The 102,472-nt window shown below is 46.0% G+C and overlaps 6 protein-coding genes and 1 long non-coding RNA gene across 32 annotated transcripts in view; 4 read left to right on the top strand and 3 right to left on the bottom strand.

Moving 5' to 3' along the window:
- Positions 1–399, top strand: part of HDHD3 (haloacid dehalogenase like hydrolase domain containing 3) — a 2,874-nt gene extending 2,475 nt beyond the window's left edge. For all 3 annotated transcript variants that reach the window (XM_045470104.1, XM_045470102.1, XM_045470101.1), the window contains exon 2: positions 1–399. This exon is cut by the window's left edge. In XM_045470104.1, coding sequence (XP_045326060.1) covers positions 1–248 — 248 coding nt within the window. In that variant the 3' untranslated portion in view covers positions 249–399.
- A 2,420-nt stretch (positions 400–2,819) lies between these two features.
- Positions 2,820–23,580, bottom strand: BSPRY (B-box and SPRY domain containing). Of its 4 annotated transcripts, XM_045470097.1 has the most exons (7): positions 23,203–23,327; positions 18,944–19,042; positions 18,365–18,554; positions 11,863–12,093; positions 10,732–10,757; positions 5,407–5,531; positions 2,820–4,180 (listed from the first exon to the last, which is right to left on the bottom strand). In XM_045470097.1, exons 3-7 carry the CDS (start codon positions 18,524–18,526, stop codon positions 3,654–3,656), a joined length of 1,071 nt encoding a protein of 356 aa, XP_045326053.1. In that variant the 5' UTR covers positions 18,527–18,554; positions 18,944–19,042; positions 23,203–23,327; the 3' UTR covers positions 2,820–3,653. The 4 variants fall into 4 exon arrangements, with proteins under 4 accessions (XP_045326053.1, XP_045326051.1, XP_045326050.1 ...); XM_045470095.1 differs by lacking the exons at positions 18,365–18,554; positions 23,203–23,327 and adding an exon at positions 23,344–23,579 and having other exon boundaries at positions 10,732–10,754; XM_045470094.1 differs by lacking the exons at positions 18,365–18,554; positions 23,203–23,327 and adding an exon at positions 23,344–23,574.
- A 7,166-nt stretch (positions 23,581–30,746) lies between these two features.
- WDR31 (WD repeat domain 31) lies at positions 30,747–55,439 on the top strand. 14 transcript variants are annotated; one of them, XM_045468499.1, is made up of 12 exons: positions 30,980–31,076; positions 31,864–31,978; positions 36,940–37,035; positions 41,706–41,834; positions 42,395–42,527; positions 44,410–44,484; positions 45,888–46,032; positions 46,130–46,230; positions 47,716–47,783; positions 48,754–48,895; positions 50,756–50,918; positions 52,810–55,439. In XM_045468499.1, the coding sequence occupies exons 4-12, from the start codon at positions 41,734–41,736 to the stop codon at positions 53,100–53,102; spliced, it is 1,221 nt and encodes a 406-aa protein (XP_045324455.1). In that variant the 5' UTR covers positions 30,980–31,076; positions 31,864–31,978; positions 36,940–37,035; positions 41,706–41,733; the 3' UTR covers positions 53,103–55,439. The 14 variants fall into 14 exon arrangements, with proteins under 14 accessions (XP_045324447.1, XP_045324459.1, XP_045324458.1 ...); XM_045468494.1 differs by having other exon boundaries at positions 41,703–41,834; XM_045468496.1 differs by having other exon boundaries at positions 31,008–31,080; positions 41,703–41,834.
- LOC123593014 lies at positions 46,123–72,772 on the bottom strand. The gene is made up of 3 exons (XR_006710053.1): positions 72,197–72,772; positions 58,168–58,360; positions 46,123–46,293 (listed from the first exon to the last, which is right to left on the bottom strand). It is a non-coding gene; the product is annotated as an uncharacterized LOC123593014 (long non-coding RNA).
- Positions 66,627–76,004, top strand: RNF183 (ring finger protein 183). Of its 2 annotated transcripts, none has more exons than XM_045468505.1 (2): positions 66,627–67,465; positions 74,275–76,004. In XM_045468505.1, the coding sequence occupies exon 2, from the start codon at positions 74,312–74,314 to the stop codon at positions 74,882–74,884; it is 573 nt and encodes a 190-aa protein (XP_045324461.1). In that variant the 5' UTR covers positions 66,627–67,465; positions 74,275–74,311; the 3' UTR covers positions 74,885–76,004. The 2 variants fall into 2 exon arrangements, with proteins under 2 accessions (XP_045324461.1, XP_045324462.1); XM_045468506.1 differs by lacking the exon at positions 66,627–67,465 and adding an exon at positions 72,946–73,582.
- A 2,025-nt stretch (positions 76,005–78,029) lies between these two features.
- PRPF4 (pre-mRNA processing factor 4) lies at positions 78,030–94,754 on the bottom strand. 4 transcript variants are annotated; one of them, XM_045468488.1, is made up of 14 exons: positions 94,623–94,754; positions 93,698–93,875; positions 92,464–92,650; positions 88,635–88,722; positions 87,749–87,828; positions 87,483–87,576; positions 86,910–87,004; positions 85,687–85,745; positions 84,647–84,770; positions 82,948–83,037; positions 80,192–80,314; positions 79,974–80,081; positions 79,765–79,883; positions 78,030–79,245 (listed from the first exon to the last, which is right to left on the bottom strand). In XM_045468488.1, exons 1-14 carry the CDS (start codon positions 94,647–94,649, stop codon positions 79,052–79,054), a joined length of 1,566 nt encoding a protein of 521 aa, XP_045324444.1. In that variant the 5' UTR covers positions 94,650–94,754; the 3' UTR covers positions 78,030–79,051. The 4 variants fall into 4 exon arrangements, with proteins under 4 accessions (XP_045324444.1, XP_045324443.1, XP_045324441.1 ...); XM_045468487.1 differs by having other exon boundaries at positions 93,698–93,878; positions 94,623–94,740; XM_045468485.1 differs by lacking the exon at positions 94,623–94,754 and adding an exon at positions 94,088–94,524 and having other exon boundaries at positions 93,698–93,878.
- Positions 94,755–94,788: 34 nt separating this feature from the next.
- On the top strand, positions 94,789–101,383 carry CDC26 (cell division cycle 26). Of its 4 annotated transcripts, none has more exons than XM_045468510.1 (4): positions 94,789–94,978; positions 96,846–96,954; positions 97,476–97,597; positions 100,953–101,383. In XM_045468510.1, the coding sequence occupies exons 2-4, from the start codon at positions 96,903–96,905 to the stop codon at positions 101,127–101,129; spliced, it is 351 nt and encodes a 116-aa protein (XP_045324466.1). In that variant the 5' UTR covers positions 94,789–94,978; positions 96,846–96,902; the 3' UTR covers positions 101,130–101,383. The 4 variants fall into 4 exon arrangements, with proteins under 4 accessions (XP_045324466.1, XP_045324469.1, XP_045324468.1 ...); XM_045468513.1 differs by lacking the exon at positions 96,846–96,954 and adding an exon at positions 96,688–96,803 and having other exon boundaries at positions 94,843–94,978; XM_045468511.1 differs by lacking the exon at positions 94,789–94,978 and adding an exon at positions 95,015–95,383.
- The last annotated feature ends 1,089 nt before the right edge of the window (positions 101,384–102,472 follow it).

Here is a 102,472-nt window from a genome sequence, read left to right as displayed (position 1 = left end):
CCGACCCCCGAATTTTCCGTGAGGCTTTGCGGCTTGCTCAGGTGGAACCGGCAGTGGCAGCCCATATTGGGGACAGTTATCCCTGTGATTATAAGGGGGCGCGGGCTGTAGGTATGCACAGCTTCCTGGTGGTCGGCCCAGAGCCTTTGGATGCTGCCATCAAAGACTCTGTATCTCAAGAATGCCTCCTCCCCTCACTGTCCCATCTCCTGCCTGCCCTTGACCACCTGGAAGTCCCACCCCCGTAACTTTGAATCTGATGAGGGAAGTGGCTGGGCCCAGCAAACGCTGCAGAGAGCCCCTTCTTTCCTGAGATCTGGCCTTTGCCCCCCTCCCTGCAGCGTCCAAAGGCACTGTGACTATAAAGCAGTGAAAACAGGGCTTTTAGCCCTGCTCCAACCTGCTTCTGGTTGCTGAAGTTGTTCACACCTGTGTCTCTTTCCCACCCCCTCACCTACAAGATTCACCGAGAGCCCAACTAGCTTCAAAACCAGGCACTGTCGGGGCGCCTGGGTGGCTTGTTTGGTTAAGGACCAGCACTTGATTTTGGCTCAAGTCATGATCTCACGGTCGGTGAGTTAGAGCCCCACCTTGGGCTCTGCACTGTCACTGCGGAGCCTGCTTCGGATTCTCTCTGCCCCTCCTGTGCTCGTTCTCTCTCAAAATAAGTAAAATAAACTTTTTAAAAAATTACAAAAAAAAAAAAAACAAAAAAAAACCAGGCACTGTCAAACTTTGTATTAGCAGCAGGGCCCTTTTGTTATAGATCTTACTGGAACCCCAATATGCAAAACAGGAAAAGTGAGAAACTGCTAGAGCTGAAGCAGGTCCTAGAGCCCCTCAGTCGGGCCCTTGAAGCCTCAACTCCCTAGAAGTGGAAGTTCAGAGGAGCTTAGTTTGGAAATTGGGGTGCTAGGCTCTGCTGTAGGGGCATGCCCTCTAGGACATGCCTCTAGTGTTTGCAGGATTTTAGACAAGGAGCACCGTAATTAGTCATGAGAAGAAACTTCATTTCCGCTTGCCACGTGTTAGTCCTTTATATGCATATAGAACCCTCAGTAAATAAAACACCCTCAAAGCTACCTGATGGGCAGAGATAGTGTGACCTCCACTTTACAAATGAGAAACCGATTGGGGCGCCTGGGTGGCGCAGTCGGTTAAGCGTCCGACTTCAGCCAGGTCACGATCTCGCGGTCCGGGAGTTCGAGCCCCGCGTCAGGCTCTGGGCTGATGGCTCAGAGCCTGGAGACTGTTTCCGATTCTGTGTCTCCCTCTCTCTCTGCCCCTCCCCCATTCATGCTCTGTCTCTCTCTGTCCCAAAAATAAATAAACATTGAAAAAAAAAAATTAAAAAAAAAACAAATGAGAAACCGATTTAGAAGGAGCCTGCCTGAGGTCACAGGTAGTATGTGAGAGAGCCAGGGTTCTGATTTAGGCATGCCTGACTCCAAAGCCCTTGGCTTGACCGCCAAGTTGCAAGCAGAGAGCTGTGTTCCATGGGACATGGTGCAGTGGAGATCCTGGTAGAATAGGGAAGATTTTCTAGAGGTCAGTTTTGAAGGGCACTCCAGTGGTAGGTGTTCGCACTGGGGGCGGGGGGAGGACAGCACAGGGAACAGGGACCGGAGCTTGAGGTGACAGGAGTGTAGGAAACGGGGAGTCGTTGGAGACTGAAGGACGGAAGCTAGCTAGGTTTTAAAGATACCATGTGTTAGGGGCGCGTGGGTAGCTCAGGTCATGATCTCGCAGTTTGTGAGTTAGAGCCCTGCATCAGGCTCTGTACTGACAGCTTGGAGCCTGGAGCCTGCTTGGGATTCTCTCTCTGCCCCTTACCCACTCACAATCTGTCTCTCTCAAAACTAAACATTAAAATTTTTTTTTTTTAATTCTATGTCTCTAACTTCCTATCCCCTCTTCATGCTCCTCTCCCCTCACACCTCTTTGGGATTTACTAGACACATCTTCCTTGTACAGGGGGTACCTCCGGTGAAAAGCACATAGGCATATCTACACAGTGTTACGTTCTGGTACCAACAGCCAGGGAGGGCTCTAGAGTGGCCCTGAATTGGGGGTGGCATTTAGGTGGGCAGAGGAATAAAACACACATTCCTGGCAGGAGGCCCGTGAACTATGGACTGAGTGAGGGCTGCCACGGGGAGTTAAATTGGCAGTTTGGAGAGCATGGCTTGGGGGCCTACAGCTGCCAAGTAGAAAGGTTGGCTTTGCCTCAGGTTTCTGGGTAGACATTGTACTCGTGTGAGGGGAGGGAGACTCTTCTCAGACTTGGCCACACCTCTTTTGGGTCTGTCTTCCTTGGGCTTGGTGTCACAGCCAGGGGACATTACTTCCCACATGTCAGGCAGTGAGGACGTGGGTCATGAGCTGCAGTCTCAACTGCAAGGGCCTTAGAAGTCATCTCCACCAAACAAGCTGCCATTAGGTCTGTGGACTGGATTTGATCAACCCAATGTTTCAAGTAAATTATTGAACAAACTTAAGAGTGGAGAGGGCTCTGGCCCCCATCTTTGAGCCCAGGGGCCTGAAGTTGTAGGTAAGATTGCCTTTGAACCGTGTTCCCAGATAAAACCACTGTGAGGACCACTGGTCTAATATGACCTCAGAGAACAGGAAGGGACTTGCCCTCGGTGCCAGCCATGCAGGGCACGAAACCGTCTCAGGGCTCTTTTGGCTGTGTGTGCTGAGCTGGGAATGCGGATGCGGGTGAGGAAGACCTTGATTTCCTAGCAAGTGCACCTCTTAAGACGTGAGCTGGCACTTGGGAGATTTGCCCAATTACCAGCAAAGAACATGGAAGAAACTTCAATCTTGTAAAACCTTTAATAACATACGTGTTCGGTAAGGCTGGCCCTCTTACTCCCTCAGCTCTCTCTAGGACTTGAAGCCCTTACCCCAGGTCTCCACATTATGTTGGGCAGGGAGGGGGGTGTTAGGTGGGGGAAAAGTTCGTCCCTGTGACCACAGGTGGGCACAGCCGAACTCAGCTGCCAAGTCTGAGGCAGAGCTGCCAATGGATGTGCTGCGGTCGAGTTACCTGCAGGTAGGATCCCTTCAGTCTTCTCAACCATCAGGCTGGACCTGGTGGGACACAGCGCCCCCTGTGGCCAAGAGCAGCCTCGCAGGAGTTTGGGATCCCTTTCAGGTTGTCCTTGTGTGCTAGAAAAAGATGTTCTCTCTGTGCCTTGTTGGGAAAAGGACTGAGAAGCACCAAACTGAGGGATGAAAGAGTTTCAGCCACAGGACATGCTCCAAGCTGGGGGCAGAGGGCTGGAAGGCTGTGCTTTCCCAGAAGAGTCTACCACATACACCCAGGCACCTTTCCATCCGTCCATACATTCGCCAAATATTTATTGCACAATCACTAGGCGCCAGGCACCATGCCGGATGCCAGAGATAAAGTGGTGAACGAGACACCCTCGGAGGAGCTGATGTATGGTGGATTTGGGAGACTAAGGCCAGGGAGTAGCAGGCCTACTGTAGATACCTCGCACTTAACAGCTGTACCCAGATCTGAAATGGATCCCTACCCCTCCTAAAGCTGTCCCTTCAGGGCAACATTTGGGAAAAGGACACTGGGCAGGAACATGGCCTGGAGGCGTAGTAGGGAGGAGGCCTGGGCTCCCCGTGGCCAAAGGTCAGTGGATGATGGAAATGGTCTGGTCGGCCACGGCAAAGACCGGGAAGAGGGGCCCAGAAAAGGGCGCGTGGTGGGTGTGGAGCACCGTACCCGAGGCCGGCTCGTAGAACAGCAGTTCCTGTGCCTGCAAGTCCAATAGCACGCCCAGCTGGGCGGGGCAACGCAGCAGTGCCAGGGACTCGTGCTGCCCAGCGTGCGAGAAACGAAACTCCTGGTCATAGCGGGAGAAGACCCAGGAGAAGGCGTTGTGGCCCAGTCGGGAGTCATTGCCAGAGCCCTTTCGGGGCAGCTGGCCTAAGGCCACACCCACCTTATAGGCACAACTGTTCTGGACGTTCACCATCCAGGCGTGCAGCCCAGCCTGGAAGGAGGTGGCGGCCAGGGCATTGGGCCAGTGGTCAAAGCGCTCCGGGCCATCTGCACAGGCCTTGGACTTCTTGGCATTGAAGGTCAGGGTCCTTCGATCGTCTGACAATTGCAGGAAGGGGCTGACGGTCCTCTCATCAATACGCACGTCCTCTGTGCCTGCCAGAAACAATTCTCAGAGTTGCCCAAGGCCAACCTCAGCCCTAACCTGGTCCTGCCAGGCAGCAAAGGGCTCCCTCACCACCCAGTGGCAGTGTTACCTCAGGCAAGCCATTTACTCTCTCTGAGCCTCAGTTCCCTCATCTGTAAAATGGGGATAAATAGGACTTACCACAGGGTGGACATGAGGACTAAATGAGATGATACCTACAAAGTGCCCAGTATTAATAGGTGCTCAATAAATTGTGGCCATGATAACAGTAGTTACTATTAGTCCAGGATCCTCATCTGTAAACTAGAAATAAGGCCCAGAGAGGAGAAGCAAGTTGCCCAAAGTCACACACCTAGTTGGGAGCAGGGCAAAATGAAGATTTTGTTCCTACATCTAGCATCCGGCATCGACTGCAGTGATTCCAGTTGGGCCTATCTGTGGCCTCCAGATCAGACCTGTCCTGGGGGAATGACCCCTGGGAGCCAGGAAGCATCAGATACGCACTTTTCCAACAACTAACTAAATGGGACTGCTGGCAAATTGGGCACTCTCTGATACCAGCATCTACAGAAGACAAGCTATAGCTTGTACTAAAAATTTTAGGCTAACCCAGGGGGGAGGAGGGCTAAAACTGAGGAAAAATTCAATCCGTTAACCAAACCTCTCTGTGAATCGTGCAAACATGACAACTAGGAACACAGAAGCTTCCATCTAGCTTGGGGGATTCTGCTTTGAGAACTTCGGCGCTAGGAGGGAATTCCTGCAGGGAAAGACCGTGTGGCATTCACATCTGAGGCCTTAGCATACGGCACAAGGCCAGGCCACGGTCTGCCTGAGTCAGCAGCGTTTAAGTGAACAAGTGAGGTGAATCCAGGCAGCGCCGTTCTCGCTCCAGATGCTTTCCAGTTGGCCACCAATGATATCTTTTTAAAGAGAAACTAAGGTTCCAATTAAGAATACTGAGCTGTCCCACTAGGGCAGGACATAGATGTGATTTCTGGGAACAAGATATCACTTAGGCCCAACAGAGTAGTTTAGTCTGGAAACAGAAAGGACCTGGCCCAGCTGCCCCAAGCCCGTCCAGAACCTTGGCTCCACCAAGGCTGCATCCAGCGTCACTCCGTGCTTAGCTACTGAGCCAGATGCTCTGGTCCCCAGCCTGACCCAGCAGCAACCCCCCAGCCAGCCAGCCAGCCAGGTGTTCAGCTGGTGCTGGGCCCTAACAGCTCCTAACCTGAGAGGGACCCGAGAACCGCGGTCACCCAGAGTTGGGTAAGTAGTGAGCTCCGAATGCACTTCTCATTAAAGTTTAACTTGTCCGACTCCTGGGGATCCAAAATGCCTTCTGCTTCCTCAGTCCTTGTGGAGGAAAACAAACAAACAAACAAAAAACTAGACAGAAATTCAGGAAGGTTCCAGAAATGGATCTAGATCAATATAGGGTGATGGGAAGGGGACAGAAGTAAAATCCTCTTCCCATGAGGGTGACCCCAAGATTGGCAGCCAGCCCCACACAGGAGCCCCCAAAGGAGGTTTGAGCCAAACAGAAAAATGGATTTTCCCCTTATGCCCCCTGCCCCCAGGAACATTAATTCCAGCCAGGCAGATGATTTCCAGGGAAGTAAATATTTGGTGCCAGTGGTAGAACTTGGAGTCTGTCTGCTCTGCAGGGGAAGCAACCTGCTATGTCTCTAAGTTAGCAGCAGAGCAGGGATGAGACCTGAGCCTCTTACACCCCAGTCTTTCCACTCCCCCATCCTGTGCAGAGAAAATCTCACCTCCTTCCAAAACCTACTGCAGCAAAACCTGTTGGTTTGGTCAGAAGGTACAGCCTCTCCTCTGCTCTTAAAATGCAAACACCTTTGAGAGATCCCACAAGAAGGGACTATCAGTTATCACCCGAACCATAAATAGGTTCTGGTGCTTTGCTCCCAATAGCTACCTCTCCTTGGCTCAGAAGGGCACTGGGTTTGGCTGGAGGGAATATGGGAACAGAAGATGCCTAGGAGGGGAGAATTACCATTTATTAAGTATCCAGGTTCTCTCTGTAGAATCTCACGTAATCTTTGCTATAACCTGGGAGGTAGTTGTTATCCCATTTGACAGGAAAGAACAGAGATTCAGAGAACGCACTCCGCTTAAAAAGGGGAGCTGGGTTCAAGTGCTGCCTCCATGCAGAAATAGAACAAACCCAGTCTGGAGTCCAGGCACCCCTCAACATAATTTCCCCCTTGATCTAAAATGAAAGTGATTAAGGGGTGTAGGACAAAGTGAGGGTCCATCACTGAGCTTTGCAGACACCTGAACTGGGTGCTGAGAAAGAGCTCTGCCACCGCCCCCAACCCTGAGATCAGGCAGCAGTTCTGAGGGCACGCACTCTTCCCCAAATCTCCTGGCCCTGCCCACAGTGAAGGAGCAGGGAGAGAGGGTGGGGCATGTCTCCTTAGGGATGCAAGCTCTTTGCGAGACTGTCACTGACTGTCCTGGCTTGGGAGGAGCAAGACGGACAGAGCCCTAGGAAAGCTGAGAGCACACTCTGGTAACAAAGGCCCTTTGTGGTCAGGACAAGAGAGGGTCTGTTGCCATCTTCTCAAAGCGCTGAAGTTGGGGCTGGAGAAGCCCCAGCCATCAGGCGGGGAGGAAAGAGGAGTGCCTGTGTTGGCAGCGCTGAGCTAACCCAAGGCAAAGCTGGGGCCAGTGGCAGACACTAGCGTCTAGACAACCAGCTGGTCCGGCACCCCATGGTTCAGAAGGGGAAACTGTGACCCCAAAGGAGTGGGAGTGCGGTGGGGCTGGGATCCGAATGCCTGTCTGTGCAGCCGGACCTGTTGCTGTGGCAGCCAGGGCCGAGCCCAGACGTGGATGTGGCACCAGCAGATAAACCAAAACTGAGGGATATTCTATAAAACTGTTCTAGGCTCTTTAAAAGTATTTTGTTGTTGTTGTTGTTTTAAAAGGCTAAGGAACAGGGGCGCCTGGCCAGCTTAGTCAGAGGAACAAGCAACTCTTGATCTCAGGGTTGTGAGTTCGAGCCCCATGTTGGGCATAGAGATTACTTAAATAAATAAAACTTAAAAAAAAAAAAAAACAAAGGCTAAGGAACAATTCCAGATTAAAAGAGACCAGATTGGGGGGGGGGGGCGCCTGGGGGGCTCAGTCAGTTTAGCATCTGACTTCGGCTCAGGTCATGATTTCACGGTTCGTGAGTTTGAGACCAGTGTCGGGCTCTGTGCTGACAGCTCGGAGCCTGGAGCCTGCTTTGGATTCTGTGTCTCCCTCTCTCTCTGCCCCTCCCCCACTTGCTCTCTCTCTCTCTCTCTCTCTCAAAAATAAATAAGACATTAAAAAAAAAGAGAGAGAGAGACCAGATGGTTCAGGAAACAAAAACCATACCAAACACTTAAGAACTTTTGTGGCACAACTGGCAACATTTAAATACGGACTGTATGTCAGATATAATAGTATTATGTCGACATTAAATTTTCTGAAGGTTCCTGTTGTTGTGTAAGAGATTGTCTTTGTTCTTGAGAGAGGATGCTGAAAAAGGTCTCACTTTCTACAACTTACTCTCAGATAGGTCAGAAGAAAAAGTGTTAAGTATTCACTCATTAAATAGATAGGAAGCGAATGACCAACAGACCAAGAAAGAGAGCAGATGTGGCAAAATGTTAACAATAGAGCTTTCTAGGGATAGTTTGTTGTACTATTTTTGCAACTCTTCTCTATGTTTGAAATATTTCAAAACAAAAAAATCAAAGATCAGTTTTTTTTGTTTTTTTTTTTTTCAAAAACACAGAGCAACTTGAAATTAAAGACAGGACAGTTTTAGAGGAAGATGAAGAAGGTAAAGGAGAAAGGAAAGACTAGCAGACGTGTGGAATGATTCTAAGAGGGAAAAAGTAGGAACAAGCTAAGCCTTTAAAGGAGACAATAAAATTGGGGGCATCACTTCACAGACTTTCCAAAGAGTGACATACATCTATACATACTGATATGGAGAGATTCCAAAAGAACCTGGTAAGTTCAAGAACAGCAAGTATAAAACAAACCAAACTGGTAAAAAAAAAAATTTTTTTAGGGGTGCCTGGGTGGCTCAGTCGGTTAAGTGTCTGACACTTGATCTCGGCTCAGGTCATGATCTCACAGTTCGTGAGTTCGAGCCCCATGTCGGGCTCTGTGCTGAGGGCACGGAGCCCGCTTGGGATTCTGTCTCTCCCTCTCTCTGCCTCTCCCCCAACTTCCTTTCACAAAATAAATAAACTTAAAAAAATTTTTTTGAGTGGTAACCACCCCTAGGATTCTATCTACATAGGACAGTCCACAAGACACACACATCTGACTGTTAAAACTGATCACCTCCAGGGAACAGGATTGGGAAGGGGTGATGGAGACACTTACAATGTTTCAACTTTTTTAAGTAATCTCTATGACCATGAGACTCAAACTCATGATCCTGAGATAAAGAGTCACATACTCTACCATCTCAACCAGCCAGGTGCCCTGAGACATTTGAAATTTTACATGTTTTTATATTGGTGGCATGTTTTCTCTTTCTCTCATGCACATGTATTACTGCTGAAATTTAAATATAAAAATAGGGGCACCTGGGTGGCTCAGTCGGTTAAGTGTCCAACTTCGGCTCAGGTCATGATCTTGTGGTTCGTGAGTTCAAGCTCTCTGCTAACAGCTCAAAACCTGGAGCCTGCTTCGGATTTGGTCTCCCTCTCTCTCTACCCCTCCCCACTCACACTCTGTCTCTCTTTCTCTCTCTCTAAATAATAAATAAACATCAAAAAATTTTGTAAATATAAAAATGTATAAGAATGGGGGCACCTAGGTGGCTCGGTCAGTTAAGCATCCAACTTTGGCTCAAGTCGTGATCTCACAGTTCATGAGTTTGAGCCCTGCATCGGGCTCTCTGCTGTCAGCAGTCTGCTTCAAACCCTCTGCACCAGCGCCCCCCCCGCCCCGCCCTCCCCTGCTTGCATGCTCTCTCTCTCTCAAAAATAAACATTTAAAATATACAAGCATGGTCTGTGCTCCTCAAGTACAGCTCTGCAATCTCTCACCGAAGACGTAAGAATATTTTTTTTTCTTTTTAAAAAATCTGCTCTCTTTCTTGGTCTGTTGCTCATTCTCTTCCTATCTATTTAATGAGTGAATATATGACACTTATTTTTTTTCTGACCTATTTGAGAATAAGTTGCAGAAAGTGAGACCTTTCATATCTAAATACTTCAGCATCTTTTTCTCAAGAACAAAGACAGTCTCTTACACAACTACAGAAACCCTATTAAATTCAGAAATTTAACGTTGACATACTACTATTATATCTGACATCCAGTGCATAGAAACGTGGCCACTTGTGCCACAGAAGTTCTTAAAAGTGTTTGGTGTGGGTTTTTGTTTGTTTCTTGATCCATCTGGTCTCTTTTAATCTGGAATTGTTCCTTAGCCTTTTTTTTTTTTTTAAGTTTTATGTAAGTAATCCCTACACCCCATGTGGGGCTCAAACTCACAACCCCGAGACTGAATCACATGCTCCTCCCACTGAGCCAGCTAGGCGCCCCAAGAATTTAATTTCTTTGCCTGGAAAATTATATCTTCTTGGCTACTTCCTCAGGCTCTTGGCTCTCAGCTTTTCAGGACCTAGGAAGAACTCGGTGAAATGCTTTTATAACTGCTTAATTAAAATGCAAATTTTGAGTGGTAATACAGACTTAAGTTTCAAAGATTCTTTTTTTTTAAAGTTTATTTATTTGAGAGAAAGAGAGAGAGGAAAGGAGGGAGAGAGAGGGGGAGGGGGAGGGAGAGAGAGAGAGAGAGATGCAGGGAAGGAGCAGAAAGAGACGGAAAGAGAGAATCCTAAGTAGGCTCCACGCTGTCAGCGCAGAGCCCAATGAGGGGCTCAAACTCAAGAACCGTGAGATCATGACCTGAGCCGAAATCAGGAGTCAGATGCTTAACTGGCTGAGCCACCCAGATGCCCCTCAAAGATTCTTTTGTCAGAGAAGGGGAGAGTGAGGCAGGGAAGACAGCGGTGGGACAGGTGTCGGGTATCGGTCCATGCCCCAACTCTGGGGCTTAGGCAAGTCCCTGCCCATCTTGGAACATCAGTATTTTCATCTGTAGATGGGGGATGTAAAACACTCCAACAGGGTAACTGGATTTTTTTTTTTTTTTTTAACGTAGGCTTCACACCCCACATGGAGCCCAACATAGGGCTTGAACTCACAACCCTGAGCACAAGACCTGAGCTGAGATCAGGAGTCAGATGATTAATCGACTGAGCCACGCAGGCACCCCTGGGTATTTTTTTTCATAGGATAACATTTAAGAAAGCCCATGGCCAACCTCTGATTAATAAGTATTTATTTCACTACCCTTCCACATGGATCTAAAGCAGTTCTCCAAGTTAGGGGCAGGAAGACCCCTATCTGTGGAGCACGACTCCAGGGAAGCCACTCAGCTGCACGCCTTGGGCTTTCTCCCAAGAGCAGCAGGGCCTGAATGCAACGGTTTCCGTGACTGCCCAAGCAAATTACGGGGCCATACTCACCTTTCAAAAATCTCCTGTTCCTTCTGCTGTGAGAAAAGAAAACAGAGTCAGGCTTGGAACCAGGACGTCAGCAGGTAGTCAAGACTTGAACGTACTCAACTGGCATATGGAGGACGCCATGTGGACAGACCCTAGGACAAGACTGCTATTCCTGCTTGAAGACCCAAAACAAAGCTATCTGGGTTCTTCTCTGCGTACCTTCCCATCGTGCACTCAGAATGAATCACTGTCTGCTGTGCCCCATGGCATCCCCAGTTTCCCTAAGTAACACTTCAGGACACTCACATATTTACTAACATTTCACCCCCACCAAGACTGTCAGCTCCTAGATGGCTGGCACTCTTACTGAATCCTCTAATGTGACTGTCCCAGTGTTTGGGACAGAATGTACTCTGTCCCTGAAAGCTGTGTGGCTAAATGAATGCACAATCTAGGGCATTCCACAAACTGCCCTACTTGAACCGCAGTGAAGAACAGCTCAGTTGTTCCACACCCTCATTTCTCTTTGTGGCATGTTTACTCCGATGTCAAACCAGCCCATTAAAACAGCAAGTATCTGCATATCTATATAAAGTATTTTGCAAGGATATGTACCAAAATATTAACCATAGTAGTTTCTGGGTGGTCAGATTAAGGACGTCTTGTCAGTTCCCTCCCCCTACACATTTGTGAACCCTCTCTACCTCCCCACTTCCTTTAACGTAGCTGCTCCTCTTATCTCTCAGGCTCCGGCTTCTGAGTTACTCCATCCAGGAAGCCCACCCTGACCACTGTCACCCCCAAGCCTGGACTGTGAGGTCCTCTACTATGGGCCATAACCCTCCATTATCCTAGTTGTCAGTTTGTGTATTTCTTAAAGCTGTGGGGTACTAACAGCTGTATCCTATAACTCCACCCTGTGGCACAATGGCACATAGCAGATACTCAGTAAATACTTGCTCACTATTGAAAGAATAGCTGTCAGCTACAAAAAAAAAAAAAAAAAAAAATCCATATAATTTTATTCCCTTGCTTCATCCCTGCTCCAAAGTATCCTTATCTACCCAGCTCCTACCTCATAAACATTCTCGATGTTTTAAACTTTGGGGGTATTTGATTCACTGGTTGTGTCCTCACCCCTGCCTGACTTACAATCAACTGGAGGTCATCCAGGTGGGTGAGCATGTCCACCAGGCTGGTCCGGATGGTGTCGAGCTTCTGCAGTGCCTCAGTCCAGTGTACTCGCTGTGTCAGGATACTCTGGTGGGCCCGCTCCTCTTCGCCGTGTACCCGTTCCAGCAACCGCTGCTCCTCACTCTCGCACAGACTCCTCACCAGACCCAGCCTCTGGATGACCAGTTCCCGTGCCGCGCTGGCCGTGCTCTGATGAGGGATAAAACAAGGAATCGGGTCCTGGCAAAGCCCGGTCAAGATGAAGAGGACTTGGGCTCAGTGTTTAGGAATGCTGGGATTGATCTGCAATGTCCGCCACGGGCACGGTAATGGAAGAAACTGTGTTTAAGCCATCTCAGCCTGAAGAGTTCCCAAATCTGGTTTAGGGTAAAGAAATGTGAGATCCAGACATCCAGGTCATATCTCACAGAGGCAGGATCGCAGAATCAAAGAGCTGGGCATGGTCTAGAGATCAACTAGAACCCATTATCTCCCAGCTGACAATACCAAGGCCAAGGGACCAAGGTCAGAGAACTGTAGAACTGCGGAGCAGAAGGCCTACAAAGTCATCCCCGTCAACAGGATCCATACCAACAGAAGTCCAGTTGATATTCTGACTCTGTCTGAGTGAAAAAAAGCTCATTACTTCCTAAATCTGTCCACTCCAATGGCTTCCTTGGTAGAATTCTTATCTGTCACACAGGAGGCACGAAATCAATTCTCCAGTGACGTTGACGTGACTCCTAGTAATTAGCACAGTGTCTGGCACACAGTAAGTACTCAAATATTTACTGAATGACTGAGGGGAAAGTTTTCCTGACTAAGTCAAACATATCTTGGTAGCACTCACAGGCCAAGTGCAGGAGATAATGGTCCCTGCTTTACAGAAGAAACGGAGACCCACAGTTTGCCCAATGAAGAGGAAGAGAATGAATGGCCTAAGTGAACCCAGGAGTTTGGACTCCAATTTCAGTGTTCCCTGAGACCACATAACACAAGTACTTAGGAAATCAGGCTTTAGACACCGTGCCTAGATTTAAATCTTAGCCCATCCACTTACCACCTGTGGAACAGCTGAGCATGTTAGTTACCTGTCTTCCCTGTGCCTCAGCTTTCTAATCTGTTAAACGAGTAGAATAATAGCACCTACCTCATAAGGTTATTGTGAGGATTAAATGAGTTACTACATACGAAGTTAACAGAACAAAGCCTGGCACATAAGTGATACCATGAGCTGTTGTTCTCTCTATCCCACCTTGCTGCCTTGCCCACAGCGGTGGGTGTCTGTACTCAGTGTTTGTTCTATGTATGCGATCAGGTTCAAGAACAGACCCTCGCCCGAGATGCATCAGATATTCTCCGACTAGAAGACCGTAATCAATTTCGATACATTTCTTCACTCTTTCCCAGAAAAGGATAGTAGAGAAAAAAAACTTCCCTTTCCAAAGATACGCCAGAATAAACTAAACACCATCCTAAAACCAAACACAGAAATACTGGGAATAGTCCAAAGCATCCTTTTAAAAGTGAAGGTGCTCTGGCAGCTAAATAAAGGAAATCCCCTGGGGTCCAAAAGTAGAAAGGAAACTGAAAAGCAGAGTAATTGAGAGCAGAGACTCAACTGCCCTGAATGCAGCTTGTGATTTATTTTAAAATCTTACACTCCTTTCAACTTAACATGTCCCAATAAAGACATCTCTAATCAGAAATGAAATATTTCTTATGAATGGGAGAGTTTATTAAAAGATGTACTTTAACTAAAATATTGGACATGTAAGATCAGAGGGGTTACTAGGTTAAAGCATTCTTATGGTACTTGTATTACTCAGGTTGAGTCATTTGAAACATTAAATATTTGTGTTAAAATCTTAATGGTACAAAAAATAGACCATAAGTAGAATGTATATCTTTTTTTATACGTTTATTTTTGAGAGAGAGAGAGAGAGAGAGAGGCAGACAGAACACACGGGGGAGGGGGAGAAAGAAAAGGGAGACAGAGGATCCAAAGCAGGCTTCAGGTTGTCAACGCAAATCCCGATGTGGGGCTCAAACTCACAAACAGTGAGCTCATGAGATCATGACCTGAGCAGATGCTCAACCAATTGTTTCACCCAGGCACCCCAAGAATATAGGGACAAAGACAGAGGAGGGGTTGATTAACCCAAAAGACAAGAAAGGAAGAAAAAGCATAGAAAAAGCATAGAAACTCCTATATGTTTCTACTATACAGAAAACATAAAATGATAGCTATAAATCCAAGTGTATCAGCAACCACAATAGTGATAGACTGTTTAAACTCCCTAGGTAAAAGGCAGAGATTATCAGATTGAATTTTTTTTTTTCAGATTGGATTTTTTAAAAAAGGAAACAAAACCCAGTTATAAGACACACCTAAGGGGCATGTGGGTGGCTCAGTCGGTTAAGCATCTGACTTTGGCTCAGGTCATGATCTCGCGGTCAGTGAGTTAAAATCCCATGTCGGGCTCTGTGCTGACAGCTGAGTCTGGAGCCCATTTCGGATTCTGGGTCTCCCTCTCTCCCTGCCCCTCCCCCACTCACACTGTCTCTATCTCGAAAGTAAACAAACATTAAAAAATTTTTTTCTTTAAATAAAAAAATAAGATACACCTAAAATGTAAGTACATAGAGAAGTTGAAATAAAAGGAAAGAAAACCAAAATATGGACAGAATTATTAGGAAAAATAGACAAGTCCACAGCATGATGTGAAACTATAAATGCCCCTGTCAGCAGTCAGTAAACCTAGCAGAAAAAAATATTGTTAAGTACAGAGAAACATTTACCTAAAGTGACCATGTTTTAGGGTATAAAGCAAGTCTCAACAAATTTCAAACAACTGATATGTAGACTATAATGCAGTTAAGTTAGAAATTAGTGGGAAAGGGGCACCTGGGTGGCTCAGTGGGTTAAGCATCTGACTTCAGCTCCGGTCCTGACCTCACAGTTCGTGGGATGGAGCACGGCATCCAGCTCTGTGCCGACCGTGCGGAGCCTACTTGGGTTCTCTCTCTCCCCCTCTGTCTACCCCTCTCCTGCTCATGCTATCTCTCTAAGTAAATAAATAAACTGTAAAAAGAAAAAAAACCCAACAACTTATAACTGAATGAAAATTTGCATCAAATTTGTGAGAGGTACCTCTAGCAATACCTAGAAGGAAATATTTGGCCTAAATGCTGACCTTGAGAAAGAAGTCAGACTAAAATGTATAGACTGTGTTCAGCTAAGGGAGTTATAAAACAATGGAATATATTTTTAAAAAATTAGAAAGAAAAAAATTTGAAAGATAAGAGGAAAGGGGCGCCTGGGTGGCTCAGTCAGTTAAGCGTCCGACTTCGGCTCAGGTCATGATCTCACGGTTCGTGGGTCCAAGCCCCACGTCGGGCTCTATGCTGACAGCTCGGAGCCTGGAGCCTGCTTCAATTCTGTGTCTCCCTCTCTCTCTCTGCCCTCCCCCACTTGTGCTCTGTCTGTCTCTATCAAAAGTAAATAAATGTAATAAAAAAATTAAAAAAAAAAAAGAAAGATAAGAGGAAATAATAATATACTTATATTTAAAGATACAAAAGAGGGGTGCCTCGCTGGCTCAGTCGGAAGAGCATGCAACTCTTGATCTCAGTGTTATGAGTTCAAGCCCCACACTGGGTATAGAGATTACTAGAAAAAATAAACAAACTTAAAAAAAAAAAAAAGAAAGAAAGATACAAGAGAGGATCAAAATACTAAAAGCCGGTTCTTCAAAAAGACTAACAAAACAGACAAAACTGTGGCAACTTTAATCACAATTTAAGAACAACTTTATGCCATTAAATTTTAAAATAGACAAAATATATAATTTATCTAGAAAAAATTTACTAAAACCAAAGAAAAAGAAAGAATACTATAGTCATGGTTGGAAATGAGTCAGTAGTTAAAAATCTATCTAGAGGGGCACCTGGGTGGCTCAGTTGGTTAAGTGTCAGACTTCAGCTCAGGTCATGATCTCACAGTTCGTGAGTTTGAGTCCCGCCTTAGGCTCTGTGCTGACAGCTCGGAGCCTGGAGCCTGCTTTGGATTCTGCGTCTCCCTCTCTCTCTGCCCCTCTCCTGCTCACACTCTGTCTCTCTCTCAAAAATAAATAAACAAAAAAACAACAACAAAAAAGAATTCATTAAAAAAAACAAAAAAAAAACAAAAAAAAAACCCTACCTACAAAAATAACACCAAGCCCGGATAGTTTTACAGGGGGTGTCACCAAATATTCAAAGCACAATGATTCCAATCTTCCTCCAGTGAAAATAGAGTTCTGTTTCCCAACTCATTGGATAGAGTTTATATAACCTTGACACCAAAATATGAAAAGGACTATAAGAAATGAAATTCATAAATTAATCTCATTCCTGAGTATAGATACAAAAATCCTTTTTAAAAACCCAAACTAAGATTAGCAATCCAAACTCAGAATTTTGTACAACAATGATACAGGGGATGGAGGGGAGGGGGTTTGGTGATAAAAGGGTAACACAGGGGATCCTTATGATGGAACCATTCTGTATCTTGGTTGTGGGAAAGGTCACATGAATCTATACATGTGATAAAACTGCATAGAACTAAATACACACAAGCAAGAATTTAAATGAAAACTTTAAGGAGGTGCCTGGGTGACTCAGTCGGCTGAGTGTCCAACTCTTGATGTTGGCTCAGGTCATGATCTCAAGGTTCGTGGGATCGAGCCCTGGGTCAGGCTACCCGTCTACCTGCACCTGTGTCCATATACTCTGCCTTCCATTTCTATGGATGAATGCCCATGCTCTTACCTCTGGGTAACTCTCCCCCATGGTAAATGGCTGCCCCATCCTCCCAGCTCTCAAGTAAAAAAATTTAAGGAAAAAAAAAAAAAGTTAAGAGTTACCCTGCCTCCTCTCCCTTTCTTGCCTGCATCCACTCCATCAGCAAATCTCACTGTTTCCCCCTTCAGAATACACATAGAATCCAGACACTCCTCACCATCACTCATGTCCACACGACTCTTGACTTTCACCTGGATTCCTGTACTAGCTTCCTGCTCAGTCTCCCTGCTTTAACCTTTGCTGCCTATGGTCCTTTCTCAACCATAGGAGCAGAGTGCTCCTTTTTTTTTAATTTTTTTTAACGTTTATTTATTTTTGAGACAGAGAGAGACAGAGCATGGACAGGGGAGGGTCAGAGAGAGGGAGACACAGAATCCGAAACAGGCTCCAGGCTCCGAGCTGTCAGCACAGAGCCTGACGCGGGGCCCGAACTCACGGACCGTGAGATCATGACCTGAGCCGAAGTTGGCCGCCCAACCAACTGAGCCACCCAGGCGCCCCCAGAGTGCTCCTTTTTAATCTTAAGTCACGTCATCCTACTGTGCTCAGAAATTTCTAGTGACTTCCCACCTTACCCAAACAAAAGGCAAAGCCCCTCTGGATGCTATCCACTCTCCCCCCCCCCCCCACTCCCTGCCTCTCTGACTTCACCTCCTATTGCCTTCTCCCCTGTTTATTCTGCTTCAACCTCTCAGGCCACCTTGCTGCTCCTCCAATGTGCCAGATACGCTCCCACCTTAGGGCTTTTGCACTCACCATTCCCTCTTTCTAGAACTCTTCCCCCAGATATATGGTCCATTCTGTAAACTTTGTATCAATACAATATCAATACTTAATTGGATCATTCCTGATCACAGCATCTATAACTGCAACCCCCGTTCTCAACAAGGAACATCCTTCCTCCCGTGTTATATTTCTCTGTAGCCCCTTTCAACTTTTGACATAGCGTGTATTTATTGTTATTATCCTTCCCCCCTGACTACAATGTAAGTTTCACAGAAACAGGATTTTTCACATGTTTTTATTGTTCACTGTGGAATCTCTAGCACACAGAACAACAGCCCTTGGCATGCGGTGGGTACTCAATAGATTTGTTAAATAAATACATAGATGATGAAATGTGATGAGTATACCCCTTGAAGTCAGCATCTGCTACACTGTACTCAGGTCCTAGCCAGTGCAGTTAAGACAAGAAATTAAGGGGCTCCTGGATGGCTCAGTTGGTTGAGCATCTGACTCAGCTCACATCATGATCCCAGGGTCCTGGGATCGAGTCCCACATCGGGCTCCATGCTGGGTGTGGAGCCTGCTTAAGGTTAGTTCTCTCTCTCTCTCTCTCTCTTTCTGCCCCTCTCCCCGGCTTGCACTCCCTTCCTCTCCCTCTCTCTCTCTCTCACTAAAGTAAAAACAAAATTTTTAATGTTAAAAAAAAAACAAGAAAAAAAAGGATAGAGAAAAAGAGAGAAACCATCATGCTAAGAGAAGCAAAAATGGACACAGAATAGTTTTGCTCATACTAGTTCAACTGGGTTTCCTTCTACACAATCAAAAGAACCTTGACTAAGACAGTGTCAAGCCTGCTCCATGTACATGTTGGGGAGGGGAGGGGACGTGCAAAAGAATTCACAGCCCCTACCTGTGGGGGACATACTTGAGAGTGAAGATGCAGCAGTGGCAATGGGGCAACGGAATAAAGGATCCGCAGTGGGGGTAGCAGAAGGAGCACTGGCCTGGGAGTCCGAAGATCCAGACCCTGGAACTGACTCTGGCAGGAGGCTGTGGATCTTGGGCAAGTCATTTAACCTCTATGTGGCCCATTTCCCCATCTGTAAATAGGGATGTTACTGCCACCTACTGCGTAAGGCTGTCATCAAGAATACTCAGTGTAAAATTCCTGAAGCTATTTTGTAAATCAGGGGCTGACCACGAAATCCTTAGATGGTGGAAGAATGCTACCCTTCCTGATCCTTTACCCCAAGAAAGTCATTTTCCAGCAGTATTTGCCCCAGTGTGGTACTGGGAATAGTCCTCTCTGCCCAGATGGCAAAAACCAAGGCTCAGAGAGATGGGAAACCATCCTTCCTGGGCATCCAGTTTTGCTAGTAGCAGTTTGAGTCTGTGAGGTTGGGAAGGGATCCTAGGCTAGTCCATGCCCCTAAGGCTGGAGTCTTATCCTAGGAGGGGTCCAGAGTAGAGGGGAAAGATAACTACCTACCACTGCTCCCTGGTTCTTTCCTGGCAGGACCTCAGCCACATACTTGGTGATGCTGGCACTCTGAAACTGCAGCCTCTCACACTGGTCCACAATCTTGTTCTGCAATACAAATGACACCCATGGCATCTTGATCCTCGTGGATCCATTCACTCTCTCCCAGTGATTTTCCCCTTTTACCCCACCTCAGCCTCACACCCACCGTCATATCCCAGACCTCATTAGTACTAAAAACTATAGCACCTGCAAAATCTTCAGTTCAAGAGTTCCACACCCTGGGGCACCTGGGTGGCTCAGTTGGTTAAGGGTCTGACTGTCGATTTCAGATTTCAGCTCAGGTCATGACCTCGTGGTTCATGAGTTCAAGCCCCACATAGGGCTCTGTGATGACAGTGCAGAGCCTGCTTTGGATTCTCTCTCTGCCCCTGCCCTGCTTACCTGCTATCTCTCTCTCTCAAAATAAATAAATAAACTTAAAAAAAAAAAAGGCCCACACCCTTTCCACCACTTCCATCACTAACTCTAGATTCTCCAGTCCAACAATTCTTTCTTCAGCTTAGCGGGAGCCGCCAGTATATCAGTCTTACCACTTTCAGTGTTCATCACCCACTTTTTTGGTGATTCTCTCCTTATTCTGAAACCGTGGCTCAACATTACAGTCACTTTCCTGCATACACTCAATGCTCCTTTTTTTCTTTTTTTTAATTTTTTTTTTCAACGTTTATTTATTTTTGGGACAGAAAGAGACAGAGCATGAATGGGGGAGGGGCAGAGAGAGAGGGAGACACAGAATCGGAAACAGGCTCCAGGCTCTGAGCCATCAGCCCAGAGCCTGACGCGGGGCTCGAACTCCCGGACCGCGAGATCGTGACGTGGCTGAAGTTGGACGCTTAACCGACTGCGCCACCCAGGCGCCCCTCCTTTTTTTTTTTTCCTTAATGTTGATTTATTTTGAGAGAGAGAGAGAGAGAGAGCAGGGGAGGGGCAGAGAGAAAGGGAGACACAGAATCTGAAGCAGGCTCCAGGCTCTGAGCTGTCAGCACGGAGCCCAACATGGGACTCGAAATCACAAACTGTGAGATCATGACCTGAGCCAAAGTCGGAGGCTTAACCGACTGAGCCACCCAGGCGCCCCTCACTCAATGCTCCTTCTAACCCAGCTCCCCGATTCTGCACAACTGAGTGGAAGAACATGGCTTCTCAAACGGCCTTTCCCTAAATTATCCCCGTTGGTGAAACAAAACCTCATTACCCTAACCAAACCCCAGGAGTTACTCTCCAACCCTGCATGTATTCAATCCCTCAGCGAATCCTATCAGCCCCGGCTCCAAAGTGTCTGTCTGTCTGTCTGTCTGTCTCTCTCTCCCCTCTGGCCACTTCTGGTCACCTCCACTCTTGCTATTCTACCCAGATCATCATTATCTGTCACAAAAGTCGCTATTAGAGCCTCCTCACTGGGCTTGGCCCCCACAGTTAGCCACTGCCACCTTGTGTAAGGAAATTAGGTCAGGTCATGTCCCTGTTCAAAACCCTCCAATGGCTTTCCAGCATCCTCACAGTGAGATCAAGCTTCTCACTTTAGCCAACAAGGCCCTGTCTGATGTGACTCTGCCTGTTGTTCCAGTGTCACCTCCCAGCACTCTCCACGCCGGCCTTCTTCCTGTTCCATAAACACACCAAAACTTGTCCTGACAACAGTGTCTTTGCACCTGTGGCTCCTCCTGCGTCCAGTAGTCACTGTACCCTATATACACCTATCTACAAGTCCCCTCCCCCACTCCATTCAGGGTCACCCCTTCTCAAGCCCTCTCCGGCCACCCCCACACACCATTCCCTTACTCTGCTTATATATCTCCCTTGCATTTATCACTCTCTGCCTGCATATTATGTGTTTGTTTACTTTTTTGTATTTTTCCCCCCACCACTGGAACATGAGCACCATGACATTGACTTGTTCTCTATGGCCCACTACCTAGAAGAAAGTTCCTCCTACACATAAGAGGCCCCGAATAAATATTTGTTGAATGAATGAACATCCACTTCTTTGACCCCACCAAGTTCAGCGGTTCCCATCCCCCAAAGCTGGGAGCATCCCCCAGGAGAGCAGGGGAGAGTTGTTAGAAACGAGGAAGCTGAAGCCCATAGAAGTAACTTGTCCAAGAAGATACGGCCAGGCCCTGCTTTTCCACTCCATTTCTCCAGGAACTTGAACTGCTTCCTAGCCAACAGCTCCTCCACTACTTCCCCTTGGAGCTTTGCCCCAGTTCCATCTGTCAAAAGGCAACTCAGCTCCTCTTCTAGGCAGCCCTTGCAAGGCCTTCCCCCAGCCCCACAATCAGGAATTAGTCTTATACTTTGCTGGTCCAAATACTAAGTGAAAACAAACAAACAAACGAACAAACAAACGAAACACACACACACACACACACACACACACACAAATCACACACACAAATACTGGGCTGGCTGGGAGGAAGCTGTGATCACCGCACACCACAGGGCCAAAGAAATTGAGACTAGCTTCCAAAAAGCTGCAGGACAAGAATCCAGAAGGGAGGAGAAAAGTTGAGCAGGTGCCCAGTTCAGTGACCACCTTGCCCTGAGGCAAAATTTCTTTGCTGGCTAGGAGGACAGCAGAGTGTGCAAATGCCATAATATGCTCAAAATTGGAGAAAGGGCAAGGAACACCTCCCTCCAGGCAGAGGAGAAGAATGTGCTTAGGGCTTCAGGGGGGTTCAGAGAAGGCTGACTTCATTTCGAATCAAGCACCAGGCCTGCCACCCTTGCTCAGCCTTCATCCCCTTCTACCACTCAGATTCAGCTCTGATGACAACTTTTTAAAAAGGGTTTTATTAAAATCTCACACCCATTAGCATCACTTCCTGTCTCAACGGAAGCAAAGAGGTAATTTTCTCTGGCCTAGTCAATGACTCCCTTGGTCCAGCTCCTGAATATGAGGAACCTTGGAGGAGTTACTGCCCTGTTCTGGGCCTCAGTTTCCTCATCTGTAAAATGTAGGTAGGATACCACTTCAAAGGCTTGGTCTGGATGGAGTGAGATGATGGATATTTAAGTGCTTTGGTACTCATAAAGTTTCTATCCATTATGCAAGTTTATTATACCACATTACCCAAGTTGATTTTCATCACCACTTATTGAGGATGGATAGTGGTGACAGGTAGGACCAACCAGGAGCTTTCAGGGGTCACTGAATAAGTGAATCCCTCTAGGCCAGTTGGGTGTGTTTATTACACCCTAGTCTGAGTCCCCAGGGAGAGCCCTCAGGGCCTCACAGATGGGCAGAACCTGGGTGAGGGTGGGGAAATCAAGCCACTTGATGGAATGGCAAGGAAATCCCCAGGGGTGACAGCTAGGGCGGAAGGAGGGAGGAAAACCCAGGGTGACTTGGGCTCCTCAATCTCAGCAGATGGGTGGGGAAGGGGGGGTGGTGATGAAGGTGACCAGCCTGGGGGTAAACTGGAGTGGAGGTCGGGAGAAACTCTAGATTAAGAGGTCCAACAGGAACCTTTTAATTTTTTATTTTTTTTATTTTTTAGCGTCTATTTATTTTTGAGAGAAAGAGACAGAACGTGAGTGGGAGAGGGGCAGAGAGAAAGGGTGACACAGAATCTGAAGCAGGATCCAGGCTCCGAGCTGTCAGCACAGAGCCTGATGCAGGGCTCCGACTCACGAGCTGTGAGATCATGACCTGAGCTGAAGTCAAACGCCCAACCGACTGAGCCACCCAGGCGCCCCAACAGGAACCTTCTAAGATTCAACCCGCCCACCTCCGTTTACCCAGGTGAAAGCAGCTTGGAGTACAGTCAAGGCCAACCCCGAAAGGGACAAGAAATCACCTCACCAGGAAGCCCGAAGAGTGGACGAGGGGAGGGGCTTTGAGCCCAGGGGCTAGGGGATAGGAGAGCCGGGTTTTATCTCAGGTCAGCTTCCACCAGGGCGGGGGATGGGTCACACGCTGTCCCGGGCAACTGGAGCAGTGGAACCGCATACTGCCCAACGCCAGGCCCGGCTCTCACCCCCCAAAACAGCAACGGAGGAGGAGGGGGCAGCTGGATCTACCACTCTGTGGTAGGCTAAAGAGCATTTCACCCATTATTTTAGGTCTATCACACAACAACCCCCAAAACTGCGCCCTCAGACTACACGTGAGGACACTGAGGCTCAGAGACGAGATTCCAAGGGAGGTCGGGAGGCGGGATTCGAACTCACGTCTCCCGTGACTCCAGAAGTCACACCCTTACCGCCTCGTTCCACAGCAGTGACACGGCCGAGCCTGGACTCCTGGACCGGCAGCCGGGTCTCCGCCAAACCCCTCACGGCGCGCCATCCGGGCGCCCCTCCCCTCCGGCGCCCCCAGCCTTCCGGCGCCCCCGCCCGCTCACCCGCAGCTCTTCCGCGCGCTCCTCGACCCGGCGGACGCGATGCCCCCGGCAGCGGCCGCCCAGCCCGGTGCAGGCGGCGCACACGGGCCGTCGCTCGGAGCAGCAGAACCAGCTCAGAGCCTGGCCGTGCTCGGGGCACAGCGGCCCCGGCTCCGGCCCCGAGCTCTCCGCAGACATGGCCGAGCGCCCGGCGCCGCGCGCTCCACCTGTCGCAGGTGGCTGCTGGGCGGGGCCTCCCTGACCCCGCCCCCGGCCCCCGACGGGTGTCCCCGAGCGCCGGCCGCCCAGCTTCCTGCCGGCCTACCCTGGCGGCCGGTGGACTGCCGCCAGGCGTCGGCGCCCCAGCCCCCGACCCCCGCCCAGGGTCCAACCGCTTCGGCTGTCTTCGTGATTTTTTTGCTGAATTAAATCGCGTTTGTATACGTGTTAGTTTTGTAACAAACATAAAACACCAAACATTAATGTGACCGTAGGAAACTTAATTGAGCATTTAAGTGCCAGACTTTTGCTAAGCGCTTCATAAGCGTTTTATCATGTAATACAGCAGCCCTTTTTGAGAGGCAACGTGAGACAAGTAGCTAGAAGCTAGGTTCTGGTGGTAGGCTACCTGGGCTCAAATCCCATTTATCTGCTCCCAGACAGCGCCTCGATGGCCTCGGCTGTAACATGGGGATAGCGTCCGCACCTGCCTCACAGATTTGTGCTGAGCATTTAATGATTAAATAAGATCTGGAGCACAGACTGCAGCTGCAATTGCTAAGCGTCTGTTAATAGTACAAGGAAAGTATTACGATGTTCCCCATTTTTAGGGAGGTTAAGTAACTTACAAGGAGTCACAGTTACTAATTGGTAGCAATGAGATTGGAATTCAGGCAGTTTGATTTGTGGCTAATAGGATTAATGATTTTTTAACTGCATGTTAAGGTCCAATGAGAAACATCTGTATTAGGCTGATTTCCCCCAAAGTATTTACAACCAAATCTTTTTTTTATTTTAAAATTTTTAATGTTTTTATTTATATTTGAGAGAGAGAGAGAGGAGCAGAGTGCAAGCAGGGGAGGGGCACAGAGAGCAGGGACACAGAATCCCAAGCAGGCCCAGGATCCGAGCTTTCAGCACAAAACCCAAGGAGGGCGGGCTCAAACTCTCAAACCAGAGCCCAAGTCAGACGCTTAAGGGACTGAGCCACCCAGAAGCCCCAAACATTTTTTAAAGGGGAGTGATAATAGTATCTATCTCTGAGGGCTGCTTCAAGAATTAAATGAGATCTTGTATGCAAAGTGCCGAGCTTGGGTGTTGGGAGTATGGTATACACTAGAGGCTAAAAAATGTTTTCTTGTGTATGTGAGGATCTGTAAATACAGTTGTAGCAGGCCTTCAGAATGTAAATTGTGTGAGGTACTTCGCAAGGGGAGAGCAGCACTCCTGGCATCAAAAGTCATGTCTAGGGGCCCCGGGTGGCTCAGTCGGTTGAGCTCCAGCTTCAGCTCAGGTCATGATCTCGGGGTTGTCTGGCTCTGTGCTGACAGCTCAGACCCTGGAGCCAGCTTTGGATTCTGTGTCTCCCTCTTTCTTTGCCCCTCCCCCGCTCGTGCTTTGTCTCTCAAAAATAAATAAATGTCAAAAAAAAAATTTTTTTTAAGTCGATTCTAGTGGGAGGGTGAAGCCTTCATCATAGCATTTACCCTCTTCCGGGGGTGGGGCTGGAAGTGGGCCACCATAACTAGAGATTGGGGTTAGGACTTCTTTGTTCTAAGGGGTGGGGGTGGAGAGAGCTATTAAACCTTACAATGAAACAAAGAAAACAGAAGTGATTTTGTGTGAAGGAAAAGAGACTGTGGAGGCCAGAGGCAGTAGGGGTTAAAGTCCTTGGGAAAAGTAAGGCCTGTTTACTGGGTGTGGTCCTGGGGAGCAGTCTGTGGCCCTGAGAGGGCAGGAGTCAGGGAAGCAGCAGCAACATTGCCAGAACTACTTCAGGCAGAGGACCAGGAATTGCAAGGGGCTTGGGTGGGAATGGATTTACTTTTATAGAGTTGGGATCAACTCAGGGACTGAGTTGGACTGGAACTGAAGAATCAGCCCCTTCCCTTCCTGTGCTGGTGCTTGACCCAAGTCCCCACACAAGGCCTCAGGATACTCGTAAATTCCCAAGTGTGGCTCTCAAGCTTTATTCTTCGGAATTACCTGAGGTGGTTGCGGGAGAGGGTAGTTAAGCATTCACACTTTCGGATAAAATTCTGTTCACTGGATCTGGGGTGGAGCCAGGAATCTGCAACTGTAGCAGTTGCCCTGAAACTAAAATACAAATGGGCTCTCTGACCACCCATATAAACACTGCCCCAGGGCAATGGTGACCTTTCGGAGACCAGCATCTCCAAAAGAAAGAGAAAGAAAGAAAGAAAAAAAAGGTAGGGAGGAAGGAAGGAAGGAAGGAGGAAAGGAAGAGAGGAAGAAAAAAGAAAGAAAGGAAGAAAAAAGAGAAATTATTGCTCCTACAGGGCGCCAGGTGGCTCAGTTGGTTGAGCGTTCAACTTTGGCTCGGGTCATGATCTTGTAGTCTGTGAGTTCGAGCCCCTCCTCGGGTTCTGCACTAACAGTGCAGAGCCTGCTTGGGATTCTCTGCCTCTCCTCCAGTTGCACTCTGTCTCTCTCTCCTCAAATAAGTTAACTTAAGAAAAATTGCTCCTAGTACAGGTTCTTTATTTCAATTACGTATTCATGTACATGTGTGAGCACTGGGGACTGAATGTATTTTTTTTTTTTTTTTAAGATTTTATCTTTAAGTAATCCTTGTGCCTAACATGGGGCTCAAACTCATGACCCTGAGATCAAAAGCCACACGCTCTCCTGACTGAGCCAGCCAGGCACTACCAAATGTATTTCTTATTGAGAATCAGGGTCAAAAAGTTTGGCACTGCTGCTCTCAAATGACCTCTGGAGCTTTGGTGGGAGTGAGGAGTGCTGTACTTGAACTTTAGGGCTTGCTTAGGCAGAACACCCTGAGCTGGGGACAGAGAAGAATGGACACTTTTGTTACATTTTAGTCATTCAGCAGATTTATTGAGCACCTACCTATATGCTGGGCCGTATTTAAGACGCTGAGAATACAACCTTAAAGAAGAACAAAGTCTACTCTCCTGAACAAACAAAATAAAAGGACATGTAAATAATGTTGGTAAGTGAGAAGACCTATATGAAAAGTACTCAAGCACATAGAAACAGGGCTTGAGGGAGGGCTGATCTAGAAAGGATGATGGAGGAGGTCTCTTGGAGCAGCAGCACGGTGACTGGAAAAAGACAGCAAGCAAACCGTGAGAAAATCTGGGGAAGGAGCTTTACAGGCAGAGGAACCAGCAACAGCAAAATTTCTTTTTATGCCAGGAACTCTGCTCCCCCCTCACCAAAGAACCACACACAATTTACATTCTGAAAAGGTGCTATATATTTACATCCTCACACACGATAGAATATCCTTTAGCCCCTACCATATGACATAGGTGGGAACATGGAGAGGCCACTTTTAGGCAACAGGCTTGAGCAATAAAAACCTGACTAAGGTGAAAGGGCCCCAGTGATCCCCAGGCTGAATGCAAACAGGTTCACTAAGCGACCCACCTCATAATATCATCCACAGGCCCTAACTTACCAATAGGCTACTTAGAACCAGGTACAGTTACCATAAAAGGAAAATTCCATGCATTCCTGTACCTCACTCAGCGCTTAACTGTAGCCCCCCACCGCTGCCTCCTGGTAGACAGTCTCTCTTTTGCTGTCCTGCCTGCTTGCTCTCTTGTGGTGTATTCAATAAACTTCTATCTCCTTTGTTTTGCTTTAGGTGAATTCTTTCACCACCCAAGCCGCCAGCCTCCACCCAATCTGGTTGCCGCACAGAGCATATTTATTTTTATAAAATTGGTATTATCTGGGGTTGCCTGGGTGGCTAGTTGGTTAAGCATCCAAACTCTCGACTTTGGCTCAGGTCATGATCCCATGGTTCTTGGAATAGAGCCGCACATCAGGCTTTGCACTGACAGTAGAGAGGCTGCTTGGGATTCTCTCTCCCTCTCTCTCTCTCTCTCTCTGCCCCTCCTCCACTCATGCTTGCCCACATGCTCACTCTTTCTCTCTCTCTCTCTCAAAATAAACTTAAAAAATGTATATATATATGTGTATGTATGTATATATATAAGAATATATATACATACATACACATATATATATACATACATATATATATACATATATATATATATATATATATATATATATACACACACACACACATACATATATAGGCACCTGGGTGGCTCAGTCGGTTGAGCATCCGATTTCTGCTCAGGTAATGATCTCACAGTCTGTGGGTTCGAGCCCTGCATCGGGTTCTGTGCTGACAGCACAGAGCCTGCTTGGGATTCTCTCTCTCCCTCTCTCTCTTCCCCTCCCCCATTTGTGCACATGCACTTTCCCTCTCTCTCTCAAAATAAATAAACATGAAAAAATTAATTAAAAAAATATTTTTCAAAAATATTCAGTGAGCATCTACTATGTGCTAAACCTATACTGTTCAATACCATAGCCACTAGCCACAGATGGCTTCTTAAGTTATATTAAAATTAAATATAATTTAAAATTTAGGGGCATCTGGATGGCTCAGACAGTTAAGCATCCAACTTTGGCTCAGGTCATGATCTTGCAGCTCATGAGTTCAAGCCCAGCTTTGGTCTCTGTGCTGGCAGTTCAGAGCCTGAAGCCTGTTTCAGATTCTCTCTCTCTCTCTCTCTCTCTCTCTCTCTCTCTGCCCCTCCCCCACTTGTGCACGTGCTCTCTCTCTCTCTCTCTGTGTCTCTGTCTCTCTCAAAAATAAACATAAAAAAAAAAGATTTAAAATTCAGGGGGCACCTGGGTGGCTCAGTCAGTTAAGCATCCGACTCTTGATCTAGGCTCAGATCATGATCTCTCCATTTGTGAGTTTGAGCCCCACATCGCTGATGGTGCAGAGCCTTGTTGGGATTCTTTGTCTCTCCTTCTCTCTGCCCCTCACCTGCTTGTGCTCTCTCTCTCTCTCTCTCAAAAAAAAAATAAATAAATAAACTTTTTTTTAAAAAAAGTTCAGTTCTTCAGGGGCACCTGGGTGGCTCAGCTGGTTGAGTATCCAACTCTTGGTTTCAGCTCAGGTCATCATCTCGAGGTTCATGGGTTCAAGCCCCATATCGGGCTCTTCATGGAGCCTGTTTGGGATTCTCTCTCTCCCTCTCTCTCTGCCCCTCCCACCTCTCAAAATAAATAAACTTAAAAAAAAAAAAAACAACAGTTCTTCAGTTGCACTAGCCACACTTCAGGTGCTCAGTAGCCACATGTGACTTGAGGCCAGCATATCGAAAAGTACAAACATAGAACATTTCCATCATAGCAGAAATTTCTATTGCAGTGCTGTGCTGGATCTTGTATTAGACATCAGCAATAAATACAGGTGTAAACAAGACTGTGTCATTGCCTTTATGGAGCTCATAATCCAGTGAGATAAACCAATAAATGGGAAATCACACAATGTTAGGGAAAGTGTGGGGGCCTTGGAAGCACAAAGGAAGGGTAGCTAACTCAATCTGGAGGAAGAGAGAAATGGTTAGGGAAGACCTGAGGGTAGAGAGGGAGATGGCCTCTAAGCTGAGGATAGTTAGCCAGACGGACAGGTGAGATGCCCTGGCCAGAGGGAACACGGTGTGCAAGGATTCAAAGGCAGCAGCAAGGTGAGCCAAGAAGCTGCAAGTAGGTTAGACCATTGAAACCTACAGTGTGGTTGCCAGAGGTGGAAGCTGAGGCTACAGAGATATAGACCAAGCCTTATTGACCTAGTGAAGGAATTTGGACTTTATTTTGAATATCAGTTATCTATGGTCTATAACAAACCACCCCCAAAGCTTAGTGGATTAAAATGACGAGTGTTTATTTGCTCACAATTCTGTGGGTGGGCAAATTGGGGCTGAAACTCAAAAGTAGCACGATGTCACTTCTACCACATTCTATTCGTCAAAATAAGTTACTAGACCAGCCCTGATGGGAGAAACTACAAAGAATTTGTGGCCAGTTTTAATCTATCACACTCTGGCATGATGTTGGCTTGAAACTAGGTGGTGGGTAGAGAGAAGTGGACAGATTTTTTTTTTAAAGGCTATTTCAGGGGAAGAATTCAGAAGTCTTGGGGTTGTTCTGGAACAAAGAAGAGAGAGTGAAGTTACAAAGTTACAAATGACTCCAAGATCCTTGGTGTGGGTGGGTGATTGGTGAATGGTAGTGCCCAGCACTCAGAGAGAAAAGAGGAAGAACAGGTTTGGGGGGAAGATGATGTTTCCAGGGTGAGTCATGTTGAGAATGAAGTGTATTTTATTCAGCCAGGTGGAAAAGGACAGAAAGCAGGTGGATTTACAGGTGTAGGGAGAAGTCTGGCTAGAGATACCAGTTTGGGAGTCTCAGGTGCCTTAAACCTGAAGCCTTTTCTGGAAGAAAATCTTGAGGGCAGGGATCAGGTAAGTCAACTCTCTAAGCTACCCTGAGCCTAGCCCAGTGCCTGAGGGCAAAACAATCAGTCTCTCCTGGTTGAAGTCTACGAGGTTGTTGTGGGCAAAAGAGATTGAGTTTGTAGAGAGAGCCCTCAGTTCTGAACTAAGATCAGTGATGCATGGGGGTAGACCTCCACTCCTGTCAGGAACAGGACACTGATCCAGAAAGTAATGAGTGCATCATCAGGGAGGGAAGTCAACAGAGGCAAAGGATCCCCCATCAGGACTGTTGTGGAGGATATTCCCTCTTTGCATTGGAAGATAGAGCCAATGGCCAGCTCTGTTATTCTGTGAAGGTAACTTTCTCTTGCCACCCCTACTCCTGTTCCCACAGTCACCCAGCTTTCAGAAACTCCACATGTCTTTGTTGTAGGTGATTCTACTGGGAGATCAGGCCTGCAGCAGATCCCTACTAGGTGCAAGAGAAATGTTGGCTAGGATGCCATTCATCCATTCATTCGTTCATCCATCCATCCATCCATCCATCCATCCATCCATTCAACAAACCGTTACTCTGCACCAAGCCCTGTGCGCTAGGAATACAGAAATGAATAGACTCTAGTCTGGAAGCAATGCAACTCCAGCTGCTGTTCGTTTCTGGAACTGTCTTCCCACTGGATCTCAAGATGATACTGAGGGGTCTTTTTGCTGTGGTGCTGGGCTGTAACGGTTTGATGAAAGAAAGAATGAAAGGAATAGGAGTGCGGGGACCTGGGAAAGGGTCCAAGGGAGAGATCACGGGGTGGAATCATGGAAAACTCCAAAAACTGAAACAACACCTCCAAGGGGGCGAATAACTATTTAAAAGATGACATTTATTCAGTACTTTCTCGGTGACTTTCTCGGTGGTACCGCTTTTCTTGCATTCTGTAGATTCCCAGACAGCGCGGTCTTCGGGCAGAACCGTCCTCTTCTCTGGAACCTCATCATTGCATTGTTCCAGTCAGAAAACAGGCCAGGGTGCTCTGGGCCCGGCCTCGGGGAGACGGCAGATGGGCGGAACTGCAGTTCAGGGGCCGGGAGAGCGCCCGGAGGCTTTTCGCGGAACTCCTGCCCTAGCGACGCGCGCCTCGTTGCTAGGGGCGGTGGCATGGCAGGCTGTGGAGCGTGGTGGTTGCTGACTCCCTCCACTTGGCGCCCCTGCCTGCCCCAGCTCCCGGCCCGGCCAGCCAGCTGGTGGGTATGGAGCACGATGGGGGTGGGGGGGGGGGGGGAGGAAGGGGTACGGGAGGGACGGGCAGAGCTGTGGGAGCCCTCGCGCTTTGCAGGCTGCAGCAGCCCACCTGGCCAAAGCGGGGAGTTCTAGGGCAGGCCTTGGGTTGGATGGCATTATATACCTCGTTTGGGTGAAGTACTCACCCCACCCCACCCCCAACACATCAAAAATAAGCTTTGGCAGTCCACATGGATATAACGGGGGACATTTGTGATCTGAAGAGACAGGAAGGAAAAATTGTACACAGGTTGTCCCCCAAATTTGGGGCAACCTTGGAACTTCTGGCCTTAGTGCTGACTCCCTGTGAGACTCTGGGCAAGACCCACTTATTCTGTGGGCCTCAGTTTCCCCTATCTACCATTAGAGGGTCGAATCAGACCTTCTTCCAGTGCTTCCACTGTGGTTTTGTTTGTGTTTGAGCTTTCGTTTTGATGTCTTGTGTACAGAAGGAGATTTGGGGAGAGGGAAGGAGATATGAAATCAGCATTTACATGAACAGTGGACCAGGAGTCCACGGAAATAAGATCCAGGACCCCAGCTCTGCCTCTTGTGACCTTTAACAAGTCACAACCCTCTGAGTCCCGCTTTCTTGATGGAAAATAACACTTGGATATATGCTGGAGTCTATCAAAGAATACTGCACTGGAGAGTTAAACGAGAATTCTCTGAGTTATGTTTAGAGTGACCACTGGGTGTCTGAAGGTCTTTGGAAAGCAAATTGGGGCAGCAATGGTTTCTGGGATTCAGATTTAGGCCTGGTTTTATCTGGAAACAACAAGGATATCCAAAGCCAACAATTGAGTTTATGGCTTTTCCAAGCCCCCTCCAGCCTCTCCTGACCAAAATCTGGGACCAAGCTCAGGTAACTTCACTGAATGTTTTGCTGCTGGTCAATTTTAAAGAACCCTTATGTTGTTGGGTTCTTAAAAAGCTTGTAGGGCACCAGACTGGCTCAGTTAGTAGAGCATGCGACTCCTGAGCTCAAGGTCGCTTGAGTTCAAGCCCCACATTGGGCATGGAACCTACTTTAAAAAAAAAAAAAACAAACTTCTTGCCAAGCAGACTCTTCACTTTAGTGTGCAATTATTCATTCATTCCCCAGGTATTTGCACTGCATCCATTCTCCCAGGCTATGTTTAAAGCTCAGATACAAAAACAGGGGCGCGTAGGTGGCTCAGTCGGTTAAGCGTCCGACTTCAGCTCAGGTCATGATCTCACGGTCGGTGAGTTCGAGCCCCGCGTCGGGCTCTGGGCTGATGGCTCAGAGCCTGGAGCCTGCTTCGGATTCTGTGTCTCCCTCTCTCTCTGCCCCTCCCCCATTCATGCTCTGTCTCTGTCTCAAAAATAAATAAAAGTTAAAAAAAAAATGAACAAGACACTGCCCCTCCTGTCAAGTATATTATGTGTTCACAGTATAAACAATGGAAGATAACAATAGTATTTTCACTTCTTAGATTAGTCTCGTAATAAATCACAACTACATGGACATTACCCAAGTACATATACTTTGTTGTTGGGATTTTATTTTATTTTTTTAATGTTTATTTTTGAGAGAGAGAGAGAGAGAGCTCATGTGCATGCATGCACAGGGGAGGGGCAGAGAGGCGGCAGAGGATCTGAAATGGGTTCTGTGCTGACAGAAGAGAGACTAATGTGGGGCTCGTGAGATCAGAGCCCAAGTTGGCCGCTTAACCGACTGAGCCACCCAGGCGCCCTTGTCGTTGAGATTTTAAATTGCCTTTAAGTTATATAATATATAACTTAATGAATTCTTGGTATGATCAGTCACTCTGGTCAGGAGACATAATTGGCTTCATTTTAATATCCTTCAGATTCATATACCTATTTGTGTATGTTCTTTGTGTATATTTGTTACATATGTTTAATATATGTGTATTAATAGTAGTATTAAGGGGCACCTGGATGGCTCAGTCAGTTAAGTGTCCCAATTCTTTGATAGCAGCTCAGGTCGTGATCTTGAGGTCATGGGATTGAGCCCCGAATCGAGCTCAGCACTAAGTGTATAGAGTCCTTGGAATTCTCTCTCTCCTTCTCTCTCTCTGCCCCTCCCCTGCACATCTGCTCATGCTCCCTCTCACTCTCCCTCTCAAAATAAATAAACTAAAAAAAAAAAAAAATAGTAGTATTCAGGGTGAAGTTGGCAGAAACTGCTCCTTTCAGCTGCGAGATCATTGTTAATATATCCATCATGCTAGTAGCCATCATTTTATATTGACAATTTGCCAGGTTGAACTGAGGGCTTTCTACGCACTAGCTTTAGTAGAGATGCAGTATAGTAGGCTGATTGAGAACACGGCCTCTGGAGTCGGACCGCCTACCTTCAAGTTTTAGCCCTGCCACTTATTTGCAACTTATCTGTAAATCCGAGCAAGTTATTTAACATCTTTGCACCTCGATTTTCTCATCTGCTAACTGAAGATAGTAACAGCATCTATCTCAGAGGCTTGTGAAACAAATCAAAAGAGCCAATAAATATAAAGCATTTAGAATAGTCCCTGGCACATTGTAAGTGCTATTTTTTTTTTTAATTTTTTTTTTTCAACGTTTATTTATTTTTGGGACAGAGAGAGACAGAGCATGAACGGGGGAGGGGCAGAGAGAGAGGGAGACACAGAATCGGAAACAGGCTCCAGGCTCTGAGCCATCAGCCCAGAGCCTGATGCGGGGCTCGAACTCCCGGACCGCGAGATCGTGACCTGGCTGAAGTCGGACGCCCAACCGACTGCGCCACCCAGGCGCCCCTGTAAGTGCTATTTTTAATCTTTACCGAAGCCCAGTGATAGAGATATTATCCCATTTTACATATGGGAAACAGACTCTGAGGGCTTCAGCAGTTTGCCCAAGGCCGCAGTAGACTGTAATTCAGACCTAAGTCTGTCTAATTCCTATGCCGATGCACTAAATCAAATGTTATTCTGACTCTGCTGTATTTCTTTTCATTTTTGTTTTATTTTGCTTTATTTTATTTTATTTTATTTTATTATTTTTTTTAAGTTTTATTTATTTATTTTTGAGAGAGTGCAAGCAAGGGAGGGGCAGAGAGAGGGAGAAAGAATCCCAAGCAGGCTCAGCCACCAGCCCAGCGTGGGGCTCAGTCTCACAAACCATGAGATCATGACCTGAGCCGAAGTCAAGAGTTGGTTGCTCAACCGACTGAGCCACCCAGGCACCCCTTACTCTTCATTTTTAGAATAAGCTACCCTGGGGTGCCTGGATGGCTCAGTCAGTTGAGTGTCCAACTTCGGCTCAGGTCATGATCTCACGGTCCGAGAGTTCGAGCCCCGCGTCGGGCTCTGAGCTAACAGCTCAGAGCCTGGAGCCTGTTTTGGATTCTGTGTTTCCCTCTCTTTCTGACCCTCCCCCGTTCATGCTCTGTCTCTCTCTGTCTCAAAAATAAATAAATGTTAAAAAAATTAGAATAAGCTACCCTGTCAGTTGGTAATTAGAATTTTTTATTTGAGTTCTTAAAACAGAGCTGTTAAACTGCACTAAAACTGTGTTTCTTCTTTGTAGATGTTCATAAGGGAAATTCTGGACTAGAAGTCAGGAGACCTACCTAGTTAGAATTTTGAGCAAATAATGTTTCTTCCCTGATTCTTCAGATCTTTTTTTTCTTTGTTTTTTTTTTTTTTTTTTTTTTTTTTTTTAAGTAGGCTCCATGCCCAGTATGGAGCCCAGTATAGGGCTTGAACTCACTACCCTCAGATGAAGACCCTGTTGGGATGCTTAACTGACTGAGCCACTCAGGTGCCCCTTCAAATATTAAATAAATGGTTTATATGTGATGTTTTTGAAAAACTCTTCCATATGTCAAATTCTATGATTCATACTTATTGAAGTATTATTTTAAACAGGAGAGGGGTGCTCAGGAAACTCAGGAGAGTTTCAACTCAGGTCATGACCTCACAGTTGGTGGGTTTGAGCCCTGCATCGGGCTCTGTGCTAAGAGTGTGGAGCTGCTTAGGATTCTCTCTCTCTCTCTCTCTCTCTCTCTCTCTCCCCGCCCCTCACCCACTCACATGTTCTCCCTCTCAAAAATAAATGAACAAACATTAAAACAATAAGTAAACAGGAGAAATTGTCTTTCTCACAGAAACAGTAAGGTCTGAAGTAAGCAGTCAGCTCTAAAATTTTTGGAATGGGGTGTCTGGGTGGCTTAGTTGGTTAAGCACCTGACTTTGGCTCAGGTCATGATCTCAACGGTTCCTGGGGTTCAAGCCCCACATCAGACTCTGTGCTGACATCTCAGAGCCTGTAGCCTGCTTTGGATTCTGTCTCCCTCTCTCTCTCTCTCTCTCTCTCTCTGCTGCTCCCTCACTTGTACTCGTACTCTCTCTCTCTCTCAAAAAATAAATAACTAAACATTAAAACAAAAAAAATTGGTGGGGAGGTGCCTGATTGGCTCAATTGGTTAGGCATCCAACTTCGGTTCAGGTCATGATCTCACAGTTCGTGGCGTTGAACTATGCATCGGACTCTGTGCTGATAGCTCAGAGCCTGGAACCTGCTTCAGACTCTTTCCCTTTCTGCCTCTCCCCCACTCGCTGTCTCTCTCTGCCTCTTAAAAATGAATAAACATTAAAAAAATCTAAAAATCTTTTTGAATAGAAGTACTATGAGTAAAACAAAAATGTTTAATGATGCATTTAAATATATTCTACTTTGTATGGGGCGCCTAAGTTAAGCCACCGACTTTTGGTTTCGGCTCAGGTCATGATCTTGAGGTTCGTGAGTTTGAGCCCCTTGTTGGGCTCCGCGCTGGCAGTGTGGAGCCTGCTTGGGATCTCTCTCTCTACCCTTCCCCTCCTCACTGTGTCTCTTGAAAAAAAAAAAAAAATTTAAGAGTCTCATGCTCTACCAACTGAGCTAGCCAGGCAAAATTTTTTAAAAATATCCTACTTTGTGGGGCGCCTAGGTGGCGCAGTCGGTTAAGCGTCCGACTTCAGCCAGGTCACGATCTCGCGGTCCGTGAGTTCGAGCCCCGCATCAGGCTCTGGGCTGATGGCTCAGAGCCTAGAGCCTGTTTCTGATTCTGTGTCTCCCTCTCTCTCTGCCCCTCCCCCATTCATGCTCTGTCTCTCTGTCCCAAAAATAAATAAACGTTGAAAAAAATATATAAAAAAAAAATCCTACTTTGTATGTTTATTCATTTATTTATTTATCAAAAAAAATTATTTTTAAGTAATCCCTACACTCAATGTGGGGCTCAAACTCATAACCCCAAGCTCAAGAGTTGCGTACTCTACCCACTGAACTAGCCAGGTGCCCCCCCACCCCTACTTTGTATCTTCCTCCCTTCCTTCCTTCCTTCCTTCCTTCCTTCCTTCCTTCCTTCCTTCCTTCCACTAGGCTCCACACCCAAAGCGGGGCTTGAACTCATGACCCAAGATCAAGAGTCACATGTTCCATTGACTGAGCCAGCCAGGCACCCTCCTACTTTGTATATTTAAAAATAGATATATCCAGGCACCTGGCTGGCTCAGTTAGTAGAGCATGTGACTCTCGATCTTGAGGTGGTGAGTTCAAGCCCCACATTGGGTATAGAACTAACTTTAATTCATTAATTAACTAATTAAAATAGATATATAATTAACATTTTGGTATACTTTCCCTAAATTTTAGAAATGTGCCAGTTATATGATCTTGGAATTTTGTAAGATATCTCTTTCTTTGTGTGGGAAAACTACACTTAACAATCTCTTTAATTAAACAAAGTCTTTATTTACCTTGTGAATCTCCTTTCAGTGCAAACAAACATGCTTAGAGAAGAGATTAATTTAAGCGTCTTTTCAATAATTACAGAGATTAGGAAGTGGCTGCCTGCACTATTTTCCAAAGGATAAATGTTACAAAGCATTGAATACGGCAGCTCACCCAGAAAATCCTACTGGTTTGGGGGTAAGTCATTCTAAAAGTTATCTTTTGCTTAGAGTGTCCTGTGAATGCTCTTCAGATGGGAAATGTGGCTCTCCAGATGCTATCAGCTAAGAATCCAATCAGTTTTAAGCAAAGCCAATCCATTTATAGCATTTGCTGTTTTTGGTGACCTAGATCTATGGATGGCATCTGTCCTCAGTTTGATGATAATGTTGAAAAATGGGCTACGCTGGCAGATTGGAAGCCCTGTGGCCTCTATCTACCTATAAGCAATACAACATCCCAGAGTTTTGAAAATTATCCTGGAATTTTTTCTGTCAGCATATCATATGCCCGTTATAGAGAATCCTAGGATGTCTGAACTAGAAGGGACCTTAGATTCGCTACTTAACAAGAAATGTTTTTGCCATACTGTGCAAGCCTCTTGAGGTACAAAGATGAATATGAGAGAGTCCTTCCTCTTATGGAGTACACAGTCTACTAAACATTATTTAATCTGGTATCCTCATTTACAGATAGGGAAGCCGAGGTGCAGAGCAGGAAATGGAGGAACCCAAGGGCACACAGTAGGATGAGGCAGGGTTGGGGCTGGAGCCAGGGCTCTTGTTGGCACGCACCATGTTCTTTTCACTGCACTGTGCTTCTGTACTGGTTACCCATATTGTCAGGAGGTCAGTGCTGGCAGTTTCTCAAAATGTAAGCTGAAATTCTTCTGGAAAACTTTTTTTTTTTTTTAATTGTTTAATGTTTATTTATTTTGGGGGTGGGGAGGGGCAGAGAGAGAGGAAGACAGAATCTGAACCAGCCTCCAGGCTCCTAGCTGTCAGCACAGAGCCTGACATTGTGCTTGAACTCATGGACCATGAGATCATGATCTGAGCCAAAGTCAGATGCTTAACCCAAGTGCCCTGTTTTTTTTTTTTTCCCTTTCTTTTTAATATTTTATTTATTTATTTATTTATTTATTTATTTATTTATTTATTTATTTATTTATTTATTTTTGAGGGAGAGAGAGAGACAGAAGGAGAGAAAGAGAGAAAACACAATCGGACGAGGGGCAGAGAGAGAGGGAGATAGAATCTCAAGCAGGCTCCGGGCTCTGAGCTGTCAGCACAGAGCCTGACGTGGGGCTCAAATCATGAGATCATGACCTGAGCTGAAGTCAGACGTTTAACCAGTGAGCCACCCAGGTGCCCCTGGAACAGTGTTTTTTAATGGTATGACTGAGAATACTTGGTGAATTTTAGCTGCTTTTCTTCCTGGAGACCATTCTTCCTAGAGCTGGGCCAGTCATGCCCATAAGAAACTCATCTCCTAAACTTTAAACAGAGTCACAGAGGAGATGGGAAGTGAGTACTCCCACCCCCATTTACTTCCCTCTACCGTCTGGCTTCTGGAAGAGCTAGTTGCAGCAGACACGTGACCCAGAGTAGCTGAGATCAGCCCCTCATCAGACCTTCAGTCCCAGCAGATAAACGCACACTGGCCATGTCTTCCTGTCACTTTTTTCCTGTTTCACCGGCCACCAGTATAAGAGCTCCACAGATTGGGTGTTTGGGAGGTGTTTTCTGAGTGAATGTGTGGATTAGTGTCTTTGAATGTCTAACTCACCTGTCTCAGTTCTAGCCTTATTAGTTGTTGGGGACGTTGCAAATAAATCTGAAAAACAATAATTCTATTTATTCTAATATACCACCCATTGTTGACATTACTTAAGTTGTAGGCCAGTGGTTCTCAAACTTTTTGGCCTCAGGACTTCCTTATACTCTTGAAAATTAGTGGAGATCTCAAAGAGCTTTGTTAATGTAAGTTATATATTGGGTTCTACCCTGCAACCTATTGACATTAAAACAGATATTTGAAAGAAGTTTTTTAATTAAAAAATATATTTTAATGTTTATTTATTTTTGAGAGAGACAGAGACAGACACACACACAGAGTGCGAGTGGGGGAGGGACAGAGAGCGAGGGAGACACAGAACCAAAGCAGCCTCCAATATCTGAGCTGTCAGCCCAGAGCCTGGCTTAAACTCACAAAACATTAGATCATGACCCGAGCTGAAGTCAGATGCTTAACCGACTGAGCCACCCAGGTGCCCCTTATGTTAAAACAGATATTTTAAAAATATTTACTTATTCATTTTCAAATAATAATAATAATAATAAACCCATTACACGTTAACATAAAGTAATTTTATGAAAAACATGCTTTCTAGGGGTGCCTGCCTGGCTCAGTGGGTAGAGCATGTGACTCTTGGTCTCAGGATCATGAGTTTAAGTCCCTAACTTAAAGCCTATTTAAAAAAAAAAAAAAAAAAGTAAGAAAAAAAAAGCGCTTTCCAAAACACACAAAAAATTGGTTGGACGGGCACCTGGGTGGCTCAGTTGGTTAAGCATCCAACTTCGGCCCAGGTCATGATTTCATGGTCTCTGGGTTCGAGCCCCACATCAGGGCTCTCTCTCCCCTCTCTCTGTCTCTCTCTCTCCCTCTCAAGAATAAATAAAAACATTTAAAAAAATTCGTTGGAAAAGAGTGGCATTGTTTTACATTTTTGCAATTCTTGTTCACGTTTGGCTTCCACATAAGGCGGTTGGGTTCTTGTATCTGCTTCTGCATTCAATCCATTGCAACGTTACTGGGTTGTAGTATAAGAAGAAAATCAAGCTTCACACAGAGATGTGGTTGGAAAAAGGAGGACCATACAGACTCCTTGAAAGGGTCTCAGGAATCCCCACCGGTCCTCAGATCATACTTTAAGAACTGCTGGTCTAGGTCATTACCTATATTGTCTCACTTAGTGTCATTAGCTCTCACATCTCATTGTTTTCTTTTTTTTTTTTTTAGTAGGCTCCATACCCATCATGGGACTTGAACTCATGACTCTGAGATCAAGAGTTGCATACTCTACCAGGGCACCTGGGAGGCTTAGTCGGTTTTAGCCAGGTTTTAGTCAGTCGGCTCAGGTCACGATCTCACGGTTCGTTCGTGAGTTTGAGCCCTGCATGGGGCTTTGTGCTGACAGTGAGAAGCCTACTTGGGATTCTGTCTCTTTCCCTCTCTCTGTCCCTCCCTCTCTCTCAAAATAAATAAATGAATTAATTTTAAAAAAAGTTGCATACTAGGGGCGCCTGGGTGACGCAGTCGGTTAAGCGTCCGGCTTCAGCCAGGTCACGATCTCGCGGCCCGTGAGTTCGAGCCCCACGTCAGGCTCTGGGCTGATGGCTCAGAGCCTGGAGCCTGTTTCCGATTCTGTGTCTTCCTCTCTCTCTGCCCCTCCCCCGTTCGTGCTCTGTCTCTCTCTGTCCCAAAAATAAATAAACGTTGAAAAAAAAAAAAAAAAGTTGCATACTCTACCAACTGAGCTAGCCAGATGTCCCTAGTATCTTATTCTTACCTGTGATCTGGCACACTAATTTCGAGAAGTGTCATGTGAAATTATTATTATTTTTTTAATTTATACTTGACAGAGAGACAGAGAGACAGAGTACAAGCAGGGGAGGGGCAGAGAGACTGAGAGACTGAGCCACCCAGCTGCCCCATGCGAAATTATTAAAAAAACAGACACCCTAGGAAGGTTATAACCTTTTGGAATAACTAAGGCTCTTTTCAAGAAACTTCACTGGTGAAAATTATTTTTTATTTTCAAATACACACTCCTAGTATTTATTGTGGTAGAATATGCATAACATAAAATTTGTTATTGCTTAGTATATAGACAATGTTATGCAACCATCACCACCTTTTAGTTCCAGAACATTTTCATTATCCATAAAGGAAACTCTGTACCTGTTAAAGTAGCCATTCCCTATTCCCCCATCGTCCCAGCTCTTGGCAACCACAAATCTGCTTTCTGTCTATGTAGATTCTGATGAGGGATGTTTCATATGAATGGAATCATATAATATGTAGCCTTTTGTGCCTAGCTTCTTTTGCTTAGTGTGATGTTTTCAAGGTTCATCCAGGTTATCATATGTATCAATATATTATTCCTTTTTCTGGCTGAGTAATAGTCATTGTATGGACATACCACATTTTGTTTATTCATTCATCCATTGCTGGACATTTGGGTTGTTTTCACCTCTTGGCTATTGGAAACAGTGCTGCCATGAACATTCATGTGTAAATTTCTGTTTGAACACCTATTTTCAATTATTTTGGCTACCTTCCCAGGGGTAGAATTGTTGGGTCATACGGCAATTCTACATTTAACTTGTTGAGAAACCTCTTTGTATTTTTAAAATTCGTTTTGTTTTTGGGGCTCCTGGGTGGCTCAGTCGGTTAGGTATCTGACTTTGGCTCAGGTCATGATTTCACGCTTTGTGGGTTTGAGCCCCACTTCGGGCTCTGTGCTGACAGCTCAGAGCCTGGAGCCTGCTTTGGATTCTGTGTGTGTCTCTCTCTCTGCTCCTTCCTTCCGCCCCACCTCACATTCTGTCTCTCCCTCTCAAAAATAAATAAAAACATTAAAAAAAAATTTTTTTTTGATTACTTTTGTTTTTGTTTTCGCTGATCTGCTAAAGCTCTACCGGAGGGTGCGTTCCCAGAGCCTGAAGAGGAGGCAGGGAGAGGAGGAAAAGCGAATGAGCACAATGAATTCATCTTTTAAAAAAAGAAGTATTTATGTTGACATAAGCATCCTACCATTATCACGTCTAACAAAATTAACAGTACGTGTTCTTTTTACTCAGCAGGGGACACCTCTTCCAGCAGCCACAAGGGATGCTGCTGCCCTGGTCTCCTCCCTGCAAGGTTTTGTGTAGATCCTGTGCAGTGATGGGGAAACTGCAAAGCAAACTCAAACATAGCACTTACAAGTACAGGTACGGCAGTCCTACACAGACGGGGATCCCGTGTTTTATCGCGTGCATTAAAATTCCCTAAAGGGGCGCCTGGCTACCTTAGTCGGTAGAGCATGTGACTTGATCTCGAGGTTGTTGGGTGTAGAGATTACTTAAAAATGAAATGTTTAAAATTTTTTTTTTTTTTAATTCTCCACTAAAGAAAGAGAAGGCCCAGAGCGATTATTGATGACCTTCCCGGAACAGTCAGTTGGGTCTGTTTTCTTGTGGATGAGAAACAGCTGATTAGCTAGTGTCCACAGCCACACAGAGAGGGGCCCTGCAGGTTGGGGAATAATCTCCAGGGTGAGCAGAGACTCCTGGCTTCTTGGCTTCAGGATTCCCCTTTATCGGATTCCAGTCCTTCAGTCGTTCTGAACGTGCTCAGCGATAATAATCCCGTTTCTGGCAATGGCCGTGGGTCTCCTTTCTGTACCCCTTTTCCAGGTTTCTCCTCAGCCTCTCCCGTAGCCCACCTCCTCTTCCTCTGGCCCCACTGCACTCCATACCGGTGGGCCTCTCATTTGCCGTCCTCTCTTTAGCAGGCCCGACGGAATTCTAGAAGAGAGAATTCAAACTAAAGCTTGTCAGGAGTATAGCCCAGCCCACGTGGATACTGTGTCTGTCGTTGCTGCTCTGAGCTCAGACCTGTGTGTCTCTGGAGGAAAAGATAAGGTGGGGTTTGCGTGCTTGACAGGGACCCAGCTTCTTGAGGACGTGGGAAGCTATTTGAGAAGGGAGCGCTGGTTTTGCGTTTCTGGAAGCCGTGTTGAGTCGTGTAAAACCATGGGCTTTAGACTTAGGCAGACTGGGTGTAAGTCCCTGCTCTGACTCTTCGTGTTCTCTGGGCAAGTCGTGTACTGGCCTTGAGCCTCAGTCTCCGTATCCATGAAATGGGGATGATAACGCCAGCCTCCCAGGACAGTGGTGAGGATCGGGTGGTAAGATCTTTGGTGATGTGCCAGACCACCCACGTGCTTTTTATAAATGCAGAGTGTTATTCCAACCAATCCATTTTCATACCCACACACAGACGCAGGAGTTCCTCATCGCCAAAAGACTTCCAGTCTCTTTCATGCAGTTCTTCTGTCAAAATCTCTACCCTGGTGTGTGTGTCATGATCTCGCCCTTCTGTGCTCTTGCCCTTCCTCCCACTGTCACTTTGGATCAGGAAGCCCCCCCACCCCCCACATCTGGATCTATCACAGCACTCCCAGCCAGGACATTGGTAGCAAAAGTGATTCTTTTAATTCCTCTCATTTTCACATTGTATTTCACGGATTCTAAGACGCTCATGTTTTTTTACTTTAGCACCTTGGAAATCAGTACGCATCTAAAAATTGACGATAGGGGCGTCTGACTGGCTCAGTCCATAGAGTGTACACCTCTTGATCTCAGGGTCGTGAGTTCAAGCCCCACATTGGACATGGAGCCTACTTAAAAATAAATAAAAATAAATAACTAAAATAAAAACTGATGAGAAAGCATGGTAATCATAATTTAATTGGCAGCATTTCGTCTTAAAGTCAGTATCATCTTAGATGTATGAAATTTTATTTATACGATCTTCACGTGTTCAAGGTAGGTAGGGAAGGGTTAGCCTCTCTGTTTGACAAATGAAGAAGCTGGGATTTAACCAGGTCCAGTGCTGACATGCTCCTTAACTCTCTAGCAATGAACTACCGGAGACCAGGCCAGAGGATGCTAAACAGGGAGTCTCCTGCTCAGGAGGAGAAATGCTTACAACAAAATATTAAAGTATACACCTGGAAAAAGGATACAAAGAAAGTTTTAATAATGATTCTCTCTGGCAGATGGGATTATGGGTTTTTTTTTTTTTTTTTGAAATTAGGAAAAAAAAAGAGTGATCTGTTTTTCAACAGTGTGAATATACTTAACAGTACTGAACTACACACCTTAAAATTATTAAGATGGTGATTTTTTTTAAGATGGCAAATTTTTAAAAATTTTTTTAAAGAGGTGTAAGTGAGCAGGGCAGGGTTGGGGGCAGAGAGAGAGAGAGAATCCCCAGGAGAGTCAAGGAGGGGGGAGGGTTGGAGAGAGAGAGAGAGAGACGGCGCTCCCCCGAAGCAGGGCTCGAGTTCCCCTGATGTGGGACTTGAACTCATAAACCGTGAGACCATGACCTGAGCTGAAGTCAGATGCTTAATGATTGAGGCACGAGAAATTTTTTTTAAATACACTAAAATAAAAGTACGATACAAGTAGGGGGAAAGACTATAATCCCATGTAGAATTGTACTTCAGCATCTACAACCAGAACCTCAACCTGAGTCAGTTCCCCTTGGGGAGTATCCTCTGAACCCATCAGTAAGGCTCCAAGGAGTGACCCATGGTCCTAGAGGTTGGTCAGGAGGAAAGGAAAGAAACTGTGTAGGGGCACATGAGGAGGGAGGCAACAATAAAGCCCCAAGGCTCGACAGAGAGGGTGAAATTAGGTGGGGAATGAAGTGATGGCTTGTTGTTTCAGTTAAATAAAAATTCACTTAAAATTGAAATATTACAAAGACTCTGGTGACTGTGATGACCCTCTGCAGACAGCCGTGGCCTACGACTGGAAAACCGGAAATGTGGTGAGACGTTTCAGAGGACACGAACGAGAAATCACTAAGGTACTTAGCAAAGGGTTATCCTCGTGGAGGGAGTTTGGAACTGAACGAAGGAGTATCCAAGAGCTCTGAGTAATAAGGGTGATTGAGTATTCAGTCTTTTTATTTATTTATTTATTTTTATTATTTTTTTTAAATGTTTGTTTATTTTTGAGAGAGAGACAGAATGCAAGTGGGTTAGGGGCAGAGAGAGAGGGAGACACAGAATCCGAAGCAGGCTCCAGGCTCTGAGCTGTCAGCACAGAGCCCGACGTGGGGCTCAAACTCACGAGCCGTGAGATCATGACCTGAGCTGAAGTCAGACGCTCAACCTACTGAGCCACCAGGCGCCCCGAGTATCCAGTCTTAAGGAAAATGCAAGGGCTTCATTGGATGCTGTGAACCCTTTCTTGAGGAAAAACAGAGCAGACCATTCACTCAGCCATTGTTGCAGGCCTATTAGACACGATTTTTATTTTGTCACCAAGCCCTTAATAGCTCAGGTGGTAAGCAGAGAACAGCTCAGAATAACTCACCTGACTGTCCTAACTCCACAGGGGCATGTACTGAAGGCTGCCTGTGTGTTCACTGTAGCCAGAAAAATGACAGGAACCTTCCAGTCTAGTTGGGAAATTTTTTAAAAAGCCAACAATGGTTAAATAAAAATTAATTTTGTTGGGGCTCCTGGGTGGTTCAGTCAGTTAAACATCCAACTTCGGCTCAGGTCATGATCTCGTGGTTTGTGAGTTCAAGCCCTGTGTCCGCTCTGTGCTGACAGCTCAGAACCTGGAGCCTGCTTCGGATTCTGTGTCTCCCTCTCTGTCTGCTCCTCCCCTGCTTGCACTCTGTGGCTCTCTCTCAAAATAAATAAACGTTAAAAAAATTAAAAAATATGTTAATTTGTTAAGAAAGCATTACAGGGTAGAGTGAGCTTGCAGCAGAAATGATAGAGAAGGCCAATTTCTACAACTGCCTCTCTGGAATCCCCCTAAATGAACTAAATATCGGAATCGAGATGGAAACTCTGCCAGAATGAAACTGGGCAACAGCCACCAACTCACGTGGCACAGAGTATGGTGTTGACGTGCCAAGGGCCGTGCATGCAAGAGCCTCAAGCCCTAACACCCTCATCCCCCTGTTTCCCATTAAAACAGTTTTTTAAGTTCATTTATTTATTTTGAGAGATAAAGGGAGAGAGAGGTAGGGAGGGGCAGAGGGAGAGGGAGAGAGAGAGAATCCCAAGCAGGCTCTGCACCGTCAGCACAGAGCCCGACCAGGAGCTCGAACTCTCAAACTGTGAGGTCATGACCTGAGCCAAAAATAAGAGAGGGAGGTTTAACCACCTGAGCCACCCAGGCGCCCTGCCCTGTTTCCCATTTTAAAATCCAATCAGACCAGCACACTGGAGCATTTTTTCTCTCGAGCAGATAGCCTGTGTGCACAGATCGAGCCAGTTCTTCAGCGCCTCTCGTGACAGGATGGTCATGATGTGGGACTTGCACGGCCCCTCGCAACCAAGGCAGCAGTTCTCTGGCCACGCCATGGTGGTCACTGGATTGGCCGTGAGTCCAGGTGAAGTAAAACACGTCTCTTCCCAGCGCCCTTGTGCTTTCTGAAAAGCCCCGTGCCGGGCCCATCTCACGGACCCACCTTTGCCTCGTTTCCCCAGACTCTTCACAGCTGTGTACTGGCTCTCGGGACAACACCCTGCTTCTGTGGGACGTTGGGACCGGCCAGTGTGCAGAGACAGCTTCCATCTCCAGGAACCTGGTAGGAACTCAAACTTGGAACAGAGCAGGACAGCAGGAGGGAGCATGGGGTGAGGCAGAGAACCTGGAGAGAGAGATCAGAAGATCCATGGCCAGGCAGTAGAGGTGTGGGTCCTCATTACTGCTTACCTCGAACTCGGCCTCTCAGGGTTATCAGATTGGATGCTCTCTTGAGATGTTCTGTTTAGTTTATATCAGAATTTTAAGTGGTGTCCTCATTTATTCCCTCAAAATATAGTTACTCTTTACCTTCTGTGCTAGGAGCAGGGTTAGCGGCCCAGGACACAGTCCTCGTCCTCCAGGATCTCACAACTTATGCTTGTTGTGTGTTCTGTACATGTAACATTGTGCAGAGACATAAGCGTGACCCTTTGCTTTATGTATAATTTGCTGTGTTTATGAAGACCAGTGTTTTCTGGTAGCAGACTGGTATATAAACTCCACAGTCTTTGAGGTCAGTCATACCTGGGTTCACATCATGGATCCATCACTTTTTTTTTTAAAGTAATCTCTACACCTGACGTGGGGCTCGAACTCACAACCCTGCGATCAAGAATCACATGTTGTACTGATTGAACCAGCCAGGTGCCCCAACATCCATCGCTTTTAAGCTGTGTTACTCCAAGACAGTTAATTAGAATATGTCTTCATGTATAAAATGGGGAGGATCCTGTGACCTGACATGGTAGATGTTCCTGTAGTGGTCATCAAATGTCAGTCATAGTCATCTTTTCCAATTTCGAAGACAACCATCCATGGCAAGGTATGCTTGCCTTATGCCCTCCACATTTGCGGAGGTTGCTGGAAGAAAATCCTGTCCCCTTGGGTTGTTTTGAAAATGGTTTCATGCCTGTCCAGCAGGGGGCTACAAGGGATGAAGAGAAAGAACACTCTTTCTGAACCCTGTGAGGCCTTAGACTAGGGTTTCATGGTCCCACCGTAGAACGTAGAAGGTAGAACGGGGGCTGCTCTCCTTAGCGGCCACCGGCCGGCAACTCTCTACCGCGTGTTTGGGCGCCTGCATGCGTTTGGGTACTCACGACTGGCCCAGAGCTGCTACCATTGCTCCTGCTGATCCGGGGTTTGCCAGTGGAGCATGACTAGTGGGTGCCTGCAAAACATAGAACCCTTCCAAGTCAAATGTACTAGTCAGCATCCTTGAGAAGTAGGGCAGAGGTGTTATTTAGCAGATTTTTTTTTTAATGTTTATTTATTTTTGAGAGAGTGAGAGAGAGATCACAAATTAGGGGAGAGACAGAAAGAGAGGGGACAGAGGATACGAAGCGGGCTCTGCGCCGACAGCTTCAGTACTGACGACAGTGAGCCCGATGCGGGGCTTGAACTGACAAACTGCAAGATCATGACCTGAGCCAAAGTTAGATGCTCAAAGGACTGAGTCACCCAGTCGCCCCAAGCACAGTTTACAGGAATTACAGTAGAGGAATGATTCGGTATGGAGAAGTTTTGAAAATTTTGCTTTTCCCAGGTCACTCACTTGTGCTGGGTCCCCCAGGAACCATATATACTACAGACTTCTGAAGATAAAACCATCAGGTGGGCTTACTGAGCAGCTGGGAAAGGGTTTCTGGTGAAGGTTTGTGGTTCCCGTGCCGACGTGACTCCCTTCCCCCTCTGCTCTCCACATCGCTGTGCCTTTCCAGAGCCTTCTGCCCTTCTGCTTCTGCCCTTCTCTGGGGCTGGGGTCTGTCAGAGGTTGGAAGCCAGGGAGTCGGGCCAGGAAAAAGCCCCTGTCCTGGATGGTTCTGAAGCAGCTGATTCTGTCTGACCGCCCCCCCCCCCCTCACCCACTGTGTAAATGTATTCACATTAAGCTCAGGACGTTGAGCTCACGTTAAGCTTGTCCCCCCCTTCGAGCTGCCCGGCTCCACTTGCCACCGCTGGGTGCCAGCCCCTGGGTGAAGCCTTGTCTAGGGAAATGGGGTCGAATCCCTACCAGGGGAGTCAAGAAGTAAATCGTTCTTGAGCAGAAAGTATGGGAACTTTGGATCTCAGAAGAGATTCATTCTACTTAGCAAATAGCAGGAATGAGGTAAAATGAGATGAGAGATCGAATAAAAAACTCCCCCATGGACCCCATGGCCCAGGTAGGCCAAGACCTGTAAATCTTTTGTATCTGATTCTAGAATGGTGACTGCTCTTCCGGATCATAATAAGTATCTTTAAAAAAAAAATTTTTTTTTTAAATCACAGGCACAGAAATATCCTCTTCTCCATTGAAAGCAGTATCCCAAAGGGCCAGATTAACAAATTAACTTGTACAATTAAGATGCTTGGTCTAAATTCCTATTAACTGGATCTCAAAATAGAAAGAGCTCAGATTTCTTTCAAATTGGTTATTTCCTGGCAGCTTTGGAGTCTCCAAGCTTGATCTGGTTCATACTCCTGTTTTTAGGTGAATCATGACAAACGTGACTGCCCGAAGCAGCCAAGAGCCGAGACTTATGGTAGTTGGTATTTCCGACAAATTTACCACGGATTTATATCCTGCTGTAATTCCTTTCAGATTATGGGACAGTCGGGGGCTGCAGGTAGCGCATATATTTCCCACAAAGCAGCATATTCAGACCTACTGCGAGGTCAGTGAGGATGGACACAAATGTATCTCCTGCAGCAACGGCTTTGGAGGGGAAGGCTGTGAAGCCACGGTAAGAGACTGGGGGGTCCAGGTGTCTGGTTGCTGAGCAAATTTCTTACTCTGACCTCATGTCTATACTGGCTACACAGGCAGGCTCTACTAATGGCTCAGGCCTATTCCATGTGCATACTGTAAGTGAGCCTTTACATTCCAGAAGCTTCTTTCAAGAAACCTCCATTAGCCTTGGGCTCTCTGAATCGGTAGCAGAAAGAGGGATGGGATGAGAGTCAAGATAGAAAGGTGCTAAACACAGAACCTTCTAATGTCCCTACCTGCTAATGTCCCTACTCCCAGCAGGGCTTAGAAAGGGGAGGGATTATTTGAAGAGCCAAGGGTATTCCCATTGTACTTGTGGTCACAGTAAAGGAGCCTCAAGCTCTTCAGGAAGCTTGAAGCCCCAGTGTTGGTTGAGGGCCCATCCCACCCCCTCACGCATATATCTTTCCTTGCAGTTAATTTTGGGTTAGATTGCCTCGGCTCCTCCAAAGTACCTTGGATTCCTAATTGTAGAATATGGGTTAAAGGGGCATCTAGTCCGAATAAAACAATTACAGCCCCCATTTTTGCAGACATTACATGCATTATCTCATTTAATCCTTTAAACAACCTCATGAGTTAAATGCTATAATAATCCCCATTTTACAGATGAGGAAATAGAGGCATGGCAGGTTGAAATCTCTTGCACAAGACCACACCTCTACCGACTGGGCCGGCCAGGTGCCCCATGACCACACCTCTAGCAAGTGGTAGGTTGAGGTGTTGAATCCCAGGCTATTGATGTAGCATCTCTTCGCCAAGCTAAACATTTCCACCTCCTACAATTGACATGGCGTCCTGTGATTTCATTGTTTTTTGGACACAATTCAGATCACTCTCCCCTCTGAATGTTATTCTCCTCAATTACACGGAGTCCGGTGATTTTATGCTTTTTTGCACACAATTCAGTTGGCTCTCCTCCCTGCACGTTGTTTTCTGGCTGGTCTGATTCATATCAGCGAGAGTGGGGTTGGCAGCACCTCCTTTGCTGTGGAGTCTCATCTTCATACACCGAGGTTCAGCACGTAGACAGTAAATCAGAAAGTCTGAGCCTACGTGTACTTACGAGAAGGGCGCTCCTGACTCTGCGGTCTCCACAGGACCCCCAGGGACCAAGAGGCTGATAGAAGGCAGCTCTTGAGCTGTAGGCAACCCCAGGGTGGGTGCCTGGCTGGCTCTGTTGGAAGAGCATGTGATTCTTGATCTCAGGTCATGAGTTTCAGCCCCATATGGAGTGTAGAGATTACTTAAATAAATTAAAAGCTTTAATTTTTTTTTATTAAAAAATTTTTTTAACGTTTATTATTTTTGAGAGAAAGAGACACAGAGCAAGCAGAGGAGGGGCAAAGAGAGAGGGAGACACAGAATTGAAAGGAGGCTCCAGGCTCTGAGCTGTCAGCACAGAGCCTGACACGGGGCTCAAACCTACAAACCGCGAGATCATGACCTGAGCTGGAGTCGCCGCTTAACCGACTGAGCCACCCAAGTGCCCCAATAAATTAAAACTTTAAAAAAGACAGTAGGCAACCCCATACTGTCCCATCATGCTGTAGGGCGTGGAGCTTTCACTTCCCTAGTTGTTGTGGAAGGAACAACTCTCCTGGCACACCCTTACCCAGGGTTGTTGGAGATAGTTGATGTTTAAAATAACTGCTAGACGGATAGATGATTCGGTGTGTGGATGGGATGTGAAGATGAGGGGTGGCCATGTGAGTAGGTAGGTGGAAGGAATGGGTGGCTCATGAGCAGGCAGGGAGATGGAAATCAGTGACTGAAGCACGTATGCAGCTGGAAGGTATGCATTTATGAGCTAGCCTATGTCATTACTCTGCAGTTGTGGGACCTACGGCAGACGCGGAATAGAATATGTGAATACAAGGGGCATTTCCAGACTGTCACATCCTGTGTCTTTCTACCAAGAGCATTAGCCTTGATGCCTACAATTGCCACCTCATCACATGACTGCAAAGTGAAGATTTGGAACCAAGATACTGGAGGTAAGGAGCCTGCTGCTGGTGTTTCTCAAAGCTTCGTGGCGTCCTAAAAGCTTCCTTGAAACTCTTTCCATTGCTCAGCAAATACAAAGCCACTTGTGTCCTACCACTATCCAGGCCCCGAGTGGTTACGGGAGGACCAGGATTCTGTTCAGCCTCTGGCTAGAAGCCATCACCACATGAGCCCCGGTACCATGTTGTATAGACCAGTTCCTGAGAGATCAGCTATATTTGGCTCTTAGTATTCTTTCTATCTGAAGTTCTTCACCAGGTTTTAACATGTGATGCTCAAAATGTCTGGAAAGGAGAACAAGGATTGCCACTTTAAAATTCCTTTCTCAAGGACTAAAATGAGAGTCTCAGCTCTTGGTGGGGGTGTGGTAGAGTAAGATAGTCTCAGAAAGTAAGACAGTCTCAGAAAAACAAGTCTCTGCCTTGTTTTGATGCTGCAGCTAAGGTCTGAGGTCGCAGCAAGGTCATGACACTTCAAAGCACCAGAGAGAAAGATGTTTTAGGGAACACGGTGAAGTGGTGTGTCAGACCCCACTCCTGCTGGCTGATTGCTAAATATTTAGGAACGTTTAATACGGTCATAGCGGGAGTATTTACACCCCAAAAATTGGCAAATGCTGTGAATGATGGTGGTGGGTTCTTTCCTTCCAGAAAGCTGCCTTCCTAGTACCCCACTGCCTCCGTGCTATTTTTTTTTTTTTGAAGGTCACTTATTTATTTTATTTTTTTTTATTTAAAAAAAAAATTTTTTTTTTCAACGTTTATTCATTTTTGGGACAGAGAGAGACAGAGCATGAACGGGGGAGGGGCAGAGAGAGAGGGAGACACAGAATCGGAAACAGGCTCCAGGCTCTGAGCCATCAGCCCAGAGCCTGACGCGGGGCTCGAACTCACGGACCGCGAGATCGTGACCTGGCTGAAGTCGGACGCCTAACCGACTACGCCACCCAGGCGCCCCTGAAGGTCACTTATTTTTCAGAGAGGGAGAGAGAGCACACGCGAGTGAGTGCGCACAAGTTGGGGAGGGGCAGAGAGAGAGAGGGAGAGAGAGAGAATCCCGAGCTGGCTCCACGCTGTCAGCCCAGAGCCTGACACGGGGCTCGATCTCCCGAACAGTAAGATCATGACCTGAGCCAAAATCAAGAGCCGGACATTCGCCTGACTGAGCCCCCCAGGTGCCCCCATACTCTCTTGTCCTGGACACAGGGTTCTGTCGGACACAGGGAACGGTATTAACCTAGCAAACCTCACGACAAATCCCTCTTACGGTAATCTTCCAGAAACTTAGCTCCCGGGAGGGGAGGACAGGGAGCCCCCTCGGAGAAAAGACGTGAGATCATGTCTAGTGGTCACATGGGCCAAACTCCCAAAGGGAGGACAGCCCAGCTGTGCCCCACCCGGAGCCGCCCAGTGCAGCTGTTTTGGGATTCAGTGTCCAGGGAGAACAAGGTCTCAAAGTGCTGCCCTGCCCACCAGGTGTGCCCCTACGGCCTCCAAGATGGAGACGGGGGGAGACTGTGTCAGCTGGAGGCCCTCAGACGGGCCTTCGGGTCCCGATTTCCTTTGTCCTGAAGGGAGCAAGACCCCAGAGGCCAGCAGCTGGAGATCAGTGTCCTTATCTGTTCTCCTCTGCCCTGGCCCCTGCCTTGCTCTCTGGGCAGGTGGTAATCGAGGGCCATGTGTTGACATGTCCTTGCAGGTGAGGCCCCAACTGTGTGAACGTGCTTCCGAGTGATACACATCTTGTTTGGTCCATGTGCCGTTCTCTGTAGTTGCAGCCGTGCGGTTGACCCCGGGTTGGCTTCCCTGCTGGTGCGCGGGGGCTGCTCTTACAGGGTTCCATGCAGGTAGCGCGCGCCTTACTTACCCGCGTTCTTCTCAGAGACCTCGCGTTCCATGACGCCGCGCTCTTGGCCTAAGCTGCTGGTTCCCTCTTCCTCCCCCAGCCTGCCTGTTCACCTTGTCCCTGGACGGATCAGGACCTTTGACTTCCCTGGCTGTTGGCGACACCGTCTCCTTGCTGTGTGCGAGTTTCAGCCGAGGAATTCACCTGCTCAGAGTGGACTACAGCCAAGGGCTGGCACTGCGGGAGGTGGCAGCATTCTGAGGCCAAGAGACATTCACCTTCAAACCGCGGCCTGTCCTTTCTCAGTGTGGCTTTGTTCTTCCCTGTGATCTTGCGGGGGGCGGGGGTGGGCGGTGATGTGGGACCAGGGTTCTCTGCTTAGTTCCACTCAGAAGGCATATCAGGGTTAGAAGCCGGTTTAAGTCCAAGTGCAGTTTAGAAACATGAACTAAACATAAAGTTCTCCATCGAGGTGAAATCCAAACACAGTTTTCAGTGACCTTTTGGAACCGCTCTTCAAAAACCAAGTTTATGGCTCCAAATGGTGCCCTGCATGTGTAAGAGTGATAGGCCTCTGTGAGTCAGAACACAGGGTTGAGTCTGTCGAACTGGCCTGTTGCATGTCTCCACGAGAGAAGAAGATGCAGGGGGGAGGCACACCGTTCTGGCAGCCTCACGGTGATCCAGATGGGGAAGGACAGCGCAGCTCCATAGCGGAAATGGATTGTAGACATGAGATTAAGCTCCAGTCACTGCTCCGCAGCAAGGTGAAGAACCAAAGTTAGGGCAAGAAAGAAGTCTTGGCTTCTACTCAGAGGAGCCGCAGAGTGGAAGGAGGCATGTCCTAGACCGGTGCTGAGGTGGCATGAAAATTAGACCCCAGGTGGCTTGGAAAGGCCAACAGGCCAAGGGCCTTGCCCAGAATCCTAATTGTCAAAACTGTTCTGTGCATAAGAAAATGGGGAGGTTCTGGGCGCCCAAGTGGCTCAGGTCATGATCTCACAGTTCAGGGGTTCGAGCCCTGAATCGGGCTCTGTGCTGACAGCTCAGAGCCTGGAGCCTGCCTTGGATGTGTCACCCTCTCTTTCTGCCCCTTCCCCACTCGTGCTCTCTCTCTCTCTCTTTCAAAAATAAACATTAAAAAAAAAGAAAGAAAGAAAATGGAGAGGTTCCAAGATTAAGGCTACAACAAATTTCATTTGTACATTTTAATATTTTTAGTTTTGTATAAACGCTTGGGGATGGCCAGCGTGAGCCAAATGGGAGTTTACAACAACAGAACATAGAGAAAACAGAGGGATGGACTCAACCGTGTGCTAGCTAGTGAGTCCTCTTGGGTGAGGAGGGGCACAGTGCTCAGGTCAGCCTGTGTGGCCCCCAAGACATCAGTCCCCAGCCTGGTGCTCACAAGCCCATTTCCTTCACGGAGGATAGAGTCCCTCCTGCCATCAGGCGAGTCCACACAAAAGGCAACAGAGGCCTGGGGATTCCCTTTCTGATGAGTCCCAACCAAAGAAAGCCTTTGTACTTGTCTTCCCTGGCCCCTGCCTGTCCCTGATACCAAGAGATGACAGCCATCTTCCTTGTCTCCCTCCTGTTCCTCTTTGGGGCCAGCTTCCCCATGGGACGATCTTAAGCTAGTACAAAGTGTCAGTCCTGAGTTTGACTCTCCACTTCTCCATTTAGCTGGGTGCACTTGGGTGTATAAAATAGCAGTTTCCTCACCAATAATGTGGAGCGAATAATCCCACGTTCCTGGCAGTGCTGTTCTGAGGACTGAACAAAACTATATTAAATGCCAAGCAAGGTAGCGGGCGCTTATAAAGGGTAACCATAGTTAATTATTGCTCTCTGTCTGGACTGAACACTCTCCTCTCCTCACAAAACATTTACCATTCCTTCACCCATTCTCCTTAGATCTTATTTCTAAACCTTTAGTCCTTTTGTGGCTTCCCTTCGACTCCTTAAGTTACGGATCTTTGAGGTCTGGAAGGACAAAGGGATAGCGGGAGAGGAAGCTATTTCACTGAGCACCCACAGCCATCTGGATACGTTTATTCTCGCCACAAATCGTGTTATTCCCGTGTCGCAGATGAGGAAGCTGAGGCCCGGGAACATTCATTCAGTCCTTTGCCCGAGGTTACACACGGAGAGAGGAAAGAGAAGAACAGAGATCTGAGCCAGGGTCTGCCCAACTCAAAGCCAGAATACTTTCCTTCCCACTCCTTTGTCATTGCATAATGTCACAAAGTTCATTTTAGAAATTCATAGACTCTGACACTGTGTGTGTATTTTCTAGACCAGTTACTAACTTTTTTGGCTCCGAGGAGACCCTCCTGGCCAGGTGCCCAGAAACCATACACAGGTGTCTCGGGGACGGTCCTAGTGCATCCTGAACTTCTAGTGCTACAGCTAACCCTTTCTTCGGGGAAGAAGATGGGCGGTAAGTCAGGAAGTCTAAGGGAGTGGGTTGGGAGGGGGTCCCGGGGAAGAGGACCAGAGGGGATGTCCATGTGAGGAAATCATAGGCCTCTGATGAATTAGCGGGGTTCTCTTAGCAAAAAAAATTGTGTCCCTGAGCTCTACGCATTTGCTCAACTTAAAAAATTCTTATCTGTGCATTTTAAGTGGAAAGCAGATTAATAAACGCAAATGTTTGTGTAGGAGTTTTTAGTCTCACATGCCCTACTCAGGTACTCTCAGCTGATGCACACTACGACAATGCATTCATTTGTTCTTTGGACATTCACTGAACACTTCATTTTAGAGGCTGCTCCTGGAAAATCATGCAAAGAAATTTTCCAAAGACAGTTGACCTTTTTTTTCCAGAAAAGCAGATAATTCCTTGGAATCTGACCAATTATATATTTAAAATGTAAAGAAATGTATATATTTGCTTATATAAGTTAAATATATTTATTTCCGAGGGGCGCCTGGCTGTCTCAGTCAGTAGAACGTGTGAACCTTGATCTCAAGGTTGTGAGTTTGAGCCCCACATTTGATATAGAGATTATTTACAAATAAAATATCTTTGGGGAGCCTGGACGGCTCAGTTGGTTGAGTGTCCGATTTCGGCTCAGCTCATGATCTCACGGTTCATGAGTTCGAGCCCCACATTGGGCTCACTGCTCTCAGCACAGAGCCTGCTTCTGATCCTCCACCTGCCTCTCTCTCTACCCCTCCCCCACTTGCACTCTCTAAAAAATAAGTTAAAAAAAAAAAAACATTAAAAAAATTAAAAAAAATCTTTAGAGGCACCTGGGTGGCTCAGCTGGTTCAGCATCTGACTCCTGGTTTTGCCTCAAGTAGTGATCTCATGGTTCATGAATCAGAGCCCCTCGTCAGGCTCCACACTGACAAAGCTTGGGATTCACTCTCTCCCGCTCTCTAAACAAACTTTAACTAAAAAATCTTTGAAAATATACTTATTTCAGGAAAAATGAGTCATGATTATTAAAAGATTTTTTTTTTTTTTGGTGGCTGAAATTATCTTACAAGATGATCTTTATTTTTACTGAAAGTTTAATTTTTTTAATGTTTATTTATTTTTGAGAGAGACAGAGCATGAGCACGAAAGGGGGAGAGAAACGGGGAGACACAGAATCTAAAGCAGGCTCTAGGCTCTGAGCTGTCAACACAGAACCCAACATGGGGCTCGAACCCACGAACCGTGAGATCAGGACCTGAGCCGAAGCTGGACGCTTCACCGACTGAGCCACCCAGGTGCCCCTATTTTTACCGAAAGTTTTAGAATGATCTGGAAAAGATACAATTTGAGTGCATCTAGGATGTATATAATTTATGTCCCAATTTGTATTCAAAGTATTATTTTTTAAAAATAGCTACCAGCTGGGGCGCCTGGCTGCCTCAATTGGAAGAGCCTGTGACTCTTGATCTCAGGGTCATGAGTTTGAGCCCCATGTGGGGTATAGAGATTACTTAAATAAATAAAAATTTAAAAATAAAATAAAATAGAGGCACCTAGACGGCTCAGTTGACTAAGCATCTGACTCTTGATTTGGGCTCAGGTCATGATCTCTCAGTTTGTGAGACTGAGTCCCACAACGGGCTCTGCACTGACAGCATGGACCCTGCTTGGGATTCTCTCTCTCCCTCTCCCTCTCTGCACCCCCCCTCTCAAAATAAACATTAAAAAATAAAATAGCTACCAGCTATTCAAGTATTATGATACACTAGATATCATCGGTATTACAAAAGTGTCAAGTCCCCAGTATCACTATCTTCTTGAACAATGATTATTAAAGAAAATTCCCCAGGAGTTCTGAGTTTTACCGTCATTGAAGAAATACTTCCTGGCAGAAATGTAATGTTTTCAACACTGGTATTGAGAGACATGTTTTCAGTCTGAAACGGCCTTGATTTTGACATAGGAATTACAAGTATAGAACTCAGGTCACTTGGTGAAAAAGGAGCTTCACTATTTCTGGATAGCCTTTTGAAAACAGAATGAGTAAAGAAAAGCTTCATCCTGAAAAATGCAGCAGTCCGCTAATGTTTCCTGGAGTGGACACCTCTTGGCACAGGCTGCCCTCTGAAGCCTACATCCCCCACTAGCATGGCCATGAGAACAAGTTCTTGTCGGTGGATTGTGAGTGGAAGTGATGTGTGTAACTTCTACCTTATTAGCTCCAAAAGAACGTGTTCGTCCGGGGTTACCACTCAGGGTCCCCTCCCACTCGCTGCAATGCAGACCGCCAGGGACAGCTTCAGCTATTCAGATGAGGACAAGATGACAGAACAGCAGGAGAGAAGGAGCCCCGAATAACCCTGAAATGCTGAGCTGTTCCACCAGCCTGACCAGCTAGACTGTGACATGAAAGAGAATGAAACTTCATTCTTTTTAAGCCGCTATATATATTTTTAACTTAAAAAAATATGTATTTATTTATTTTGAGCTATAGGGAGTGGGGGAGGGGCAGAGAGAGACAGAGAGAGAGAGAGAGAGAGAGAGGATCCCAAGCAGGCCCCTCACTGTCAGTGAAGAGCCCCACACGGGGCTCAATCTCACGAACTGCGAGATCGTGACCTGAGCCGAAATCAAGAGTGGGTCGCTTAACCAACTGAGCCACCCAGTTGCCCCTCCAAGCCACTATATATATTTTTTTAACTTTTAATTCAAGCATAGCAATCATAAATAATTTCAGATGCCTTATGTTCATAGCTTGCTGATTCTCCATAAGCCAAACACACTCTAGTAACCAGTAGTTCCGTGAAGAATTGTAATACATCCCGGAATCCAGGATTCCCTCATTTTCTCAAATACAGAGACGTATGTGCTCTATATTTCATATATAGAGCCCATTCATAGTCATAATTTCACCTGAGTCTTCCAATGACATAACACTGTGAGACAGGCAGTGTGGAGTATATTACCTCCGTTCTGCAGAGAAGAAAAATGACTTGCCAAGGAGCACACAGCATGTGGCGGAACCCACGTGGCAACTCGGGTTTCGGACCTGTGGACTGGTTCTTCCGGCCAGAGCCCTGGCCACCACTGCTTTCAGTGGTGTCCCGGTGGTGGTGGGCCTGAAGGCGAGGGACGGTGGCAGGTAGGAAGAGTCTGGACCTATGGAATAAATGACGTCAGTTAAACATCACAAACGGAAGGAAAGTGTGATCCTTTCTCAGCGGTTATCTCCCCAGGGTCTGAACGCATCAAAGTGCAGAGCCCAGCTTTGGGGTGATGGGAATTGGTGGCAGCCAGCACTGCTTGCCCAGACACTGGCTCTCTCGGTTCATTCAGAAATAATCTTGTGGAAACTGGCCAACTTCACATAACTAACAACCATGAGGACATTTGAAATGAGGCTACATGGAATGCCGTCCATGATTTGCCCTAACTGAAAAACACAGGTAACAAAACAGCACCACACAGCATCGTCCCATTTGGGTAAAAATAAATCTGTACGTGTCTGTACATTCATAGATAAAGGTCTGGAAGAAATGGAGTAAAAATGTACCGGTGTAGGGGAGCTTGGGTGGCTCAGTTGGTTGAGCGTCTGACTTCAGCTCAGCTCACGGTCTTGAGGTTCGTGAGTTCAAGCCCGGCGTCGGGCTCTGGCCTGACACCTCAGAGCCTGGAGCCTGCTTTGGATCCTGTGTTTCTCTCTCTCTCTCTCTCTCTCTGCCCCTTCCACCACTTGTGCTCTGTCTCTCTCTCAAAAATAAATAAACGTTAAAAAAAATTTTTTTTTAATGTATCGGTGTTATCTCTGGGTATTGAGTTTAAAGATGAATTTCTTTTCAGCTTTATGCCTTACTATATTGTTTGGTTGTTTTTGTTTTGCAATGAGGATAAATCAGTTTTATTATTTTTTTTGAAGGGCAGGGCAGAGAGAGAGGGAGGGAGAGAGAGAATCTTTTTTTAAAAAAAATTTTTTTTTTCAACGTTTATTTATTTTTGGGACAGAGAGAGACAGAGCATGAACGGGGGAGGGCCAGAGAGAGGGAGACACAGAATCGGAAACAGGCTCCAGGCTCTGAGCCACCAGCCCAGAGCCTGACGCGGGGCTCGAACTCACGGACCGTGAGATCGTGACCTGGCTGAAGTCGGACGCTTAACCGACTGCGCCACCCAGGCGCCCCGAGAGAATCTTAAACAGCTCCATATTCAGCCTGGCCCGGGGCTCAATGCAGGGCTTGATCTCACAACCGTGAGATAATGACCTGAGCCAAGATCAAGGGTTGGACGTTTAAAAGTTTATAGGATAAACCGGCTCCCTCTCATCCATGTCTGTCTATTACCAGCATCTTGTGTGTCCTTGCAGAGACAGTGCATGTACAAGGAGACACATCAATCTATTTCCTTTATTGTTTTTACAGTCAAAAACAAGACTACTTTCATTCTGAAGAAAAGGTTTAGAAGAGTATTTTGTGATGTAGAAAGATAAGTGAGAGAAAGGCTACAAAACAGTTCATCGAGTACCACATATCTTTATAATAATTAGTTTTAAAAATCACATTTGAAATCCTTATAAAGAGGCGTGGTGGTCATGGCGGTTAAGGGTGTGGACTCCCGACACCAGGCTGCTGGTTCAAATCCCAGGCTGCCACTTCTTTTCCTGGCAACTTTGGGCAAGTGACTTAATTTTTCCGTGCCTTGTGCCTTCATCCGTGTAACGGAAATGATACAGTAATAGCACCGATCCACAGAGCTGTCGTCAGGATCGGTACACGATTCAGGCAGAGCCCCTAGAAGAGCACCTAGCATTATTCCTAAGTGTCAGGATTATTACATTCATGTGAGTTTCTAGGTTTTTCTGCATTGAACACTTACTACAGAGTTAAAAAATAAACTCCCGCAAAAGAAGGGGAACAACACGGATACAGATTGTACCCCAGATGAGGGAGAGGGGCCGCAGAGAAAAGTGAGAGACTGTGGGGCCCCAGGAGGAGCGGCGATGATGCCTGCAGACGCAGAGAGGAGGCAGACATCCGGTTTCCCGATCTCGAGCCTCCGAAAGGGTCCCTTTGCCAGTGTTATCAGCGGAGCATCCTAAGAGCGGAAGGGGCCCTGGCCCAGGAGCGTCTCTCCTGGCACTCGGAGAAGGCCTTGGAGACTTTCCCGGGAACTCCTTGGACTTTCCTGGTACAAACAGCCTCCAGCCAGCTCCTTGGCACTGTCCTCCTGGCAGGACTTACCTGGAGGAAGGCTTCAGAATAAGTGTGAGGACTCAATGTGCTTGGACTAACTAACCCAAGGACTTTCTGAGAGCTAATTTCTACCACCCACCCCGACGGGGCTGAACGTCTCGGGGATGGAAAGATGAGATGCTTCCTTCACAGCGCAGGTGGACAGAGAACCGTCCCATCTCAGTTCCGTGTTCCTACACATACCGGGAGGCACATGTGGGAGGCCTGTTATTCCTCATCCTTCAGCTGGAGACTGTTCTCTGCTTGGGGACTGAGGCGGGGAGGCTGGCCAAGAGCTCATGCGCAGTCTGCCGGGGAAAGCAGGGGAAGGGAGGCACAGGGCCAGGATGTGGAGGCCCCGAGTTCGAGTTCCAGCTGCAGCTCCGACATGTCACATTAATGGTAGCTGGGATCAACTCTTCATTTCACTAATTTTTTGTTTCATGTTTTATTTATTTTTGAGAGAGAGCAGGGGAGGGGCCAGGGAAGGGGCAGAGAGAAAGGGAGACAGAGGATCCAAAGCGGGCTCTGTGCTGACGGCAGCAAGAGCCCCATGCGGGGCTTGAACTCAAGAACCACAAGATCATGACCTGAGTAGAAGCTGGATGTTTAACCGACTGAGCCATGCAGGTGCCCCCAAATCCAACTGCTCTTCACAGAACCCTGTGGACTCTGGGAATAGCAACGCTGGATGTGACCTGCTTGATGAGAAGTGTATGAACTACTTTATATTTGAAACAATAGCTAGATCTTGGAGTTCCTACTAAGTCCGAGGTTAGCTAATACCGGGAAGTGGTCCCATTCAGTATTTCTAACCATCTGATACATGCTAAAAAGAAAATAAGAAAATAGTTCACAACCCTTATCCACAATTCCAAAATCCCTGCACTCTGAAGACAAAATTTTTTTCATTAAATTTGGCACCAAAATTGACCTGGCCCTATCCTGTTTCTTCTTTTTGGTATCATCAACTGCAGAATATTAAAGCATCTGATCCCAGGGTGCTGTGTCAGATCCCACTGGGAGAGTTACTTAATATATCCGTAAATATGCCATATCATTGTCCTAAAATAGGAAAAGATCCAGATTCGGAAGCACATCTGGCTCCAAGCGTTTTATATAAGGGATTGTGACCTTGTAAAAACAAGTTGAGATGCTGCCTGAGGCAGGGGTGGGGCGTGCCGGCTCCCAGGTGGGGATTCACCCAGCCCTGTCCACGATGTATCCCTGGGATCATGTCCTTGGGAAGTCTTCAGGGATCTGAATGTAATGGATCATGAACGTGATCAGGAAGAGCCAAGGAGCATCTATTGGGGATATTTGTCCTCAATCAGTACTCTTCATACTTTAGCATGTTTCTGAATCTCCTAAGGGTCTTGTAAAAAGGCAAATTATGACAGCAGGTCTGGAGTCGGCCTGAGCTCTGCATTTTGGACAATCTCTGGGCGATGCCTTCCCTCTGGGACTGTCCCAAACTCTGGACGGGTCTGAGGCAAGACTCTGAGTGATGACAATGTAGTGCCCCATGGAGAGAGGTGGCCCCTGCCCTCACTAAACACGATCCCTCTTCACCTGGCCAAAACCTGCCTCGTTACCGCCTTTTCTCCACCCTCCCCTGCCCTTCTACTGCCTTCTGCTGCCTCTTCCTCCCCAGAAGGAGCCATGCCACCCTGCGCCTCCACTGCCGACCTTGGCTGGACGGCACCAAGTCGCATGACTCTTCGCTCATCCGGTTCCAAGGTACTGCTTAGATGAGGTGCTTTTCTGGTTGGCTGACCTCACCCCCCCAAGCATGAACTAAATCAGTTCAATTCAGATTCCTCAGATGCCTCGCTCTCTCCCGGGTATCTTCCCGAAAAAACTTTCCACTGTTTGCAAAGTACTCCCTAGCCTTGACCACCTGGAGACATTGTGATAACGCATTTGCTCACTAGACAATCAGTGACCCGGAAAAGGACCCTGGTTTATTTTATTTTTATTTCAATGCTTGCAACGCCCTGACTGATTACTTACATGCCCTCCCTGTTTTTCTTTATAAGTTCTGGATTTCCTGGCTGCAGAAAACTCTGGCTGACTGATTTTCCAAGTGAATTCTCCTGTTAACGAAAGGAATACATATTCACTGATAAAAACTTAGAATAATATAAATGAAAAGAAAATGACACTGCCAGCGAGCTTATCACCGAGAGATACAACATTTTGCCTCACGGTCTTTCAGTCTTTTTTTTTTTTTTTAATGCTTATTTATTTAAAAAAAAATTTTTTTTTTTTAAAGTTTATTTATTTTTTAGACAGAGAGAGACAGAGCATGAACGGGGGAGGGTCAGAGAGAGAGGGAGACACAGAATCTGAAGCAGGCTCCAGGCTCTGAGCTGTCAGCACAGAGCCCGACGCGGGGCTCGAACTTACGGACCGTGAGATCATGACCTGAGCCGAAGTCGGATGCTTAACCGACTGAGCCACCCAGGCGCCCCAATGCTTATTTATTTTTGAGACAGGGAGAGACAGCATGAACGGGGGAGGGTCAGAGAGAGAGGGAGACACAGAATCTGAAACAGGCTCCAGGTTCTGAGCTGTCAGCACAGAGCCTGACGAAGCGCTCGAACTCACAGACCGCGAGATCATGACCTGAGCTCAAGTAGGATGCTTAACTGACTGAGCCACCCAGGCGCCCCTCTTTCAGTCTCCGTGTATAGTTTGTTTTACACAATCTAGCTCACACTACACACACCATTTTGTAAACTGCCTTCCTGCCTCCATTTACGACATGTCGTGACAATTTTCACAAGTAATAACAATTTTTCTACAACATCATTTTAAGTGATAAAGTAGTTTTCTACTCAACTGATGTGCTATAGTTGGGCTTTTTTTTTTTTTTTTTTTTTTTTTTAACGTTCATTCAGTTTTGAGAGACAGAGCACGAATGGGTAAGGGCAGAGAGAGAGAGGGAGACATAGACTCCAAAGCAGGCTCCAGGCTCTGAGCTGTCAGCACAGAGCCCGACGCGGGGCTCAAACTCAGGAACCGTCAGATCATGACCTGAGCCGAAGTCAGACGCTCAACGGACCAAGCCACCCAGGCGCCCCTATAGTTGGGCTTTTATATTTCTTTCAATCTTTTTTTTTTTTTTTTTTAACTTAAAACTTCGATGAACATCCTCACTTAACCAAAAGACACAGGCATATTCTGATTGTGACACTAATTCCAATGCATGTGTATATTTCGCCACCACCAAGCAGTTCTCAGACACCGGCTGGATGTCCCACGGGTCAGCTCAATTGTGACACTACCTAGCTGGAGATCGTGTCAGCTCCCACAGTGAAGGGCTCGCTCCCGCAAGATTGTCCCCACCATTACCACACACACTTCAGAAAACCAACTATAAGTCCAGCTCATCACCCAGGCTTCTGATCAACTGGCTACAGATAGATCGGAGGTTCCCACGACCTTGGGTTTGGTTAATTTGCTAACGTGGCTCGCAGAACTCAGAGAAGCATCCGCTTATCCTTACGGGCTTATTATAGAAGGTATGTAAAGGCCTGTGGCTTTTATCTCTATAAAAGCTGCAGATGAACAGCCCGATGGAAGAGGCGCATAGGGCAGGCAGGCCATGTGGGACGGGGCATGTAGCCTCTCTGCCCTGTCCCGGCACTGCCCTGTGTTCATCAGTCCAGAAGCTCTCTGAACCCCATCCTTTAGGGGATTTATGGAGGCCTCACTAGAGCAATGTTTGACTAAATCATGGCCACTGGCAATTGAATTCCATCTCTAGCCCCTCTCCTCTCCCAGAGGGTGGGTGTCCAGGCTGGAATGAAAGTTCCAACCCCAAGATTACAAGGTTGGTTGCCCTGGCAACGAGCCACCTTTAGGTTGCCTGGGCGCTTTCCAAAAGTTTTCTCATTCACATAACAAAAGACATGTTTAGTGTTCCCATCACTTAGGAAATTCCAAGGGATTTAGGAACTCTGTGCCAGGAATAGAAGGATCAAATGTATATTTCATGTTATAAATCTCCATGTCACAGATGTCTTTTGGGCACGTCCGAGGAATTATATTATTAGGTCAAAGTGTACGAACTTCTTCATGGTTTGCACGAATGCTGCCAAACCAGAAAGCATAGCTTCCAAACTGTCAAACACAATGCAGATCCTTTGGGCTGAATCAGTGTCTTGAATCTCCACCAACCTTGGTTAACCAGCAGTGAAATTTAAAAGCAGGGAATTGTAGAGCTGACAGGGACCTCAGGCCTTCCAGGCACACCTGAGTTCCCTCTGTCTCCAGCTCAGAAAGAGGAAAATTTCTTAGAGATCTTCCCTAGGGATTGGCAACTTTCTGGAGTCCACAGCTTTAATTTCACACAATTCTAGGCTAATCTAAATCCCACATTTTGGCATTTATTTTTCCAGCTAATATATATATTTTAATGTTTATTTATTTTTGAGAGAGAGAGCGAGTGAGCGCAAGCAGGGGAGGGGCAGAGAGAGGGAGACAAAGTCCGAAGCAGGTTCCAGGTTCTGAGCTGTTGGCACAGAGCCCGATGCGGGGCTTGAACCCACGAACTGTGAGATCATGACCTGAGCCGAAGTCAGCCTCTTAACAGACTGAGCCACCCAGGTGCCCCTCCAGCTAATATTTATATATGTAAAACGAAGGGATTAGATCAGTAGGGGAATGGTTGGGTAATTTATGACTCATTCAATAAAATACGATGCAACCATTACAAAACTGAAAACAAGCTTTTTAGGTACTAATCCAGAATGATATTTCAGGTGCATTGTTAAGTGAGAAAGGCAAGGTGCAGAACGGTGTATATCATGTGCACATTTGCGTAAAGAGGAGGAAAAGAGACACGTAGACGTTTTACCAAAGGAGTTTTGTTTGCGGAGCCATAAAATTTCTTTGGGAAGATGCAAAAGAAACTGACAGTACAATACCTTAATCTTCAAGGGCACCTTGGTGGCTCAGTCAGTTAACTGTCCGACTGTTGATTTCGGCTCAGGTCATGATCTCACGGTTCGTGGGTTCTAGCCCGCGTCAGGCTCTTTGCTGACAGCATGGAGCCTGCTTGGGATTCTCTCTCCCCCTCTCTCTGCCCCTCCCCTGCTCTCTCTCAAAATAAATAAATAAACTGAAAAAAAAATTTTTTGTTAAATAACCTTAATTTTCAGGGCATTGAGGTGGCTGGGAGAAGAAGACAACATTTTCACCACAAAATCAAATCTTTCACATGAATATGTTACCTATTCTAAAATAAAATAATTTTAGAAACATAAAATGATGCAACCAGGACAATTGATTACAATGCCAACCAAAGACATTTATTTAGGGGTGTGTGAGTAGCTCAGTCGCTTAAGCGTCTGACTTCAGGCTCAGGTCATGGTCTCATGGTTTGTGAGTTCGAGCCCCACATCGGGCTCTCTGCTGTCAGCATGGAGCCCACTTAAGATCCTCTGTTTCCCTCGCTCTTTCTCTCTCTCTCAAAAATAAACATTATGAAAAATTTTGAAAAAGACATTTATTTATTTGTTTATCCTCCAAAGCCTATGGAAAAGGTCGGTAAAGGAATAAAGTTAGAGGAGTCTGAGTACACAGACCATGAGAGGGCCAGAAAAGGCGTCTTACACTGAGGAGAGGGTAAGGCAAGGGCACAGATTTCAGAGCCACATTTACAGGCCCAGCTGTTAAGTGGTTCTCATGAGACCTTGGGCAAATAAATCCCTTCCTTGCTTTGAGCTGCAGATTCCTTATCTGCAGAAGAATAAGGAAGAGTCACGGATTTTTTTCTGTGTCCCGTATCGCCAGGCACTGTGCTCCCTGGGATTGCTGGGGGCATTTGCCGTCACAGATCACAGCGTTCAGTAAAACACCCAGAAAACTACCATTATTACTTTTAATAATAGTGGCGGGTTTTTGTTTTTTTTTCCCTAGCAGACTGACAAATCTTAAACTGAGTCCCTTTAAAAAAACAGTGTCCTTTTTTTAAGTTGATGTATTATTTTGAGAGAGAGAGAGAGGGCATGAGCAGGGAGGGGCAGAGAGAGAGAGGGAACCCCAAGCAGGCTCTTTGCTTGTCAGCACGGAGTCCAACGTGGGGCTTGAGCTTGTGAACCGTGAGATCATGACCTGAGCTGAAACCAAGAGTCGGGTGCTTACCTGACCGAGCCACCCAGGTGCTCCCCAAATCAGTGTCTTATTTAAATTTGAGTTTCTCTAATTATAAATGAGGTTGAGCAGTTATGTGCGTATCCCGTCGTGTTTCCCTTCAGCGATCTTCCAGATCCTATCGGCATAAGAGCTGTAGTTAACATTTCCTGTGTGCTGTGAACCCTCCAAGTGATATTTCATGTAATCTGCAGATCAAGCAGGTAAAATTACGATGCCCATTTACAGGTGACAAAACGAGGCTTAGAGAAGACTGTTTGCTCGTCTCGACTGCTAGTGAGTAGAGTCTGGATTCTGAGCAAGGACTTGACCCTGAGCCAGACATCTGACTTGATTGACGCAGTCTCTTCACGTTTAGCTTAAATAATCGCCCCCTGATTGTTTTTCTGTTGGATGATTTGCCTTTTCCTTAATATTTTGCAAGAGCCCCTTGTATTTCGGTTTGTAGGGGCTCAGGGCGGGGGAGGTAGTTATCTGGGCTGAGGGACAAGTGGCTTCAGAGATATCCTGCCTTCCCTCCAAGTAAGGTTGGGCAGGAGTCAAGGCTGAACAGTCAGTTGTGGCAGGAAATCAAGACAGAGCAGAGGTCTGCAAGGGTGAGGGACTTTGACCCCCTCAGAGAAAAAGCTAGAGTGACTCACAGGCGGAAGAGAAAACCAAAGCTCCCAGGCTGTCCCCTGTGAGCGCCGACAGTCCAAAGTCATCAGAAGGAGGATGAAAACCAGAGCCTGGTCAGGAGCTGCCAGAGACCCATGCAAATGAGGCCCGCCCCCCACTGCCTGGAAACCAGGCCGAGAGAAGTTAGAGCACAGAGCACACGCTGCAGGGTCCGCACTGGGGACAGGAGGAGGAGGCAGAGGGGACTCTGAGGAAGCAGGTAAGGAGCCAGAGAGGGGCACGGAGGGACGGGTGGGACACAGGGTCCCAGAGTCCCGAGAGGCAGTGCCTTCGGCCAACGTGAACGCTGCGGCCTGGGAGGAAAGGGCTCCTGGGACCATCTTTCAAGCTCAGCCCTTCTTCAGCTGTGAAGTCTTAAGCCACTTGACATTCTTTTTTTCTTTCTTTCTTTTTTAAGCCACTTCACATTCTGAGCCTTGGCGTCCCTACCTATAAAATGGGTATAAAACTATCGTACTAATTTGGGGCGCCTGGGTGGCCCAGTCAGTTAAGTGTCCCAGTCTTGATTTCAGCTCTGGTCATGACCTCACAGTCATGAGATCGAGCCCCAAGTCGGGCTCTGCTCTGGGCGCGGAGCCTGCTTAAGATTCTCTCTCTCTCGGGGCGCCTGGGTGGCTCAGTCGGTTGAGTGTCTGACTTCGGCTCAGGTCATGATCTCGCTGTTTGTGAGTTCGAGCCCTGCGTTGGGCTCTGTGCTGACAGCTCAGAGCCTGGAGTCTGCTTTGGAGTCTGTCTCCCTCTCTCTCTGCCCCTTCCCTGCTCACGATCTGTTCTCTGTCTCTCAAAAATGAATAAATGTTAAAAAAAAAAAAAAGAAGCTTCTCTCTCTCCCTCTGCTCCTCCCCTGTGCGTGTGCGAGCGTGAGTGCATGCGCATGGTCTCTCTCTCTCAAAAATAAATAAACAGTAAAAAAGGAAGCAAAGGAGGTAGGGAGGAAGGAAGGAAAGGAGGAAGAAAGAAAACTATCATGCTAACTATACTGAGCCCCTGCTGTGCTTTGCTGGGCACATGATAGATATTATCCCTTTCTCACAAGGCAAGCCTCAAAGTCGGGATTATTAGCCTATTTTACAAAGAAAAATGAAGCTCAGAGAGCATAAGCCATTTACCTAAGACCACACAGCAAATAAGTCTGGTTCCAAAGCCCATACACTTTTAACTCCTGATCCTGCTCCTTTCACAGGGTGGTTTTAAAGAATCCAATGGCCTTAATCAGATGGAAAAAAGTTGTAAAAGACCATCATAAAATCGAGATGTGAGTTGCTACACTTAGATCCTAGCCAGGACCGAGACCCTTCGTAAGCTGTGAAGTCCTGTAAAAATGCTAGTTCTTAACTCTCCTCTTGAGGGCAAAAACTTCGGGGCGACACTACAGGCAGTCTCTGGCTGACTTGGTCACAGACCACGGTGATGCCTTTGGGGTGCTGTCTAGGACTTACTGCAGCTGAGATGTTCTGCCTTGGGGGTGGACACACCGACACAGGGCCGGAATCTGTCCTAGAGAGGCTGGCCTCTGACCTGCTGATCCTGGAACAACAGTGGATGTCTGAGGGGACCCTGGCAGATAAGGGCCCAGGCGCTCATGCGACAGTAATCATTCCTACTCTTGAATGGCCTCTTACGGCTTTGGCCACGGAGCTTCAGAAAATGTAGGTCTGCTTTGGGGGCACGGGAGAGATCGTTAAGGCTGGTAACATAAGTTCATTGTACTGTAGTAAAGTTAGAGTTTTCAGACGAGACGGCGCCCGGGTGGCTCAGTTAAACATCTGACCTCAGCTCAGGTCATGACCTTACAGTCTGTGAGTTCAAGTCTCGCATCGGGTGAGCTCGTGCTCTGCTTCAGGCGAACACGGGCCCCAGGTGAGCCGCATTTCTGTCTCTCTCTCTTTGCCCCTCCCTCACTTGCTCCCTCTCAAAAAAAAAAAAGAATTTTCAGATGAATTAAAAAAAATTTTTTTTAATGTTTATTTTTGAAAGACAGGGAGAGAGAGGGAATGTAAATGGGGGAGGGGTCGAGAGAGAGGGAGACACAGAATCCAGAGCAGGATCCAGGCTCTGAGCTGACAGCACGAACCATGAGGTCATGACCTGAGCAGAAGTCAGCCGCTCAACCGACTGAGCCACCCAGATGCCCTTCAGATGAGAGAATTTAAGACAAGACAAAAAAACACCTATAATCTTACTCCCAGAGATAACCATTGTTGACATTTTGGTGTTTGTTTTTCCAGACAATTCTTCCACTGCATACATATATTGGATATACGACCATGATAGGGTTTTATTGCTGTTTCTTTTTGCTTAATGGCATCACAAACATTTCCACATTAATAGATGTTTTATCACATCATTTTAAAGGCTGCAAAGTGTCTCTTCACGGGGATAGAGCAGAGTATCTTTAATTGATGTCCCACTATTGAACGAGTAAGCAGTTTTCCATACGACGCTGTTAGAGCTGTGCTTCTATGGGCATCTCTACAGTCAAGCCTTAGCAGAAGTCCTTGATTATGTCCATGGGACAGATGCCCAGTGGGGTAACTTCTGAATCAAGGCCATGTACCTTCTTTTTTTATTATTGAGAGAGAGAGAGAGCGCACAAGCTGGGGAGGGGCAGAGAGAGGGAGGGAGACACAGAATCTGAAGCAGGCTCCAGGCTCTGAGCTGTGAGCACAGAGCCCAACAGGGAGCTTGAACTCACGAACCGCAAGATCATGACTTGAGCCAAAGTCAGACGCTTAACTGCCTGAGCCACCCAGGTGCCCCAAGGCCATGTACATTTTAAGGCTTTGATAAGTACTAAAGGTCTGCTTCATACACACTCTAGAATTCAGAGCCCCTCAAAGCTCAACACAGGACCTTTTTCATGGCGAGGCTTGACCTTTCTCTCAAATCCATTTGCAGGGATAATGCCAACTGCCTCATACGTAGTCTTTGCCAGATGCCAGGCTCTAAGAGCCTTCTCTTCTGACGTACTACTTTCAGCCTCCTTTTCCAAAGAAGACATTGAGGGGGCACCTGGGTAGTGCAGTCGGCTAAGCAGCTGACTCTTGATCTTGGCTCAGGTCATGATCTTTTGGTTTGGGAGTTCGAGCCCTGACTGGGGCTCTGCGCTGACAGCGTGGAGCCTGCTCGGGATTCTCTTTCATTCTCTCTCTCTGCCCCTACCTCGCTTGTGCTCTCTCTCTTTCTAAAATAAGTAAACATTAAAAAAAAAAAAAGATATTGAGACACAGGTGAAGCAATTCAACTGGGATCACAGCCCTAATAAGCAGCACATCTGGAGTCATGAGCCTGAACGACATGGTTCCAGAATCTACGCTGTCCGCTGCTTTTTGGAAAGTGCCTTTGATTTCATCTCCACAGATAGTTCTTCCTCCATCCCTTTGACCTTCTCTGCCATGGCCTGGCCTACATCAAGTGCCACCACCCCAGCCTGGTGATAAAGTCCCTCATGGTCTTGCATTTCTACTCTGTCCTTTTCAGTCTGTTGTCTGCTCTGCAGCTGGAATGCCGTTTTTCTTCTTCTTCTCCTTTGTTTTTTTTTGAGAGAGAGAGACAGCAAGCAGGGAAGGGGCAGAGAGAGAGGGAGACACAGAACCGGAAACAGGCTCCAGGCTCTGAGCTGTCAGCACAGAGCCCGATGTGGGGCTCGAACTCATAGACCGTGAGATCATGACCCGAGCTGTAGTCGGCCGCCCAACCGACTGAGCCAGCCAGGCGCCCCGTCTTATTTTTAAAAATATTTTATTTTTAAGCAACTTTTACACCCAACATGGAGCCCAAATCCACAACCCAGAGATCAACCTTCTACTGACCGAGCCAGCCAGGCACCCCTGCAACAGTGATTTTAAAATGGAAATTGGAAAAAAAATAACAAAATAAAATGGAAATAGGATGAACCCCCCTCCCCCATCCCTCCAAACGAAATCCAGATTAGCTCCCCAGGGCCTGCGGCTTTCCCTCAGGCTTATCCTGAGCCATTTTCCTGCTCCAGCTCCACCCACTACACTCAGTCACCTCCTTTCACTTCCTGAATCTGGCAGAGGCTTTTCTCACCTTGGGGCTTTGTACTCATTGTTCCCATGGCCCCGGAGTGTTCTTCCTCCCCGCTGCGCGGCTGGTTTCTTGTCCTTCAGACTCAGCTTTCATACCACCTCTTTGAAGAAACCTTCCCCCGGTGGTTTCCTAGGGAGCCTGTTCAAACCCATTTTCCTTTCTGTCCTTTATAGCATGCAGTGAAATGGTAAGTTTAGTCATTGCCCACTACTCATTAGTCAGCTTTTTCCCTCCTAGCACTCTAAATGCCCTGAGGTCAAAGCCACGCCTCTTTCATTCATCATTTCCCCAGTGCCCAGCTCCGGGGCATGCGCAGTGAGGGCTCAATAACTTAACTGTAGGGGCGCCTGGGTGGCTCAGTCAGTTAAGCCCCCCCACTTCGGTTCAGGTCATGATCTCGTGATTCGTGAGTTCGGGCCCCACATCAGGCTCTCTGCAGTCAGTGCAGGGCCGGCTTCAGATCCTCTGTCCTCCTCCCTCTCTGCACCTCCCCTACCTGCGCTCTCCCTCTCTCTCTCAAAAATGAAATAAACATTAAATGACTTAGTAACTGTAGAATGGATGAATGGTCCACAGGGGAAGGCATTATCCTTGGTAAACTCTCCCGGCTTCGGCCAGGACTGTTCCATCCCCCCATCCCCCTTCTGCATACCTTTGTTTCCTCTTCCCTACGCGGAGCAGTGACAGAAGAGAGAACAGCAGGAAACTATGGACAAGAGAGTGTAAGCAGGTTTTGCTTCAGGTCTCAACTCGGGGCAGATGGTGTCATGTGAGGCGCACAAGGGAGACTTGGTTCCCCCAAGCCCCGTGCGTGGTTCCCGGATTGCCACGAGAGACTCCTGGTGCGAGGAATCCCGGGCCACATGCAAACACTTACTATGTAGTTAACATCACGCACCCGGCAGGTGAACTGATAGACGAGTGTTGTCTTTAAGCAGCAGCATAGTGGTGAGCTGGAAGCTCTAGTGTCACCACTGGGTGACACCACTGACGAGCTGGGAGACCTTGGGTGAGAGTCACTTCTTGCTTCCCGTCTGCAAAGTGAGTGGTTAGGATGGAAATGGTTCTTAAACTTTTTCTTCCCCTCAGCAGCTCCACTCAGCTTATTCAAGCGATCGATATGGGAAAAGCCAGGTGTTTCTGGTTGAAATGGGGAAGTGGGGCTGGAACTGTCCTCCTTCCTGGCTCCCCCTTTTAAGTCCCCAAGGGTGGAGAGATGGCCAGCCTTTGGACTCTAAGATCGCAGCGGTCAGTGCCTGCCAGGCTGGTTGTCTGTGTTCTAAGAACAAAGATGGCAGCAAGACTGGCATGGTTGCAGCTACTTGGGCACATTAAATGATCAGCAAAGGGGGTGTCTTGGGGTGCATGAGTGGCTCAGTCGGTCAGGTGTCCGACTTCAGCTCGGGTCATGATCTCACGGTTCGAGTTCAAGCCCCACATTGGGCTCACTGCTGTCAGCACAGAATCCGCTTCGGATCCTCTGTCCCTCTGTCTCTGCCTCTCCCTCGCTGGTGCATGCTCTCTCAAAAATAAATAAACATCAAAAAAAAAAAAAAAAAAGAAAAGAAAGGGGGCACCTGGCTGGCTCAGGAGGAGGCGCACACGACTCTTGATCTCGGGTTGTGAGTTTGAACCTCACATTGGGTGTAGAGATTACTTAAAACAGAACAAAAACAAAAAACTTAAAAAAAAAAATTATCCGAAGGGGACCAGAGAGGATGTGCAGAGATTTTAGACTGTGTAGCAGGTGAACATCGTAGCAGCCAAAGGACAGGGGAGGCAGCCCCTTTGTGTGTGGAGGAGGCTTTGGCCACTTTAGGAAAGAAATGGGGGCCCGGGAGAGAAGCAGCCCAGAGGCTCACTTACCCCCCCCCCCCCAACAATCTAGAAAAAGGAAATTGCCACCCCTCCCTTCCCAGGTCTTGGATCCCAGGTCTTGAAGAGACTGCCCACAATCTTGCAGACGCTTGGCTTCCACGGTTGACTGTGTGCCACGCCCTGGGGGAACTCTGGTCCCCCACCTCCCCACTCCGCCACCCAGGCGGCTCTGTGGCCTTTGCCGCGGGCAGGTGTGCTCAGGAGGCCGCAGCTCGGGCCCCTGGCAGCTCCAGGTGCTGTGTGTGCTGCCATGGAGACGGGCCCGGGGGTTGGCGGCTGGTGGAGGGAAGGCCGTCTCCCGAAGCTTTGTGGATTCAGGAGAGGGAGAGACCGGAGCCTCAGGTCCTTCAGGTAGTCTGCCCTACCTAGTGCCAAGGAAGCCCAGGTGGGTGCCCTGGGGTTTCCCGGGACAGAGGGAGGGAGGAGGAGCCAGGAGAGGCCAAGTATTGGGAGGAGGCTCTGGAAGGGCTGATCTGGGGACCTGGGTGTCTCTAAGCTTCCAGGTCAAGGGGAAAAGCCTCGCCAGGGCCCCCCTTGCCGGGCCAGTGCAGTGCCCTGAGCAGACTGGGCAAATGGGCTCTGGAGGGTTGGCCCGATAGCCCAGTGGGAGGAGGGAAAGAGGGCCTGGCATTTGTCCCCAGAGGGACAGACCGGGGGATTCACAAAGGCCATCTCTGCACGCACGAGTCAGGGATTTGAGGCCGCAGGGAAGTGTTTGCCCTGTAACGCAAATCACTGACTGGTTCCCCTCCCTCTTCCTGGAGTCTGAGGAGCCAAGGGTGATCACATGGAACACAAGGCGCACTTTATCCGTGTCCAGAGCCAGGGTGCAGTCTCCTCCAGGGGCAGCTTGTTAACAGTGGGGTGGCTCAGGCCTTTGCCCTGACAGAAGGCATGCTGCAGGAGCCCCGGACTTTGCAGCTTAGGAACTGGGTGGTCTGGAACAAATTGCTGAGTTTTTCATCTGTGAAATGTGGGTGACAGTATCTTTCAACAGCACACAGACTCCTTGCCTAGGGCCAGGCACAAGGATGGGGCTCAATGGGTGTCCCTTTGCTCCTTTGCCCTTTCTGCCAGGACATTCCTACTAGGCCTCGCGGTGTCCGATCTGAGGATGGCCGAGCAGCAGGGCCGGGAGCCTGAGTGCCCGGTCTGCTGGAACCCCTTCAACAACACGTTCCACACCCCCAAAGTGCTGGACTGTTGTCACTCCTTCTGCGTGGAATGCCTGGCCCACCTCAGCCTGGTGACTCCAGCCCGGCGCCGGTTGCTCTGCCCCCTCTGTCGCCAGCCCACGGTGCTGGCCTCTGGGCAGCCGGTCACGGACTTGCCCACGGATACTGCCGTGCTCACCCTGCTTCGCCTGGAGCCCCACCATGTCATCCTGGAAGGCCACCAGCTCTGTCTCAAGGACCAGCCTAAGAGCCGCTACTTCCTGCGCCAGCCCCGGGTTTACACGCTGGACCTAGGCCCTGAGCCCGGGGGCCAAACTGGGCCCCCCCAGGACGCAGGCCCTTCCCCCAGGTCTCTGCCCATTCCCGTTCCCAGCCACTACTCTCTGAGGGAGTGTTTCCGCAACCCTCAGTTCCGGATCTTTGCTTACCTGATGGCTGTCATCCTCAGTGTCACCCTGTTGCTCATCTTCTCCGTCTTTTGGACTAGGCAGTTCCTTTGGGGTGTGGGATGAGCGTTGCTTCTGGACAAGGAACCAAGTCTTTCCTGACTGCTGCTGGGGATGGGGACCACAGAGCCTCATTTGGGGTTGTCTTCCTTTGTAGTATTGTTCCTTTTTGCAATCCGGAGATCAGTAAGGCCAGGTGTTTGCTTCTGGGAACAGTCCTGTAATGGGAATATTTGAAACCGAAAAGGCTGGGAAAAGGTGTGAAGAGACCCTTGGGTGTGAGCCATGGGCCAAGAAGGGCAGAGAAGCAGACCTGGCACAAAGAGCTACGTGGCAAGTTGTGCTCAAGGGCTGGACGATGGTATCCGGGAGCTCGACCGGCCCAGAAAGGTGCATTTCTCACTGGAGTTGCTCCCAACTCGGTTCACATTTGTTTGAGTTATATCTCGCTACAATTTTGGAAAGTGAGCCTCAATTCTGTGAGCAAAGGCATGTGCTTTCTTTCAGTTTTCTCTTTAGAAGTCTTGCCACCTGCAGTCACGAACTCATGCACTGACTCATTCAACAACCACTTGGTCGATGTGGTGTCAGAACTAGGGGAAGGGAGGGATAGGATATCCATGGGTCACAGAAAGCCTCTACCAGCAAGGACGGCATGTTTCCTCAGCTGCTTGTACAGGACAACCTCTTGTCGGTGTGTGGCTTCTGGAGTGTTGAGAGTAAAGGTGATCAAAAGAAATCCGCGATTTGGAGAAAAGGTTTTTATTCCTCTGGGTAGGTGCAGAGGCCCTAATTAAGCCTGGATGCTGGACAGAGCTGACTCCCCTGCTCCAGGCAATTGACCTCAAGAGGTAGGGCAGAAGCCCTGGATAGAGGGCTCCATCCCAGGCTATGCAGACAAGAGATGCTAGTTTTCATTTCATGGGACTTAATTCCAGTACCAAGGCAAACTAGATGCGTAGGTGGTTTAACTCTAGATTGCAACCTAGGCAGTATCTAAAACTCTTCTTCCCCAGTTTTAATATTGTCCAGTGGCCCACAGTTCTGGAACAATCTCAAAGTGGTTAAAACACCATTACAATTATGAAAAGACAACATTTGAGGGGTATTTTGATTTGTGGAATAAACTTTCAGAGTCAGAAACTGAGTTGGTTTTATTTGTTCTAAATAAAGTTTTGTGCTTAACAGAACTAGCTTCTATAAATTAAGGGATCTTTGCATACAAGGTATTCCAAAATAGCCAAGACCTGTATTTTGTGTTCAGTAAAATCAAATGGTGTTAAGGGCCAAGGTGAAAATTCTCCATTACAAAATGGGAAAGCCACTACGTAACCCACCAGGGGACTAGCACCTACCTCTCCATTCGTGCCATCAAAGATAATTGCACTGAAGCTGGGACTCAACCTCTCCCCATTGACTTCATTTCTTTACACGTCCTTGCTCCCTAACCTTGTGACAGGTAAATTAGGCAGTGATCTCCCGTGTTCTCTGAGTCATGAGAAAAGGGACAGGAGCTGGTGGGGGGCGGAAGCCCAGAACGACTGCTCTGCACTGGAGCTTACTGCTCCGAGTGAGGGAAGCCTCACCCCTATTTTACAGATGAAACTGAGGCTCCGCAAGTTTAGCTACCTAGTTCAAGGTTGCCCGGCTAGTTAAGTGGTGAAGCCTTTTAGTCAAAAAAGCATTGCAGCGGCTCTTGTGGTGGCTGATAGACCATGCACATAAGGAAAAATGTAGATCTGAGTTTTTTGGGTAGGGAGGGGTATATTTAACATGAGGGCGTCTTCTATTTTCACACTCAGTAGTTCTAAACTTGGGGCACGCAGAAATGTTTGGAAGCATTTTGCTAGTCCAATGACGGGGGTGGGTTATGCTTCTGGCTTTTAGCACTCCGCAGGACGGGGATACTAAGACTCGCTGCAATGCTTAAGAAAGTTCTACACAACAAGGTATCTACCCCAAGACAGTTTCCTGTCGACACTATAGGTGCTTCATTAGTTCATGAGGCAGAAGTGGTGAAATTACCGTAATTCCCTTTGGCATGAAGTCAGACGCAGAGATGCAGCGACTCATCAAAAGGGAGGTATAAAGGGTAGAGTGGCTAAAATGTGTACAGGAAATAGGCCATGCTGACCAGACTGGTCATTCTGTCCGGCTGGCGGTGCCAACATACTCAGTAAAGCCCTATGAAAGTTCTTCATAAGGTCACAGAAGACAGGCCAGGCTCCACCACTCACTGATGGGGTAACCTTGAGCAACTTACTTCTCTGAGCTTCAGCTCTATCAAAGGAGAATAATTCAGAAGATTGGGAGGATTAAATGAGGTGTCTGAACATGCCTGGCACAGTCTCTAGGCAGTAAGTTAGGTCCTTTAAGTGGTGGCTCTCATATTTATCTCACCGTTATTATGAAATGCTACATTTAGTTTATGCTCCTCAGCTGTTTCCTTACAATATTTCCAAAGCACAAATGTATATTCCACAAGGTAACTGTTTTGCCAAAGGCTTACGTGAAAATGTGCTCACCCAACTGCTACCTCTACATCTCTTGGAACAACCAAAAAAAAAAAAAAAAAAAGTTTAATGGAACTAATAGTAAAATTCAAATTTGAAAAACGAAAAACCTTTGTTAACACACTATATCCAAATTGCATGCTAAAACACTAACGTTCACTATTAGTTCATGCATGCATACTACAAAAGTAGTAACAAAGAATTATTTTTCATGGCCAACTATGGAGGAAACTAGAGCCCATTAATACTTAAATAATAGTGAAATGCCAAGTGCCCAAGAGGGGGTAGAGCTGGTAAGTCAGAAGCTTAACAGGTACTCAAAAGATGAAACTATCTGGTTATAATTAAAATTAAATGAAACAGAATATTTAGCTATATCATCACACACAGTTTGCCAAGGAGAGTTAGACAAAGCCACTGTCAAGCTCTCTGGAACTGCAAATGAAAGTGTTTTCAACATTTAAGGAAAAGCTATCATAGAAGCCCTTCTCAAATGCCTTTCTTCTTCCCAATTCCTGTATTTTGTGAGAATGGACTGTGTCCTCCCAGTGCTCAGTGGCTGGACATCTGGGATGGACAGAGGTGAAGGTAACCACTGCAGGACCAAGGAGCACGAATGACAGAGTCCAGACACGCCTCACCGCTAGTCTGGTCCACAGTCCAACAGTCTCTACGAAAAACTGTAAGGAGACTGGAACTGGAATAAGCCATATTTAATATCATCCGTTGTATCTCAAACCAAAAACAACAACAAAAAAGGGGGGGGGGGGGCTTCTATGGACCGATGGCTGCGATTCAAAAAATGCTTAAGGATACAAAATAAGTTTTTAAAGGACAGTTTTTATGACAGAATTTTACTCTGTAGCAAGTGTGTAATAAAGAAAAAAAAGAAAAGGTTTATGTTCAAGAATGCCCACTAGGGTTTTTTCCAGTCACCTGGACACACAGGGTATGTCCTCTAACCAACACAGAGGAGGTGGCACAACACAGACTTCACGTTTGCGTCCTACAAGTTTCACTGCATCTTGACACGATGGCCTAGCTTTGGGCTGACACGAAGGATGCCAAACTTCAGAGCAAAATGGAGGATATTTTCTGACAGGGCCAATGTTTAGTTCTGAGCTTCCTGTTGCAGTGAGCATCCCATTTGAACTCAACAGGAAGAGGTAAAATCTTCTTTGCTGCATCGCTCTGAGCACAGCTGTGGTCTACCTCTTCAAATCCCTTCTCAAGGTAGAGGAAAGGTTCCCACTGTCAGGCATCAGTTAACCAGTGTGTGGTGAGAAGTGCCTCTTAAGCTGAGGGCTTCCAGACTATGGGCCAGCCACCTTGCTCTGTGGGTCACATGTAGTCCTGAAGCATGTACCATGTAATGGAAAGCCAAGTTTCAAAATTAAAAATGGAGCCAGTCACAATCCTGAGTGCTGTGAAGGAGGCAACAAGGCATTCAAACAAAAGATTAACAAAAACAATGTCTACACAGTCCATGGCAGGGCTTGAAGATGAAAATTAAAATTTCAACTATGAAATGGGCTCATCAACACCCAGAGACTTGGCTGCCTACCTGGAGTGGAGGGAGGCCCGGAGATCCAATTCTTTAGAGGGTCTACACACAATAACTGGCAAAAAACGTGATAGGACAAAAAATATCAATCCCTTTCTTTTGAAAATGGTTCTTAAGGGAGAGCTTGAGGTTAGAGTCCTTTTTCCACGGTCCTGCCTATTCAGCCATCCAGAGCTTGAAGGTCCTGTCATAAGAGCAAGTGGCTATGAGCTGCCCATCGGAAGAAATGTCTAGGCCCATCACTTTGCCTTCATGGCCAGCCAAAGTCTTCAGTGGGGACCAGCCTGGATGTGTCCAGATCTTGGCTGTGTTGTCGTAAGCACCAGTAAGCAGGAAATTCCCATGGATAGCTTTAAGAGAAAAGGGGAGCTGCTTGAGGAATTCACATATCGAAAGAGCAAAGAAAATAAAAGCACAAAAATCTGCTAGAACACATGATTTTGAAAAAGAAGGGATTTCCCCATTTGGAAAAGTCCAACATTCTCATCTACATTCCTATAAGGCCTCCAGGAAAAAGGGACTACAAGCAGACTTAGGGAAACAAGTAACATTATTAAGTTCCTCTGGCTTTTTCCCTGACAATCTGTTCACAGTAATATTAAGGATTCAGTGCTTACAACTTTCATGGAAAAAAAAAAATGACTCAAAGCATTTATGAAAGTCTTCTTTACTTCCTGAAACAAGAAGCAAGCTGTGCCAGAGCTGTGTCTGAAAATACGCTACGGCGAAGGAAATTAGAATTTGCTCCTTCTTCACCAGAGGCCAAATCCTCTCCTGTCACACTTCCGAGTGAAGCCAAAGCCTAGCCTGCATTCCGTGAAGTACAATCTGCCTATCCTGTGAACGGGCAAACCGGGAGGAAAACTTACGCTCAAACTTGACACCGGTCACTAAGTTCTGATGGGCGGGGATGGTATAGACACAGCGCCGCTGCCGGAGGTCCCACACTTTGCAGGTGTTGTCACCGCTGCCGGTTGCAATGTGGTAGCTGTGGATCAGGTGTAGTATCGAAGTCAGAAACAAAGATACATTCTGACCAATAACCCTTCCCACCCGTCATTCAATAAGTTTATTTTACCCATTGGGGGAGAAATTTATTCCATAGATTTCCTTCAGGTGGCCTTCTAGGAACATGATACACCGTCCTGTACGCAGGTCCCAAACACGACCAAACGCATCCAGTCCCCTGACAAAAGAATTTATAGATGAACACTCTGAATCCATTTCTCCGTGGAAGCAAGCATACATAAGAGGCGAACCACTGAGCTGCCCCTGGCTATGTGGAAGAGGGCTTACCCAGTGCCAGCCAAAGAGCCATCCTGATGGAAGGCGATGTCATACACGCCCATGCTGTGGCCTTCCTGATGCAGGATCTCCTCTTGAGCCTCTAAATCCCATAAGCGCCATGAGCGGTCATAGCTACAAAAAAAATTAATTAGAAATTAACTAGCAGATATTCAGTTCCTACAATGTGTTATAAACACTTGTAACTTAAATTACGCTTCTGAAACTACTTGTACAACCGTATTAACAAGAAATTCTTTTCTGGTATAAACAATACCTCAACGACTAAGCATATCTGTCTTGAGTGCTAACTGGGAAACCATGGACTTCCTAGTAACTTACTTCAGTGGCTATTTTAAGAATACAATTTCCTAAGAATGGCCCAGCAAAGGCTGTTGCCTTCTTTCTTTCTCAGTTCAACTGTTAAGTTTTTTTACTCACTGACTATTTGTTGGGCCTTCAACTGATGCTGGGGAGACAAAGAACAATAAGCAAATAGATCAATGCAACAGATGAGAAAGTATAGGAAGAGACCTACACATTTTTGGTCAAAGATATTCAAATGAGACCACTAAAACCATTTCAATAGGGAAAACAAAGTCTCTTTAATAAATGCAACTAGATGGGCACCTGGATGGCTCAGCTGGTGGAGCACGTGACTCAGTCTCAGGGTCATGAGTTCAAGACCCACGTTGGGGTAGAGATTACTTAAAACAAACGTAAAAAGCAAAAAACGAAAAACACCTTAAACAACAAAAACATGTTCGTATAAAGCACTATATGAGAATGTTCATGACACCTTTATTCTGAGTGATCCAAACCTGGAAAAAGCCCAAATGTCCTTCAGTAAGACAAGGGATAAGTAAACTATGGCAGAGTCACACAACTGAATACTCCTCAGCAATAAAAAGAAACTTCTGGGGCAGCTGGATGGCTCAGTCGGTTAAGCATCCGACGTCAGCTCAGGTCATGATCTAGCAGTTTGTGGGTTCGAGCCCCGCATTGGGCTCTGTGCTGGCAGCTCAGAGCCTGGAGCCTGCTTCAGATTCTGTGTCTCCTTTTCTCTGCCCGTCCCCTATTAATGCTGTCTCTGGTCTCTTTCAAAAATAAATAAACATTAAAAAAAAAAAAATAAAATAAAAAAAAAAAAAAAAGGAAACACGCAACATAAATGAATCTTAAAAACATTATACTGACTAAAAGAAGCCAGCCACAAACGAATTCATAAAGTATGAACAGACAGAATTAATTTACAGCGACAGAAATCAGATCAGTGGTTGCTCTGGAAGGGGGAATCCATTGGGAAGGGACATGAAGGAACTTTCTAGGGTGATGGAAATATTCTATTAAAAGGAATGTGGGTTACATGAGTGCATGAAAATAAGTCCATTCTATTACATGTAAATTACATCTCAATTAAAAAGTTCTTTAACACATTCTGCCCTCAATGAACTTACAGAACCAGAAAAGGAAACCAATTTGCACTCTTTTAACAAAGATTTTATTTTTTTTTTGAAAAAATTTTTAATGTTTATTTTAGAGACAGAGAGTGCTTGTGTGCACAAGCCAGAGAGAGGCAGAGAGAGAGGGAGACACAGAATCCAAAGCAGGCTCCAGGCTCGGAGCTGCCAGCACAGAGCCCGACGCAGGGCTCACAAACTGTGACATCATGACCTGAGCTGAAGTCGGATGCTTAACCGACTAAGCCACCCAGACGGCTCTAAAGATTTTATTTTTTTTTTCAACGTTTATTTATTTTTGGGACAGAGAGAGACAGAGCATGAACGGGGGAGGGGCAGAGAGAGAGGGAGACACAGAATCGGAAACAGGCTCCAGGCTCTGAGCCATCAGTCCAGAGCCCGACGCGGGGCTCGAACTCACGGACCGCGAGATCGTGACCTGGCTGAAGTCGGACGCTTAACCGACTGCGCCACCCAGGCGCCCCTAAAGATTTTATTTTTAAGTAATCTTTGCACCCAACATGGGCCTTGAACTTATAAATCAGAGATCAAGAGTCACATGTTCTACTGCCTGAGCCAGCCAGGTACTCCAGAAAGGGAGACTGATTTGTAGGCAGAGAGAGTACAATACAATGTGTGGCAGAAACAAAACAAAACATTGGTAAAGAGAATATGGGGCACCTAAATGGCTCAGCTGGTTGAGTGTCCAACTCGATTTTGGCTCAGGTCATGACGCCAGGGTCATGGGATTGGGCCCTGCATCGGGCTCCACGATGAGCATGGAGCCTGCTTTAGATTCTCTCTGCCCCTCCCCGACTCCCTTAAAAAAGAAAAAAAGTGAAAGTTCTAGTTTTCTGGCAATTAGTGACTTAAATTTCTGATTAACTGCAATTTAAAAGCAAATACACTTGGGGGCACCTGGGTGGCTCAGTTGGTTAAGCACCCAACTTTGGCTCAGGTCATGATCTTGAGGTTTATGGGTTTGAGCCCTGTGTCAGGCTCTGTGCTGACAGCTCAGGGCCTGAAGACCACTTAGGGTTCGGGGTCTCTCTCTCTCTCTCTCTGCCCCTACCCTGCTCCTGCTATGTCTCTCTCTAAAATAAATAAACATTAAAAAAAAAAAACTAAGGAAAAAAATTAAAGCAAATACACTTGGCAATAACTTTATAACACTCTTTTCGGATTTTGAGTCATTGCAGTCCAAGAAAATCCTACTTGAAGATTTCTGTTCTCAAAATTTACTTGGCAGTTAGTCGTAAAGGTTAACAACATGCCATGGGCCTGTATGAACAGAACAGGATGGCTTACCAAGTGGTGCCCAAGAAACGTCCTGATGGATGCCACATTACACGGGCCACACGTACTGTATGGCCTTCAATATCTGCCACTGGTTCATCACTGAAAAAGAAACAAATACAAGTCAGTGAGCTATTTTACAGTTATAAATGTTCATTGAATTTGTTAACTGTTGTGACCGATGTACCCATTCTGTATGATATAAGAGACTATGTAACTAAACTCATAGTTTATTAAAAATGCAGGGATTTTTTTTTTTTTTTTTTTTAATTTAAGGAACAATTTATGTTACTTTCCCAAGTTTTAAAAGATTTGGGACTATTTCATGTGCTTACAAGGCAAAACTGCCCAAAGTATTTCGATAAACAACTATCTTTCTATATCTCAATTCACTGTGATAATCAACTCTTTAATTTTTAAATGTTTATTTGTTTTTGAGAGAGAGAGACACAGTGAAAGAGGAGGGGCAGAGAGCCTGATGCGGGGCTCCAACTCACGAACTGTGAGATCGTGACCTGAGCTTAAGTCAGACGCCCAACCAACTGAGCCACCCAGGTGCCCGGATAATCAACTCTTAATGCTGTTCTCATTTACGATTAGAGAAAAATAAAAGATAATTCAGCCTGACAAGCAAAATAGTCTCCTTACACCAAAGGAGTGTTAAGATTCTAGAAAGAAAACATACTTTGATAGAGATATGAAGCTACAGAAATCAAACAGTTTTGGTGCAAGTGGATTACAGATAAATTTTCCTCAAACTTTAGCTTGTTGAAGGATCCACATGAAAAAAGGAACTCCTAAATAGACGCTTAGTTTCGTTTTGGTAACCATTAAATTCTCCTCCCCAGTAATCACAGAAAAAAAGTTCTGAAACACCAGTGAAAGGAAATAAACACAAACCCTAAGGAGGGCAATTAAAAAGGGAACTTTGTCAATGTGCATACATAGAGCTAATCAAAGCCCTAGGGGAACAAATATTGCTAAGTGATATGAAGCCAATTAAAACTTGCTCTGCTAAAAAGACAGACCCTATCTGGCAAAGGATGGAGAAACTAATTAGCCCTCTACAGAAACCTGGAATTAAAGTCTCATGTGCTTTCCCAAAGGAAAAAAAAAAAAAAAAACAACTAAGCAACTGAATTCAGATTTCTTTTAGCCAGCAAAGTGCTTTCAAGAATTTTTTGGAATACAACCATCATAAACATGTTAAAAACAACAACAACATCAACTGTTATAACGAGAGAATACAGGCTAGGCAAAGGAGGAAGCAGTTGGGAGGAGACATCAGTTCCTTGGCAAGACTGTCAGACAGAACTTCACTTTCCTCTCCCCTGTGCCCATCTGCTAGGAACCAACGTGCTGCCAAGAATATTATCTTTAGTCAATCCACCAAATGGTGCATTTCTCCAATGTCAATGTATTGCATAGGAGGTGCAAATATATCTTTCCAGAATAACTGGAGTGGGAAAACAATGGCCACTATGTTAGAGGCAAAAATCGAGGTCCAAAGTTAACAAATAAGAAAAACCGGACCCAACTCCTTTGGTGAGAACAGGTCTAAGAAAGAAATCCTACATTCCACATTCACACCAAGCTCCCTGGACTCTCAAGATCATCTCTGGAGTTAAATGCCAGATTTTCAGGTCCCAAGGACCAACCAAGCAATTATTTACCTTAGTGACTGCAGTATCGACAGAACAGTAATATTTACCTGTCAAGGCTCCAAAGCTTCACAGAACCGTCAGCAGCACAAGACGCCAGATTGACATCTTTCTGGTCCAAGGAGACAGTGGATTTTGGATGGAATACAATTGCTCCTACGTTTGTGTTATGGCCTGAAGGGGTGTAAAAGATGAAAGTTAAAGGGTCCCCACTCGTTTGTTTGTTTTTTTAATTTATTCCCCTCCCTTCCCAGAAGCGGGTCCCTACTCCTTATAATTTATGTGTGAAAACAGACTATGATGAGTAACACAGACGAGTATTAGAGAACATGTGGACAGATAAGAGTAGTAAAGTGACTACTCAACTATTAAAAAAAAAAACTGTTTTAATTTAAATCAATATTTAAATTACAAGGGTGCCTGGGTGGCTCAGTTGGTTGAGCATCTGACTCTTGGTTTCAGCTCAGGTCATGATCTCAGTTGAGTTTGAACCCTGTTCTGGGCTCTGCACTGGCAGAGTGGAGCCTGCTTGGGATTCTGTCTTCCTCCCTCTCTGCCCTTCCCCCACTCTTGCTCTTTCTCAAAATAAAAGATAAACTTAAAACAAAACATTTAAATTACATTAAAAAAAGCAAAACAAAGGGGCACCCGGGTGGCTCAGTCGGTCAAGTGTCCAACTCTTGATTTCAGCTCAGGTCATGATCTCAGGGTTTCCTGAGTTCGAGCCCCATATCGGGCTCCATGCTGACAATGCAGAGCCTGCTTCAGATTCTCTCTGCTCCCTCACCCTCACACTGCCTCTCTCTCAAAATAAATAAACTTAAAATAAAAAAGGTGCAAAACACAAACAACCTTTATTTATTTGGTCTAGAGACTGTACAATGCCAGTTATACACAAGAGAATAGTGGTTTGTGTATAAGGTCATTATGTTCCCACCTTGTGGTCAGAGAAAACCAAACCCTGTCAATTCAAATCAAAAATTAATCTTGTGTGCACTGGGTCTGAGTGTCAGGCAGAGTATTAGTTTCGCTGTCTGAAGAGGGTTCACGCTGGGAAAACGAGTGACATATAAACAAGATTCTAACTCACCTCGGAGAGTGTGAAGGAGGTTGCAATCGGGAACAGACCAGAGCTTGCAAAGCCCACTCCTATCAAATACAAAGGAAAGCATCTCAGCCAGGGTTGGTCTGGGAAGGAAAAGGTACCTTGGTAACATTCCTAAAGCACAATCTCTTCTCACCCCCAAAAAACTTTACAGTGGCACACAGAAAAAGAAAGCTTATCATTTGATGGTTTACAGAAGAAAGCTATATGCACGTCTCACGCAACCCGAGGCCTCTACAGGACTGTAGTTGATATAGCACAAGCTATTCTCCTCAACGTCTAGAGTGATCGGTGAGGAAAAACAGGACAAATTAAACTATCCAACAGTAATATTAATAGTCATACTAACTCCTTAAATATGAAGAGCACTTTACTACTTACGAAGTCCCTAAAATTTTTTAAAAAGACTTTATTTCAGAAAATTTCCAACAAATTACTTTTATTCCTATCATCTCAGTGATCCTTATAATAGACCTGTGAGGTACATAACGCGGGAATGATCATTTCTACTTCTAAGGAAGGTAGCGGAGGCTTGGAGAGGCGGGGGGATTTGTGTAGGTCCTTTGCTTTCTCCTGAACCAGGCTCAATTTCTATCTAGTCAAGTAGTTCCTGTGCATGCAAAGTAAGGAAGTTTCTCTTCTCACTTGATGGCCATGTCCCAGGAAAATAACTGAATCACTAAATAGAACAACAAAATTATCACATCCTCAGGGCTTTCTGCATATGTGGCAATAACCAGAAAACAACAACAACAAACAGTAATTCGTGTTTACTGAGTCCTTACCACATAAGGCGCACTATTAAGGTAAAATGGTTTACAACATTATCTCATCCTCCTTTACACATAAGGCAACTGAAGCTTACAGAGTACCTTGCCTGGGCTATCTAACTTAAAAAGAAAAGCTATACTGAGGTGTGGATACTGGTCAGTCTATAAATCCACTATTTATCTGCTCCAAAATGCTAGCATCAAGAGCATGACTGACGTGTCATGGATCTCTGGTGTCCCTTGTGAACAGGCAGAAGTATTATACCCAGACTATCTTGTATAATATAAGGGGAAAGTACTGGCATCTCTAGTTTGGTACGATCATGAGAAGCAGAGGAAAAGGACACAGAAATGAGCACCTAAGAAAAAGGCTGATCCCCCACCCCCCCGAACCTATCCTCCATTTAGGAAAAAATATCACGGTAAAATGGGACTTACCAACAAGCTGTGGCCAGCATTTTGGAATTAGGACTAAAGTGGCAGTAGGAGATAGGCCGATCATCCCCAATCTGACTGCAGAAATTATTCAAAGACTTAAAAAAAAAAAAAAAAAAAAAAAAAAAAAAAGACAAACAGTAATCATTAATAGGCTGATCCAAGAGTTTTTTGGTTTTTCCACAATAAAAAAAAACAACTTTCTGGCTTTAGCCACCCTCCCACCCCCACAAGATTCTTTTACACTTTTGTTGTTAGGAGATACTTATGTTAACGAATGGAGTTAAGGCTCACCTGGAACTCACATGCTGTCTTTTACACTAGCACTATCACTAGTTTCTGTGTCAGCTCAACACACCCAGGAAAACCATAGAGAGAGCTAAAGTACAGCTTTGACATATTCAAGGGGAACTGAAGTGTAGACCCACAGGCCTCTGTTAAGTCCTAATTACAGCAGGTTCCTGCCACCTTAACTGCCACAGTTGCCTGTACCTTCCAAGAGGCAGACCGAAGTAGGAAATATAATGTGTAGTTAAGAGCCCTTAATATATTAGACAATCACTGAGAGCATCTTACCCGGAGAGATTTGTGCAGCTCTTGCATCTGGGAGGTCCTTGTTGTCTCTGGAATCTCTTTATGGAGACGGGCCTCTTCTAAGCGTTTCATTGCCCTGTGACACAGAAACATTACTGTGAACAGACAGACTGGAAACAAAGGTCCACACAAGTATCCCTACCATTAGTTTCATTTAAGAACCACCAGTCTTTATAAAACAGATCATCACTGCTTAAGAGAAAACAAGAAAAAATATGCTTCTTTCTCCTTCTAGAGGCTCTCTGTACCTTGGCAGCGAATAATTAGCAATCCACAGTCTAGCAACCTTCAGGCTGTTTGGTCCTTCATGGTACCAGGTTTGTTGATACTGAAATTTAAATTAAGAGCAGAAATGTTAAGTCTGAAGCATTCTTGCTCCTCATAGCTGTCAGTTCTCTATTGTAACTGCCTAGAAAAAAGGTGAATTAGTTCAGTCATAGGATGAAATCAGGTGTGTGTGCTTTTTACGGTGTGTGTGTATGTGTGTGTGTGTGTGTGTGTGTTTTAAAGTAGGCTCCATGCCCAATGTGGGGCTTGAACTCACAAACCTGAGATCAAGAGTCATATGCTCCACTGACTGAACCAGCCAGGTGCCCCTCTACTGTGTTTTTATGAACTCTTATTGGATGGCTTCCGGTTCCTTGTTAGAAGTTATACTAGGAGGGGCGCCTGGGTGGCACAGTCGGTTAAGCGTCCGACTTCAGCCAGGTCACGATCTCGCAGTCTGTGAGTTCGAGCCCTGCGTCGGGCTCTGGGCTGATGGCTCAGAGCCTGGAGCCTGTTTCCGATTCTGTGTCTCCCTCTCTCTCTGCCCCTCCCCCGTTCGTGCTCTGTCTCTCTCTGTCCCAAAAATAAACGTTGAAAAAAAAAAAAAAAAAAAAATTAAAAAAAAAAAAAAAAAAAAAAAAAGAAGTTACACTAGGAATGCTATGGTTTTTTCCATGTGTTGAAATCTACCTACCTTCATTTATACCCACACAGGAACCACAAACTATGGTCAACAACTATTCCTGAATGGTAGAATCCTCAAAACTTCCCTTCCCTCTAGCAAAGCAAACCCTGATATCAGAAAATGAGAGAACCAACCCCTCATTTCCTTCACTTTATTACTGTGACGCCAAAGACATATTTTACCTCTTCTTTGGACTTCTTAGATTTCTCATCATCTTTTTTGGTCTTTTTTAAGGCATCAGTACCAACCACTGAGAGGATATTTCTTAACCTGTAACAAAAAAGACCAGAATTTAAATGGAGTTGAGATAAAGCTAGGAAAAATGTATCTAAGAAGGGAGAAAGCTTGCCCTACTCTTTCCATTTAAAGCAACCTTAAGAGTCATATCATGCCTAAACTTCCAGCATGATTTCTTCTTCTTTTTTTAAGTTTATTCATTTTTTTAGTAATCTCTAGACCCAATGTGAGACTCGAACTCACGACCCCAAGAACCAAGAGTCGCATGCTCTACCAACTGAGCCACCCAGGCATCCCTCCAGTGTGATTTCTTTCACTCGGTCTTCTTTATTTAGAGATTGCTTAAATTGAACTATAAGCAATTACTGTTTTCAGTTTAGAGTCAACGAGCCCCAACACTGCTACCACTTGGTCTGTGAAGACAGCCAACCTTTGCTCCATGCCACAATGTGCTGGATTACAGACTGAGGTGCTAAGTGTACAAAAACGACTAAGTATCAGTTCTTCATTCCAAGTAGCATAATCCTGGGGGTTGGGAACGGAGGCGGAGAAGGGAGAAGGTGGATGGACAGAAAGTAACAGGGAACCACAATACGTTATAGTAAGTATTGACAGTGGTAAGCGCTGGGCACTGAGGGGAAACGTAAAAGAAATACCTAACCTAGGCTTGAAGGGAAAATCAGGGATGGTTTCAAAGAGGTGTTCCCTACACCGAGTCCTCAATTAGTAAGGTCGACAGGTCAAGAATGGGACAACTGAAGCTGAGGGTTCAACAAATGCAAAGGTCTGGAGACAGCAAAACATGTTGAACTTGGAATCACAAATAGTTCAGTACGGCTGGAGCACCGAGTGCCAGAAAAGGGCTGGTGAAAGCTAGGGCTACAAACAGAAGTAGGGGCCAGGTCACAAAGAGCTCCTCATGCCATGGTAAAGACGGTTTACCTTTGAGAAAGATCCCTGGGGAATTAGAGAGAATGGATTGAAGAGGGAATAATAAAGGCAGGGAAATCAGTCTACTATTTAGGAATCCCCGGAGTCTTAATGGTGGTCTGAATTAAGACAGAGGCAGTAGGGACTCGAGACATTCACCTAAGGGTCGCCATAGTAAGACTTTGCTGTTGGTTGGAAGATAAACAAACAACACTAAAAGTATATCCTTTGTAAATGCTATTGAGAGAGTAACATTCTATGAGAGGTAATAAAGAAGGGGCTTACTTTATAAGGGGTCAGGTGATAAAAGTCTTCTTTGAGAAGGTGGCATTTATGCTGAAACCAAAAGAATAAAAAGGCTTTAAAAGGCAAGAGAGGGGAGGGGTGCCTGGGTGGCTCAGTTGGTTAAGCATCCAACTTTGGCTCAGGTCCTGATCTCATGGTTTGTGGGTTCGAGCCCCACGTCGGGCTCTGTGCTGACAGCTCAGAGCCTGGAGCCTGCTTCAGATTCTGTGTCTCCCTCTCTCTCTGCCCCTCCCTGCTCCCACTCTGTCTCTCTCTCTCAAAAGTGAACAAACATTTAAAAAAAAAAAAAGGCAAAAAGAAATATTAAGTGGAAAAACAGAAAAAGAGTTGGAGTATTCCAGGAAGACCCTTAAGGCTACTAAGTCTATTAAATTGGGGAAGAGAGGCACAAAAGATTAAAGAGTATGATCCACAGTTTTTTTTACTCCATGTTGTTGTTGTTTTTAATGTTTATTTATTTTGAGTGAGACAGAGTGAGAGAGAAGAAGGAAAGGCAGGGAGAGAGAGGGAGTGTGGGGAGAGAGAGGGAGAGGGAGAAATGTCTCAAGCAGGCTCCACGCTCAGTCAGGAGCCTGATGTAGGGCTCCATCCCATGATCCTGGGATCATGACCTGAGATGAAATCAAGAGTCAGACTGAGCCACACAAGCACCCCTACTCTATGTTTAATAAGAAGACACTGTTGGATTTTAAGCAAGCAATACCACAAGCCTGGGACTATTACAATCATCTAGGTGTGAAAGCAATGAAGGTAGAGAAAAGGAGGTAAATTTGGGCACAAATCTAGAACAGACTAGATTTTGCTGATGGATTACAAAGGAGGTAAGGCAACTGAAAACTGTGAATGGTAATGTTATTTAAAAGGAGAATAGGAGGGGCGCCTGGGTGGCGCAGTCGGTTAAGCGTCCGACTTCAGCCAGGTCACGATCTCGCGGTCCGTGAGTTCGAGCCCCGCGTCGGGCTCTGGGCTGATGGCTCAGAGCCTGGAGCCTGTTTCCGATTCTGTGTCTCCCTCTCTCTCTGCCCCTCCCCCATTCATGCTCTGTCTCTCTCTGTCCCAAAAATAAATAAAAACGTTGAAAAAAAAATTTTTTTTAAAAATAAAAGAATAGGAGAAGGGAGGGAAACAGATGAGTTGATTTATACATGTCCAATTTGAAGTACCTACAGAATATCTAGGCTACAAATAGGGACCTGGGAGTCCTCAGAATATACGTGGTAAACAATGCCACGTGAGTGGATCTCAACACCCAGGATGAGTGTAGAATCAAGACAAAGAACTGCAGTATATAAAGGTTAGGCAGGGAAAAAAAGAGGCTTAGAAGAATTAGCCAGAGAAATAGGAGAAAAATTAGGATTTGGTTTACGAAAGGGAATGTTTCAAAGAGGGAGTGGCTGACAGTGTACCAGGGCTATTCTCAGTAACGATAAATTAATGACCTTAATAAAGAGCAACTTCAATGTGGCAGTGGTCGGTTTGTTGATGAATAAATGAGGGGTAAGGGCCCAAAGAGAGTAAATGCAGTAAGTGAGGAGTAGCTGAGCCTCAAGGAAAAGGGGACCAGGGGAGAGGGGCAGGCTGTCATCCATGCTTCAGAGGAGCTCATCATACCCAGGACTCATGGCTCAGTTCTCCTAGTGCCAGGGGTAGGCAAGCGGTGGCACAGAGCACCTCCTCCAACACTGTGCTCTGGTAGAAAAAGCACTGACTGGTCCCCTCCCCAAGTTCCACTCTTCCGAAGTACCGTTTGCACCCCTCCCCCACTAGGACAACCAGCCCCCTCCCGTCTGGGAGCTGCCTTTTCTGTCTGTCCTTTAGCCCTTCCTGGCCCCCAGCTACCTGCCCAGAGCTGCCCCCTCTTCTCCGCTCCTCCCACCTTGTGGCCAGCCAGCCTGGTTTTGTAAGATACTGGGTTGGTACACAGTGTTGTTGTTGTTTTTTTTTCCCCTTGTTATTTAAACAGGCCCAACATTATTGGTTCTATTTAATGGACACGAGATAATGGGAGAGGTTTAGTGACTAAATGCACAGACCATGCAAACCAGGAAAAAAAAATGATGAAACGGAGAGATGGGACAGTGGACAGAAAGACAAGGGAGGTCCTCATAACTGTGTATGACTAGCCTGTCACTAAGAGACTCTGTGACCTTAAAATCACAAGAGGAACATCATCTGAAGAATAACCTTTCAATAATAACCAAAAAGTACTTATCGTTATGTTTTATGTCACTGACAAAGAAAGCGTGTTGTCTAAATGTTCCAAGTTCGACAACAAATATTTACCCAACTCATAATTCCATACTGGGGAAGGGGGGTTCGTATATTAACACCATATTCATAGTTTAGAAAAAAAAATTAGTAATGGAGTAAAAAACTGGCCTACTTAGATCATGGGCTACACTATATAAAAACAACTGAGTAACATATTTTATTAACATTACCTAAGACGTTCTATCAAAGTTTTACTACAAATATCAACTGAAATTGGAAAGTAGAACCTTGTGATTAAAGATGAGCGTAAAAATTTAGAAAGGGCACCTTTCTCTTCTTTCAGCCGGACCCTCTCCAAAGAGTGTGATGGGCTCCCCCAAGGCTCTAAGGCAAGCCTTGACCTCTGAGTCATCAGTGGAAACATTGATTTGCCGGGCTCGCTTTCTTCTCTCAAACTCGGCTAATACTTCAGCCTGTCGTTCACTGATGTGCTCTTCAATTTCAAACACCTCTCCTATAAAAAGAACAGGCAATATCAGCATAATCACCAGATCTTCTTCAAATAGGAGAAAAAATAAATGTCTTACAATTGGAGTCTGTGTATACCTCTAGGAACTAATCTAGTACATAAATTCATAGTTTACTGTTTCTCAGTTTATTAGATTGTGTCAGACACAAAAAACTAAATGGCACAGCTTTAAAAGGCAGGAAAATTGGGGGGGCCTGGGTGGTCAGTCGGTTGAGTTGTCTGACTCTTGATTTTGGCTCAGGTCATGATCCTGGGGTTGTGGGATCAAGCCCTATGTTGGGCACCGCACTGAGTGTGGAGCCTGCTTGGGATTCTTTCTTTCCCTCCTTCCCTCTGACCCCTCCCCTGCTCGCGCACTCACTCTCTCTCTCAAAAATAAAAAATAAAAACAATCTGTACATCACAGTTTCATTTATGAAAAAAATTACAAATGTTTACAGCTTTATTAAATGATTGAAAAACCCAGTTAATAAGGATTACAACATTTTCTACTTCACACATTGCTAGTTTCATTTCTTTCAAAATAAAAATAACTATTAGTTTTGTGACTTAAAACAGATTTCATTGAGTGCGAAAACTGGAGAACTAAAAGGAGAGAATGGTACAAACCACAGTAGCTTCAAATCAATGCCAGAACTATGTTAGATCTTCAGAAGACAAATGGAATCAATTTGAATCCAAACACATACTTATTAGGGGTGTATGGGTCAGTTAAGCTTGCAACTCAGGTTTACTTTCTGCTTAGGTTCATGAGTTTGAGTCCCACATCGGGCTCTGTGCTGAACAGGGCCCCACCCACTCGAGTTCTCTCTCTCAAAATAAATAAACTTCAATATACACTGAATAAATTCCTGGTAAAATTACTAACAAGTGAATGGGAGAAAAACTGTATAAAAGGTTTTAAGAAAAAGTCTCTCTGGATGTTGCTAACTGGGGTAGGCAAAGGATGGCCTTATAAAGATGCAAATTCAATTGAGAATTTTTTGACATTATAAAACAAAGATAATGAGGGACTCACAATTTGCGTCTTACCAGAGGTTATGTTAATATTTCCTGCTTCAATTCCAGCTTTAAGTCCTTCTTTTCCCAAAATCCCAGACTCTCCTTTGGCCAGACGCTCCCTCTCCTTCTCTTCCAAACTTCCGTAATAGATATGTGGTTTCTTCACAACAGGAGCAACTAAGTCATCAGGTGCCTTAGTTTTGGTTGCCTGCTAAATCAAAGACCTGGATTAACTTAAGGCTCAGTCTTAGCAATTCACTAAGCTTCCCCCAAAGGATGGAGCTTCAATCCTATTTCCTCCCCAAAGGACAAGCTGGACACCAGTTAAGGTATCTTCACTGATTGGGTGGGGCGGGGGGGGGGGTCTCTTAATCACTTAAGTTTGCAGATAGGAAGAGGGTGGAAAAACTAGTGAATTACTTTTGGTAATTTTTCTATCCAAGATTTGCTTTGGCACATGTTTACATCATTCGGTGGCAATCTCTTCTTGGGTTTTATGAAACACCCGAGGCTTTGGCTCATCCCAGGGGAAAGAAAGGATAACAAATAACCAACGCAATTATTAAGGGGGAACAAGTTAGTTACCGGCCTACACATTTCAAACGTTTTCAGTCGTAAGGCAACAGACATGAAGTTTGAAGGCCTTATTACAATTAAGAAGTCTGACACAGACATATATCTGGGCCACAACACTACTCCCTTTCAGAGCTCCGTTTTTGGACCAGTCGGAAGAGGTATTTACCGTTAGGGGCTGTAGTGAGAGATGCAAATCAACTAAAACACAGGCAAGCACTCAGAGATCAGGAAAACGCTGCTGCGCTAAGGCAGGACAGAGTCTCGCAGCCTTTAACCCCAGTCCTCCACCGCCTTAGCCCGTTCCCGAGCGGCCCCAACCCCCAAGAACACCCTCCCAGCCCCCTTCGCGCTTCTTGCCGGAGTGAGCTGACATCCGTACCGTGGAGGAGGCTCGTGAGGAAGCCATGCTGAGCTCTGGAGCCGCGAAACCCCAGCCGAAGCCGAGATCTGTGTTTCAGACCGTCCACCGCGCGCCCAGCAAAGCGGAAGTACGTCACCGACCGGAAGTGGGCCGAGGGCCGACGCAGCGTCCTGGGTGACGGGTAGCATGATGGGAATCGTAGTAGGCGAGAGTCGTGGCGCCAGTCGAAGAGCCTCTGAGGAAAGCGGGCAGAGGACGAGGTTCTGCAGGAGGGAGGTCCAGAGCAGTCTGGGAAGTGTAGTCCAGTGAGCTTAGCAGGAGACTCGCGGGGGGCGCCGGGGTTCCGGGAAGAGGCTGAGCTGGGTTGAAAAGAGGTAGGTGCGGCGAGTCGCGCGGCCCTGGGCTGAACTCCGGTAGCAAATGGAGGGCTTCCAAGGCCGGTTGTCGCTCTTGGCCCTAATAAGAGGGGCTTCACGCCTCCTGAGCGGAGGGCCATGTTGCCATGGACACCCTCTCCCGGGACTCGTGAGTACCGCTCTGGAGCTGCGGAGGGAGTGCTGTTCTCCGCTGTGGGGACGTTGTCCCAGGGCCTTCCTCTGAGTTGGGTGAATTTTTGGTGTATTTGAGCAGTGGCGACAGATTAGGCTCAAAGAGCCCTCTAGCGCCAAAGTAAAAATAAAGACCTGGAGGAGGAGGTACGGCCTGCTTTTGTTGAAGTTTGTATTCAGCCCGGTCTTTGTGTCTGACTCCGAGTGAGATGATGCCCACGAAAGCGTCAGGTAAACTGAGCCCAGGCAACTCTGCGTGGCCCTGGGTTCTGCTGTGCGCTGGGACATCGGAGATAACAAGGCAAAGGTTTTGCCCCCGTGTTGGGGGTGGAGATGCTTAAACTATTGGTGTTTCTTGAGCTGGACAGCCCCCCCCCCCCCTTCCCCAAGGGCAATTACAATAATAATAGCTATTGTTTATTGAGTGTTTACTAAATGCCAAGTCACGTTCTAGGAACTTGCTGTGCATTACGTCGTTCAATCTATGCAACAACAGAGTACAGAAACCCGAGGAAACTAAGGGCCAGTGAAAGATGAAACTAATTGTCCAAGATCAGTGGCGTGTGGCATTAGAATCTCGCCCCCTGCCCTTTGGCCTCTTGAGGGAGCGCTTTTGCCCGTTACTCTGTACTGCCTCCTAGTGGCGAGCTTTTCACAGTTTGCAGAAAAGTGAAGAAAACCTACAGCAGGGTTTTTCTTCCTTTTAAATATTCTTTCCTCCCTTATTCCCCCCTTGGAACTTTGGCTTCCTCTACCATTTGTTTACATTGAATTCAAGATAGTATTTGATTTCATACAAAGCAATTTTGAAATGTAATGTGCCAGCCGGTTCTGTCCAAGCTTCCAGGGAGGATACATTTCTTCCTTCGTATACTTCAGAGTCTCTAGCTACTTCCTAGATAGATGTGATAATAATTTATATCTGTACATACTCTTTGAAAGTAAGCTCCACACCCAACATGGGGTTTGAACTCATGACCCTGAGATTAAGACTATGTGTGCACTACCTACCGACTGAGCCAGACAGACGCCCCTGTAATTGTACATACTTTAAAGGAGCTTTCACTTACATCATTCTCATTTAATTTTCACCATGTAGTTTTTATAGGAGGCTGACATTTATTAACCACACTGAACAGCCTCAACTTCATTTTTAATATAGAGCTAATTTTGTCAGCTTCAGAGGGTTTCTGTGTTAAAATAAAAGTCCAAAGAAGGGGAGTGGAAAAGCGTAGCACAGCGTTCAAGAAAAGTTCGTTTCATCTAATTTGGGTGTCTTAGTTTATTCGACAACACGTTTACTGACTGGTTATTATAGATTCACACTACTTGGGGCAATGGAGACTGTAAAGATGTTGCCCTCAACAGGTTGTGAACTCAGTTGGGGAGTTTCACTGTCTTTAAGGAAATTGTTTTTTGTTAGCATAAGCATTACCTTGGGTTTTCAGAGTGTTCTTTTGAGTCTCTTTGCGTACTTGTTCTCTCTGCCTGGAATGCCCTTCCTTACCCTCCTTTCTCTGCCTGCCCTTCACAAGTCAGCTTAGAGATCTCCTCCAGGAAGTCTTCCACATCCCTGTCTTCCCCACACTCTGCCCAGACTGGATTGGGTGCCTGTGTGGTGCCATCGTGTTATCCTCATCATCTTATTAGAGTATGTTGCAATTTTCTGTTTACGTGTTTGTTTTCCCCACAGACTGCGACTATGCCTTTTAACTCTGTAGCTGGAGCACAAGAAGTGTTTGTTTAATGAATGACCTGTCCATTTAGGACCTATTTAGACCCTGAGGATAACCCCGTGAATTGTGAGTTATATGGAGTTTGCCTAAAATTTAGTAAACTGATTTCAGTATTCAGGAAATCTCTTACAGATTCACAAATCTCTTACAGTTCTCACACAGAGCTGAACAAATTTAACGGCTGTGTACTCTCCCACTAACTATACCGAATTAAGATGTGATGATTTATTTATTTATTTATTTAATTTATTTTTAAGATGTGATATTTTAACTTTATTCTCTAAGGTGGAATGTTTCTTTAAATGTGACTGGAGCATAAGATTAAGGCGATTATTGCCTAGAATTCTCTTTTAAAGGCAGCTTGCTCTTTTTTTTTTTTTTCCTTGAAAACCGTTTTTTTTGGAATTGCGGAGTTACAGATCTCCATCATGTAATAATCATACATCAAATGACATCAAAGTGTCTGTGTGAACCCAAATGAGTCTTTTGTATCACTAGTCATTTAGCATGCATGCTGACAGATTGATCTTGTATTTGTAGCTGAGGTTTTTCCCCTCCAGTTTTTCCTCCTCTGCTATTTCTAACAGCTGACAGTTCACTGGGTCTGGCCCTTGGGGTTGATCTCATTATGCTGCGGCGAAAACCAACCCGCCTGGAGCTGAAGCTTGATGACATCGAGGAGTTTGAGAGCATTCGAAAGGACCTGGAGGTAAGAATACAACTTTTGAACCCTTAGGGATATTTAAAACAATAGCTCTTAACTTTTGAACTCCAGACGCTTATACCAATAGCTTATTTGAAACCTCTATTTGGATGCTTTACAGGCATTTCAGACTTAATGTGTTAGTTTCCTGTGGCTTGCTATAACAAATTACCACAAAATTGGTGGTTTAAAACAACAGAAATCTATTTTTTTTACCATTCTGTAGGTCAGAAATCTGAAATCAGTGTGAGTGGTCCCAAATCAAGGTGTCAGCAGGACCCATGCTCCCTCCAGAGGCTCTGGAGGAGAATCCATTCCTTGACTCTCAGCTTCTGGTAGCCACTGGTATTCCTTGACTTGTGGCTACATCACTTCAATCTTTGTGTCCACAATCACATTGTTTTCTCTTGTTCTGTCTGTGAAATCTCCCTCGGCCCTCTCTTACAAGGATACATGTGATGGCGTTTAGGGCTCACCCAGATAATTCAGGATAATGTCTCCATTTCAAGATCCTTATCACATCTGCAAAGACCCTTTTCCCATGTAAGGCAACATTTAGAGGTTCAGGGATTAGGACCTAAGAGCTTTGGAGGTCACCGTTCAGCCTACTGAACTGAACACGTTAGAACAAAAAACCTCTTGATTTTTTTCCTCAAGGCGGTTCCACCTCAGTGTTCCCTTGTGGGTATCTATATAGATGCTCAAGCCAGAAATCTAGGAGTCACTCCTGAGTTCTAGCTTTTCCTTACCCTTTATTTTTGCCCTGTGCGTCTCCACGGTTACAACCCCAGTCCAAGTAACCATCGTCTCTCTCTGTACAATCTCAGTTGCGTCTTAAATGGTCTTCCTACTTGCATTTTAGTTTCGTTAACCCATTCTCCATCAGGTTTCTAGAATGATCTTTAAAAATTTTCAGATCATGTCATTCCCCTCCTTAAAACTACTCATGGTTTCCTGCACATAGAATAAAATCTCAGTTCCTTACCATGGCCTACAAGATTTGGTATGTTCTGGCCCCTCGGGTTTTACCTCCTGCCATTCTTTGCTTTGGTCTCTGTACCCCAGGCACACTGGCTTTCTTCCATTTTCTTGAATACGCCAAGCTATTTTATCACTTGTGGCCTTTGCCCATGTTATTTTCCTCTCCCCCTTTCTTCATGTCTGTTTAAATGTCACTTTCTCAGTCTGAGATGCTGCTTCTGACCTATCCCAAGTTAAGGGTGTCATTCCCATCATGCTGTCACCATCTCATTAGGGTCTCTCAAAGCACTCTATTCTTTTACTTTACAGCATTTGTTATAATTTACAGTGATTTGCTTATTGTAAAAGCATTTATATTAGGAGCCTTGATTGTAGAAATCATGTCTGTCTGCTTCACTGTTGAGATCCCAGCGTCTGGTATGATGGTAGGAACTCCGTATGTTTTGTTTTGTTTTTAAGTAGGCTCCACATGGGGCTTAAACTCATGCCCCTGAGATCAAGACCTAAGTTGAGATCAAGAGTCAGACACTTAACCGACTGAGCCACTCAGGTGCCCCTCAGTATGTATTTTTAAGTGTAGCTTATCCCCCAGTATTAGATGTCCATTGATAAGACTTAAATTCTTTAGTAACCCTCAGAATAACTCCTTGACTCCTTAGGATGGTGTACAAGGCCCTTTGTGGCATAGTCCTTGCTCATCTCTCCACTTTATCTTCCACTGACAAATTATCTTTAATCTCAGTGCTCTGCACACTCGGTTCTCTTTCCCTGAAATGCCCTTTCAGTATGGTTTAAACTTCAGCTGGAATGAGTCTCATAAAGTGTTGGCATACTGAACTTTGACTCTGCAGAATCAGCTCACTATTGAGTCAGTCTTTCTACTAAAGGCAATTATCCAGTGAGTTTGACCTGCTTTAGAGCAACTTAGGAATAGTTTTGCCTTAAACTCAACTTAAATGAAACCAACAGAAACTGGTATTTCATTTGTTACTGAAATTAGTTTAATTACATTTTGATGACTCTGGATTCTGAAACAGTCAGCAGTTACTCATGGTGGGAAGCCTTTTAAATGATTTCATTCCATTTGGACATTCTCAGTTTCTCATGGCTTATAAAATGATGGTATCCTTTGCCTTTTAACCTGTTTTCACTAAGGTATTCGGGGTGAACTTTGTAATGTTATTTATTGGTAATGTAGACTAACTAGAGAGTAACTTGGAAAGGTCATTTTATATACACACATACATATAGATGTATAAAGTAACATCTTCTTCAGGGTACTTCTACGATCTTGGCACTTACATGCGGAGTTCATTAGTAAGTGGTGAATAATAGTGGGGATTCCAGTGGCTAGAGTAGTCATTCTCCTAATGCATACTGGATAAAACATTTGTTCATTCTCTCAGGGAATGTTATTATCTAATACCATCTTTATAGTTAGGTAGTAGTAGTTATGGGATCAGGGTTAGTCTGTCTTTGAAAATGATCAAACTGAGGGGCACCTGGCTGGCTTAGTCAGTGGAGCATGCAACTTTTGATCTCGAGGTTGTGAGTTCAAGCTCCACGTTGGGTGTAGGGATTACTTAAAAAATAAAAAAAAAAAAGTGACCAAACTAAGACATTGACTTGAATTCTGCAGTCACTTGTGATGTAAGAGCCAACCCTTTTACCTGAAAACGAAATGAAACCTTGAAACACAGGCCTTTTGATAAGATAGCACAAAACCTTGTATTCCTGTGTTACATTTAATCTCATGGTGTTAGGGAAACTGTTAATTTCTGGTGGTTATTGCTTTACCACTTAATTTTTCCATCTGTTCTCTTGAATAATACATTTACTGAAACACCCTTCTCTCCCTCTTGTCTACCAACTCTTTTTTTTTTTTCTTGTTTTATTGAGGAGTAACTGACATACATCACTGTGTAAGTTTAAGATGTAGAGCATGATGGTGTGATTGACAGATATTGTGAAATGATGACCACAGCACGTTCAGCTAACATCCATCTTCTCATTATTATTTATCTTTCTAATTGCAGCTTCCTGCTCTGAAGCTGTACCACTGCACACCCAATTCTCCCTTCTTTGTGTCTCTTTGGTAGTGTGGACTTTCCTCTGTCAAAGCCACGATCACCCTGTGTTGTCACTGTCTGTTTACCTGTTTTCCCAGTTAGAACCCCTGGAGGGTAGGGGTTATATCTTTTATCACTATATCCCTGTATCCCCCTTACCTTTATTATCCATTTAAACCTAGGATTTCAGCTTATTATTCCATAGACCCTAACCCTAGACTTTACCGTACGCCTAGTGCATGGTAGGTGCTAAATAAATGTTTGGTAATGGAAAGAATGTTGCCTAAATCCTAAAACTTTTATACTTTCAGAACCGTAAGAAACAAAAGGAAGAAGTGGATGTCGTAGGAATCAGTGATGGAGAAGGTGCCATTGGGCTCAGCAGTGACCCAAAGAACCGGGAACAAATGATTAATGATCGAATTGGTTATAAACCCCAACCCAAGCCTAACAATCGTTCATCTCAATTTGGAAGTTTTGAATTTTAGAGGCAGATTATCTTGCATGCCAGAGCCCTGGAATGGAGTAAAATGATGGCAGAAGTACAAATAAGGTTTAGAGAATTGAGTGCTTGAAGTCAAGCAGAATGTTTTACTCCTGCAGAGAAATACTTCTGCATGAGATAACTAATGCTTACCTTTCACTCTAAGTGGAAATCCAAACTCTAGTTTATCTCTGGAAAATTTGACTCTATAAAACTTGTCTGACTTTTGTTTTTAAAAATAAATCTATTTTTGGAAAAGTGTGCAACACCCTTAATGAAGTATAAGAATAGTACTGTTAACCTCAAGACTTTGAAAGGTAATTGCTCCAAGAGGTGACATCATTCTTCCCACCTTTACTGAGTGTCTAAACACAGGACACTTGCAGTTGATCCCTGTCACGGACTCATTCAACTTGTCTCTTCAAGTGTTTATTGAGTTTCTGTTATGTGCCAGGACCATTTTAGGCATTTAGTAACATCAGTGAACAAAATCCAAGATCTCTGCCCTTGTGGAGATTAGATTCTAGTGATTTTGTATAAATGTGATCAAGCTGTGGGTTTCCAGAATCTGTTTACAGAATGGCTTTGTAGCTAGTTTGGGCATAATTTGTGGGGGGACAGGCAGTGGAGGGAAACATGATAATAGGAATGCTAACAATATTCCCATCATTCCAATTTGCCATCCTTTTCCAACTTGCCTAAGAATTTTTGCCACCAGGAGCTAATCTGAGAGGGTAATTTAGAATCGGAGGGGAGGAGGGGCGCCTGGCTGGCTCAGGAGCATGTGACTCTATCCCGGGGTTGTGAGTTCAAGGCCCACATTGGGTGTAGAGATTACTAAAAAAAAAAAAACCTTAAAAAAAATCACGTCCTATTGTTTTCACTGTTTAATTCAACTACAGTGAATTGCCAACTGTGGTAGAAGGAGCCTCGAGAGTCATCAGTTTTTAATTTTATTTATTTATTTTGAGAGACTGTGCATGCGTGCACACACTTGAGCAGGGGAGGGGCTGAGAGGGAGAGAATCCCAAGCAGGTTCCTCATTGTCAGTGCAGAACCCAATGTGGGGCACAAACTCATGAGCTGTGAGATCATGATCTGAAATCAAGAGTCAGATGCTTAACTGAGCCATCCAGGCGCCCCTGGAATCATCAGTTCTGAAGAGACCCTTTGGCAAGATTTTACCCAGTTCTAGGGGTAGTTTAAGGCTGGGTAAAAAGATTATGGGAGAGGCAGAGCACCTGGGTGGCTCAGTCGGTTGAGTGTCCAACTTTGGCTCAGGTCATGATTTCACAGTTCATTTCAAGCCCCACATTGAGCTCACTACTGTCAGCACAGAGCCCGCTT

Source organism: Leopardus geoffroyi, chromosome D4, assembly GCF_018350155.1.
Source record: "Leopardus geoffroyi isolate Oge1 chromosome D4, O.geoffroyi_Oge1_pat1.0, whole genome shotgun sequence".
NCBI classification, from domain to species: domain Eukaryota; kingdom Metazoa; phylum Chordata; class Mammalia; order Carnivora; family Felidae; genus Leopardus; species Leopardus geoffroyi.
The sequence above is the reverse complement of the archived record's forward strand: the minus strand, read 5'-3'. Positions and strand labels throughout refer to the sequence as shown.

Bases quoted from the DNA above. Each gene is read 5' to 3' on its own strand.
- CDC26 (XM_045468510.1), top strand. From the start codon at position 96,903: ATGACCTGTCCATTTAGGACCTATTTAGACCCTGAGGATAACCCCGTG. The intron at 96,955-97,475 runs GTGAGTTATATG...TATTTCTAACAG, and splicing joins TGAGGATAACCCCGTGAATT to CTGACAGTTCACTGGGTCTG. The intron at 97,598-100,952 runs GTAAGAATACAA...TTATACTTTCAG, and splicing joins GCATTCGAAAGGACCTGGAG to AACCGTAAGAAACAAAAGGA.
- BSPRY (XM_045470094.1), bottom strand. From the start codon at position 23,520: ATGTCTGCGGAGAGCTCGGGGCCGGAGCCGGGGCCGCTGTGCCCCGAG. The intron at 12,094-18,943 runs GTAGGTAGTTAT...ATCCCTCATCAG, and splicing joins GAAAGAACCAGGGAGCAGTG to AGCACGGCCAGCGCGGCACG. The intron at 10,758-11,862 runs GTAAGTCAGGCA...CTTTTCTCACAG, and splicing joins TGGATGACCTCCAGTTGATT to CAGAAGGAACAGGAGATTTT.
- PRPF4 (XM_045468485.1), bottom strand. From the start codon at position 94,342: ATGTCTGTGTCAGACTTCTTAATTGTAATAAGGCCTTCAAACTTCATG. The intron at 84,771-85,686 runs GTGAGTTAGAAT...ACACCCCTTCAG, and splicing joins CCTCCTTCACACTCTCCGAG to GCCATAACACAAACGTAGGA. The intron at 79,884-79,973 runs GTAAAATAAACT...CCTGATCCACAG, and splicing joins ATAAATTTCTCCCCCAATGG to CTACCACATTGCAACCGGCA.
- WDR31 (XM_045468490.1), top strand. From the start codon at position 30,991: ATGGCAGGCTGTGGAGCGTGGTGGTTGCTGACTCCCTCCACTTGGCGC. The intron at 44,485-45,887 runs GTACTTAGCAAA...TCTCTCGAGCAG, and splicing joins ACGAACGAGAAATCACTAAG to ATAGCCTGTGTGCACAGATC. The intron at 46,033-46,129 runs GTGAAGTAAAAC...TCGTTTCCCCAG, and splicing joins TGGATTGGCCGTGAGTCCAG to ACTCTTCACAGCTGTGTACT.
- RNF183 (XM_045468505.1), top strand. From the start codon at position 74,312: ATGGCCGAGCAGCAGGGCCGGGAGCCTGAGTGCCCGGTCTGCTGGAAC.